Here is a 144,179-nt window from a genome sequence, read left to right as displayed (position 1 = left end):
ATGTTACAACATGGATGATCCTTGAGGACATTATGCTCAGTGAAATAAGCTAGTCACGGAAAGACAGATACTGCAGGATTCCCCTTACACGAGGTACGAGAACAGTCAGAATCGTAGAGACAGAAAGTAGAATGGGGGTTTCCAGGGGCCGGGGTAGGGGAGAATGGGGAGCTGTTCCTCAATGGGTAGAGTTTCCGTTTTGCAAGAAAAGAAGCGTTCTGGAGATTGGCTGCACAACAGTGTGAATGTTCTTAACACCACTGCACTGTACACTTAAAAATAATTAAGATGGCAAATTTTATGTTACGTGTATTTTACCACAATAAACACAAATAAACAAATAAAAACGAAAACACTACGTGTTGAATGATTCCCCTTTCCTTCCCCAGCTCCTCCGCTGAGATGAATTGAAGACGTGATCCCAGAGCTGCTGTTCATAACCTGAGTGACCCTGGAGAGCTCACGAAATCATTCTCGACCTAACCTTCTTCGTGGGTGATTGGGAATAATAATAGTGACCTTGGAGGATCGTGTGAGAAAGGGCTCTGTGAATTAAAATGGGCAACACACAGGGATGATGAGGATTATAAAGCCGTTATATCCCACGCAACACCTAGAACGAGATCTCGCTTCTATTAAGGGCTCAAATGTAGGGAATGAATGGAATGAATGGAAGAAATGTGCTCTAGCCAGCAGCTGACTCGCTTTGTTGAGACAGAACAGTGAAGTCCGTGAAATTGGCCTTCGGGCCACACTACCAATCTGGGATCTTCTTACCCTCCTAGGCTCTCAGGGCTCTCATTCACCCCTTCCCAGAAAACTAGGTGAAGTTTTACACTCAGATGTAGATGCACAGACATCTTGCAGAGGTATCTGCTCTTTTATAAGGAGCACCGAGGAAAACCGAGGGCTTACCCAAGAGAATAAATATCAACGATGGAAGCTCAGGCATTGCTGCAATAGTACAATATGAAAGGTGTGCCGGGGGCAGCGGGCAGAAGGGAGAGGGGGTGTTTTGTCAGCAAGCTTTCAATCACAGCATGCAGGCAGATGCCCGATCCACTGCCAGAGTCTGCCAATGGGGAAATCTGTGAGAAAAACCAAGGGCCGCATCTTTAGTCATGGCACATTTTGGTGATAAACAACATAGCTCCGTGTTAAGAACAAGGACGTGAGAAACTAACTAACTGGATTTGGATTCTGGCTCTGCCAGTCAGCAGCTGTGTGGCCTTATGCTGGTCACTTAGCCTCTCTGTGCTTCAGTTTCCTCAACCCTAAAGTGAGGATGATGATAATAGCACCCACTCCCTAGGTTTGTTGTAAGGATTAAACAAGTCTTTCTTCATGGCGCGAGTACTTAGAGACCACTTGGCACATAGAAAGTGAGTTACTAATATTTGTTAAATAAAATCCAGAAAGATTTTCAATTCCTGGACCTATTCCCCAGCTTCTCCATTCGATCTCTCCACCCTGCTTCTCCCATCATCCTGATTCCGTGCATGGAAAATGTACTCCCCACCCATGCCCTAGCCACAAACAGGCAAGCATTTCAGACTGGATTCCTGGCTGCTAATACAGCTGGCTCTCAGACCTCATTTTCTAGTTAGTTGCCTAATTTAGAGACCTTGTCAATTTGCATTACGTAGAAATAATGCAATACGACTTCAAAGCTACTTGGAACCATGGCCTGCAGCCCATAGCTCTGAACCTTCCAAAGTGGGTTGGAACAATTGTAAATTACTCGACAGCGTGAAACCTTCCCCCTTGCCAATTCTCTCATGATCACTGGGCTAGGACACTTCTTGCAGTAACCGTATAGAAACAGATGGCCCAAAATGTGCTATTTTCCACCTATAGATGGAAGTTGAGTGAAATTAAGTGTTTTCATCATAATGATTTGTGCTATTCCACTGTCGTTGCTGCTCTTACTCATTTCTTCTCTTCCTCCCACTTCTGTTCTTATTTTTAATCTAATAAATCCCTGTTTGAGTTTTAGATAAACTAGATAGAATACACATATGCAACCTGCACTCAGATTTTTTTTTAAAAAAGAACATTACAAGTGCCCTAGAAGCCATGTCATGACTCGATCTAGTCCCTACTTCCCCACCTTCAAGCATGGCCTTCCCCCTAGGGACATAGAATAGCTTTTTAAAAAATATTATTAGTGTCTGAAATATTATTGTTGATATGTTTGTTTATTGTCCAGCAAAGGACATAAAATAGTTTTGACTGGTTTGATGCTTTACATGAATGGAATCTTACAGAATGTATGGCTCTGTATCTGTTTTCACTCAACATCAGGTTTACAAGATTCATCCACTGCATTGCCACATACAGTTGTAGTTTGTTCTCTCTCTTTGCTGTGTAGTATTCCGCTCTGCGTTTACACCACCGTTTATTCATGCCTCCTATTGGATGGACATTGTATAGTTTCTAAATGGGGCTATTTTGAATAGTGCTGCTAGAACCTTCTGGTACATGTCTTTTGGTGAATGTGTGTGATCTTTCTTGTTTTGTACACCTGTTTTATTTCCTCTTCTAACAAGGCTCTCTCCCCTTGTCACAGTGGAGGCAAGGTAACCCCAGGGTGGGTGGTTGGTAGGAAAGGGGATAGTAACTGTGTCACTTCTAGCACCACCTTCCTTCATCCCCAGCCACCTTCCTCTGCGCTCTCTCTCAGCCCGTGGCTGACTTCCTGCTGACGCATTCCCTGTGATGTCCCCCCTGGAGTTCCAGCTCAGCGGTGAGGTGCTGCAGCATCCTCTGTCACCCACCTGCAGATCAGAGTTCCTGGGACCTCAGGTGAGCCCTCTGGATGCAGACGCCTAACCCTGACTGGCCAGCTCTGGCTTCATCGGATGCCATCATTCACCTGCTCTGCCTGACTTCCTTCCGTTCCTGACAGCTGTGTCTCCTGAGCTTTCATCACCCAGCAAACTTGTCTTCTCCACTTTCAGTAGTTATGAGTGTGGGATACGAGGGCAGGAAATCTAGACTTGATCTTTGATTCTAGGTTCTAGTTGTGTGACCCTGACAAGTGATTTAATGTCTCTGAACCTCAATTTCCTCATCTGTAGTAGCAGTAATAATATGCACTGGACTCGTAATACGGCTCCAGTATTAAATGAGATAATATACTTACTATTACGGTAGTCGTTACTATATATGCTCTGTATTATGTAGGCTGCTTTTTGTCTTCCAAAGAGAAATCGCTTTGTTAAATTCTTCAAAATCAACTGGTTCTTATCACAAAAATTATTTTGACAAATGTTGTCTAGAAATAATCACGATCAGCCTGATTCATCTGCCCTTCCATGAATATAGTGCCAAGATAGAGGCGGTTGGGAAGTATTTACAATATACTGTCACATTAACAAAAAAGAGACAGAATGCTAATTTATATATACATATGGGTAGTTTTTCATTTTAGAAAAATCAAAGAAATAGACAGAGAAAAAGACTGCAAAGAAAGGTATCAAAAGGATAACAGTATTTCCCTCTGGATGGTGGTATCTGGGTGATTTATATGGTATCCCTTATATTTTTCTGTAGCCTCTGATATATATAGATACATACATACACTCATATGCTTTTTACACATATGCATACAATTATAATCAGAATGTATTGATAAGCCTAGTTTGAACAAAGGGAAGGAAATCAAATTAATGGACTTATTATCTGAGGGTGGAGTCAGGAAATGGTTTAGTATTAGCTTCCTGGGTTTCACTTGCTTTTTTCTGTGAAAATCTACTTGGGTTGCCTCCATGCAACGGAATATGCTTGACACCCGGGTGATCCACTGGAGCACCTTTTGGTCCTTGCACCATTTTGACAGTAAGTGCATGAGTGTAGCAAGCCCAGCCTGAGAAGGGCCTGGTGACCAGGGGCACAAACCTCTCAGGGATGCCTGTCTGGGTCACACCACCAGGTAAGCCGTCGAGGCTGAGGGTGAGAGGAAGCTGGAATGGATGGTGGAAGAGAGATGATGAGTATTGGTTGTGGTTCTCAGACCCACTGCAGCAGCGGGGGCTCTGGCTAGTCTTACTCTAGATCTTTATCTTCTAGGTTTCCCCCCGGAAAGAGGCCCACTGGGCTGCAGAAGGAGCTGCTTCCAGAGTGTATGTGAAGAGTGGATCCAACTGCACAAAGGGTGGACCGTGGTGGATGCTGTGATGCCCCTTTCCGGAAGGGTTTCTTGCCCAGCTGCCGGCAGTGCTGTTGGTGATGCCTTCAGCTGTCAGCCCTGCAGGGCAAAGAGGTGACAGGACCAAATTTGTGATTTAGAAAGATTTTTTTTGACAGCTTTTAAAAGGAATGATCTGGATCCACACACATCCACATGGAGAGAGATCCAAAAAAATCAAGATGTAGAAAAATATGTATAAAATGCGACCATTTGTGAAAACATACCAAACAGAACCATATATTATTGCTTGTGGATGCACATATATGTATATAGACATATATAAAACGGACACAATAGATACGTTTGCGTTCATTTTGTAAACCTTCGCATACATACATATTTTGAATTAGTCAGCTTTTACTAACAAATAACGTGTAACAAATAACCCCAGTAACTCAGCAGGTTACAATAATAAATATTTTTACTCATATTACATGAGGGCTGCAGGCGGGCCATGGCTCTGCTCAACTCTGCCAGGTTCTATTGGACTATGGTGGGTTTATGTCCTGACTCCAGGGAGAACAACAGGATGAGGAGACAACAAATAATCGTGAAAAATAATAGAATCTACCACACACACCAAACCTGTGATGGTGATTGCCTGTGGAGGAGCAGGAAGGGGAATGAGAAGAGGAGTTAGTGAATAAAGGGGATGTTATGCAGAACTGTAATAAAATCTCAGAAAGACTTGATGAAAATATGACAATTCTGGATGATGGAAATATACATGATTGTTTATTATCCTTGGAACTTAGCTTTCTATTTTTGCAGAAATGGTGAATTGATAAGGAATGAGAGTAAAGATGGAATTGAGAGGGGGCAACTGGGAGGCGGAACTCCAGGTGAAATGATAAAGACCTGAACTATGACCCTAAGAAAAGAAATGACGTAAAGCAGTTCTTTAAAAGGTAGAGTTGACCAGACATGATGGTCGATTCAATGCGAAGGGTGAGAGAGAGGTGAGTCAAGCATGCTTACAGACATGAATCCATAGTGACTGCAGAGCTCCCAGCTCAGGTGCCTGGGTGAAGGAGTCGCCATTCACCATGCCAGAGAACAGAGGAGGAGCATGTCACCGGGTGAGTGAGCCAGGAGGAGGTGATACTTGTCATTTCAAGGCTTGGTTGATAACTCTGAATCTTATTATTATTTTACTTTTTTCCTGTTCATTTGTTTACTTATTTTTTCCTTTGCTTTTTCTTTCTCCTTACCGGTTTGCAAATCAGAAGTGCATACACCTAGTTTTAGCTGCTATTTTTTGTAACAAGGTCCTTCACTTGAGGATATGAGTTCTACAAAGACAGGGCCAGTGAAATAATGCAGGCTGCTCAGGGAATGGATTGCTCTGAAGAAGAAAGTGACCACAGCGAAAACTCAGGGACTGACCAGCACGTACTTATTGCAGCCATCTTAACTTTGCTTGGGAGACTCATTTACCATCCGTATACATTTATTCAATATAAACCTGGAGCTTCCTACAGAGGGATGCCTCCATGAGAGCCTGCTAGACAGCAAAACAAGTCTTATAATTTACAGTCTCAGCCCTTGTGACATTCTTTTGATTTGGGTTCATATTTGAAACCACTGTTCATTTTTCTCTGTCATTTTACCTCACCTTCAGTTGTTCTAGAGGTAGCTCCCTGCTGTCCCTGGGACTTCCCAAAGGAAATTTTTAACCAAGCCAATCAATATTTAATTTCCAAATTGTTAAAAATCTCGCCAACCCTTTCACATGATGAAATAACAAACAAAAGAACAGACAGCTGCAGCTTGTTTTATGTGTATAAATAGATCCTGAGCAACAAAAGGACCACTTTGGCTGGTTAGAAGCAAGCCTGACATTACATCTGGCCATGTCTTAAATCCTTCTCACTCAACTGCACTTGAGGAAGAGACTGGAAGCTAATAGCTCATTCCTTACCGGCCCCTACAATTCTATCCCATCCCACAACCCATCTCCTCTATCGCTTACATCTCCAGCTCATGTTTCCAGCAATAAAGTGCTGTGATCTTGTTCCATTTAAAAATAGTACTGGAAGAAATGGTGGTACTGACATTGTCTGGAACCAACGTGCTGCCTTCCATCCCAACGGTACAGAGAAAGAACATAACAGAAAAAATGCTGGGCATGGAGACCCAGTCTCTCCATTCCATTTTGTGGTTTTGAGCAAATCATCTAACCTTTCACAGGCTCAATTACCTCATCTATAAATTGAGAAGAGTGATAACCACAATATAGATTCTTTATGAGGATCAAGTGAAATAAAGAATGTGAAAGCGCTAGTGTTTATTAGAGCAGAGCTTCTCAGACTCTGAGCTGTGTACAAATATGTGGGGATGGAACACAGATTCTGATTCTGTAGGTCGGGGTGGAGCCTGAGATGCTGCATCTCTGAAAAGCTCCCAAATGATGCCAATTCTGCTGGTCCATAGACAATCTCTTGAGTCACAAGCTGTTTGGTTATGGTAGCCACTGGCCACGTGTGACCATTTATATTTAAATTAATTAGAATTAAATAAAATTTAAAATCCAGTTTATTAATTGTAGTAGGCACATTTCAAGCATTCAATAGCCATCTATGGCTAGTGGCTACCATATTGAACGGCACAAATATAGAACATTTCCATCATTGCAGAAAGTTCTAGCGGACTGTGCTGTGTCAGAGCACTACAGAGATGTTAGGAGTCAGTCGACAACATTCAAACTGTTTCCGGAGCACCTTCCCTATGCCAGACAATTTTCTAGACACTAGTGATATAGCAATGAGCTAAACAGACAAAATTCTTCTCTCATGGAGCTTACCTTGTAGTGATTATGGATTTGGAAAAATAAGAGATTATTATTAGATGGACTTGAACATGGCTGCTCTCCCATAAGTAGACTCTAACTTTATCCGATGACAGCCTCACAGCAGAACTCAACACTTCGTTATATCCTCCCAAAGCACAGCCATTCAAATAACCATAAAGTGAAGAATTAATCTGAAGATTTTACTGAAGATTTCTTAAAGGACGGTACAGGGAAGTTTATATTGCATAGGACAGAGCATTTCTTAATATTATTTTTCTTTTTCCTTTTTCGATTACAAAAGTAATAAATGTCAAATAAGATTTTCTCTCCTTCCCACCCCTAACCACTCCCCCCACAAACACCCCATATGACCCTCTTCCTAAGTCTCTCTCTTCCTGGTCCCTACTACAGAGATCTTCCCCAATTTTCCTCCTTTCTATGCAGAGAAATTCATCTCTGCCCAACTCAAGGCCTGCATCCCTAAACCTTTTACTTCTCTGGGTCCTACTACAGCTTCAATTAGAGTGAGAGATGAAGTCCACCTGCCCTCACCTTGTTGACAATAAAACATTGATGGTGTGCTGGCGCTGGCTCACTATGACTCACAAGAGCCAATAGTGCACATCTTTTCCCAACGTTGTGTTCAGTGACCTCGCATTGGAAAGCCTGAGATTGGCCATGGTGGGAGTATTTACAGCACAGCGATTGGCACATGCTGTACATCAGGGCTTCCCCACCACGACCCAAGAACGAATTGTTAAACATTTACTAGCCCACCACTGTGTGTAGCAATTGTGGGGAGATGACATGGTACCCAATGTAATCTAGAACTTACTTGGAGAACTCTTTCATTTTGTGGCCCCAGTGCTTCTTCCTCTTTGTTTTCTACTGTGGCGACTGACCTGGGAAACCTTCCTCACTTCTCTGAGGGGGACCCTCTCTGGCAAGATGCAGGAGAAGCAGCCACTCTGGAAATTCAAAGACACCATTCCATGGCTTCAGATAGAGTAGTCCCCAGTGCCGAGAGAGACATCAGGGAGAAAATGATACATGAACCAACACCCCCGACACACCCCCTTTTTGATAGGATGCACCTGACATGCACTTGCCTACAGGTGTACTCCTTTCTGTTTGGTGATCAAACCAGCTGAATTCACTTTCCTCTGTTATCATTAAATTGAAAACCAAAAATGTGCAGCGATGATAAGGGAAAGTTGAGCTTACCTTTCATATCTCACAACCATCCTTAGTGAGTCATAACCACCTCGAGAACACTCTGGAAGTACAGAACACCAAGAACTGGTTACCTCTGCTCAGAGCTAGAAGTGGGGGTGGGGAATTAAATACAATGATGTGAAAGTCATTCTGGGGACTTGAAAGAAGCTCTGGATAAGGCAACCCCTGGGCAAGCTCCTCTTCAGCTCTATGTTCTCTTTCCTGTATCAGGGACTGTGGCTGCAGTCAGCTCTACAGCGGGCAGTGCCTCTTGAGAGACTCCTACCTGAGTGAGTCCCAGGCTCACCCACTCACACCAGCTCTGGATGTCAGGTTCTGCCCTAACCCCCATGAACCCCAAGGCTTCAATGCAGGGGCTACACAGATGGAGGCAGCTCATGAGGAGTAGGGACTGCCACTGGCCAAGATGACAGGGAGAGAAGGAAAAGAAGCGCCTCTGAGAGGGTTAGCATCCATGAACGACACTTCCCAGTCGGCTTGGCCCTCAGCTCACTCTCCTGCTCCTTTATTCTATTTGGAGCAACTGTGGGCTCTTTCTCTCCTAATTATAGTCTCTAAGGGCCAAGATTTCAATGAGTTGTCACCTAAATTGAGCCTGTACTTTTTTCCCACTGCAGTTTGATTTTTAATAACTTGGTTAAGTAAGACAGCCAACAAGTGAATCACCTTGTAAGGAGGTATTTAGGGCTATAGGGAAAAAATGGCTTTATATGGTGGCCTGCTTAAAGGTAGATCCAGACATAGCAGGTCAACCAGAAATTCCAAGTTGGATGCACCGAGTTTCAAACCATGGAGGAGGGATCCCAGATGCACCCATGTCTGGTGGGGAGGGAGTCTAAGTATTCCATTGGCACAAGGAGTCCCAGTCTCTTGAAAAATAACTCATTCTGTGGGAACAAAAAAAAGCCTGGATCATAAGTCTGCGTCATAAATCCAATAACCTGAGCCCTTTGACAGAGGAAAGGTGACTTAAGGCTGTTAGTCCCTGACTTCAGCCTCACTGGCAGCCCCAACACACTGGTCCTACCTCTCTCCCACTGTCCCTCACCATCCTCAGATTCTCACTTCACCCTTTCCAGGCTTAGACCCAATAGTGGATCATCATCGTCACTCCCTTGCCTGTGCCATTCTCTCTTTCTCTAATGTACTCTCCTTGCAAAACCCCAGCCCTCTATTCATTCTATGCCTGCACCCAAACCACTGAATGTGGCTGGAGAAAAGCCCATGGCCATTGCTGTCTGTTCTCATGTTCAATGCCTTGTCAATCCCCAAGGGGGCTCTTACTGCTGGTTGGCAATACCATCTTGCATTTACCTGAATAATCACTATACACTTTCTCCTCTTGCCTCAAACCTCCAGTTTCTCCCCTCTTCTCCTCACTCTCAGCTGATGATGCTGTTTATTTACCTGAAACAATAAGAGCCATTAGAAGAGGAAGTCGTATATTCCCAGCTATGCTCTGTCTTCCCTCTTGTCCCTATGGATGGTGCTGTCTACATTTCATCTAAGCCAACCTTCCACTGAAACACTTCCCCCCTGGCCTCCTGCAATGGCCCCTCTCTTTCCTGCATCACCAAGTTTCCCCTCTCTACTGGATCATTCCAATCAGCATACAAAATGATGAAATACAAACAAAGCAAAACAAGAACTAGAAATAACCTCCCTTGACCTCATATATCCATTCCAGATACTGTCCATGTTCTCCCTTTTACAGAAAAATACCTTGAAAAAATTATTCACTCTCGCTGGCTCTGCTTCTTCTCCTTCCATCTTTCTTGAATCCACTCAAGTCGTATTTTCATCACTACCACTCCAATCAAAGAGGTCTAAATCCAGTGGTCAAATGTAAGCTCTTCCCTTACTCCATCAGAAGACTCATTTTATACTGTTGGACACCTTCCCTCTTGAAATACACTTCACTAGGCTCCACCGCTCTCCTGCTTAATTTCCTTCTTATTCACTGGCCACTCCTCAGCCTCTTTTGCTGCATCCTCATGGTTTTCCCCATCTCCAAAGTTTGGAGGGTACAGTCATTGGACATCTTTTCTTCTCTATCTACATGTATTTCCAGGCAGTCTCATTCAATCTAATGGCTTTAAATACTGTCTATCCACTGATGACTCCCCAGTGTTCCAGCCTGAACCCCAACTCTTGTATCCAACTGCCACCTCAACATCTCCATTTGGATGGCTAATAGGAATTTAAGCTTAATCTTAACTCTTGATTTCTCCCCTCCGTCAAACGTCTCAAGTGCTCAGACCAAAAAGCCATGGAGGCATCTTTCTCTCATACTCTACATCTAATCCACCAGCAAATCTCTGGCAGCCCCACTTCCAAAATATATCCAGAATCTGCTCATTCCTTTCTGATGCCACTGCTACCACCCTGACCCAAGCCACCATCATCTCTTACCTGGATCAGTGCACTCCACCTATGATCCCCCTTGGTCCCTGACAGTCAGAATGAGACTTAAAACTTGGGTTAGATTGTGTCATTCCTCTTCTCAGAACCTTCAGATCACTTTCCACCTCTCTCAGATGGAATCTAAAGTCTTTACCGTGACCTTCAAGGCCTTACACCCCCAGGTGCCTGGGGCCTCTCCTTCCTCACCTCATTCCACTCTTCCCCTCCTGCCTTAGTCAGTCTGGGCTGCCATAACAAAATACCACAAGCCATGCAGCTTCAACAAAAGAAATTTATTTTCTTACAATTCTGGAGGCTGGAAGTCTGAGATCAAGGTGACAGCAAGTTTGGTTTCTTCTGAGGCCTCTCTCCTTGGCTTGCTGATGGCACCTTCTCCCTATGTCTTCACATGGTTGTCTCTTGGTGTGTGCACATGTCTATTTCCAAATTTCCTCTTCTTGCAAGGGCACCAGTCATATTGGATTAGGGCCCACTCTAAAGATCTTATTTTAGCTTAACTACATCTTTAAAGAGCGTATCTCCAAATACAGTTACATTCTGAGGTACTTGGGGTCAGGACTTCAACATGAATTTGGGGGGATCACAACTCAGCCCATAACATCTCTCTCACTCCATTCTAGCCGCACTGGCCTTCCAATTGTTTCTCCAACATGCCAAGATTTACCTCCCAGGGTCTTTGCTGTTCCCTTTTTCTGAACTTCCTTCACCTGGATATCCCCACGGCTCATTCTGTCTCTATCTTCATGTCAAATGAGATAACCCTTAAACTCATAGACTCTTGAACCAGACTGTCCGGTATATACTAGCTGTGTGTGACTTGAGTGAGGCACTCCATCTCTCTATGTTTCCATTTTCCTATAATTGAATGGAATAATAATAGTACTTTCCTCATAGAACTGGGATGAGGACTAAATTAGAACACATATGCAAAGCACTTAGTGTCTGGCTCAAAAGAGATGCTCAAGATACATTAACTGTTAGAGTTGTGATTGTGGTTATTGTGGTTATCTAATATTCTATTGACCAACAGATATTATGCCCAGAGCATCCCTGATGATTGGCTGCTGGAGGGTCACTGAGATGATTAGATGTGGATAGAAACTGCATATATGGCAACAGCCAATAGAAGAAAGCTGACTTAGGCAGTTTGGGCTGCTATAACAAAAACACCATAGACTGGGTGGCTTAAACAACAAACATTTATTTCTCACAGTCCTAGAGGCTGGGAAGTCCAAGATCAAGATGCCAGCAGATTTGGTGTCTGATGAGAGCCCCTTCCTGGGCTGTGGGCAGCTGCCTTCTTGCTGTATCCTCATATCACTGAGAGACGTCATCTCTCTAGTGTCTCTTCTTATAAGGGCACTAATCCCACTCACGAGGGCTCCACCCTCATGACCTAATCTCCTCCCAAAGGTCTCACCTCCAAATACCATCCCATTGGGGATTAGGGCTTCATCACATGATTGGGAGTAGGTGGGGCACAAACATTCAGTCCATAGCAAAAGCAGTGCTCGAATGTCACTGTATCATGGTGGTCTTCCCTAACCACTGCTAAAAGATCACACACACACACACACACACATACACACACACACACACAGATCACTCTATCTTCCCTATTCTGATATGATATTCATCATCCCCTGATGTATTATAAAGTTGTTTCTTTGTGGTCTGCCTTTATTGTGAACCTCCAACCTGACTGTAAGTTCCACAAGGGCCAACATTTTGTCTGTTTTGTTCTCTGCTTTACCTCCAGAGCTGAGAACAGGGCCGGCAATACCCAGCCTCAATAAATATTTGTTGGCCAAAGGAATGAGTGACTGAATGGGTATACCATTCTGGGCCCAGGCTCCCATAATCCTGTTCTTAGGGAAAGAAGAGTAGTGGACTTGAAAAACAAAGAATACCAAAAGAGCACTTTAGAAAAAAAAAAAAAAAGACCTATGACATATGGGAGCCAGGGCACATGTGGCAATAAGTTTGAGGCAATGAACACAGCCATCTCTAGAACAAAGCAGTAGAGTGTGGTATGGATACAAGGCCACTTCAGCAACACCCACAGAATATTGTGCTGGAACCAACGACAGTGGCAGTGCTGGGTGGTGACCTGGCACCAAGATAGCTGACAGACTCAGCAGGTGGCAGTGGCGGTATCCTGAGAAAGCAGAGCCATGGCTCAGGCAGCCTTAATAGCTGAGGCTGTCATCTTCAGCTGGCATGTCATGGTGGGACCAACAGCTGCTGTGGATGATGGCAGTGGCACCCTGGATGGCAGACACAAAAAAGTATGGCAGCATCTGGAGCTTTAGGGCATGCCGGACATTTTAGTAGCAGAGTCGACGGGAAAGCCACAGGACCACCAGCCTCAAAACTCCCTGGGCAGCAGGAACCACCAAATGGGGCCCCAGAGAAGACTCCATCAGCTGACACATGGTACCCAAGAGTGGTGTGTTTACCAGCACTCGGAGACACTCAAGAGGACCCATAGGAATAACAGGATGGTAACTTAGAAAGAGCAGAAGACCCCATACCTGTGGAGGAGCAAGAGCCAGAGAAACAGTGTTTTGGTTAATAGGGCTCCAGTACAGACCAAGAAGACTTGGATCAAACCTTGTGCTGGACATCATCTGTAGTCTTTAACCACGTTTCCACCTTTGTGTGCTCTCCCCAACAAAGCAGAAAAATTCCATTAGGTTCCGCTAACAAGAAGCACTCACCAAGGTTAGGAGGGAGGATCAAAGTGGAAAGCCTTCCTCTGGCCCTGTCAGGGGTTAACCAGCAGTGAGGGCAGGCTCCATGGCACCTGCTGGGGCAGGAGCAGGTTCCTGCGTTTTCTGGACTCCGGGTAATGTCACCCCTCTCTGCTTTCTGCTCTCCCGGCCCTTCTAATAAGTCTGTGACCTCATTCCTATGTTAAGTTCCTCTCCACCTAAAGACCCAGAACAGTTTCTGTCTTCTGACTGATAACGCTGACTGATAAAAATATGTATCTTCCATTTGTTTAATGGTTTATGGTTTTAAATATCTTTTGAATTATCTTATTGAAATTTTATAACAATTCTGTACGGTTGACAACGCAGGGATCGGTGTGACCATTTTATATGGGGATAGGAAAACAGAGAGACTAGTAGGAGCCTCATTGCTAGGCCTGTCTTTCTTCTAAACAGCTGAGTAATTTTGGCCCACTGATTTAATCTTTCTATGCCTCAGTTTCCCCACTTGTAACATGAAGCTATAGACTAAAATCATTAGGTTTCAAACAGTTTTTACTGCAACTCGCAATAAAAAATATATTTTACATCACCATCCAGTACTTACACCTGCGTGTATGTAAGAAAGTAAAATATAGTTTCATGAAATAAGACCCCCAAGAAACACAATGTATTCTGATTTTTTTCCTATGTATTTTTTAAATGCTGTTGGTAATTATTGTGGACTAAATGTGTGTGATCCCCCAAAATTCTTATGTTGAAATCCTAACCCCCAATGTGATGCTATTTGGAGGTGAGACCTTGGGGAGGTGATTGGGTCCTGTCGATGGACTCCTTGAGAACGGACTAGTGCCCTTATTGAAGAGGCCACAGAGAGCTCTCTCAGTCACTCTCTTTCTACCATGTGAGGATACAGCAAGAAGTTGGCAGTCTGCAGCCCAGAAGAAGGTTCTCATCAGAATCCAACCATGCTGGCACCCTGATCTTGGACTTCAGCCTCCAGAACTGTGAGAAATAAATTTCTGTTGCTTAAGCCCTCCAGTCTAAGCTCATTTGTTCAGCAGCCCAAACAGACTAAGACAGTGATATACCACATTGACTTCATAACTCAAGTTCTTGGGGAAGTAACATCCATTTCCTGAGTCTCAGTCTCATCATCTGTAAAGCAGGAGAAATAACATCCCTTTTATAGAGTTACTGATAGAATCATATTTGATTCTAGCTCAGAGTTTAACCCAGCATTGATGCTAGCTTTTATCCCTGGAACCCACTGGCAGAACTAGGTCATACTTAGTATCATGATTACATTAAAAATGAAGAATAGAGTATGAAACAGTCCAGCGGGAAAAACCTGAACTGTTTACAATACAAGAATACCAGTTCTGCCAAGTGGTTCAAAACCTCCCCTTCAGTTGCCAGGAATTCAATGTAGAAACATTCCTGTGGCATTATACATGCTGCGGGGTCCGAGGGCGAATGGAAAACAGCTCATATTGGAAAAGGATGTAATACCACCAGGCAGTGTGCCGGGATAAATGTGAGAGAGCAGCCTTATTCTAAACACCTATGCAGCGTCCCACTGGGGTGCTTTGCAGTCATGATGTCTTTGTAAGTTTCTAGTTCCAAATACCTGCCTTCTGTTTTGAAGCATTGTTTTTTCAATAGTTTTGCTCTCCAAGAGGTTGTGAGCAAATTGGATTTTTATAAATCAGCCATCATGCTCCTGCTGGCTTAAATTATAACTTGCAGAAGTTTTGTTTTTTATTCCTGATTCATTTTCAATCCTAACACTTAATTGAAAGCGTCCCTGTTTCCTCTAGCCTGCCCACACCAGTCAGAGTTCTTAGTTGAGAAAAATAGAAGGCATTCTAGCAGTTTACACAGAAAAGGAATTAATGGATATGAGGTCGCTTACAGAAACTCCTGGACACCTAGAGTCAGGCTGGGAGTACACGAACAGGCGAGCCACACTGCAGGGCAACTCCAGCAAAGACAGTGTCACTGTCACTGGACACAGACCCTGTGGCTCCCACCACTGACCCCAGGTTCTGGATACCAGCCCTCTCCATCCTCTGTTATTGATAACTGAATGCCTTATTGCCCCATCATCTGAAAATTGGATTCTGGGAAACAGCTGATTTCTCACCTGCTTTCTTCCAAATTAAAGTGTCACATGGGCGATTCTGAGTGGAGAGGTCAAGATCACGTGTCTGCACCCCAGCTGCAAGGGAGGCTGGAAAGGAAGGCTGGCTTCAACCGTGGTCCATGGGGGGTGGGATTTATATCTTGAGATATTCCTCCCCAAATGGTGGATGGTCATAAACCCTGATAACTGTCTACTACACACCATCTTTACACAACCCTTCTGCCAGTGTAAGCAAAGGTCTTCAAAGCAAATTAAATACGGACTTAATGAGTACCTATCATTTCCTGAAACCAGAAATGTGTTTGGTGTTTTATGGAAGTTTATGTGTGTAGAAAAAGGAGTTTCATACACAGAACCTACCTTTGAAGGAGCTAATAACCTGGTTTAAAAAATAGGCAACCAGATGATAACTAGGGCTAGTGAGTCAAAGAGACCTTTGACATTCAGGAGGACAATATCTGGCGACCTTTGGCGTTCCCAAATTTGCAAATACGGATAATGTGTTCACTGAGAATCACATTTCCTGGGCATATCCTCATTGCCTTTTCAATTTCCATTTATACTTTCTCTTTAAACTGCTTCCATTTTTAAACAATGAAACAGAGTTTGTTTCATTTTCTAAGAATACATGGAATAATGACCAGAAATCCACAAAGAAAGTTATGATAAGAATGCGGGGTGGCCAGCTAGGCATACTCAGTAGTTGAGTCACTCAGGATCAAATAATTGTGCTTAAACAGTTAGTGAAAGAAGGGCAGAGAAAGTTCAATAGAGGCAGCAAAAAATCCAAACTTCTTTCCATAGATTATAAGAAATTGTATGATCTAGCCCTTATCAATTCTCTGAGCTCATCTATATTATTCTCCCCTTCATTCACTATACTTCAGCCACTCTGGGGTTCTCTCTATTCCTCTAATGCACCAACTTTTCCTGCCTCAGGGCCTTAGAACTTGCTGTTCACTCTAACCAGAATGACCTCCCCTGATCTTTGCATGGCTAGTTCCTTCTCTCATTTGGGTCTCAGATCAAAAGGCACTTTCTCCAAGACAGCCTTCTCTGAACACCAGAGTAAATGGCCACCCCATTCTCTCTACTCTCTAGCACATCTTCTTTTATTTCTTTAAGAGTTATACTGTTTATTTGTTTCATTTATTTGTTTCCAATTAATTCTTGGTCTTCTCCTTGTGGAACGTAAGATCCATGAACAGGAATTCTGTCTGACAATTCACTGCGTCCAGGACAATGTGTGATGTACATTAGGTGCTCAGTAGTTATGGACTAAATGAGTGAGTTAAGTCTTAAAGGATAAATAAGAGTTTGTAAAGAAGAAAAATAGGAGAAGGTATTCCAGTCTGAGAGAATAGAAAAGCATATGTAATCAGCACTGAGGAATAAAATAGCTTGACACTTTGGGGAAGAGATCAAAAGTAGGCAGGCACAGTCAGGAAAGCCTTGAGTGCCATGCTAAAGAGTGGGAACTTGTTCCCACGGGGAGTGAGGAAGGATGGAAAGGTCCTAACCAAAGGCAAAAGGAAATTTACTGAGATGTCTATAGCATGATGTATACAGACTAAGCTGCAGAGATAAAGATGATGGAAGGAGGGAGTACTTAATATCAGGCTGAAGACCTTGTATTGGATCTGCTAGGGGCACTTTTAAAAAGCCAGGTCATTATATGGGTTTGGCAAACACTTTGTAAGATGAATTTGGGTTGGGAGAAACTAGAGTTAAGGAGACTACAGTCATTTGTCACTCAACGACGGGGACTTGTTTTGAGAAGTGCCTTGTTAGGTGATTTCATCATTTTGCCAACATCGTAGAGTGTACATACACAAACCTAGATGATATAGCCTACTACTCATCTAGGCTATGTGGTACTAATCCCATGGGGCCACCATCGTACAGGGGGTCAATCACTGACCGAAACATTATTATGTGGCACATGGCTATAATTAGGAACTTTACATATCCCAGACAATATGTCACTAGGGTCTGAATGAAGATGGCATGATTAACAATGACAAATAAGGAATCAAGAGACATTTTAAAGAATCAATAGGATGTGGTGACAGATTAGCTGCTGGGGTCAAAGAAAATGGTCAGGTTCTGATGAGAGCCCTCTTCCAGATTGTAGACGGCTCACTTCTGGTTGTGTTCTCACAGGGCAAAAAGAGAGCTAGAGAGCTATCTCGGGTCTCTTTTATAAGGGCACTAATCTGATCCATGAGAGCTCCATTCTCATGAACTAATTACCTCCCAAGGACCCCACCTCCAAATACCGTCCCACGGGGATTAGGGCTTCAACACATGAATCTTGGGGACACAAACATTCTGCCCATTGCAGTGGCCTTGACTGTCCCTTTCCTCCCCTGGCTCCTGCCTGCACTTCAAGCCTGGTTCTTCAGCCATCTCATCATTTCTGTGGTCCGTCTCACATCCTTCTGCTACATTCCCTTTCCACTCAAGTTAGCAAGACTTGATTCCCATTGTTCACAACCAGGAACCCCGACTGGCTCAGCACCCGATAAACTAACAAGACTTACAAAATGAGACCAAAAGCAAAAACAAAACAAAATCCCAAGATATTTGATTGTTACTTGAAGAATTTGAAGTGGTGAAAATAAAGAGAGAAGTTTTCTTCCACGTGTATAGTAGTTGCAACTACACTTTAAATGGCTTCTGAGCAAAAAGATCTGTTTCAGAATGAATGTTAACAAAAAGCAGCTGAAATAATAGTGAGACGCCAGCCCGTCCCCAGCCCATCCTGCTCCAATGCTCCCAATGTTCCTGTGGTTTAAACCAGAGCAACAATATCCTAGTCATTGTATAGAATGGGTACCAACATAGCCCAGGAAATAGCTGAGATTGAATTCAAAAATCGTAGGAGACTCGTGGAGATAAATGTCGGGCTGTTATATAGCAGTTAGAAGACACAAATAGCTACAGAACATAGAGGTAAAATTCTTTAAAAAAAATAAAAACCAAAAATGTTTGATTGGTGCAGCATATAACAGGGCATGTCCTCCAGGATTTAAAAAAGTTCAGATTATCAGAATCAAACTGTGAGGCTATTTGCAAAATCAAGTTATTAAATAGCAGTTTTTAAATGACTCAGTTACCAGGAGGTGCTGCAGCACAGTGAGCGCCTGCATTCCCTCTGAAGTGTGTGCCGCGTGTCAGGAAGCAGCGCTCCTAGAAAACTTATCACGTTACGTGTAAAATCTGGGTTTGTGATGACCGCCTCTAACAGCGGGGGGAAAAGAGAAACTTAGTGAACGTCACGAAAAAGCTGTTGGAGGTGGAAAGGCTTATCACCCTTTGCCCCAGAAATGAACCGCTTCTCCTCACCTCCACGTGATGCCTGAACCCACGCCCGGGTTTCTGCAAATGGTTTTCTAACTCATCTCCTTATTTTCACTCTTATCCCTTATGGTCTCTTTTCATCACAGCAGCCAGAGAGGTCCTTTTAAAACCTGAATCAGGTTATGTTCCTCATCAAAACCCTCCAGAGATTCCCCATCTCGCTCAGAAAAAAAGCAAAGTCCTCACAATGGCTTACAAGACCCTAATGATCTGCCGATATCTCCCTCCACACACACACACTCTCACACACACACACCTCTGACCTCACCTTGCATTACTCTCTCCCTCTGTCAACTCCAGCCACCCTGGTCTACTTGCTGCTCCTTGAACAATACCAAGCACCTTCCCGTCTCAGGGCCTTTGCTTGCCCTATTCCGTCTGCCTGGAACACTCTTCCCCAAGAGACCCCCTTAGCTTAATCCCTCAACCTTCCTTAAGTCTGCGCTCAAATGTCACCTTGTCCACAAGGCCTATCCCATCGTCTCTCTTTAAAATTGCAACTTGCTGCTCCCCCTGCACTCTCTTGACCCCCCTTCTCATGTTCTCCTTTCCCTAGCATGTATCTGCTCCTTTATTTGTTGCTACGTTTATTCGTTAGTGTCTGTCTCCCCTGCTAGAACCTAAGCCCCACAATCACAAGGATTTTTGTGTATTTTTTCCACTACTATATCCCTATAGCCAGAACAGTACTTAGCCTTCAGTAGATGCTCAATAAATATTTATTAAATGAATAAATGAATGAATGTCTCAAGGGATAAATACAGCTGGGGAGAAAACAGAAAAAGTCTTCCTGAGTTTCTAAAACTCTAAGCCTCTGGGCATTAGAAAGGATTGGGAGTAGATAAAATTTCTGGAAGAAACTTGAAAGGGAGACCGATCCCTCCCTACCCACATACTAGAAAAATATTTGAGGGGATTGAAGGGAAGTGATGAAAGCAGAGAGTTTGGTGAGTTCTGGAGAGTGAAATCTATGCTTCGCCTTATGGACAAAGCCCCAGGGATGCTCAAGACCCTGAGGTGGGATGCCTGGATGCTGCATCTGTTCAGAGAGAACCAAAAACAGCATCTCAGAGAGGTACACATCCATGAGGGAGAAGAGCAACAAGAGAGTTACAGGACCAAAGAGGGCCACATAGACAGAAAGGAGGGAGGTCTCAGTTACAACCTGTGTGCCCAGATGTCCCCTCCCCAAATCTGGCAGTATGTAACTAACTCCCCCCACCCCCGCCTAAAAACATTCACACAACCTCCCAAAAGTAGCGTGATCCCTAAAGATTGATTAAATTTTCCCACTAGTCCGTTGGAATACAGGTAGAAATCATAACTAAGTTGAATTATGTAAAAATAAAATTCTATTTCCTGCATGCTAAAGTTCCAATCTGCCTCATTTTATGTCAAAAAGCTAATATTTTAAGAAATAGAATGAATTTTAAAGACGTTTTGGTCTTGTGCCAGGCAGAAGCCAACTTTGTCCCCAGGAGTCTGGGACAGGCACTTTGTGTCCTCTGCTGACCTTGAATGCACTTCTGTGGGGAAATTAGAGAAGCATTAGGCAGCTGCACACAGCTGAGTAATTGCCATGGCAACCAGCAGCCCATCACCTGAGCTTCGTTCCAAACCACTTTATCGGGAGCGAATTGCAGACAATTTCAGCAAATGGAAGGTGGAAAATTCATATTCTCTCTTTTTCTCCTCCTCTCTCGTGTTTTCATATTGGAGTCCTAAAAGTGGCCCATCCCTTCTCTTCCTAAAATTATTCTGAAAGCCTTTTTCTTTCTCTCTCCAATTTGCTGTCCGATTCATGGATCTTTGTGTTGACGAGGTGAGGGATTGGGATAGAATTAGGACACAGCAGTTCCCTTGGGGGTCACCCCCCATGTTGCATGTTGGCAAGGCTGGCAGAATGACGGTGTGTCCCTGAAGAGGCCACCCTGTGGCAAGCACATTTCTGGTCTGTTGAAGGGGATCCATGACCCTGTCACTCTACTGTCTGGAGGGGACCATAACCAAGATAGATAAGTTGTCATGTCAGGCTGTTTCTGGACTTGGAGTTATGTTAATGAATAAACGATGACTTACTGACCAGATCTTTGTGGAGTTTTTTTCTCTAATCTATCATTTAAAGTAGAAGACAGAAAACATGAAATCGTGGGGAACACAGTTTGGTGAAGAGTTCTTTGGTTGCTATGGTGATTACTCTGCTATGACTCAACGTCCCTTCTAAAAACAGTTCTACCAAATTAATAAGCCTAAGAATCAACTATAGAGCACGTCTAAAATGTTCATGCCTGGGACCCTTCCCCAGGATCTGATTCAGGATGGATGGTGATAGGAGCCCGGAATGCGTGTTTTTAACAAGCAGCCCTTCTCCAAGCAGATTCTCATTCAGAAGGTCTTCACGCTACACTATGAGAAACGCAGTACATTCAAAAGCTGTCCCCATGAGTAAGGTTAGGCTCTACCAGGACAGGTATGGTGACATGCCAATGAGTACCAGCTGGTTTTAGGGTACGAAAACATGACTGCAGTAGGGTCTCCTACTTAAGTACGTGCTGTTGGGCTAGTTACATGACTTCAGTTTTCTATTTGTATTTCCTTTATGCAGAGGATACCTGGAATGCTTATGAATGAATAATTGGTACAAAATTACTAACTCCCAAATATCAAGCATATGCACAGGAAGGCAAAGAATGTTAATTCCAGACTGATTTATATTAAAATAGGCAATACTTTTTCAGAAACCTTGAAATAATGACTTTTGGGAGAAGACTCTCATTCTTGTGAAAGGAAAGCCCAACCTCCTAACTTGATGTTGAGATTGCATCAGAAATAAATTTTATATCTCCTAGTCTTTAGGGCAGTTATAATAAGAAACAATAGAAGTCTTTATAGAAACTTTTATTTCTTTGCCTTAAGGGTATATGCATACACATTTTGGTGTGGATGACATAAAACCCTCACATATATATCATTATATTGTGTTGCAGAGAAGTGGATGGAATGAAATTAATTCTTGGAATTAAATTAAATCTGTTGTTAAGTATCTCTTGAAAAAGAAAAACCCTATAGGTCAATTATACTTTATAGACAAAATTATGGATTTCAAACAGCAAAAAATATTAAATCACAGAATTTTAGGTTGGAAAAGACCTAAGAGATCCTTCATTCCTACCATTTACAATCACCGATTCTTTTTTTTTTTTTAAGATTTTATTTTTCTTCCTTTTTCTCCCAAAGCCCCTGGTATATAGTTGTATATTTTAGTTGTGGATCCTTCTAGTTGTGGCATGTGGGACGCCGCCTCAGCATGGCTTGATGAGCGGTCTCATGTCTGCGTCCAGGATTCGAACTGGTGAAACCCTGGGCCGCTGAAGCAGAGCACGTGAAGTTAACCACTCAGCCACGGGGCTGATTGTCACACCTAGGCAAAATTCTCAGAACTACCCAAATTGCTGTGTGGTACTAGAGCTTTATCATGCTGACTATAATTTGAAATAGCTTCACTGGGATTCAAATATCTTTGTCATTCAGGTTTTATTTATTTGTTTATCATTTTTTTAGTATTTTGGATTTGACTTCTATATTTCAAACTCTACTTTGGTTTTTTGTTTTGTTTTGTTTTAGAGAATGGGGTTAGATGAAGGGAGTTGTTTTAAATAACAGAAAAACAAGCTGATACCAGAACTTTAGCCAAGAAAACATTTTTTAAAAGATAATAAGGCTGTCTTTACTCAGCTTGAGCTGCTAAAACAAAATGCCATAGACTGAGTGGCTTCAAGAATAGATAATTATTTCTCACAGTCTGGAGGCTGAGCAGTCCAAGATCAAAGTGCCAGCAGGTTCCATTACTGGTAAGGGTCCTCTTCTTGGCTTGCATATGGCTGCCTTCTCCCTGTGACCCCACGTGGCAGAGAGACAGCGAGCTCTGGTCTCTCTTCCTCTTCTTGTAAAGACACTAATCCCATCACGAGCTTCCATCCTCACGAGCTTGTCTAAACATAATTACCTCTCAAAGGCCCCACCTCCAAATACCATCATATTGGAAGTTCAACACATGAATTTGGGGGGAGCACAAGCATTCAGTTCATAACAATAGCCTTGCAGAAAGAGCATTTGATACAGCTCAGAAGACCTGGCTCCCCTGGCCAGTGGTGATCTCGAGCCAGGCTTTCAACATTCTGGGCAATTTCTTCATCTAAGACGTACAGGAGAAGGATTAAACACTCTGCAGGTTCTTCTGGCTTCAAAATGCTAATGATTCCATGATCAGCCAGTGCCTGCCTCCTGGTGGGCCCTCCAAAAATGTGGCCGAATGAATGAACACGTGGATTAGGTGCCTACGGAGAGAAAGAAATCCCTGGGCTTCCATGAGCTTCCCGGCCCCTGTGTCAAAAGACACACCTTTGAGATGAAAGAGATCACTCAGTTGAGAAGCACAACTATTGTGGTATATGTGCAAAATTGTTTTGGTAAAAGATGTTTCAACTTTTTTCCTTTTAGTGATTGTGTTTTACATGAATCCAAAAGGCAACACGGTTTCCTGAATACTCGATAAAGTTTACTGTTTCTTTTCTCTTAACCTTTCCGCAATACCTAGTGTGACCCTGGCTAAGGAATCATCTTAGGTTGGTGGATTTGAGTGTCCTTTTTTCTGTAGTTCATGTTGATCTTGTCTGACTCTCTGTGCCATACAAACCCTGACATTCCCACTTAACTCTGAGCCCAGTGCCTTGTTGTTTATATCAACACCCCATGTTTTAGTTAAAGCAGTACTTGAAGCAATGCTACGTCATCTTCAGACAAGCCTTCCCACACTTTTTGCATAAATAAGCATAAGAAATAGGCCTATGTGTAGTATTTAAGTTATGCTGAAGGAGAGATACACAATCTAAAACAGTGCCTGGCACACAGTGGGTCTTCAGTAAGGGTTTGTTGAATGAATGAATAACTGGCAACTAAATATTTTCCCCAAGACAAACCTTTCCCCACTGTCTGCTAACGTCCCTTCACTTGCCAGCCATTCCAGCCCCAGAACTTTGAGCCCATGTGTTCACCACAAACAAAGATGTGACCCCAATTCTACACTAATTCTGCCATACATATAGTAGCCCTTGTTCCTCCCAGCAGGCTTTGTCGCTCCCATGTGGACTTCAACGTAAACAGGGTGCCTGGCTGGCAGTGTATTCTTCCTGAAAGTCAGAGCCCTTTATCAAGAACACAGAAAAGAGGGTGAGGAGGGGGTTCATTTTTCTGGGCCCTGCAGGATGTGCAGCCAGTGCCTTTCCGATTCGCAGAAGGGAACTTCAGTCTCTCTCTTACTGGAATACCTTTCCTGTCATGGCCTGCCGCACCCAGAGCAGCATTCTACCCGATACAATCTACCAAGAACTTTTGTTCCCCAGATTACTCTAAAATCCTCTTTCAGAGAGGGCTGGCCCCAGTAAAGGTGATGGGAAGTGACAGACTACATTCAGAGAATTGAACCATTACACCTCCTCTGTACTGGGTTGAATGGTGTCCTGTAAGTGTGCATGTCAACCCGGAACCTCAGAATATGACCTTACTTGGAAACAGGGTCTTTGCAGATATAATTAGTTTAGATGACTAGAGGGGGCCCTAAATCCAATAACTGATGTCCTTATATGAAAAGGAGAGGACACATACAGACACACAGGGAAGGAGGCCATGTGAGGATAAAGGCAGAGAAAGGAGTGATGCAGCGACAAGCCAAGGAATGCCAAGGATTGCTAGCCACGTAGGAAGAGGCATTTGGAGGGGGCATAGCCCGCTGAGAGCTTGATTTTGGACTTCCAGCATCCAGCACAGTGGGATCCTCCAAATAAAATTATACTAAGGTAAGACAACATTGTTCTGGATTTTGTACCATGACACCATAGGTCATCAAAGGCTTGGACCATTATGAGGGGAGAGGAAGAGAAGGAAAGAGAAGACTGAGCATACACTGGCTCAATAGTAAAGTACTGAGCTAGATATTTGTCATGTATACATACATCATTTTATTTAATACCCAAATCAAGACCCTGTAAGATAGCATATCAGTTAGGACGCGTTCAAGAATCTGACAAAGTGAATAGGTTGAAAAGGTAGTAAGGACCTAGATATATTGAATAATAAAATAAACAAAGTAGATAAAGTGATTTGTATTTTAGAGAAAGAGAAAAAATCTGATACCTCTCATATGAGAATATACATTTTTGTGTCCATGGAACACATACCAAATGTAGGGTAAGTCTCCCCGAGATTTTATAACTAGATGCCACTAGTCTCAAGAAGTACAGTGAACAAAGAAATTCATAATCATGTAGGCAAATCTAAACAAGCATTAGCAACAACAGGAACAAACGACTAATTTGAGAGATATAGAAACAAGGCAAACTTCAAGTACTGGACATGTAACATGTTAACATGTAAGACTGGAGCATTTTGCATTACGCAGGAAAAAGGTTGAAATATTAAAACAAATATAGACAAATTGAGTATGCCTCTTAATATTGAGTAACTACTACAAAGACACAGAAAGAGATTGTCAAACTTCCAAATCAGTGGAGAGAAGCTAAAGGGAATGTTCTCTGGCTTTTCTCCAGGGCCACCTCCTCTCATCTCCACCTTTCAGTTCTGGTGCACACCACCATGTGAGAAAACCAGGTTAGCGCTGCTCAGACAGTGAATTTGCCACTCCTGTTTCCACTAGCTGTGGCAGGAGTATGAGGACAGGGACACATTGTGTAAACAGTGTCTGTGGATAGAGAGCAGATACTTCCAAAACAGATCATGGGCTCTGCAGGCACCATAAAAATATGTCTATTCCATGTGGTAGATTGATAGTTAATATGAGGCCCCAGAACCATACAGATTGTCTCTGTATTCGAAGCAAACAGAAGATTTTTATCTGTCAAATGGTAAATGGTATCTACATAGCAACTTTCAGATTCTCTAGATTAACTTGCAATGAAAATAAAGAACATGATCCTCTCCACCACATATACACCTACAGGTGCATGCGCACACACACACACACAGACGCACAAAGAAAACACCCAACAGAACCCCAGAGGTGTAATCTCTGTGGCACTATGTGGGCAGAAATGGATGTGTGAGCAAAGCCAGCATAGAAAGCGTCTCCCAATACTTATTCATCCTCCCACCGCCTTCCAAAAACATTGTGTTGAGTTTACAGCTTTGAAAATGTAATTAACACTTTTGCTCATGGGAGAGTAGGTCCTGCAAATTTTAACAGGATGTGCTAGAGACAGATTCAACTTTCAATAACCAATGGTTACCCGAAGGATAAACCAGTATAGCCACCATTTTCCGGTCTCCTAGGAAACCGGAAACCACCATGGGCTTAGGTGGACCTGCTTTGAATCCTTCTGTCATTGTTGTCATATCCCTCCACCTGATTTGAAAATTAAACCCTACTGAGTAGTCTCCAAGCAACTCCATGTGAGAGCCCAGAAAAGCTGTTTGAATGAACAGGACTCAAACTTTCTGGCTTTCTGCTGTGATAACCTCACGAGCTGCTCTCGTGGCTTTGGGATTGGCAAGAGCAGTGTCTCTGCCAAGGTGATTGCTTTTGTGCTGTGAGCTGAGGGATGCCATGGAGCAGCTCTTGCCCCTAAATGTCCCTCCTATAGGTCTGCCATGATGCCTGAAATCCAACGTGACATTACAAGTGTTTTACTTAGGAGGGAGAAACACATAAAACTGCCCACATTAGGCAGCGATTTGGCGTAATCTTGAGGGAAGAAGACACAGAACTGGCAACTTTTGCTGGAGAGACACAGAGGTCCAGAGCAGGAGATGCTGCTGAGCTGGGCAAGGCAGGACCCTGAGACCTGAGCACAAGGAAGAGAGACTGGAAGAGCCAGAGCGGGAGGTGGGGAGAGGAAGGTGCTCAACGAGGCAAACTGCACCCACTTAGGTCTTCTACCTGGAGCTGAGAAAATAGAGGGAGAGAGTGTGGGCGCTGCAGGGGAAATCACAGGCTGAATTATGGGCCTTCATTCTGGAACGGCCGCTTTATGTGAAGACGTGTGGAATACATTACTTTTGTATTAAAACAAATACAGATTTGCTTTGGGGTTAATTGCAAGATCCAGGTGGCTATTTTAAAGAGAAAAAACCAGGAGGCTCCAACTTCAAATGTCACGCTTACAGTGGACCTCTTGGGTGGTGACCTGGATTCGGATTTTCTCGGCTCAGTCACCTCACCTGCTCCTGCTAGTGAGCATCACTGTACAACCTGGAAAAGCTCGTGAGCTTCAAGGATATGAAACTAAGAAGCCTTGTTCTGGGAAATCAGTACCAAGAACGTAGTACAGTACTAAGAACACAAATTCTTTTCAATCAAAGTTCTTGAGAAATTTTTTTCTGGTTGAAATCCAATCAGGGACTGGAAAACTAGAATAAGTCCTCTGTAAGTCTGGACAAGTCAGAACGCAGGCTATGTAATGCCATCTATCAGAGGTGTTTGGCATCTTCTCCCGCTTCCTTTAGAACGGATGAATGTCTTCCATGCTTGCTCAGGGTAATGTATTTAAGACGTGCTCAGTGCTGTTTGAGGTGACTGTTTCCAATCACAGGTCTCCCTTGTCTGGAAACTTTAATGCATTCAGGGTTGCCCTTCAGTGAGTCTATATTATTAACAGGCTGCGTGGTTGGGAAAGTGGAAATGTACTGGTGTCGCAGGGAACAGAAGACCCATATTTAAGTCCTCAAGCTGTGTGACTGTGGGTGGATCATCTTATCTCTCTGGATTTTATTTTTCTCCTCCACAATGGGGACACAAATTGCTGGGCTACTAGCCCCACAGTGTTGCTGAGAGGATCAGAGAAGATCATGAAAGCACTTTTTGACCAGGAGAGCTCATGGAAATTTCAGGACCCATTCTGATGAGAGACATCTCATCCTTTGTGACCCATTTGTTCCCTGTCACAACTCAATGTTTATCAAACTCGTGAGAGCTACCACCTGGTCTTCTACTTTGCCAGTTTATCTGCTCTTAATTGGCTGAGAGAAGACAGTACACCGAGATGCTGGGATTCCCAGAAGTGCCTTTTAGCATCTAGTAAAGGTAACCTTGGGCAAGTTGTGTAACCTTTCTGAGGTTATCACAGGAAAAGGGGAATTATAATAGTTATCTTGTAGACTTGTGAAGATTACAAGCAGCAGGCACTTAATACATAGTAATTACCTGTTATTGTGATGTTCTCTCTCCCCACCTCTCTTCATGAGTGTTTCATGATGGTCTCAGAAGGCAACCTGGATTCTTCAGTTTAAAGCGCTCTCTGTTAAGGAACCTGGGACACCTCACATTGGAGCTGTATGGACACTTCCCATTCCAGTCGTATTAATAGGTAGACTCTTTAATAGATACAGGGCTATTTAGGTTATCTATTTCTTCTTGAGGGAGCTTCAATAGTTTTGTGTCTTTTGAGGAATTTAGAGGTGAAAGCGCTCGTAGAAACGATCTAGCAAAGTGGTTCTCAAATGTTAGGGTATGTCAGAATCATCACAGCCTTGCCCTAGACACTAATTCTAGTGTTGTAACAAATATTACAGTGGAGAAAACTCTAGCATGGGGTAAGTATTACTGTTTTTACTTCCCCCAAATTCCTATTTCATGAAATAAAAAAAAATCACAGAACTAGTGCCCCTGCATTTGTAAAAAGACGGCAACCTTGTTAAGAAAACTATTTGCTGCAAACGGTAATTAATAAAGCACCATCTGCGACATTCAGTTTTTTCTGCATCAGCTGGGACTATCTGGGCAAATTTTTATGCTTTTTAGTGCAGATAGGAAAGAGAGAAGAGTGTAACCAAGCAGAAGTGTGGCATGAACTATCTAATCAGTTGCATATATTATGTGGTTGAGAAATTTTTATTTATTATCTGGTATAAATATCTTCATTTTCACACTTTTCCTAGAAAACTTGATTTGAAATCTATATCCAAATTTATATTCTCCAACTGACCCTAAACATTACTTCCAGATCAATTCTTACGAAATACCTGCTTCCTCTCCAACTTTCAGATGAAACTTAAACTCCTTAACTTGGGATTCGAAACCTTCTATATTCCAGTCCTTCCTGTGCCTCCAAATTTAGCTCTCATGACCAGCCTACTCCTGCTGCTATTGCCCAGCTCCCATCCAGCCAACTTGATATTCTAATGACCACCATAGTGGTTCACCCATTAGCCTTGGCTGGAATGCCTCTCCACAGCCTCTCTCTACTGTCTGGTTGTTAAAATCCAACTGATCCTTCAAAGCAAGACACTTCATCCATTGATTTCTCCCATATACCCTTGATGTTTGTTCTTTAAAAAACAGTTATAGAGCTCCTAAACTTTTATAGCACTTGCAAGGTCTGTAAAAATAGCATGGTACTTCAGTTAACATTCAGTGACATTTGTGGGGTTTTTTTTTATCAAGTCTGTTGAAGTATAATCTATAGAGAGTAAAACTGCCTTTTTATAAAGGTGTAGAGTTCTGTGAGTTTTTTTAAGAAACAGTTTCATTGAGGTGTAATTGACATACAATAAACTATATATTTAAGCATAAAATATAAGATTGACATACGTATATTTGATGAAATCATTACCACTATTAAGATAATGAACTTGTCCATCACCTCCAAAGTTTCCTCCTGCTCCTTTGTAATCCTTCCCTCTTGCTCCTCTCTGTATCCCCCGACTCTGCTCCTCAGGCAATCACGGATCTGCTCCCTGTCAATATAGATTAGTTTGTATTTTCTAGAATTTTATATAAATATAATAATACAGCACATGCTTCTTTTTGTTTGTCTTCTTTTACTCAGCATAATTATTTTGATATTCATCCATGGTGTGTGAATATCAACAGTTCATTCCTTTTTGTTGCTGAATAATGTTCCATATGTGGATGTGCCACAGGTCATTTATCCATTCAGTTGTTGATGGACCTTTGGATCGTTGCCTGTTTGGGGCTATTACTAATAAAGTTGCCACAAATATTCAGGTCTAAATTTTTTCTTGAATGTGTGCTTTCATTTCTTTTGGGTAAATATCAAGGGATGGGAATGGCTGCATCACATGCGAGATGTAAGTTTAATCTTTTAAGAAACTGACAAACTGTTTTCCAATGTGGTTGTACCAATTTACATTCCCACTACCAGGATATGATAGTGGCTCCACATGCTAATCAACACTTGGCATAGTCCACCTTTTTAATTTTAGCCATTAATTTGCATTTCCTTAATGGCTAATTATGTTGAGCATCTTTTCATATGCTTATTTGCCATCCATGTAGCATCTTTGGTGAAGTACTCGTTCAAATTATTTGCCTGTATTTTAATTGGCTTGTTTCCTCATTACTGAGTTTTGAGAGTTCCTCATACAGTCTGGATGCAAATCCTTTATCAGATATAAGATTTGCAAACATTTTCTCTCAGTCCGTGGTTTGTCTTTCCATTCCCTTAACAATGTCTTTCTGAGTACAAAAGCTTTTCATTTTCATGGAATCTAATTTATCAATTTTCCTCTTTTTGGAGTGTGCTTTTGGTGCTATAGCTAAGAAAACTTTTTGTGACTTGAACTCACAAAGATTTTCTTTCATGTTTTCTTCTAAAGGTTTTGTACTTATAGGTTATATATTTAGGTCTATCATCTATTTTAAGTTAATTTTTGTATACAGTACAAGGTGTGAATCAAAATTCACTTCTGCATCTGATATCTAATTGTTTCAACGTGCTGAAAAGTTTATCCTTTCTCCATTGAATTGTCTTTGCACTTTTATTGAAAATCAGTTTTCCATACGCGTGAGGCTCTATTTCTAACTCTATTCTGTTTCATTGATCTATTTACTTATATTGATACTAATACCACAGTGTAGTGATTATGACAGCTTTAAAATAACCTTGAAATTAGGTAATGTTAGCCCCAAAGTTGTTCTTTTTCAACATTGTTTTTACCATTCTTGGTTCTTTGCATTTCTATATTAATTTTAGTACCAGACTGTCAATTCTTACCCCCAAAAAGCTGGGATTTTGATTGGAAATGTGTTGAATCCATAGATCAATTTGGGTTTCAGATATCTTCCTGTTATTAATTTCTAATTTAAATCTATTACAGTCATAGAGCATACTTTGTATGACTTAAATCTTTTAAAATTTGTAGAGATTGGCTTGATAGCCCAGCAAATGGTCTAATTTGATAAACGTTCCATATACCCTTGAAAGTTGTTGATGTTGAGTGGAGTGTTCTATAAATGTCAGTTTGATGCTGTTGTTCAAGCTTTCTATATTCTTACTGATTTTCTGTCTGCATGGTCTATCAATTACTGAAAGAGATCTATTTGAATTTCCTACTATTAATAGATTTGTCTATTTCTCTTTGCATTTCTGTTTTTGCTTATGTCCTCTTGATGAATTGACACCCTTGTCACCATCAAATGGTCTTTTTCTATTCCTAGTAATATTCTTTGCTCTGAAATCTACTCTGCCTGATATTAATATAGCCATTGGAATTTTGATAGAGATAGCATTGAATCCATAAGATTGCTTTGGGTCGTATGGACATTTTAATAATATTAATTTTTCCACTTCATGGGTGCTGAATATCTTTTCATTTATTTGTGTCTTCTTCAGTTTCTTTCATCAATGTCTAATAGTTTTCAGTGTACAAATCTTTTACCTCCTTGGTTAAATGTATTTCTTGGTATTTTATTCCTTTTGATGCAATTGTAAATGGGATTGTTTTCTTAATTTCTCTTTCTGATAGCTTGTTGTTAGTGTATAGAAACACAACTGATTTTCATATATTGATCTTGTATCCTACAACTTTACCAAATTTGTTGATTAGTTTTAACAGTTTTTTGGTAACATCTTTGGGGTTTTCTATATATAATATGTCCTCTGCAAATAGAGACAGTTTTCTTCTTCTTTTCTGATTTGGATGCCTTTTATTTCTTTTCATTGCCTAATTGCTCTGGCTAGGACTTCCAATACTATGTTGAATAAATGTGGCGACAGTGGGCATCTTTATCTTATTCCTATTTTAAAGGAAAAGCTTTCAGCTTTTCAACATTGAGTATGATATTAATTATGGATCTGCCATATATAGCCTTTATTATGTTGAGCTACATTCCTTCTATACCCCCTTTGTTGAGAGTTTTTATCATCAATGGATGTTGAATTTCATCAAATGCTTTTTCTACATCTATTGAAACGATCGTATAATTTTTATCTTTCATTTTGTTAACGTGGTGTATCAAATTGATTAATTGCTGGATGTTGAACTATCCTTACATCCCTGGATTAAATTCTACTTGATGGTGTATGACCCTTTTAACGTATTGTTGAATTTGGTTTGCTAATATTTTGTTAAGGATTTTTGCATTGATGTTCATCACGGATGTTTGCCTGTCTGCCTTCCTTTTGATCAAGTATTTTTATGATTCTACTTTGGTTCCTTTGTTAGCTTATTAGCTACAACTCTTTCTTTTATAATTTTAACAATTGCTTTCTAGCATACATCTTTAACTTTCACGGCCCATCTAGTGATATTCAACCGCTTCATGTACAGCATAAGAAGCTTACAATCGTATACTTCCGTGTCTCCTCTCCTGGCTTTTGTACTATTGTCATACATTTTACTTAGGTACATGCTGTGAACTTCTATATAACACTACATTGTTATTATCTCTGTTTAAATAGTAAACTATATTTTTATATGTTTAAATAATAAAATATTTTATATATTTACTCATGTATTTACCATTTCTGGTGCTTTTCATTTCTTTGTGTTGATCTATATTTCCTCCAGATGTCATTTTCTGTGTCCCTAAAAGAAAACTTCCTTTAAAATCCCTGATAATGCTGGTCTGAAAAGTCTTTATTTCACCTTTGTTTTTGAAAGACATTGTCTCTAAATATACAATTCTAAGTTGACTTTTTTCTTTCAGTACTTTAGAGATGTTTCTCCACTCCCTTCTTGCTTTCATTGTTTCCAACAAGAAATCTACTGTCATCCTTATATCTATTCCTTTGTACATCACATGCCTCTTTCGGTCTTTTTCTGGCTTCTTTTAAGATTTACTCTTTATCATTGGTATCGAACAATTTTATTTTGATGTGCCCTCATGAGGTTTTCTTCATGTTTCTTGTGCATAGGGTTCATTCCATCTATTGGGTCTATGGGTTTACAGTGTTCATCAAATTTGGAAACATTTCAGCCATTACTTATTGAAATATTTCTTTCTGCCCCCCTCCCTCCTTTGAGGACTCCAATTACACATATATTAGGCTGCTTGAAGTTGACTACAACTCACTGATGTTTTATTCATTTCTTTTAGTGTTTTCTCTGTTTCATTTTAGGGAGTGTCTATATTTTCATGTCCCATCCAGACTCTGAGCTCCTCAGGGACAAAGCCTCATCATTGAGATGGGAAATAGAGGAAGAGAAACAGATTTGGAGGGGCTATTGATGAGTACTTCTTTTACTTGAATTTGAGGTGGCTCTGAGCTATCCAAGTGGAGATTCCAGATGAAAGTTGGAAATAAGGATCTGGAGGCAAGAGAGAGGATGGGACCTGAAACAGATCGGGAACCACTGGCATATGTATGGGAGTTGAATGTACTTTGAGAGAATGAGAATACTGAGGAAGAACAAAAAGAGGAGAATTACAAAGGGTGAAGAATTGAACCCTGAATAATAACAAGACTTAAAGGATAAGCAAAAAAAAAAAAAAAAAAGAACTATTGGGTAATTTGGAGTCTTTCATGAGATTGAGGAGTGCTCTAAGAAGTATGAGGAGAACCCAGAAAAGTGATGGCACCAAAGAAGTCAAAGGAGAAGAGAGTTTCAAGAGAGTGGTCAGTGCAAACAGTGAGAAAAGTCAAGTGAGACAAAGACTAGAAATTAACCCCTGAGACATCCTATGTTCATGAATCAGACTTAATATTGCGAAGATGGCAATATTCCTCAAATCAATCTACAGATTCCACATCATCTGCTAATGGGGACGAGGTTTCTTTTGGGGATAGTGAAAATGTGTTTAAATTGATTATAGTTATGGTTGCCCAACTATGAATATATTAAAAACCATTGAATGATACACTTTAAAAGAGAGAATTGTATGGTATATGAATAATATCTTTAAAAAGCTGTTATGTAAAAATAAGTAAATAAATAAGGAACCTCTGGACTTTCTCATTGGGGGTTACTCGTGACCTCAGTGAGAGCAGTTTCAACAGCGATGGGAGTGGAAGCCAGATTTAAGAGGGTCAAGGGATGAATGGGAGATGAGGAAGTAGGCAACATCACCGGCCCTTTCAAGGTGCTGTGACGAAAGGAGAGAGGGTAGTACTAGAAAGGGGGAAGATTTAAAAGGACCGTGATTTTTTTTTTTTTTTAAAGTTAAACAATTCAGTAGAGAGAGAAATTGAAGCGATTCGATTAGAGCAGGTGCGGGCAGGGGGGCAGTGACAGTTGTAAAGTATTGGAGCCCAAAAGAACTTGAGCTTTGAACACTGGAAGAGGGTCTCTCTTTTCTCTGATTTAAACAGGAAAAAAAGTCTTCCTTCCAAAAATCTGTCTAGCTCTGGACTTTTCTTCCCTAACATAACACGGTTGCTTTTTTCAAAAATTTCCATCATTTACATTTTACCAACCAATTACTCCTTATTAGTCAGGATTCAGGTAAGGGAAAGGATCACATTGCAAGAAACATTACAGTCCCTAAAGATTATAATTTAATGTTTCTTTAACCTCAAGAACTTGGCTTTCATCTCAAGGAAGTAAAATGTCAGCATTTCTCAAAAATGTTAAGTTTTTAGCCAAAAGTAGCACTAATGTCATCTAAATGGAAGGATGTATAACTGTAGTTATTTTCAAATTGCTCAAAAAAATTTCCCCTAATATCTGAGCCTAGAGAACCATTTTGGAACTCTGGAACGTATCCACGGACCATTCCAATTTACCTATTCCCTAGAATTTAAAACTATCCTGTAGTGGCCTTTTATCTAAACTCAATTCCTGGATTTTTTTCCAAGGTTGAGTCTTCCTGCAGTATTTCTAAGATCTTTGTTGGTTTTTTTGAATGCTTAAACTCAATCCCAGTTGAAAGCTTTTGGCAGAAATCCCTTATATTAATAAAGAGTTGGTGGTTAAAGTGTAGTGCTGTGTTCTCTTTGTTAATTTTCCTATCTCTAGGCCATAAATCATACCCCGATGGGTGCTGAATCCTGGGAAACACCATTCAGCAATGTAACAGAGCAGTTATGACTGTAGGGGGCTGGTTCAGATGTGACACATTTGGGAAGGAAGAACTTCTAACCTCAGTGATTACTTAGTGCGGGCAGCCTTCTGGCCATATCTCATTTTGCTCAGTTGGACGCTCAATGATATTAATTTTGGTTGCAGTTTGGACATGGGTTGGATAGCTTTTTAGCCATGGGAGAAGGCAACCGTTAAGTCTCCTTCTACAGAAAGGTTGGCACAGAAGCCAGAAGTTATGCAGTCCCGAAATAGTTTTGTTACAAAGATGCATGTAGCTCCTGATGCACATGTTATGTCATCATTCTGCCCTTAGCCATCCTGACTCATTCTTTGCACTGGTGTTCACATTGAATTAACATAAACTCAGGACAAAAATTTCTCTATCGCCTTAGGAACACTGACTCATTTATTTTTTGCTGTGTTCATATTTCCTTATTATTCAATTTTACGAATGCATATAACATTCATTTTAAATGACAGTAGCTTTATTTACAAGAGAACACTAAGAGGCAATTTAACATAGTGGTTAAGGGCACATATTCAGGGGGGCCATATTGCCTGCATTTGATCCCCAGCTCTGCCACTTCCTAGCATAATCTTGGGCAATTTACTTGACTTCTCTGTGCCTCATTTTTTCTCCTAAGTAAAATGGGAATAACAGCACCTCATAGGACTGCAGTGGGCATTCAATGAATTAATCCAATCCACATCAAGTCTCAGGAACAGGGCTAGATACATATAACGTCCTCAGCAAGTGCAAGCATTGTTATTAGCTTATTCTAAATTAGCTAAGAAAATGATTCACATTATAAAATTGGAACCTAAATATTGAATACAGTATTAGGAAATTTGATAGTGCTTACGGAAATTCTCATGAGCTACACAAGCACTAGCATGTCCTGGAGAACCAAGGAAGGTTCAAGCCTAAAGTGCAGGAACAAGATCCTGGGTTCTAGTCGTGACTGTGCCACCAACCAGCTGTGCAACCCCGGGCCTTGCTTTCTTCATCTGTGCCACGAAGAGATTCTACAAATTCTCTGAAGTTACCTCCAGCCTCTAACGATCTGTAATTCCTTGAATTCACAGGAAGCTAAGTAGTACTATTTAAATCTGAACAGAAACATCTATAAAAGAGTTCTTATGAAGTTAAAAATGAGAAATAACATGGACAGATCCCAAAGTCCAAAATACGAGTTCAAGTGGCCCTGGCCCTTTAACACATTTCCTTGTACGGACGCGTTAATGAGAGTTCCACTAAATACTGGAGAGGAGAGACTTGCCAGGATTTCACAAGGCACCATATGGAGAACAGCCTAACCTCCCTGGGGCTGACCACAGGTGGGACCCCGGGCCTTGACTCCATTTCTAATCCTGCTGTAACAATGTGATATCCCATGAATAGCTTCTCAGAAAGAAACAAAATTGGTGGTACATGATTTCAAATAAAATTTAAAATAATGACTTGATTTCTAAGATTACTGGACTTCTGAAAAACTTACTTTATCTGAGATGACTGAAATAAAAACTCATGAAAAATAACAATGATGTTGTTTTACATACTGATTTATTTAAAAGCACAATATATAAGAATATGTAGAGTGTCTCACAAAACATTTGATAAAAAAGAATTTTAAATACAAAATTTTTAAGCTTTAAATAAAGTCTTTACTTAGGAAAAATATACACACTTTTAGCCACAAAAGTGCAGTTTTAAAGGCAGATTTCAGACCTCTTAAGCTACGTGATACCTAATAGCTAGCTTAAGGGACATTACAGATGTGCATTTATAAATATTTGAGGAAGTTCATGAAAATGTTTTGTAAACATTATGAACAAACATTTAGCATATAATGTGGGAGAAAGTTGGATGATCTACTTAAAAATGGTTAAAGCTTATATTTTATAATATTATCTTACAAAATTACTATTATTATAAAGAATTCATTATAGATTCTGGTTTAAATTCTCTTATGTCATCTTCACTAATATCAAGCACAGGTTTGTATTACATATACATATATATATATATACATACACACACACACACACATATATATACAGACTCTACTTTTTCCCTTGTATAATGCCCCTGCATAAGAATCTACTTGCTCCAAGGAACAATCAGAGCATGGCAAAATGCTGCTTTAGCTGTTTAATTAAATGTTGGGTATCCACATGATCTGGAAATGCTGCTTCAGACTTCTGAGCGGCAACATAGCTTCTCTGTAGATCCCCGATCTGTAAGAAACATCAGAAAAAGACCACAGAATGAGACCAGAAAAAATGAGTAAGAAAGCAAAAAATAAAAGACAGACTATCTGCCTATCGTAGAAATGCAAAGGTTCTTAAAGGTAAACTGCTTGATCTACTTTGACCTTAGAATTCTTTTACCCAGATTATAATTCAATCTTGAAAAATATATGAGAAAAAGAAAACAACCAATTATACAAACAATTTCTGTTCCACGATAGCTGTCTCGTTATGAATTCATAAACCCATGTTTTCTCTTCCTGTCACTGATAGTATTATAAAAATACAATGCCATTTGCAAGTTAAAACGGCCAGCTCTATGTAGCTCAGGAACACCATTTGTAATGTGCCACAGAGAAAGACATGTTTTGATTAGGGAATTCTCTTTTAAACAGAACACTCAAGCAAAAACTATTGTATTTAAGATAATAACATGCTCTAGGAGGTTTTAAATGGTGCTAGCAGAGTAATCTGGTTTTAAAAGTTTATAAAGGGTCTCTCTGATTTTCAATAAACTTTGTGTTAAAGTCCAGTCCCAAAGAAAAACACACACAGTATCTGAACCTATCTGAATATATCTTGATTCATGTGTACATTTCTAAAAAGAGGGTTTTCAGTGTGTGCACACAAAAAAATCTAGGTAATTCAATTCTGGTATTTTTTTGTAATGTATATATGCTAAAAACATGTTTCCTTTTTAAAATCATAGCATTTCTTTTTAACATACTATTTTCTCTTATGAAAGTGTAGCCTTTTGTTTAAAGAAATATCTCATTTGGAGTTACATATTATTAAAATGTGCTAATATTCCTGAAGGAAAGCAATCGAGTCCTCTTTGCGGTTTAGTTGCGCAGCAGCACAGTGCAGGGGAAAACGCGTGGGCATCATCGGGAGCTGGGTGTGAATTCTGAACCTACCAGTGCCATGTAACCCTACGGAAGGTTCTAACCTCTACGAGCCTTCGGTTCCATTAGAATATAAGCTGCATGAGGCAGAGGTTGCTGTCTGTTTTATTCATTGCTAACATCGTCTGTGCCTACTACAGTGCCTGGTGTATAGCAGAGGCTCAATAAACGAAATATCAGTTGTACAAAAAAATGAGTGAGGGAGGCAAGGGATACCTACATTGCAGGGTTGTTGGGAGAATTAAAGAAGGTGTGTAGAGCCCCTGGAACAGTCTGGAACACTTAACAGTGAACAAAAATTACAACTTATGAAAGACAGCTTATTTTCAAAACAGAAATGAGAGTGCAGAGGCTTCGTGCTCATACTATGAAAAATGATGTATTTTTATAATGTCTGTTGGTCTATAAAGACTCTTACTTACATCAGCAAACATTTTTAGCCATTTCCTTATCCTCAAATCTCACCTCCCATGTTAAAAGAAGGTTTCCAAATAAAAAGTTAGCTATTAGACGTCTTTTGTTTATTTTCTTCTTATTATTAAAAATGGCACATGACTCCTTTTAGGTTTTGGATATCAACTGACTTGCAACACAGTATTAAAAGTTGCATTTTTCCCATACTTTCACAGCTAAAGCAGATTTTACTAATCTCCCTAATTTTACAGTAATCATGCCAGAGACTTGGTGGCAATATGATCTACTAATAACATACAGGATTTTTTTGCTGTAAAAGCCAATTACTAAATCATTCCCAAACCAGGAGTTACTTAATGAGTATTTTTCAATGACTAAATGTCATATTTTAAAACATAAAATAATTCTCCTGAAATCTATAATGGTGTTAAGTTTGGTCAATATTAAGTGACAAATTCCTTTACAGTTCATTAAACAGTCCCTTGAAGGAAAGACGTGTATACAAAAATTGTTTAAAAAAATCACATTTTTCAGAAAGGCAGAATTTCCTTGATTATCTGCACTTTTTTTAAACCAAGAAAGAAAAAGAAACAGATGAGATGATACGTTAATAAAGAAAGAGAATACCTTATCAGAGATTGTTGCAAAATTAAAATGCGGCTCATACATATGGGGTGCTAAAGATGACGCAGTTTGTAACAGTGCCCTTGCCTGCGTGAAAAAAAAAGGAAAGAAAAGAAAAACCAAAGGTATATGAGCATAAATCATCACTATATTTCCGAGGTCTTTTTTTTTTTTTGGTAAAAGAATCCTTCACCCAGGACAGGACCTTAATAAACAAGATCCTGTGATAAACACAGGTGATATTCCTCATGAAATACAACTTACTAATACAGAGCTAACTATTTACATCTTGCGAAAATTATTTTAACAATAAAATGCTTCAGAATATGGAGAAAATAAAAGAATTGAGAACTCAGAGTAGATTTAAAGTTATTTGAGATCCACTGCTCTTGTAAAGTTCCTATTTCAATATGACATACGACTCAAAATATAATCCTCTCAATGCTAAAAAAGTCTTATTAATCCAGCTTTTGCTGCTGTTGATTGATTTTGTAGGCTTCTAATTACCCGTTCTCTAATGCAACAACCAAGACAACCAAAAAGCCATATTAAATTTCAAAGCCCCGAGGTCTGTGCTAGATGACAGTGAGCAAGCATTCATTATACTGCTGACCTGAAAAGGACAACTGAATGCAACTAAAAATGACAAGCTTTCTGTTCTCTAAAGTACTCAAAAACAAAATTCACATCATTTTTGTCCCCTACAGTCTCCAAGGTTCATACATCGCAGAGACCACTGAGTGACACGAGATGCTCATACATTCGTTGTTAAGACCACAAACTTGGCATTCCAGGCAGCTGAACAATCTCTTACTTGTAGCAAAACCCAAAACCTCTATCCACGACCCTGAGGACAAATTCGCAGATCTTTTTTTTCATGGAAAATAAAATACTTCATGTAAGATGGTGGATATGAATTTTTAATAAAATGGGGTTAGTATCATGAAAGCTTTCACCAAAACATTTCTATACCAGAGAAAGTACAATGATTAGGAGGGAAAGAAAATCAGCAATGTGGTAACAGAGAAAACCACAAACAAATCCTTGCTTGGATATGGACACAGGCAAAGTTCCGTGAAGAACAAGTTCCCATTTAGAGTAGTTACTTTTTGTTTATAAAATACAAATCCATCCTATTGACCGTGGGGGAATTTATGAAATAAAAGCAACAGCCAGTGATGTTTCTTCCCTCGCTTTGTTTAAAGCTCATCACTGTGCTTAGGAGACCAGGTTGGAGGTTACCGTCCTGGCAGCTGCTCACTATGTCTGCAGCTGTGAGGAAAGTTACTTGCCCTCCTCAAGTGCGTTTCTTCATCTCTAAAGTAGAGAATGTAATAATATCTACCCCTGATTGCCATTAATATTGTATGAGTATAGTTAGCATTTTTAACTTTCTGTTACATACATAATAATAATACCATTTATTAAGCATCTACCCTATGCTCAATACCGTGCCAAGTGCTTGACACACATGATCTGCTAATTGTCACAAAAACACCTTCAGGTACTGTTATTACCTGATCTTACGCATCATCCACTCATGCCACAAATATTGACTGAGCACCTACCCTGTGCCAGGCACTGTCACTGGTGCTGACAACAGAGCAGTTAGAAGACAGAAGGTCCCTTCTTTCACACAGCTACCATTCTACATCCTACATATCAATTTGAAAATATCTCATAAAACGATAAGCACTGTGAAGAAAGAAACAGTAGGAGATGTGATAGTGCCTGAGGGCTCCTTTAGACTGATGCTGGAGATGGCCTTTCTAAGGAGGTGGCAATTAAGCTGAGACCTGAACAACAAAAAGAAAAAAGTTATTGCAGGATGGAAGAAGACGGTTGCAAAGGCCCTACAGTAAGAATGGGCGCTGCACCTCTGCAGAAGAGTGAGGCAGCTAAGGCGTCCGACATCAGTAGGAAAGAAGCAGTGGCAAAGGGGGGTCTGAGAAGGAGCCAGAGGGTAGGTTACATGGGGCCTTGTAGGCCAAGGTTTGAAGTCCAGATTTTATTCCAAATGCAAGCAGAAGCCCCTGGAAGATGCTAAGCAAAGCAGCAATAAAACAGTCTTGTTTTGGGGGCCGGCCTGGTGGCGCAGCAGTTAAGTTCACACGTTCCGCTTCAGCGGCCCAGGGGTTGCCGGTTCAGATGCTGGGTGCAGACCTAAGCACTGCTTATCAAGCCATGCTGTGGCAGGCATCCCACATATAAACTGGAGGAAGATGGGCACGAATGTTAGCTCAGGGCCCATTTTCCTCAGCAAAAAGAGGAGGATTGACAGTAGATGTTAGCTCAGGGCTAATCTTTCTCGGAAAAAAAATAATAATAATCTTGTTTTTTAAAAAATCCCTTAGGCTGTTCTGAGGAGGATGCATTACAGGGTGCCCTTACTCGCTGATGTAAGTGGAAACAAAGAGACCAACTAGGAGACTCTTGCAGGAGTCCAGGCAAGAGATGAGAGCAGTGTGGAGCTGGGTGGTAGGAGAGGAGAAAAGTGGCCAGGTTCAGGATGTGGCCTGGAGGAAGAACTGAGGGGGCTTGCCGAGCACGACAGGGGCATGGGGTGGCAGGGAGAGGCAGTAGGAAAAGATAGGTGTCAAGAGGGGCTCCTAAGATTCTGACTCGAGCAGGGGGATGGTGGATGGAGGACTATGAAGAGTGGAGCAGCTCACTAAGACAGGGAAGACCGGGAGGTGCCCATTTGTCCTAATAAAATTAAGCGTTCCATTTTAGATACAGAAAGGTTAAGTAACTTGTCCAAGGTCACATCGCTCAAAGGTGAAAGAGCTGGGATTCAAACCCAGGCCTGTCAGGCTGTAGAGCTCACTTTAAAATACGCAATAGTAGCCACAAGTGACAACTTTTCTTTGAAGAGAGCAGATGGTCCCTTGGGACACAGGTAGTTCACTGACCTGTTCGACATGGCCCTTCCGCATCTCCAGCACAGCCAGGTTGTTGTAGGCTTCGGCGTGGTTATTGTTGTTGACCAGAGCCAGCCTGAAGCACTGATGGGCCAAATTTGTGTCTCCTATTCCCTACAAAAGAAAAGCACATATTCGCAGACACAAATCCATATGCTTCCTCCTGCCATCTCTTCCCTTCTCTCCTCATATAAGTCTTTTCTGCTACCATAGAAAAAGCAACAAGTACCGATCACAAGAATCAAGTGTGAATTTTATGTAAGAAGATTTAACCCAGGAATATAAAATGAGCTGTAGGGACCCCTAGAAATCTCTAATTTGCTAAATAAGACCATAACCAAACCTGAATTTACAACCCCTGAAAATTTCCTCTAACTTGTGGCTACCTTTTCTATAACAGAAATTATAATAGAGAAATAACATACCACAGCTACATGTCCCAAGTTGTACCAGACATCAGCTGCCTCTTCTTCGTTTTCAGCCAGAGAAAGGGCACGTTCAAATGAGGTCAGAGTCATATCATACTGCTGGGCATAGAAGCAACACAGCCCCAGATTGTTAAAAAGCTGGCAGTTATAAACACCCATCTGCAGAAGTCGCCTTTTAGAAAAAGAGCACACAAATTTTGGTGTCAGATGAACTTTATAAATATTAACACATATACCTTTATAAAGTTAGAAATGAATTCACTTTATAATTTTTAATACTCCCAAAGAATATAAACAGAAAGTATTATAGTAAATGAAAAAAATTTTAAAGCAAATACAAAAGCATGTCTTTTTTATTGGTACTAGTCATGGGAAATGTATCCAGAGGCAAGGTCAGAAACAACTTAATCAAGTTTTTTCCCCCAAAAGCTCTGTTACAGAACCAAAACAAGAAATAAGTAGTCACATAAAGTAAAACCCACACATTTTTTGCTTCATAAAGCTTTGGTGCCCATAGGTGAATACCTAAGACCTTCTAATCTAATTTGAAGACTGTGTTTAGCATGTATCTCCAAGTTTTCAATTGAATCGGTCTTGTTTTTGGTTACCTGTAATGTGCAGTTTAGCTACGTCTACTGACATCCTATGAGCTTCCACCCAGAAAGACAAGCCCATCAGTGGATCCCTATGACATCCACTTAGCTTTCACGCTACAGCTCAAAAACCCCATTTTGTTTCTATGCGTCATTAATTCCAAAGGCCAAGGGACAAGAGAGTTCAAGGAAGTAAATGAAAATCCACCTCAGCTGCCCTGAGGAACCCATGGCCCACTCTGGGGGCTGGGGAGCAGAGTCAGCTGCATGTGCTCAAGAGAGCCTTCATATCATTATGTTTCAGGCTTCTAGCATATGTTTGGAAAGAATTCTTGTCAGCTGCCAGTTATCTCCTTGCGTATCACCTAAGGGCTGAAGAGGATATAAAATTATTTTAAGAAACCATCTATAGGATAAAATAAGTATGTGCTCACAAGAGAACCAGTCAACAGAATTTATTTAGATTTGGAAAAATATTTGGACAAGAGCTGACAGTATTTCACAAAACGGGAATCCTGTTTCAGGTCCTCATCAGGCTCAGAACCTGCAGCCTACTGATCTTTGCAAATTGTGTCATTATTTCAGCGTCAGGGTCCTTATACTATGTATAGTGGTTTTAATGGAGGCAGTGATGGTGAGAAGTGCCCAGTATTGGCTGATGACAAAATGGCTAACTCATATAATGACATGGTGTTAAAAACTCAAGCAGTTGTCTAGGTATATTTCTGTAAGATGCCAACTAATTGTGCATTTCCAAATGAGGGGTTTCACTTTAATGCTCATAAAACATCTGCGTGTTTGAATTTTTAGTCTCATATAGACATGGCTTATACATCATTTCTCTACATTTTCATTCCATCTTTATTATTGTTTCACTAGTATTTCACAGGAATGTGGTTCTACAAGTTGAATGGAAAGCGCACCTGTAAAACCGGAGAGCTACTTCTGGCTGATCAGAATAAAAGTGGTTGCTTCCAATGCATGCGATGGCTTCCACATGAGTATTGTCCTGTTTCAAAACTTCTTTGTAGTATTCAGCTGCTGATGAAATATTGTTCATTTCCTATTCCCCATCAGGACAGAAGAGCAGTACTTTATTAATATTGAACAAGAAATTATTTTTCTTCTGACTGGTTTACATTCTTTCATTCAATAAATATTTATTAAGAGTGTGCCGTGTGCCAGACTCTGTTCCAGGCCCTGGGAACACTGTAGGAACAAAAAGATAAAGTTACTATCTTCAAGGAGGTTACATCTGGTAAGGAAGACCAAAAAATGAACAAATATGTAATATAATGTCAGGCAAGGACAAGTGATGCAAAGAAACAGAGCAGGGTAAGGAGAGGGGGAGGGAGGGAGGGAGGGTGCTGCTTCCGAAGGGGCGGTGGAGCAGTCACTTCAGAGGAGGTGCCATGTGCGCAGAGGCCTGAGTGAGGCTGGGGACGGAGACCTGAGCGCATCTCGGGGAGGCACAATCTGGGCAGAGCGCACAGCAACGGTAGAGCCCAAGGTGGGAACACACTAGTATGAAGAACCACACAAAGGCGAGTGAGGCTGTGAAGAGGGAGAGTGGCGCAAAAGGACATCAGAAGGCAGCCGGGAGCTCTGTCGGCCATGGTAGGAACTTCAGGGTTTTTTCAACATGGAAGGAAAGACATTAGAGCGTTCAGAGGAGAGGAGTAACGTGATTGTATTTAGTTTTTTAAAGAATAACTTGGTGGCTACACACAGGATATGCCAAAGTGGGGAGGGAATGGTAGCCAGGAGACTGGCAGTCTCCCTGATAATCATAAATAAACGTAGTTAATGTTATTAATGAACGTTACATCTCTCAAAGCCACCTTCAAGGCCAGTTCAGCCTCCACACCCTTCATGGAGATTTCTCTAATGCCCTCACTTCACACAGCTCTCTTCTGCCTCTCAAATCAAATGATATATTGTGTGAACCATTCACTCAGTCTCATCGTGTGAGGACTCACATATTTTTATCATAACATTTTATCAAATCTAAGAGACTCCACTGATTGTAAGAAGTGCCAAACAATGCTTTCTTATCACATAGAATTTTTTTTTTTTTACCTCCATAGACTTCAGTTTTGTTTTTTTAACTTAAGGACTTTATTTTTTTAGAGCTGTTTTAGGTTCACAGAAAAACTGAGGGGATCGTACAGAGATACATGCATTTCATTATGCAGTATCAAAAAAATTACATCCATTAATACTATCCCCAATCTCATCAACATTAGTATTGTAAAACTAGCTTTGACCTTGCTGGACCCCTTGAAAGGGTCTCAGGGACCCCTAGGAATCCCTGGACCAAACTTTGAGAAATGTTGATATTAAAATGATATTTGAGGTCTTTCTTCCCACTCCTACTCACTCATTCCCATGAGATAAATTGAACATACTTGTCTCTGCCCCTTCTGGGTCTCTTTGGAAGCCACTCCACCTGCAAGATGGCCACATTCCCTGCCCCGCCGTGTGGAGCAGGCTCCCCGGGTGGAGAAGGCCCACAGGCCTGTGACAGGGCGGACTGTCTGTCTAACTCGGAGGCAGGACACTAGTAAGTCCTTTTGGTCATAGATCTAAAATCACATGCTCCAATTCTGCTTTGCCCAGTAATAAAGTTAATGGTTTAGCCTCCATTTTGTCTGAATCTTGTATCTATCTCTCAGCTGGTTCCCAATTTGGAGTGAGGAACAGGGGTGTTATTTATTAGTCCCATAAAACCCCAATAAAACATTCACAGGTTGATCCAAACTCATCCTTTATATACATTTTTCACATGATTTATATTTGAAATTCTTATTCAAAGTCCTGCCAGGATTTAGTTCCTTAAGAGGTTTTTTCACTGATTGCTTATAGCTGAAAAATAATTAAATTTTTTTTTCAAAACACAGCGCTATTGACACATTTGTTAATTAATTGTTAGTTCATCTTCTCCTGAATTTTGCATTCCTCTTATGTGCAACCATTCCAAATACTCCTTCATATTTTAAGAACCCACTGAAAAGTACAAAAAAATAAAGAATTTCAATAGAAGTATATTTTCTATTTTTTGGTAAAACGAGCCTCATAAAACTTAAAAGAAAAGAACAAATGAGTATCTTACCTCCCTGCAACCTCCACTCCCACACATACACCCAAATCCTTCCCTGCTATAGACTGAATGTTTGTGCCCCCCTAAAATTCATATTGAAGCCCTAATCCCCAGTGTGATAGCATTTGGAGGTGGAGTCTTTGGGAGGTGATCAGGTCATGAGGGTGAGGCCCTTATGAATGGGATTAGTGCCCTTAAAGAAGAGACACCAGAGGAATGATCGCTCTGTCCACCATGCGAGGATACAGCAAAAAGGTGTCCATTTACAGACCAGGAAGAGGGCCCTAAAACTAGGAACCAAATTAGCCAGGACCTTGATCTTGGACTTCCTAGCCTCCAGAACTATGAGAAATAAATTTATATTGTTTAAGTCACCTAGTTTATGGTATTTTCTTATAGCAGCCTGAGCAGATTAAGACATTCTCCTTCCAAAGAATAATCTCCACACCTAGGCAGCAACCTGACCGGTGAGCCTAGGCTCCATGAAGCATAGGGTTCTAAGAACATGACTTTTCTGGTTTCCAGGGCAACAGCATCCCACAGTGCAAGGCTTCAGTGTTCCAGCTGCCAAAACTGGTGTATTAGGCTGCTTGGGTTGCTGTAACAAAATACCACAGACTAGGGGCCTTAAACAATACAAATTTATTTTCCCACAGGTCTCGAGGCCAGAAGTCCAAGAGCAAGGGGTCAGCATGGTCGGGTTCTAGTAAGGACTCTTCCTGGCTGGCAGAGGGATGCCTCCTCACTGAGTCCTCATATGACAGAGGGAGAGAGAGGGAGAGAGAGAGAGAGAACAAGATCTCTGGTTGTCTCTTAAGGGCATTAATCCCATCATGAGGGGCCGACCCTCATGAGCTCACCTAAACGTAATTATCTCCCAAAAGCCCCCATCTCTAAATACTATCACACTGAGGGCTTAGGACTTCAACATATAAATTTGGGAGGAATACAATTCAGTCCATACCAGGCAGCAACGCCCAAAGCAAAGAAGGCTCCAGCCTGAACAGCTAGTTATTTCAAGGCTTTCAGTTCTATCAAATTACCTTAGAATGTCTGTATACTTCATTAATGGGCACAGAATTAATTTATGTAATCTTCAGGAATTTTAGACTGAAACTAACATGTTTTTGGCAACCTCATATGTAGTTTTTCAAACTTGTTATTGTAAAATACATGCTTATGCTAAATAAATGTAAACACTGCAAAAGGGCTTAAAAGGAAAATGTTCCAAATCTCCTCCCCTCCCCTCCCCAAATCCCAGTCAGTAGATGCTCTGATAATAGTTTCTTGAGTATTCTTCACGAAATTTTGTTCACATATATGCACACATCCATGTATGCATGTTTTAACCACAAACAGAATCATTCTGCACATTCTGATATAGTTTATTGTTTGTACTCTCAGTGTCTTGACACTCTTTCCAGATGAATAGAAAGAGCTTTACTCCATTACTTTTTCACTTCTGCATAGTTTTCCATCAATACATAGACCACAATTTATTTAACCAGCCCCTTGTCGATGAAGCATTAGTTTGTTTCCATTTTTTTACCATAAAAAAATACTATAAAACCCTCTTTGTATGTATCTTTGCATACTTGTATGAAAAGATCCTTAAGGAAAATTCCTAGGAGTAAAATTGCTGGGCCAAAGAGCACAGACATTTAAAAATTTCATCTGTAAGTGCAAACAGTCTCCAAATGGGTTGTATCAATGGACACTCCCAGCAACAATGTTCATATGTGGAGTTTATTTGACAAGTCTAGCTGCCATAGAACTCATCCATCTTTATCAACCTAAGTGAAAAATGGCATAACATTATTTTAGTTTTTATTTCTTTAATCATGACTGAGGTTAGGCATTTAACACACCAGATATTGATATTTCCTTTTCATGAACTGCCAATTCATGTCCTTTTCCCTTTTTCCTATCCTACCTTTTGCCCTTTTATTATCGATTTGTGTGTATGAGGGACTTGGGTGGGAAACTGTCCTCCTGAACGCAGGAGAGCTGGAGGCAGAGATGGGGCCCTGCTTTCTCCTTCCAGATGAAATGAGCCTGTGCCGATGCTGATTTCAATTCAAAAACCAGCAAGGTCCAGTGTTTATAAACGTTCCCTTCAGAGGAAAAGCACAGATGGCTTGGTTAGGTTCTTCCAGATCGGTGTTAACCAAGCCCCAGCATGAAAGGGTGGTGGTGCAGCCAAAATGCAGCTGGAGTTTGGCTGTTGTTTCATCTCCGGGGTGATTTGACTCACATGGAGAGGGTCAATGGCCACTGTGTAGGCTAGTAGGAAAACAAAGACCTACGCAAAAGCCACACCACAGTCTGACCCAGAACTACTCTGAGGAAACACCTAGTTTCCATAAATATTTACATTCTTGACTAAACAAATGAGAATTTGTGTGTGGGCATGTGCTTTTGTATATGTATGTGTGTCTGTGTGTAATTTGTCCATCAACCTGTAAACCACCCGAAACCCAGCAATTTTTTAAGCATGTGTAGATTGAGGAAACTAAAAGTTAGCCTTTTGACTGTCCTAAGTATAGCAAATATTTTCCCCATTTGATATTTTTATCTTTTTTTTTGTTTTGGTTTTTATTTTTGCTATATAGAAATTTTATGTTCAAATTTATCAATTATGATTTTCTGACTTTGTATCATGCTTAGAAAGATCTTCTTCATTTTAAGTTTATGCAAATAATTCATCTGTGTTTTCTTCTGAAACTTTCATGATTTTAAATCTTTGAGTCATCTGGCAGTAATAGATTCTTTTAGTATAAGACGTCATTACTCATTCAGCTCTATTTTTTATCTATTAAATAATCCAATAATCCAACTGATTTAATAAGCAATCTTTCCACATCATAAATTTTCATATGTATGAACATATGTAGACTCTATTTTGGTCCTTTTATCTATTCCTGCATCAGAATTGTTTAAATTATAGTAGCTCTAGAATAAATTTTTTATTAATGTAGATTTAAAATAATATTTTCAAGTTTATCAATGTCACTTCAAGTATATAAATAACTGTGGTATCATTATGTGACTTTTACAGTGGTTATTTTTGAACGAATTCACAAAATACTAACTATAATTAGATTTTTAGTTATTTAAAATAAAATTGCAAATAACTAAGGAAGTGAATGTTGCAGTGGTTCTCAAACTCTGTTATACGTCAGAATCACCTAGTGAGCTCGTTAAATATACAAATGCCTGAGCCCCACCTTCCAGGATGCCTGATTCACTACGTAGGGGATGAGCTGTACTTTTCAAACACTTTCATTGTCATTTTTATACACAGTAAAGTTCAAGGACCACTAGAATAATATTTCCCAGGGTCATGTTTCTAATTCAAACACCTTTTAACAAAGAACAGTTCAAATAAAGACCTGGCTTTCACATGGATAAACAAAATGCCTCAAGAAAAAGTAAAACCACAACCAAATCAATTTAGCAAGGATAAATCATTTTTAACAACTTTCTGTACAAAACAAGCAATGACAAATAGGCAGCACACGATGAAGTTCATTTTAAAATAGAAAACATTTAAAAGAATCAAGACCAAAATGAAAGTGATAAATGAAAAGAACATAAAGAGAGCTTCTCCAGAGAATAGAATGATGTACACACAAAAACCCCTGAAGGCATATGTAGTGTAGGCTGCAATACTAAGGAACAAACTTTACCAATTAACTCTAAATCCATTGTCACATAAAGAGAAAAAGAATACACTGGAAATCTCTGTGTGGTAAACCTTGGCATAAGGGAAATTAACTACGTAAATTCAAGGGGAAATACTGCATCCGACTATTGCAAGTCTGTGCTTAGTCCCTGACCACCCTACTTGTGCATGACATCATCCCCAAACTAGGATGCTTTCCTCTCCACTTCTTTCTTCCTTCAAGTGCAAACTTTAATTCCACTTTTCTCAGAAAGCCTTCCCCTGTACACTCAAAAAAGAATATGTTCCTCCAACTCCTGGCCAAACCCACAGCAGAGAATGGAAGCAGGTAGCTGATTAAAGTCTCCACTCGAGAGTCACGACCTATCCCAGCCATAGCAACAGTGACTATAACAGAGGTTTGGAAGGAATTCTGACCAGCAACCACGTGTTAAAGACGCCATCGTTCACTAGCTCTTTCTGCCAGCACTTTCCGCCTAAGAAGAGAAGGGCAGAAGACTGAAAGGTGCAGAAGGCAGAGCCTAAAGGTCAAAGAGCACCGAGTGCATCGGTCACCACTACACATGAATTCCACTGGTTTCAAAAGTCGATTCTATTTAATCTCCTTCCTTTCTAAGCTTCTTGGTCAAAATTTAGTTCATGTTCAACTCAGGTTCACACAAGTAAACATACAGAGATACTGATATAGTATTTTTATTGAATGTTCAAAATCTTCTATTTACAAGTTTATAAAAATTATATTTCAAAAGGGAAAACATTTCTAGACAATTCAAAAATAGTATTTGTTTTTCATTTTAAAAGTAAGGCATGTTCATTAAAGAAAACCTAGGAAATAGAGAAATTATAAAGAAGAAAATAAAAGTCATTTATATACTACCACCCAAATATAGTATTAACTATTAATACCTTGCATTCTTTTTCTAGCAAAATAATTTTAAAACATCATACCTAGCATTTCAAGAAATTTAAAAGAGAATAGAGATGCTTCTGTTCAACATTGTACTGGAAGTCCTAAACAATAAGATATTTTTAAAGATTTTATTTTTTTCCTTTTTCTCCCCAAAGCCCCCCGGTACATAGTTGTATATTCTTCATTGTGGGTCCATCTAGTTGTGGCATGTGGGACGCTGCCTCAGCGTGGTTTGATGAGCAGTGTCATGTCCGCGCCCAGGATTCGAACCAACAAAACACTGGGCCGCCTGCAGCGGAGCACGAGAACTTAACCACTCGGCCACGGGGCCAGCCCCAACAATAAGATATTTTTAAAGCGGTAAAATGACTGAAATGAGGAGATGAAACTGTATTTGCAGATGATGATTATTTTAATTACTTAGAAAATTTAAGAGAATCTATGGATAAGATATTAAAATTTAAACAGAGTATTTAGCTAGGTTGTTAGTATCAAATCAACTTCAAAAAATTAATGCATTCCTACTCACCAGAAATAATCAAATAGAAAATACAATAGAAAAAAAAAAAGGATTTCATTCATAGTTATACCCAGGAATACATCTGGGCAGAAGAGTTAACATAGCAGGTCTGAGAATGCTATTCTTAGAAAGGCCGGCTCAGAAGGTTGGCCATTTGCTGGCATCTGAGAATGTGGCTGGTTCCTTATATTGATATAAAACTTTCCCCAAATGAAAAGAGTGGCTCACTATACCTAAACTGCTTGGACAAACAATGTGGTTTATGCTGAATACCTGCTTTACTTCTTGGAGTCTGGGATTTTGGTACATGACAGACAGAAGGTGCCTATATGACCAGCCCCCAGTAACACCCTTGTATACCAAGTCTCTAATGAGCTTCCCTGATAGGCAACCCTTCACACATGTCATCATAAATTGTTGCTGAAAGAATTAAGTGTGTCCTGCATGACTACACTGGGGCAGAACTCTTGGAAGCTTGTGCCTCATTTCCTCTGAACTTTGCCCCATGTACCTTTTCTCTTTGCTCTGGATGTTTCTAATAAATTATCAAACCTCAGGGTGGTTTCGGGGACCCCCAACAAAATACCTTTATGGAGGTAATTATAAAACATTTATTGAACGACAAAAAAAGAAAACCAAGGTAAATGGAGAGTTATATCATGACTGAGAGTGGGAAGAAAGGCCGCTCCCCCGCCCCCCATCATTCATATATTCAATGCAATTCCAATCAATAAACCTGCAAGGTTATTTTTTTAATGGTTCTTGAGAAGTCGATCCTCATATCAATATGGAAGAGCAAAGGCTCAATAATAACCAGCTGTGAAGAGGAACAGGTGGTAGAATTTGCCCACCTGGTATCAGGAATTATTGGAAAGCTATAGGCATTAGGCAGCAAGGAGGGTATCTCACCGGGGTTTTTCATGGAATTTGACAACATGACTCTAAAATTTATAAGAATAAGCCAAAGTCCAAAATAGCCAAGATGTTCCTGATGAAGACGAACAAAGTGCCCTACCAAAGAGTATTACAAAGCTATAGTAATTAAGATAGTATAACACTGGTATAAGGATAGGCAAACAGACCAATAGAACAGAATAGAAAGCCTCAAGATATACCTACCACATATAGAAAAAATTGATATTTGACATTATAGACCTCAGGAAAAGGATCAACAAATTTGCTAAGACAAATAGCTATCTCTAGGGGGAAACTAATTTAAATCTCTATCTCATACCATTCTCTATACTTTTCTGTATGTTTGAAATATTTCATAATAAAAACTTAGCTTGACTAAATGCATACACTAAAATCTCTTATTCTATTGGTAAACCACAGGCCAACAATCATAATTTTATAAACTGTTCTTCTTGCTAGGATCTCAAGGGACTATGAGCTTACTTAAGAAGCATATAACTTCAAGGTTACATCAACTTTTTGAATAATATGAACCTTACCTCATAGATCCTGGCAATTCCACAAAGTAGGGTTACTTCTCCTGGAAACTTATCTAAGCCTTGTTTGTAAAGATTTAAAGCAGTCACAGGTTGATCCAATGAGATGTAAACCTAAAACCAAGACACAGTTCAATAAGAGCAATGGTTCTTAAAATAATAGTATTTGTTACAATTTTGTAAAAATTGCTTACTACCAAATTATCTCCTAGATACCACAGTAAAAAAATGTCAGAAATGTGTAGAATTAATTTTCAACAATGATGTTATAGTTTTGTCTCCTCATATTGCATATGAAGAATTCATTCATTTATTCCTTCAACAAATGCTCATTGCAGGCTTACTATTGTCACAGATACTGAGCAGTAACTAGACAAGAAAGGATCAAGGGAAAACCCTTTGAGGATAGAACAGACATGAGTATGTCTAAAGGCTGGCACTAAGGAATCAATCCTAAGACTGAAGTGGAAGATGCAGGAGAAAGGGGGAATGACCCATGGAACAAGGTCTGAGAAAGAGCAGCAGGCGAGAGCTTGTGGAAGACCCTCAGAAACAGAGGAGAAACTGATTGTGAGGTATGGTGTCAGGAAGTTGAGAGAGTTAGCCCTTGATGGCTTCCACTTAACTAGCAATTAGGACATTAGCATGGATAAACCATACACTTCATAAGAATTTCTAAAATAGAGAATTATTTTATGATTAGAAACATAAGATTATGACATTTTTTTCTTCATGATCATGGATCCTCTATTTCTTCCTAAACACTTAGACTGTGCTTTGAAGGAGGCCCAACTGGCTACAGAGAAAACCGTTTACAGTGTTTATGGCTAAAGTATGAGATTAGAGGGAGAGATATGGATGAAACCTTCTCAGTTTTTACCTTATATGCTTCAGAACTGCTTTATTAAATATAATACATAATAATTTAATATACTAATATAAAATATTTGATAATTTTTTAAATTAAGAATCCAAATTTTTAAGAAATAAGGTTTTTCCTAAAATCTGCTTGATCTCTATTATTTAGCAATCCTTCCTTCATATACTAAAGAAAATACGCACACTTTACCTCTATACAGTCATGGAAGCAACAACAGATTTAAACAAATCAACTTATGGATAAATAAGTCAAACCATGGATTTAACAATAGTTAAAATTAAAAGTACATTTTCTTAACTACGTGGCAAGTGATTATCCATTAAGATGACAGTCAAATAGTGTGACTTGAGTTTTAATTTCAAGCTATCAGAAAAGTTTAAAAGTGTACTGGGATGCTCAGAAACTTCTTTAAGAATTTAAGTTTAATATATAATGCATAGAAGATAGACTTAGATACCGGATAGTTTCAAACATTTTTGAAAACCACTGTAAACATACTAATATTAGCACAGTAAGTTTATACAGCACAATTTTCATTTTGTTTCCTTTTAGTATGCCAATTTTTAATACCATATTTAGGAGGTAGTAGTACTTCCTTTTACATCTCATCTTCTTTTCAATGTGCTTTACCATACTTTTTAATTTAAAAAATTCTTAAAGATACAGCAAGATGAATTCATAACCACCAGTTCATCAAACATTTCTTTTCAGGCAGCCTTGCTGAGGGTGAAGTAACTTTATCCCAAAACTGAAAATTATAGGTGGCCCTGCACTTCTCTTGTGGCTGTGGGTGGCACTAACGGGGCAGTGAGCAGGCTCTGGAATCAGAAAGCCCTGGGTTTGAATGCTGGCTCTTAACAGCCAAGTGATCCTGAAAATCTTACTTATCCTGTTATCCTCCTTTTCCTTAAGGTACAAAGGAGAAGCCATAAGGGTTAAATTAAACTGCATATGGAATGGACCTGATACCATACCTTACACTGAGTAGGTGCTCAATAAAGGGGAATGTTGTTTTTGTTATTATGGAAGAGACAAGAAATGAAGGACCTACACAAAAACAATCCCTATTCTCTACAGTCCGCTTAGGCGCAAGACCGTGGTAAAAAAGGCCTCTCTGGGGCCTATTATGCATGGGGGTGGAAAGCCCCTGGTATTTTCTTCTGCTCCGATGAGCAATCTTTCAAAAGGGTTTTCTTATTTTTCATGGCAATCAGTTTCTCCTGGGATGGTTACCCTCCACATGTTCTCACGTTTCCCCTTGCTATAAAGAAAAATAAGTTAAGACTGAACATGCTAACTTGCCAAATATTCCTGAAGAAACTGGCAACTCTCCCCGTGCATTGAGCAGAACTAAACACTTACTCCAAGAAGACCGATTTCACTCAAATTAAGAATACTTACTTACTTTCGCCAAGTAGAGGAACGTATCTACCATTTCCTGCTGCTTCAGGGCTGATTTAAACTGTTTTTCTGCTTCACGATACATTCCTAACCTAAGAACAACCATTAAAAAAATTAGACGTTGAACTTAAAAATAAACACTACCGCATTTATTCATACCCTGAGGATATGAATAGAGATAAATTACATCTATAAGAGTAAGCATGTACCAAAGAAGGTAATGTTGTACACGCACATATATTAACATAAATGTTTACACAGTTCAGCAAAAAGTTGCCTATTTCCCAAATTCACTGTCTATCTAATGCTCAAATGCTATGTAAAGAGTCTGTCAGAAGCCTAGTCACAGCAGGACTAATAGCTGCCAGGAGCCAGGTCACAGCAGTTCACCACCCAAAGAGCTTATGATCAGCTGGACATATGGTAAGCGACCTGAATAAATGCTTAGTCTCCATTTTCCTGGAAGAACTGAAGGGTGACACTTCTTTGAAAACATCTTCCGCTCTGAGACAAAACCCCATTTTTAAAGCTATTCTTAAACAGTTTTGATGTAAGTAGTAATTGCCATCTGAGTATAAAGCTATACTATTTTGTTATTCTAGAAACATTTTCTTTTCCTTTTTTAATATCTGATACTGATTGTCCTATCTACAAATTTGAGACTTGCTCCTTGTGTAACTAAAACTGTCCTGATGTCAGCACCCATCTCTTCTGCCTAGGGAACATTTTGTTACCACTAAATCAATCATTAAAGCACACTTCAGCCTGTCCTTAATAGATCTGTTGGGCTTTCTCATAACTACTCAACCCTAGCCATCTAAGAGCTACTTAGGCACTTTATAACAACGCTTTTATTTTGTGAAATAAAGTCAGAACAAAACACAGTATGTCCCATTGTGCTACTTTCATTTAAAGGCTTGAGAGAATAGCTTGATCTTTTCTCCTAACCTAAGCCCCAAGCGTTGGTGTGGCTATACCCAAATAGCCATTGGAAGACATGGTGATTAAACAGGTTAAAAGCGACCCCAAACAACTGGCCTAAAGTTAGAGGACGTGTGACATGGCAGAAACACCCCCCTCTTCAAAGGTCTCACAACTTTTACAGGAGCATTTATAAAATGTTATCAAAGAACTCTAAAAGTTCTGGAAAACTGCATATTTACATACATAACTTCAACTGAACATGCTAGTCTTAAACACAGCTGAAGTTGAGTCACTAAATTCCATGAACACCTAATTATCCATGAGAGTCTATATATTTGTATTGACCAAGTCCTCTCTATCCAAAAATGATTTAAAAGGGATTACAAGAAAAGATACGTATAAAACAAGAATATGAAAACAGAAATGGATTTTTTTTAAAAACAATGGAGATGGAAGGATAAACGAAAAACAAACAAAAAAGCAATCTGAGTTATTGAGCTACCTGGAAACCAAAGAAAGGAAGGAAAGATGGGTCACATGTTTTTATTGCTGCCTCCTCAAAGGATAACTTCTTCTAGTACTGTCAAAAAGGGATTTACCACATGAGTTCTTGTGTAAAGGAAACAGAGTGGACCATGTATAAAGAAAGTTTAGGAACAACGAAAACATCAGTTAGGTGAATGAACACACACCAATATCAGAGAGTCAGAGTCCAGAGACAAATCCCCACCAAATGCCAACTTTTTCTCTCCAATTTAATGCAATAACCATTGTCAAAGCACCAACTGCACATTTCATGCACATTTCATGATGGCAAGATGGGAAAATGAAGATAACAACTATATCCTGTCCTGAAGGCACCAATAAAGACTGAAACAAAACATGTTCACAAATAAATTTAATTGTATTATGGCAAAGAGACAAAAAAGTGCTTTGAGAGCACAGAGGGGGAGCACACCAGGATAGTTTCAGGGAGAAAGTGACAGGCAAGATTTTGACAGATAGGGTAAAGTGGGGCTGGGGGGACATTTCAGGTAGAAGCAAATTATCAGCATAAGCACACAGGGAGGAAAGTACACAGCATGTTAGGGCAACGCTGAGTTGTTTTAGTTTAACTAGAAAAGGGAACATAATAAGGAATGGGAGAAAGTGAGACATATGAGCAAACATGTAGACTGGGACAAGATCATGGATGGCACACTTAAAATCCAGATTTCATTCTAGAGGTAATGGAGATTAACCAAAGTATCCAACCAGAGCTGTTCTGTCACAACCAGTTACTCTGACAGTGGTATATAGGAAGGATTGATAGGGTGAGAAAATGGAGAGAAAATCCAGATAAGAAGCTAACGTGACAACTGAAACAAATGACACTAAAAGCCAGAAGTAGGGCACCTGAGTGGGAAGGGGTAGTAAGGGAGCAACGTGAAAGCTATTGCAGAGGAAGATCCAGGAGCACTTCACAATCAGGAGCAAAGAGACGGAAGTCAATTGGGGGCTGTATCCTCTGGTAACGCATCCTTGACCTCTCCAGTCGAAGTTAGGAGCTCCTTCTCTGGACTCCCACTGTACCGCCCTGCGTTTGCTTCTACCATAACAGAAACCACGCTTATAATTGGTTAATGTCTTCTCTCCCCCATTCAATTGTAAACTATTTGAAGGAAGGGACTATCTAATAAATATTTGTAACCTCTGTGCCTGGCAGGGTAGCTGCTCATTAAATATTTTACTGAGTGAGTGAATGAATGAATGAATGAATGCTGAATACATAATAAAGATGAGAAGCTACTAAAGAACAGAGAAGAAGAATAATTAATATGACAAAGTGCACTCATTTAAATGCCATTCTATGGATGGCAGAAGGAATCCAAGTTGTGCTTTTCTTTAATTATTAAAGGTTTCTGAAGGTTTTGCTTAGAAGCTCAAGATTTCAAGCTTGTCTTCAGAAATTATATTCATAAGAGTTTAATGTCATAATGGTCTAAAATTACCTTTTAGCAGAAAACACTTCCTCAATCTAACAGCAAGAAAAAATAGAGTTCGATGTGAAATATCTAAATGGAAAGTAGGCTTACTTTCAACAGTAGAAGAAGGAGTATCCTTTTTATTCCATTTATACATTCCTTTACCTCAGTGTTTGACTCACAACTAAAGTTTATAAGTATTGAAGGACGTTCACAGTAACCAATCTACATCGTTTTGAATAATAAAAAGCATTTATCTTTATAAAATATAATTGCTCATTTATCTCTACTTTTCAAATGCTTTAAATGCATTTCAACATCAGGCAACAATTTTCAGATCTTATTTACTAATTGCTGTATAATATTTATTCATAAAATTAATTACAACTTTTCTGATCTCTCAATTAATTTGCTTAAAAGTGTGTTTAAAAATTAAGTAAATTAATATAAGAATATTTCAATCCTAGAGAAACACTATGGAATTGTGCAAATAGTAAGAGAACTGGCATCAGAAAGTTGAGCGCAAATTCTTGTTCTGACACTTAACTAGCTATATGAATCTGGACAAGTCATTTTATCTTTCGGAGGCTCAATTTTTCTCATTGGGACAAAGGGCTAATCACAGCAACTACCTCCAAGGTGCTGAGAGATTTAAGTGAGATAATATAACATACGGATAAGCTATCTCTTATCTGCAAAGCATTTTACAGATGTGAGGCATCAGTGGAAATAAGAAAGACTTGAGAGCCAAGGGGAGTGGAGTGGGAATCAACAGACTCGATCATAGTCCCAGAACGTTACTAACTAGTTCTTGATGCAAATCATATCCACTCTCTGGCCTCAGCTTTCTCATCAGAAGAGAGGTGTTTGACCTGATGGTCTCAGTTTCCCCTCCCCAGTTCCAAAATTTTATTATTCTAAAGGTGTCAGTTCTTAGTGCTACCAGGTGATTGTTAAGTAAATGTTTCTCAAGTAAACCAAAGACACAGTTCTCATTTCTTCATGAGGAAATCTATAAAAAAAAACAAGTTATCAGATTTGAGACTCTAAAATATGTTGCCACTTCTAAGCCCTTCAAAAATAATCAAATTTTTACCTGTAGTAACATTTTCCAATCTGCACTTTCCACCACCAGTCCTTGAACTGAGAATGCTCTGTAGAAAGGGCAGCCAAATCCAAAGCCTTTGAAAACAAGTCATTTTAGATTAGGATTTTCTTTTCCAACAATAAACAGAAACAATAAATAATGAAATAAACCATACAATTAGCATAAATCAAAACATGCATTAGAAATCAGACAGAAACTCAAGTTGCTCATATTTCCAGATGGCCCCACCAATTTTCCCTAAATAATCAGTTCCAGACCAGAGGGCTGACAGCAGATGAGAAGTAAACATTGATCAATGGGAAGCAGATGCACAATATATTTGAATACAATTTTAATATACAAGGTACAAAATCGATAATAAAAAATCCCTAAGTTTTTACCCCCTCCCCACCAAAATGCCTCCAAACTTAGCGGCAGTCAAGCCTTTGGTGTGTGAGTCAGGTCCAATTGCAGGGACCACTTTCAAGACAGATGTGGAGAAAGAGAGAAAGATCAAGTGTGTAGACAGAAAAATGTCTGAAAAACAGGATCATGAAGAGTGAAAGGAGCAGAAGTCCTAGGGTAACCGTCATCTTCAACAACCATCGTGCCGTTATTCTGACATCACCTGACATTCCAGGAATTCTAGGGGTCAGACTTTCCTTTGCAGCAGACTGAAAAAGATCTTAACTGCTTTCATATTTCACATGTGTTTATCCCTTTCTAATCTCTTCTAGTTTGTTCCTTCTATTGTTTATTCAAGATCAGACAAGAGATGACTAAATAGGAAAGTAGGGTTTTCTACAGAGGAAGTGGAAACCACCTGGACAAAGAGGAAAGCAAGTCAATCTTTACACAGATTTGAAGCTCACAGATATTTGAAGCTCATGTAAAGATTTGGTGAATAAAAATCTAGGGTTTTAGTTAAAAAAGAATTCTGATTTTTTTATGATATTCTTTTTCTCAAGGTTGAAGAACTTCTATTCTTTAGCCAGTGTTAATATATCATGATATCCAACAACTCAAAGTAACTCTTAGATTTTCAGTTCTATTATCTCAGAATAGAACTATTCTATTACCTAAATATATAGAATATATACTATTCTATATATATATTCTATTACCTATAAATATATAATATATATATAACATATTACTGTCCATTTCTTAATATTAACTCTTTTCTGAAATGAATGGAAGAGTTCCTTCAATCTCCTACTGCAAAATTAATAACTTTTCCTCGTGCTCCCCATCTTCCCTTGCTCCAGGGGAGACTTCTAAATATGCAAACTCTTTATAAAAGAATGGTGTCACCATGCTGAGGTTCTAATGGACTTGAAAAATCAACGTCTCTACTTGAAAGCTACAGAAATTAAAAACAAGCCACATGCTACTTTCATATGCTTATTTTTCTTTTTTTCCCCAAGCCAGAAGTAAAAATGGAAGCAAAAGATGAGGAAAAAAAGTATAAGTTCAATTAGCATTACCTCTGGAAATACTAGAAAAACATATTTTCAATCAGCTCAACTCACAAGTGTACTGTAAATATCTGAACATATTAATTTTAACTTAATCTTTATAGAGACCTTTTCCAGCAAATAGATCATATTCATTCTCAGTTTTAATATAAGAGAGCTTCTAGTTTTCAGAATAAAAGTCATTCTAAATTTTTTTTACATATTCTAATTTTCCAAGATTAGATTTGGTACTTATTACAGGCTGCTGATTTTGCTTTCAGATATGGTCCTGAACAAGTCTTCCTATGTAGGACCCATATGTTGTACTAGCCCAATTAAGAAAATTAATATGAATTATTGATGCAGAATAAAAATGGTTAACAAACGTAATAAAAATTACATTTTAACGATCACTCATATGAAGACTGAGCCTGCACTAGACAAAATCATCTGTGACAATTTCAAATGGACCCTAAGTTCCCTGAGGTCAGGCGCCCCTTCTTACACATCACTGTTGTTCTGGTACATTGCTGTGCTGTTAAGAGGCACTCAAGAATTATTTGTTGATTGAATTAACTCTATTCTTTGTTCCTCATTTATGTTGAAAACTTAAGAATCAAACGATACTGTCATAGTAATTAGATTCATAATTAAAAGCTATTAACATTTAAAACTTTAAAGTGGTGACAAGAGATCTATATTTCTTTAAAGTCTTTCCCAATTTTCTAAAATAAATGACTATATACTTATATTTAAGGATTTTTGAATAATTTAATCAATTTGATATCTAGATATTAATAAAGGCCTAGAATGTCATAAAAGGCCTGAGTTCATAAAAGCCCATAAGGAGAGAGAACCTTAGCAGATCTAGACAATGGAATGTTTGTGAATACATCGACTGGGCATCTCAGTGAATTTCCTAATAGTGCTCCAACCACTGAAGTTCAAGAAAAGAGTCATCCTTTCAACTGTCATAGCAGCAACAGCTTCAGGATGATGAAATTAAAAAGCATAAGGAAATAAAGATTCTAGAATCACCAACCCACACACCACTTCAGTTTTGCCAATACTGCCAATATTGCCCCAAAAAGGGAATGGGGGGGGAGTTATCAAGAATTCAAAGGCAAAAATACAGTTTTCCATAGATCGATTTTACTTTTTTTAACAATTAAATACCACTTCATAGTACTCTCTATAGTTATCTACAGTATACTCCATATTTGCTTATAGACAAATACAGAACCACCAACCCACATGCCACTTTAGTTTTGTCAATATTGCCCTTCCACAAATAGAAAAAGTATTAAGAACTCAAAGACAGAAATACTGTTTTCCATGGAAGATCAATTTAGTCTTTCTTAACATTTAAAGCCCACTTCACAGTATTCTCTATATTTGTCTATAATTTTCCCTATATTTGCATGAAATAGTTTATTTATGAAGAAATTTGGGAGCCACCCAAAGTAACTAGTATAAAAGCATGTCTGATTTCTTCAGTATGTTAAAAAACAGAATTCTCTTTTCTTTTCCCAGCCAAAGTTGAAAAACATACAAAAGGTATAAAAATACATGCTTTGTGCTCATTATCTAAATCCTCTTCCATTCAGAAAATAACACTTGTGGTAAAATCTAAAATGACATTTTAATGGAACAATCTGATCCATAACAGAACTATAATGTGGCAAGCCCATAACAGAGTAAGAAAACAGACAGAGGGTATCTGTTCTACCCAGGACTCCTAGCACCCATAATAGTTCCAATATATAGGCACTCAATAATTATTTGTTTAAAGAATAACTCAATCAATTAATAAGTCAATCAAAAAACTAACGAACAAAAAGGAAAACAGACGAACCAACAATTTGTGCTTTTCACTAAATAAAAACAAAACAAACTGCTTAATTTCATGTTCTATAAAATAGTGAACATGTATTAGGGGTAAGCAGATGGAAATAACAAGCAGGATACAATTACAAGCATCTTAAGTTCTTATTACCCCTAATTTATAGCTAAATTTATAAATGAGAAGCTGCTATAATATTATTGAAAATTTGGAGGGGGGAAAGGTAAAATTAGATAATCTCCATTAGTACCATGGATTATAGCTTCTTTACTGTTGTAATTCAAGCTGCCAGCACAATGCAGGTATTAAAGAAATATTTATAAAATAAATACATCTCAATCTCGTAATATTATTTTTTCATTTTTAGGTATTACTTTCTAGTATCTGTCATAAACGTATCTTTTATCTTTTTAGAGTTATAATTCTATCTAACATTCTAAATGGTATACTTTGTTGTCTAAACATTATAAAATAAACACTTCATGTTTCTGCCTACTTATAATTATGATTTTTAATGGCTGCATAAAATTCCATCAAGCAATTTACTAAACTTGTCTTCCATCATTTGAACATTTAGGTTGTTTTTCAAGTTTATTTGCTACTCCAACTAATGTTACGATAAATACCTTTGCAAATATAGCACTTAATTTTTTCATGAAATTTCTTGAGAAGCGAAATTACAGAAACAAATTGAATAAACATCTTTATAGCTACCTGCTATACATTATCATGTTTTCCAAATTATTATACCATTTAAAATATCATCTATAATATATGAGTATAACAACATACTCCATTCTCCCTCAGTATTTTTTTTTTTTCAAATTTCATAAAGGTAAAATTGCAGATCCAAAATTTCTTTAATTTACATTTTTGTTGTGAGTGAGAAAGTACATCTCTATTATGCTTGTTTACTGGCATTTTCTCTAATGCAAACTGTCTGTTATTTGGGTCATTTCCATTTCCAAAAAATATTTTCTAACAAATTCAGATAAGCTTTTTATATGTGACAGACACTACAATTTTTAAATCATGCTTGATGTACATATTTCACTCTTCCATTGTCATTTCACTTTCGGTTTTGTCTGGGTTCACTATAGTATAGTGATCTATATGAGTCACTAAGTCTTTTTCTTTTGTAATTGCTTCATAAATCCAACCAAATCTGTGAAATATTCTATTGTTTGCTAGGTTAAATTTGTAAAATTCTTCAATGATCAAATGCATAAAAGAAAGTCTAAACAAATTTTCTGAACAGTATTGTTTAATGGAGTCTTAGGATCTATTTCAAAAAGAATCAAAAATTGTGTTCAACGTTGCTTGTTCCTAGTATATTAAGACTCTTCCACTGTTCCTAAGAATAAAAATATAAAGTTTATAAAGGGGGTCTCCAGTTCTCAACAGTAGTTTGTATCGCTTCCTTGTTACTGAGACATATCTGAGAGTCATTTTTGTTGTGCCTTTTCTCTTAACTTGTTGATTTCTTTCACTGAGCCAGGACACAGACCTCCTCTTGTGTGTTAGTTTGTTAGAGGGAGCTCCGCCCTTCAAGTCTTGTTACTGCTCCCCAGCTCTACTTTCCCACATCAGAAGGCCTGGCACTACAGCCTTCTATTAATCACTGGTTTTCAAACTATATTCTACAGTCGTAGTTCCCAATCCCCGCTGAAAATTAGCATTACCTGTGGAGCTTTTATTAACAACAGATTTACCAGACGTACCACTGGGGATTCTGGGTTCAGGGAGCCGAGCATAGTTCCAGAAACCCATTATTTTAAAATTCCCCAGGTAATTCAGAAACAGCCTGATGTAGGAACTGCCCAACAGTCCTAAGATTTGAGGGGCAGGATCACATGAGGTGGGAGGAGCAAGGAGGAGGTCCAGTGGGTGTGTTCTTAATCCATTACTTCTGCTTTAACTCAAGCAGCTCCACTTTCGTCTCTTTTACCTATTAGGGTCTGGGTAAGATTTCATTTAAAGAAAAAGGTTTTGCTGCTTAAATAAAACATTTAAAGTCACTGCTCTATTTAAGATTTAAAATCAATGTATATGAAGAACTGTGAAAGCATTCTCTAATACATAAAATATAAAGGTTAAAGTCGGGTATCCTTAAAACCTTTAAAATATTAAGTTCAGTTAGTGCAGAGAATAAATCCTATTTTTTTCAATGTAGTTCCTATTTCTCAACAACATTACGTAGATGCCAAGATGCAGAGTGACGTCCTCAAAACGAATCAATTAATAAGGACACTATCACAACCTACCAGCATTATGATCTACTTTCCGAATTCATCGCCTACAACTCTTCCCCCTCACAGACCTCACTCCAGACACACTGGCCTCCTTACTGTCCTTAAACAATCCAAGCATGCTTCTACTCAGGGCCTCTGCAGTTAAAGTTCTCTCTGACTTACGTGCTCTTCCTACACCTAACTATATGGTTCATCTCCCTTCATTCAGGTCTCTGTTTAAACATCTTTTCAGAGTGGATTTCACTGACCATCTCCCACCCCCTCCAAAATAGCATCTTTCCCCATGTCATTATCTACTCCTTTACCTGCCTTTCTGCTTTCATAGTACTTATTATCCCACGATATGTCATTTATTTTTAAATTTGCTAATTGTCTCTATTCCTTGCCCAACCGGAATATAATCTCCGAAAGAGCAGACGTTTTGTCTGCTTGCTTCTCTCTGTAATCTCAGGATCTAGGCCAGTCCCTGGCACACTGCAGTGGCTCAAAAAATTTTGGACGAAAGAATAAATGCCTCTTCAATAAATGAATTAATCTTCAAAAAATCAAGATATAACTTTATAATACCCCAGTAATTTTAGAGATTTACTCATTTAAGAAATGGAATGGTATTTGGATGTTTCTTTTTAATGACAGTATGACTATACGATTTTACATATCACACTGAGGGCCTTTGATCAGCTTTATATTCAGTGAAAATGGCAAGTACTGACTGCTATTTACAGAAATGCACATGATTTCTCAGTTGCCCCAACCTTAGTTTCCTCTTTCCCCTACATGGCCACGTGCACTAACACTTCATCATAGATAACTCTCATATTCTGTACATCTGGTCCAGGTTCTCACCTACACTTAGTGCCACATCTTGCAACACATGCAGTGGTATCTCCACTTGGATAGCCTTTCACAATTGCACACTCAAAATGCCTTCAAGTGAATTATTCAGCTTCATTACAAACTGACTTCCTTCCCTAATTATCCTATTTCTGTTAGAAAAAAACAACTATTTCTCTCATAGCATCTTTAGGAGGCTGACTTGACCTGTGTTTTTCCTTTGTTCTCCATATCAAATCTATCATCAGGTTCTGTCACTTTCTTTAAAAGGTCTCTTTGATACTCCCATTTTTAAGGATACAGCCTATTTATTTCTCATTCCATACCTTGTTCATGTTTTTATCCTTTCTTTACATTTATTTTCCCTCTTTTCCAAAATAGCCTACTTATTTTATGAATCTTTACTAACATTACCCCTTCTGATTTTTCCCTTTGCTATTTGGTAGCAATTTCACAGTTTGGCAATTATCTTTTAATTGTTTCATTATGTCAATTTTACTTCCTCAGCTAAATTGCATGGTTTGTAGAGACAGGAAAAAATATCACATTTTTATTAGTTTTTCTAGTACATAGCATAGTGGTTGACACACAGAAAACACAACTGAGGAAACCATTTTTATTTTCCTGAATACTTAACATATGGATATAAAGTTTTTTTCCCTGAACTAATAAAAAAAGGAGGGAGAATACTATCTCTAGACACTGCAGAATTAACTACATTCAATTTGACAAAATTTGTGAAATTATTGCTCATTTGCATATTAGCATATAAAAATTGAAACAAACGGAGAAGTCATGTGCATATAATATCAAAATTCTCTGTTAAGAGGCTACCAAGATGACTGATGATTGTGGAAGCTGGGTGATGGGTGATATGAGCTCATTATACTATTCTCTCTACTTTTACATATTTGAAATTTTCTATCATAAAATGTTAAAGGGCAGAGAGAGGGCACACTACAAAGAAACTAGAAATACATGTATTAGTAAATCTATAATACAGTATATGGACTAAAGAAAAAAACAGATAAACAATGCTAACTATGAGTATAAAAAATAAACTTTGATATAAACACATTATGCAGTATTCTCAATTATCTATATCTTGCCCTTTAATAAAGATCTTCATATTCTATGGACCAGGCACAGTTCTTACCACTTCTATATTTACACAAATTTTCCTACTGAAACCGACAGCGGATTTGAAAGTATTAGTAATCCTCCAATCTTTAATAATTTCATCTGTTTATGAGGTGAGAAATAGAACATTTCAGAATCTAAATAACTGGAGTCAGAAAAATCATAATAAAAGAAAATAGCATGAATTCAAAACTTACAGTCTTAACATCATTTTCATGATGAAAGATATACTCAAACAAAGCCTATGAAGAAAAAAGCCAAAAATACATTAGATTTTATTTGAACAAAAGCACTCTATTGTCATATCAAAATTCAAAGGCCATTTTGACAGCAGCTGGATTGAACCAAAATAACAAGGTACTCTACAGTGTCTGGGGTTTATAAATAAAGGGTCTATCCATCATTCGTTACAATCACCCATTTTAAAACAGGGTTATTTACAAGTGATTCCTGTTTTTACAGAATATAAGCTGGAAAGTTTAAATAATGGAACAATTTTTTTCACGTTATTCACATTATTTTATTAGAAAGAGACAAATGAAAAGACCAAGTTTAGGATTGTTGTAAAACAGAGTCAGCCCATTTTCTAGACACTCTACATATATTACACAGTGATTGTGATATTAATAAGGACACTTTAGATATGAGAAAATCTGTAAGTTCCTTCTGAAACAAAGTAGATTTTAAGCCTAAAGTGGGGTATTTCTTGCTTAATGTGCACATGGCTCTAATGTGCAGCCGTGGCTGGAAACCACCTACTTTACACTTCACCCAACTCATCTGGATAAGCAAGCACTTACTGGATTACCTTTTGGTGCTATTACATTTGTCCATAATAACATTATTTTACACTTGCAAAGAGGCTAGTGCTCCTGGAAGATATCAAGGTTATTAACAGAAAAGACTTGGAGAAAACCAAAAAATAAAAAAGAAATCAGGACAAGACCCTTTTTAAAAACTCCAGCAAACTCTCATTTGTTCAAATACGAAGAAAAAAAGTTGGGAGTGCAGCTGGTACTACTGTTCTCAGGAAAAGAATGTTACAATACCCAAGACAGTGTCAAGGAGTCACCAAAAACACCCTAAGCAAAATGCCAATATTAGAAATGAGTCTTGATGACTCAAAGCAAGTTGGGAACCAAAGACAGAAAAACCTGGCATTATTTCTACAACATTCCAAAAAAGCACAAAATCTAGTTCAGTCTAAATCTGGTAACATAGAACAGGTCTGTCCTGGAAGTATCTTAATTTAGTTGAGGAAAATACCTCCACTGACTACACTCCTGGTTAGAAAATAGCAATGGTATGAACTAGCCATCCAGTCACCCCAAGTAAATGGCCTAAAAGGTAGGGAACCAGATATTCCAAATAAATTGTTTTTCAGACTCCACTCTCATAAAGGAAAAAGAAATAAGTAAAGCTTTATGATTCTGCTAAATCAAGTTGACTGGATTGCTGTCATAAGAAATTTAAAAAAAAAAAATCTTCAGCATTATTACAGTCTGATTCCCTGTCTACCAACTGGCATTTCTTTTTCTGATTTAAACTTCAAGTCTGTATGGCTAGACTCCATTTTTATTTTCCCTAGAGTGTTTAATATTTAGTAAATATGTTAAATGCCATTAGAAGTAAGATTAGGAATGAGTTCACTCACGCACAAAATTCACAGAAATTACAACTAAAAACCTGAGCTAAGCTTAAACCAGTTTCCAGAAGATAAGTGCTCCTGGTTCTGAATTATTCCACGCTCACCTTAGTTTTTTATACTGGAAAGGTCATGAAAACCCTCCTTTCTCTCTCTCTCTCAGTCTCTTTCTCTCTCTCTCTCTCTCTCACACACACACACACACGACTCTCTCTCACACACACACATACTACTCTCTCTCACACACACACTACTCTCTCTCTCTCTCACTTTTTCTTTAATTTAAAGGTGCACTTAATCTTTGAGCAGTTAGAATTACTAATTGGCTTGCCGTTGTCTGGCTTGAGTAACCCTTATTGTGATGCCTGATTAATGACTAATTAGAAGGAGTACATATTTTTTATCTTCTTTTTGACAACCTGAAATCCTACAAGGATAGAAAATTACTTTTCTGAGAATAGTTGAAGCTGGAAGAGAAAAAAAAATACACACACATACAGATGACCTCTTAAGCATTATTCCCCAAAGATGCTGCTGTATATCTGCTTTTTTTTGATATATATTACTGCTCTTTACCAGGATAAAAAGAACTTTCTATAAAAATAGTATATATGCTTGATTCTGATTGTCTTTCCTTAAATCAAGACTAAGAAAAATATTACATATTAGAGTAATTAAACATTTTCATTTCAATCAACACATGGCCTCTCCCTTCACAAATTTTTATCCAATCTCTACAATGTCATTATGATAATACTTCTAACGTTACTGCATAACATAAAATAATTTTAAGTACATACCTTTGCCAATTTAGGTTTCTGGGCATATTTTGTTAAATTCAGTCTAGATAAATTTATGAAAGGTCCATCAGGACTTGTAAGCATGGAAGCCTATGGGGAAAAATGATAGAATGAGAAATCTGAAACTCTCTTGAAACATAAATTGAGTTTAATGTGCATAAAAATTATAGAGGCAACATAAGTAAAAAAAAAAAAAAATCACTCTCAAAACTCTTCCACGTAATTCTCCACGATAACAATAGTGAAAAACGATGTAACAAACATAAAGTTCACGTCGGTAACAAAAGGCCACAATAAAGCTGAGAATTTACCGTTCCCAGCCTGACGAATCTGCCAGATGAGCTGGTGATGGGGCGAGCTGTGTAGGCGGTTCTGGGTGTTCTGATGGCCTGCTCCATAGTGCCCGGCCTTCCACTCTGTGTGCTGGGTCTAAGGAAACCTGTAATGGGTCTCCCAGTTTGAGTGACTGGCCTGTGAAGATTGTAAATTGTTAAAATACAAAGAAGATCAGTCTGGCCAATACTTAGTAGCAGATGGTATGAAATAGAAGTGCATACCTGACAGCTGGGCTGGGCCCTCCCATCTGATTAGTTCCAGGGAGTTTCAAAGATGTTCCAGGGCCTATGAGATGAGACAGCAAATTCAATTTATCTATTATTTATTCACCTGTAAAAACTGTCAGCTAATTTTCAGAATGTGCTGGCCTAGTGGGAAAGATATTAATAACAGGAAATACATTTTATAAATGGGAAATCTGTTTGAGACTAATATTTATTGAGCAACTATCAGGTTACTTTATGTCACCACATTTAATCTTCACACTAAGTCTCTATGGTAGGTATCATTAAGCCATTTAGCAAAGGCACAGAGAGTTAAGCAGACAAGTCAACCTATTAGTAGAGCTGGGATTCAAACCCAAGACTAGCAAGCTCCAATTTATCCAGAGAAAATGAAAAATATATGTGCACCTCCATGTTCATTGCAGCATTATTTACAATACCCAAGACATGGAAACAACATAAGTGTCCATCGATGGATGAATGGATAAAGAAAATGTGATGTAGATATACATAATCGAATATTACACAGCTATAAAAAAGAATGAAATCTTGCCATCTGTGACAACATGAATAGACCTCCAGGGCATTATGCTAAATGAAATAAATCAGACAGAGAAAAACAAATACTGTATAATCTCACTTACATGTGGAATCTAAAAAAAAACAATCACCACCACCAAGCTCATAGATACAGAGAACAGATTGGTGGTTGCCAGAGGTAGGGGGATAGAGATGGGGTGAAATGGGTGAAGGAGTTCAAAAGGTACAAATTTCCAGTTATAAAATAAATAAGTCCTGGGTATGTACTATACAGCATGGTGACTATAGTTGATAATACTGTGTTGCATATTCGAAAGTTGCTAAGGGAGTAGATCTTAAAAGCACTGATCACAAGAAAAAAAATTTTCTAACTATGTGTGGTGATGGTTGTTAACTAGACGGATGTAGTGATCATTTTGCAATATATACAAATACTGAATCATTATGTTGTACACCTGAAACTGATAAAATGTTATATGTCAATTCCTCAATTAAAAAAAAGGGGGCCAGGCTGGTGGTGTAGCATTTAAGTTCATGCACTCTGCTTTGGCGGCCCCGGGTTCACCGGTTCAGATCCTGGGCGCAGACCTAGCACGAGTCATCAAGCCATGCTGTGGCAGGTGTCCCATGTATAAAATAGAGGAAGATGGGCACAGATGTTAGCTCAGGGCCAATCTTCCTCAGCAAAAAGAGGAAGATTGGCGGGAGATGTTAGCTCAGGGCTAATCTTCCTCTCAAAAAATTTAAAAAAAAAAGACTAGCAGGCCCCAAAGCTCCAAAGCATCAAAATGATGGCTCTATATTCATAGTTTATTTTTCATACACACTTCTCTCAATAAAAGATCATTTACACACAATATCTAGAATTTAGATATTTTAACTCCAAAAGAGCAAATGATGGGGAAAAAGACATTTTAACCGGAGACATATTTTTTTTCTCAATTTTCATTGGAAGCTTTTACCTTACATCATGCATTAGAGCAAATCATCTTCAATTCTTACAAGGAAGTGATGTTTCTAAAAATGATCACTTTTTTTTTAAAAAATCCTTTTAGAATACTTTTGTTGTTTGGATGCTTCTTGTGTTTAGGCTCTCAGATACACAATCTCCCGATATAGTAGATAAGCAGTTCAGATAGAATGCATTTTACAAAATATTTAAAAATGCATAATATAGCTTTTATTGAAAAATTGTTATACATCAATCTCACACTTCAAGTTTAAGATAATGTAACTGAATTGTGGAAAGAAAGCCTTTGTACTATAAGGCAGAATAGAGACAACTTACTTGAGATAATTTTTTCTCATGTATATACATGTTTCATGTATATGATGTCCTGTGTTTATTTTATATATATAAAGCATTTCTCCTCCTAATGGCATTTCACTTACTTAACTAAAAAACCAATACTCACGTGGAACTTGAGCAATAGCATTTTCATCCAGCATCATTTCTGCAATTCCTTCCTGATTTACATCAATTTCATCTACGTATACCATTTCAGTTAGTGCTCGTGCCTTTAAAATCCAAACTGCCTAAAAAGCATGGATAAAATAAAGCATATATTAAATAGCATTAGAAGTACTGTATAGCCTACAGAAGCTAGCCATCATTTATTATCTGATTTTTTATTAAGCATGTCTATCACCTAATGCATTATACTAATTTAAAGGGCTATGTCAAGAAACTAATACAGGAAGGCAAGGTCATTATTAATCAAGAAACAACCAATATATCAACTACCTAGTAAATAAAAGTGTGGTAATTACCTGGTAGTCTTCTAACAGGCCTTTTTTTATACGTAAAAGAAGATCTTCAGAGAAAATTTTACTAGAATAATAATTTGAAAACAAATGAATAAAGCTACAACCACAGTGCTCTTTCTGCCTTCCTCCTTCAGGGCTGAGTCCTTCACGAAGACTTTCTTGATCTTTTAACTCTAAACCTACTTCCCTCTTGTCTTTCTCACAGAACACTCTCTTTATACTTTTCTTGTTATGTACTTACCATATTTGACAAACACTGCAATTATCTGGGCATGTGTTTAGCCCTCCCTTCTCCAGAACACAAGCTTTTTTATTTACCTCATTCACTTTTGCATTTTCCATAAAACCTATGGTTTTTGTACACAACAGGTATTCCAAAAATGTTGACTTGAACTAAAATCAATTTCTCCCAATTCCCAATAACTAATCAACACGATCTTGGTTGCTTTGTGATCTAGCCAGTAAAAAACTGCTAGAAAGTAGGCGGAAAAAATGGAAAAGGTAATTAAGGAATCTGGAAAATAATTTATCAGCTTTGCTTTACCTTGAGAAATGAGATGTAAAGTTGTGCACAATTATTTTGTTAAACATTTAAAATTGCTTTATCAGAAATGTTTACCTTTCTGCTTCACTACAGAATAGAAGCAGAGAACAACAAAGCTCCATGTCCCATGGAGAATTCGAGGAGAAGGCAACTCTTGAGGCAGCAGCATAGAACTAACTCTATAGCATAGAGGAAGCGGCAGCAAGAGAACCTTGGGAGGGGTTAGGGCTCACCACACTAGGGATCTGCCTGAGAAGCAGGCTGAATGAAGGCAAAGGGACTGAGAGAGGAGCTGATGGGAGCCACACGAGGCCCAAAAAGTGCTCACGTAAAGAACTCAAGATGAATCCATTCAGCCAGTCCATATTAATTGAGCACCTCCTAATAACATAGCATTGGGCTAGGTTCTGCAAAGGAGATACGAGGAGATTAAAACATGGATCCTAATTTCCTGAACACATCACCTATCGGATTAAAGGACACGGCAAAGCAGTGCATGATAGTGACAAGTGTGTGGTGTGGAAAATAGTTTTAAAGGAATTAGAAAATAGAGATCTTTTTGTGGGCTAAATTAATTGGGATGCATAAACAAAGATTTTTTTAAAGAAGAGAAAATCTTCATGCTTTCATTTTACTGGGATTAAAGAAGGCTGTTTTCACAATATATTTAGCTTCTTCAAGTGAAATTACATTTGGTTAGATGATTAGTTTTTTGGCTTGTACTTTTCTGGTTGAGGTTTACTGGATTCTTATCGGACAATTTAGAATGAATGTTTCAAATGTTATGTGTAAATTTAACACAATTGAGTGAGCAGAATACGAATTCAAGAACTAATTTGTTTGTAAAAAAATCAACTCCAATTGGAACTGCATCTAACTGCGGGAGCCACCAAAATGTAGAAACAATGTGAGATTTTCACTCATAAAAGATCAGGAAAGTTGCCAGATCTATATAACCATTCTCAGGGGTCAGCGAAGTCATCACTGGCTTGGACTAACGGTTTAATTTAACTTCAAAGATGGAAATAAGTAATCCTGATCTATCTGAAGTTCCCTCAGTTCATAATGCCCTCCAAGGAGTATCTGATGGCTTTAATTTTTCAAAAGGGCATTCTTTGCTCAGCACTCTCCAGTGGACAGGAAGAAGGACTGTAGCCTTTCCCACAGAAATAGTAAAGCAGGATGTGGGCTCCGCTGGTTCATCCCCATATTACTAGGGAGCACCTACTGTGTGCCAGGTCCTGGGAATAGAGACGACTCAGCCACAACCCAAGTTTCTAGCTCATAATAGTGTTTCAGTGTTACAGGCAAGGTGTAAAAACAAACACCTGGAGCACACTATCAGAGGACAGAGAAAGGCACCCAGCTGCCTCAGGCCGGAAGGAAGGGTAGAAGAGAAGAGTGTGGCTCAGTGGCCAAGACAGGAAAGCACATGCCAGGTAAAGCTAACAACAGGGCAAAAGCAGCACAGCTTGAGGGCTCACGGCACATTTCAAAACTCCAAGAGTTTAAAATAAGTGAAGAATTAGATTCAGACGCAAGAGTAGTCAGAGAAGCAGCTAGAGAAAAAGGCAGCAGCAGATAATGGACCCTGTATGCCACAAGGAGGTATATGGATGTTTATCCTGATGAGGAGGAGCCAATGAAGCTTCAGAAGCATGATTTGGAGTCCCAGTTAGATGGACTTTCTAAAAGTCAAGTTTTTATTATTATAGTATCATTTATATAGCTGGGTATTAATTATCTATGCATTTTTTTTAACTATTTCCATGTCCATACTGTTACCTCATAGTCCAATCCATCATGCTTCTTGACATCCATCCTTCTACTAACCTCTCAAAAAATTAAGAGTTTTTCTGTGAGGCTAACCAAAACCTAGGAAAGTAAATCCACTATTCCCTCCCCACCAAATGAATAAATGCTTCAGAAGCCAAACAGAAACATCTTTTTAAAAATTTTATTCCATAAGAATTCATTTTTTCAATAATGATAAATAGAACTACATTTGTTTCAGTTTCTAAAATCTAATTCTTAAGAAGCAGAAATAATGATGTAAATTTTTGATATGTAAAGATCCACAATAAAATCTACTTAAACCATTATTTAATTTTAAATTTCATAAGTATTTGAGAATATTAATCTTCCTGACTTTCCTTCTGTCCTAACAAAAAATGACCTTGAAAATCACATATCATTGCTTGATTAAACATCAGACTGTAGTCAAAGAACTGCTCTTGGCAATGTGAATAATTCTTGGGATTTTAATGAAAATAGCAGATGGGGCTTTGGCTTTTTAAAAAAAATTAAAAATTTTATTTTGGAAGCAAACCAAGCACATTTTACAGCCCTCAAATCCACTGCTTGTTTAAATTTAAAAAAAAAAAGTTCAATACTAATCAGTGATTAAAATAAAATGCATATCAAAGCACAATCAGTGATCCCAAACTGCCCCTTGAATCTGAATAAAAATATTTGGCTTTATCAGATATGTTTAACTTGTTTGAATACCTATGTATTGGAAGTACTGTGAAACCAATAAAAATAATAGATGCTTAGAAACTTTTTTTTAAGAAAAAAGCATAGATCCTCTCAATCTATGTGAGTAATCATCACATCAATTATTTCCTTTTTAATGTGTGAAACATAACACCACCTCATTCACCTACTGAGTTAGTCTACAGGACATTACTCTTGAGGCAAATATCTGCCAGCTAACATCGAGAAAATATTGACTTACTTGTACTGCCTTCTGTGAGGTTAATCCCATTTTAGTTATGAAAATAAACATATGAAAAGGTTAAAACTCTACTGACCGAGTAAAATATGTTTAAATCGTTCTGCTCCTCTTAATACAGAATGCAAGGCCAGTAGTTTAAGGCATGTAAGAAACAATTTTGCTATGTTATTATTAGAATAAAGCTACCAAAAGAACAGTCTGTCTAACCTGATTTAGACATCATGAGAATCAGTAACATTTGACACTCTGCCTACTCTACGAAAATGAAAACTTAGGCACAAAATATTGAGTTGTAAAGCCTCATTTATTTTGAAGTTGTAAAAATGTGCAAAAGAGGAAAGGCAAAAAGCGTGAACAGTGAGATCAAAAGAATCCAGTCAGCCTTGTTCCCTTTTATTCTTTTAGATCACTATCCAGGGGATAATTAGGTCCACAGTAACAGAACAGCAAATACTAAAAACAGGTCCTTCATGAAGTCCCTGTGCTGGTTTGAAACTTCCAAATGCCATTTACAGTTGTAAAAGCATACCAACAAAGCAAATTATTGATGTTTTAATTTAATTTTAATCAAAATCAAAATCACTGAAAACAAAAAGCACATTATTTACTCTATTTATAATTTAGGTCCTTTTAAAATGACTTCTACATATATTATGCAAAAAATAGTTTTGCACCAGCTATCAATTTGGAAAACATGATTATGAACATTCCAAAGACAAATGTTATCCTTTTAAAGAACAGAGAGTGCTATATTTTAACCTATTTACCGAGTTTTGTTTAATACTATGCAGGCCTCCATAAGAGTACTTTGTATATCGCATTCTTTTAAAAGGCCTGATGATTACTCATATGAACCCCATATAAAGTTCAAATTGTTTATTTACCTAAAAACCACTGTTAAAATTCTCTCTCACTTGGCAGGGCAAGTATCTGGCAATATTTAAGCTCTCTGATTTACCACTCTCTCATCTCTTCTCCTTATTCCCAGACTTACTGGAAACCCTCTTGGGGTAAACGCTTCACCAGCCAGGAGTCCCCCTAACACACCTCCTCTCCCTGGGCTCCCTCCCCACTCATTCGCTGTGTCTTATCCAGTTAGCAGATTAGCAGGGCTCTCTGGCCGCCTCACATCTCTAACCAAGTTGATTTGGTAGACGTGGCTGTCTGGCCAGTATCCCTTCCTTTCTTACTCACTGTGGCAGGCACCTCTCTCTAAAGCCAAGACCTTCCCAAGAAAAGCCAGCCTACTTGTTACTCAAAACACACTGTTCAGTCCACCGCAGCCTTTTCAGACACTTGTGGCTCTGCTGACTTCTTGGCTCCCTTTCTAAGCCTCTGCTTCCCCTTGCCTCCTTCTTTATTTTTCTCATCCTTTGGTCAAAACTGGTCATTTCTCTTTAAGCTCCAAGTCTTAATGAGTGGAGTGCATAGTTCCACTAGGCTACCCACCCAGAGATACAAAAGAGTCAGAAATATAATCGTTTACATAAGATAAGAAGGTAGAGAATATCAGGTAGATATGGCTAACTTTATAATAGCACAAGTAGATAGGAAGCGAATTTTCTAATCTATAACAACAACTAAGCAATAGTAATTAAAGTATTCTCTAAACTAAAGGTTGCAGCTAAACCTTTACCTGAGACACTGGCAATTCAGGATCTGGTTCCTGGAAAGCATTAAGAAGGTAGTAAACATTTTTAAGAAATACAGTTTCTAACATAGAAAGTCTTAATGACCTACCAACTGCCTGTAGGTGGACTCAAACTCATTCGATAAAAATCCAAATATTAACTTTAACCTTTCTCCACAAGTGCTTTCAGGAGTTCTGTAAAACTAATATACACTGAAGAATGCTAAATTTTCTATTATCAGAAAATTCTAATTACTCTAACCTCACTTAGAGCACAGAGAAGACATCTTAACTACTTGTTTAATGAAGACACAGTATCCCAGTATACCACATATGTATACTGTGCGAAGACACAGTATCTCAGGATACCAGGCAAATGTATACCAAGGAAACATTTCTTTATATTCAAAAGTCAGTTCATAGTAGTTAAAACATTCACACTTTACTCACTTGAGGAGGAGAAGGAAAACCCACAAACTATAAACCCTTCTATTCCTCACAAATATAATGCGGTTAGTGGCTGAAGATAAGAAATTAACTGTACGCCCTCTGAGAAATTTTTATAAATGGTCTATATAATATATATTAGTGCCAGGTGCTGCTAAACTCAGGTTCTTTTCTGTCCAAATTAAATAGAAATCCATTGGTAAAAAATCAGACTTATAACAAACTTATTTATAAAACATCTCCGCTTACATGTCTACAGTCAGCCGCCTCTGTTGAACACTTAATCTGCAACGTGTTTTATTGAGGAAGCTACTAAGAAACAGAAAAAGGAAAGGAAAAAAAAAAGATTCTTGCTTTCCTCGCTTTCTACAGCTCTAAAATTCAAAAAGAATACCCTAAATATGTTTTTAAGAGTACATTATATGTGTAGGGCTGGCCCCGTGGCTGAGTAGTTAAGTTGGCATGCTCCGCTTTGGCGGCCCAGGGTTTCGCTGGTTCGGATCCTGGGCGCGGACACGGCACTGCTCAGCAGGCCATGCTGAGGCGGCGTCCCATGTGCCACAACTAGAAGGATCCACAACTAAAAATACATAACTATGTACCTGGGGACTTTGAGGAGAAAAAGGAAAAATAAAATCTTTAAAAAAACCCAGAATACATTATATGTGCAAGCAATGCATAACCCACCTGGACACCACTCAAGGATAAGCAGCTTCTTTAGCAAGACACATGGTAGGATGCATGAGAGGAAAAGGTTAAGCTAGGCTAGAGGGTGAGGGCCCTGTGGGATTTAGAGGATATTTGGCAATCAGCTGAACCAAACCCAAAACAGCAACTAAGAACACAGAGCAATTGGGGGTTTCCAACTCCAGTGTGTGTAATAAATATCTGGAAAAAGTACAGATTTCCTAGCTCCCACAGTCCATACTTAGAGAAACACACTGATATAGGCAATGAGATGACGTAGGAAGTAACCCTTTCTCTTCTTTCTTCTACTTATTTGAATACATGTCTGTCTGACCCATTATCTCATCTGAGTCTTGTAACAGCCATCTGAGGGAGGCAGGTAAGTGTTATAATCCATTTCACAGATAAGGAATCAAATTCAGAGATGTCATGTAATTTGCTCAAGGTCACACAAAGAAGCCAGAGTTCTTTCTTGCCAGTGCATCTTGGAGATAAAAAATGAGTTTGAAATAATAAGGCAGGATTGAAGGGTAAAGTGTAGGAGAGATACAAGATAAGTTTCATATAGAAAGGGAAAAAAAGTTTATCAAAGGTGATTGCAGACAATGCTTGAAAAAGAAAAGAAATGAAACGAGTGAAAGGAGACAGAAGCCACTGATAGGAAGTAAAAGCTGGATGCTTGTTATTCTGCCAAGGGCAGGAAGATTCCTCCAGTGGCCCAAACTAAAACCAGCAGCTCAACCTCAGAGAGCTCTGTTCACTGATGAAGGCCTTCATGTTCTCTCTGTCTCGTTCTTATTCTCCAGAGGAATACATTTATAGTCTACCATACAGGTAAAGGGCATGTAAGGAAATGATGTGAAATGAGAAGGTCTGAGAAGAAAATGAGAGACCTAGAGGATTGGAAGGTGTAGAGTCAGTTGAGGTTGTGTGGATGGAAGATGAAAACAAGGCCTAAATGGGAGTAAGGCAGAGAACTCATAAATCTCATAACATCCTCCTGGCCTCCCTGGCACTCTGCTAGGTACTGAAAACATTCTATGGGGGAAGGCACATAGTTAAATAAATTACAATACAATGTGTTAAATGCTATACTCAAGTTATGGACCAATTATAGAGGTCTCAGATGAAGGGAAGATTATAGATGACTTGGATGGAGAGGGGAAAAGCAGAACACATGAGAGATAAGAAGTGAGTCAGAGAGGAAGGAAAGAGATTATTCTGGAAATTATTGAGTGCCAATGATCTATGAACTATATTCAACATCATTTTATTATCAATTTCACTGGACACTTTACTCACGGATGCTTTCCAGATTACCAACAATCCTTTCAGAAAAATACAAATGTCAGAATCCTACATGCAAATGTCTCTAGCTATATAGAGACAATGGTAGCTAATATTTTTGATGACTTACCATGTACTAATGAACTTAACCCTCACAACAATCCTTTGAGGTAGGTATATGACCATCCCCATTTTACAGATGAGAAAACTGTGAGGTCAAGTTCTACAGACGCTATTTAAACACAGACACTCTGGGTCAACAGCATGCACTTTGCTGAGTATGTGAGATCATAGCAAGGCTGGAAAGTAAACTACCATCAGGTGTGGGGAGACCAAGGCGAGGTATGGCTGGTCTGGAGATCCATCAGGAGCAGCACAACCATGAAAGAAAAGAGTCGGGATGTATTAATTTAGAGACAGGGCAAAATTTTTTTAAATCAGTGAGACCTTCATCTTTGAGTCTCTCTCAATTATAGTTTCGTGATTTAAATTAATTCACCCATAAGGGAACCACAGGTTAGGTTCACTTGGTCCAGCAAATTATTTCCATGGGTATCAGCATGGTTGAGTAGAAAGCACGAGGCCCAGCCCTAGAGTCAGAAGACCGGGCTTGATCCTCAGGGGCCACTTAGCTGCGTGACCTTGAACAAGTCAACAGTCATGCTCCTCTCAAATTGGAGCAATAGCACCTACTTTATAGGATAGTTTTAACAACAAAACCTTGCATTTTTAAGAATACTTCATGAATTTCAGAGTTCTTTCACATATACTATCACGGTTAATGAAGTGTAAGGTGGTAGCACTTTCAACAAGAACTATCAGTCACACAGAATTTCTTTAGAAAAACACTTACATCAGGAACAGAAAAGCACCAAACTCTCTATTACTTCCCTTTTCAGAACTCAGAACTGACTCCCAGGTATGGTACACAGATTAAAACTTCCCTTTGAATCTCCTTCCAAGTGAGTGAGCAAGGCGACAGGGCAAGTAGAGCGCCACTGCCTAGAACCAACAAATACTCATTAGCATCAACTTCAATTCACATCAGTTTGCTTCCTTCCTTCCTCCCCAGGGCCCAGCCTTCTCTTAGGTTGCTGCTATTACTTCAGGGAATTAAATCTCCAGATAATTCTAAATGCAACTTCCTAATTGCAACCAATACTTACTCTGGCTAATGAGTCTATCCAGCTCTGCTCTTAAACTACGGAGTTATTATTCAGAATTTAGCAATAACAGGAAGGAAAAGAATGTAAGAGAACAGAGAAATGGATGGATTTCAGAAGGTTTAGGGAGAGCTAGTGACCAAGTAGCCAAGTGGGAACGTAATCTGTATAATTCAGCAGAAACACAAATTCATAAAATGAACTGCTCCGCAGGGTATGCAATCGAAAGATTAAGTCTGGCTTTAAGTCTCCATGGCCCCAAAGAGGAAATAAATTAGATAATCACAGAGAAAGATGTTTTTTGGCTTGGATCACCAGATCACTGTCTCAATCAACTACTAAAATATAGTTCACTGGGAAGCCCTGTTCCCCAGCTTCCATCTAAGCCAAGGGTTTTCGGCCTTTTCTCTATCTTCAAATCACTTAGAATAAAAACCTCCTCCTCTCTGTAACACCTCTCATTATAAGCAGAGATTGAGGGTGGGGAAGGAGAATGTGAATCACCTCCATTCTGATATACAGCTAACACTCCCGACTCCCAGAATCACTGATTTTAACAATTTGCAAAAGGACACTGCCTTTTAAAAACCCCACTACCTGAAAAACCTCCATATTTTATGAACTGTTTAATTATAATGGAGCTAAAAAATCAGATCTGGTTTTAAAGCCAAGAATCTGACATATGGAACACAAAGAACAGTAATCAGATTAAGCAACTAATCAGGATGAGCGACATGAGCAGTAGAGGCGAGCGTTCCCTCTAGGTCATATTGCTGTGTGGAAGACCAGTTCTCCTTTTTACATCATAACTTTTAACCACTTTTTCAGTCATGATTTAAAGAACACTTGAAAAAAAGACAACGTCTCTCTACGAATTGCTTGTTCTGACTGTATTTTATCAAACAGGGAAACTATGATAAATTATCCAGTTATCCTTAATTCTTAACAACTCAGAACCTTAATATCCCTCATGCTTACAGACCTGCCCTCTGTTTCTCATCAGCCTGCATCTGGGAAGCAGTTCAGAATCCATCTTCTTCAAAAAGCCTTCCCCATTACCAAACACCATGTTATTATATTCACCCTACCCTTCAGGCCTTTTGGATCCAAATAAAAATGTATTACTCTAAAGAAACATGCTAGTCCACAGTACATCATTCCTCTTTGGCCAACCTGAGTACCCTGACTTTGGCAAGAATCAAAATTAAATAAAATCCAGATGTCCTAATAGGAAGCACAGGCACTAATTAAATATTTTTGATGATACTATACCAAAACAGTATCTCTTAAAGGAGAAATAAGTTTAAAAGAAATAGTCTTAAAGGTGGGCTTCAACCAGAAGGCTGACATATCAGGACCAAAACGTTATCTTTTTGAAGCTCCCTGAACCAGCTTACAAGATTAAGAAACAACTAATCACTTCAGAGAAGTTGTCTTCATCTGGGGGAAAAAACAGCAAGACCAAAAGTGAAAATTAACATCAAAAACAAAAACTATTTTTGTTCTGGGGGGAAAAGAAAGGCAAGAGCAAAAATGAATCCATTTGGCACTCAGAAGAAACATTTCATTTCCTTGCTCTTCTATGAGTCCAGGCACTGCTTCAAAGTCACTCATTTGTACTACAATCAGTTTGCTGGCACAGGAATGGTAATTCAAAGAGCTGAAGAGGAAAAGTACTTTAAAATGCAGAAGCCTCAGAAAAGCCCCATGAGGCTAAAGGAGCACATGAAGATAAACCAGCTAACTATGGAGCTGAGGACCAGCTGCTTCTGGTCTGATCACATTTCTGTTAGCTTTTCATAAATTGCTAGTCTCTCCATCACTTAACTTCCTCCACCGAAACAATAAGAGCACTGTAAGAAATACAATAATGATAATTACTATTAGAAACACTCTCCTTGAGGCATCTAGGAAGAATTTTCTCAACTGATTTAGAAAAACTGACCCTTAAAACAAGAAATGAATTAAGAACGTCTATGATGTAATTACATTTATTTGAAAAGGTAAAGGTACATTTAAAAACATATAGGGCTGAGAATTAAGGATGGGGGACAGCGAGAGACAAAGATCATCAGGCAACTAAGATGATCTTCATCAACAGGTAGGAAGCTGGCACATATGAATAATGCCATCAAAACGCATATATAAATATGATCAATGCACTCATTCAGCAAATACACAACGAGAGCCCCGTGGGCCGGACTCTGTGCCATACTACACAGATCTGCCACCCCAGACTCATGTTCTAAGGGAAGGAAAGAGAATTTTCAAGCTTTTAATCAAAGGAACCTCCTTAAGCTTCCTAAAGCTCTTCATTAATTGTATCAGCACTCAAACATAAATATCTTAAAACTTTTTTAATTAATTAAGAAAAAAGTAAGAATTCTTCAAGTTTGGGGAAATCATACTGGAAAGTATTTCTAAAATGAACTAACAATTAGGTACAAAATAAACAAGTTGGTGCTAAGAAAAGCATACAGTCAAAAAGCACAGCGTTTAAAGGTTGGGTCAAAACTAACATGAGCGAACCCTATAATTTCAGAAGCCCTATCCAGGTATCAAAAGCCCAGTTTGGTAAGGTAACGTCAAGATAAACTTCTATTCCTGGTGAAATGCTACTCATTGTTCTGCCAATATATATAGTTCCTTCTTAAATAAACTTTCTCAGCAAGACAAATAGAAAGGATTAGAAAGGAAAAGAATATCATAAATTCTTCTGGATCTGGTACTGACCTCCTTGGCCTACTCTGATATTCGTAGGAGGTGAATACATCAACCCCTGCTCATAACAATAAAACAGTAAAAAAGAATAACATTTAAAAAACATGTCTATGGTATTAGAGATTAATTATGTACTATATTATGCAATATTATTTCAAATCCACAACAAATAGGACAATGGAACAGGCCAGGACCTAACAAGTCCATGTCAAAAGGTTAACCAACACCACCACCACCATTTCCTAGGACGATCTTGTGTCTTTTTTTCCTCCATCATCATTATCAAAATCAATTCCACCAAAACCTGCAACAAGCTAATCTTCTAAGAGGGCCAGAAAGCCAACGGGAACTGTACGAGAGGCCAGATAAAAAGATCCAAACTCTTAGCTCATTTAGCTGCAATTTGGGAGATTTTAATTGAAGTACCTATTTGTTCATTCTATTCTTCCTAGATAAAAGGAAAAGGGTCAAGAAGATCTCTTCTACGGGCCCTTCTTAGCCATTAATAAAAACACTACTGTTTTGCCTATGCATTTCCCAAAGTGACATCTCCCTGGGATAACAAGGGAGATATCTGTACCTTTGTCCCCACAAAAAGGAACCAGTCAGAGGTCAAATAAGTTTCAGAATACTATCTTAATCAAAATTAGGCAGGTTTCCTTCCTTCAGGACTTCTCAGAGCCTTTAATCCAAATACAAAGACCTGTCAACTTTACTTTTAGCTAGAATCTTGAAAAAGGCACACATGGGAAAATGTACTGGGAAAAGTTCAGAAACACAGTTTTGAAAACTCAGGCTACATAAGCGCCACAGGCAGCACAGTATAGACAAAGGGAATGGCTCACCAGCTTTATAACTTTGGACAAATTACTTCACCTTGAGCCTCAGTGTGCTCAATCTGTAAAATGGGGAAATAGTACTAACTTCCTAAGATAGCCGAGGATTAAATAACATATAAACCATCTGAACCAAGCCTGACACAGAGTAAATACTCAATAATTGTTAGCTCTTATTTTTGTTACCTACTTTGCAAGGTTATTCTAAGCACAGAAATACATATCATTTCTAGAACTTATGCCTGGCAAGTAGTAAGCACTCAATAAAAGGTCACTGAATTGAACACATAAAGTCCTGATCACAGTGCCTAGCACAAACTAAATCTAAATTCATAGGTGCAGCACTGAATGTCACTATGATTATATGTCATCAAGTTTATAGGGTCTTAATCATTAATAAAAACACTGCTGCTTTGCCTGTAACAACATTTCCCAAGGTGACAGCTCCCTAGGATGCTAACAACAAAGAGATCTCACCCTTGACTGCTTCCAAAACAGGAATCAGCAGTCAAGTAAGTTTTAGAACTATTGCGTTAATCAAAATTACGCAAAATTGTTTCTTTTCTTCAGAACTTTCCAGAGCCGTTAGTACGAATCTTGAACCTCTAAGAGGGGAATACACATTTCCCAAATGCATTTAACGAGGAAACTTTCCTCCTATGAGCAGCTCTTAGGACTTGTGTGTGGAACACAGAACGGAAACTACCCTAACTCAACAGAAAAGTGGAAACACTATGTAAAGTTCTTGCAAACCATTGTGCCTAGAACAATGGTCCATCACAGGTTTGTATCAAACTTTTGGTGTACACACATAAAGGGGTCAATATTTTGTAATGGTTCCCAAACATAGTTGATCATGGAATCTTTATCTTTTCCTTTTTTTTTTTTGAGTACCATCTGTGGGACTACTGTCCCAAGAAACACCCTTGGAAAAATGCTTGTCTGGGGAAGCAGAGTCCTATTAACTAACAGGAACTAACACGAACAGGACCTAGCTTAGCAGTCCCACTGACACAGATTGTTCTAGGTGAGATGCCATGTCTATCTAAAGGCCAAAATGTTCATCTCAACAGGTTATCCTCCATCCATTTGCTGGGAGCTAAGGCAGAGCCTAGTAACACTGTTCACATCCATTCCTCCGCTTACGTAACTCCCCTCAATTTTCCTTTTCTTCTAACATCTCCCAGGCAACACTACTAGAGGAAAGCTGGGAAACTAGAGCTATATAACTACATGCTGCATTTACTAGAAGCACTGAAAAACGGCTACAACTCTGCTCCTATTTTCCCTAGTCCTCCTTTTTGCCTCTTCCAAAAGCTACAGGCCCACCAAAGTTGTACCTCCCACACACGTAGTATGACCTTTTCACTGGCTTTATTCAGTATTTCTCTTTTTTAGGAGAACATAAACTATTACTGTAGTTTAAGTTCTATTTTAATCAATGCCATCATTCCTTCTTTTAGGGGGACTTTTTTCCCCATCCCTCCCTCCTAATAATAAATGTATCTCTTCCCCTCCTAGATTTTCTTCTAACTTGCAATATTTGCCTCAAGTTGCACTCATGTCCCAGAATCAAAGGCTCCTTCACTCTTGAACAACATTTTTTAAGATGAAGTGGAAGGATCACACGTTAGATCCAAAAGAAAAAAGGCAGCTATTTCAACAGGGAGAGGGAAGTTCCAAATCTTTATGTTTATACATAATTGTTTTAGAAATTAAAAACGCACATGCAGCGAGCTTAAGAGCCCATCCGGATGCAAGTATACATGAATTACAAAATTCAGCGCTTTAAGTGTTCCTTTAAGGGACACTCAAAGGAAGGTGGGTGCTGAAGTTTGAGGAGGGGGCGGTCATGGCACAGCACTCGTGGGTCCTGAGGGGACTAGGGGACGCCGCGGACAGGGACCCGCCGGCCACAGCTCCACGAGGGTTTTGCTCCAGGCGCCTCCGCGGACCACACGGTCAACCTGGCCCTGGATCTTACTCTCCGGAGCCCCCACCCGGGGCTCGGGGATTCCCCCCGAGCCCTCTGCCTCATCGCCGGGATGCACAGGGCTGACGGGGTCCGGCCAGTACCTGGTCATAAGGGGACTTCTCCAGCATCTGCGTGCACAGATCCGCGCAGAGCTGGAACTTCCTGCGCCTAAAATAGCTCCAGGCCAGGAGCAGCGGCTCCATCTCCGAGGCCATGGCGGCAGAGGGAGGCCCGCGAAGGACCAGGGCCCTGCCCAGGGAGGAGGGGTGAGGAGCAGGCGGCGTCCAACTCTGCCCGGCAACGCGCGGGGACAGGGGCCTTGCCAGAGAGGAGCCTGCATCGCGCCTGCGAACAGAAAAAAGAAAAAAAAAAAACACCGCCAGCAGAGCTCAGCTATAGGGCTTGCTAAACCTAGGTGCAAAAAATGTGTACTTTTAAAGGTTAAATATTTCAATAATTTCAAAAAGGCACTGCGGCTAAATTAACAGGCAGTGACTTAGACACCTCCGACTGGGGTCCTCCACCCTCCCAGAGTAGGCGCTGTTGCCTAGCAACGGAACGCTGTGCTTACTCTGCCAGTCCTGGAAAAGTCCTGGGAGTTGACCCTCTGACTCTCACTCTCCTGCTCTTACCCTTTGCGCGTTCCTACCCTTATCACTTACCCTTTCGACTCTAAAAGCACAAACATGAGAACAGCTTCTTCAGCACCGTCCCGCCCATCAGAAACCAAAACCCTAAATCCTAAAACTCTCCAGTCTGTTTCTCGAAGTCCTTCTCACCGAATCTCAACGTCCGAATTGAAAGGAGCATCAGAGATTACAGCCCAATCTATTCATTTTACAGATGAGAAACTGAGATTGGCTCAGAGAAATTATTTACCTAAGGTCGCATGGAGTTAGGGAGCTGGACTGTCATCTGGGTGACTACAGGCTGTTAAATTCGTTTGCTAATTCGGCGATGCATAGGGATTCTGGATTAGAAACTGGTGACACTTCTACCAAACAAGATAATGTATGCAAAAAATTTGAAAGGAGTTTTTCGAAACACCATCTCCAAGCACATGCTATCAAAGGTTTACTTGTGCAGAGTGACTTCTTCAGGCACAATTCTGACTTTCCTCTAGAGATTTACACAGATGACAAATACCTTTAATAGTTATAAAGAGCAGTGTGACCGGGCTAAATTCAGGTAGACTTCATTATGAAAGACTAGGAGATCTTTCGTCCTTGCATCCTTCCTACCACAGAGGAGAGGCAGGAGAGGAAAAATTAATACTGAAGAACTTTCTGATCAGGTCTAAATCTCTTTCACAGATAAGAAAGAACTGACAACAGCTCTTAGCAAAGATAAATCACTCGCAATTTTCTCAAACCACTAGGGTACCATAACGCATGCATTATATTTAATCCAGATATCTATATCTTTCATATTAACTATCAACTCCACGGTTTATTTGGATTTCAATAGTTTTTCCCTAATATCCTTTTTCTACTCCAGGATACCATGTTACATTTAATCGTCGTGTCTCCTTTACCTCCTCTAGTCTATGACAGTTTCTCAGACGTTTCCTGTTTATGATGACCTTGACAGTTTTGAAGAGTGCTGGTCAAGTATTTTGTAGAATGGGGAGCTTTTAAAAATAAAGATGCCCAAATTCGATCTCTAGAGATTCTGACTTAAATGGTTTGACATAGGGCTAGAGCATAAGTATTGTTTTAAGTTTCCTGTGGGATTCTAATTGGCAGGCAGTGTTGAACAACCACTGTGTTGAGTCTAAATGGTCTTGTATATATTGAGATTATTGCCAACTTCCTAGACAGAAACAAGATTTGCATAAGTCAGATAAATAAATACACATATTTATATGAAAATAAATATGGGACAAAAAAGAGGTATTCAAATACTTTAGGAGTATATAATTCATCCTAGCTTCTTTCAGATGGCTAATTTTTTTCCTTTCAGAAAAGTCAAATGAATGAGGAATATTGTAGAATACTTAAATTGTAGGATGTTAAGCATGTCCAAATATAGCATAAAATGTGCCTTTAAAAGGTGTTAAACATTTGTTATTTTTTAATCATGTAAATATGTTTATAGTTGATTAATTTTATGAATGTGTAGACTTTGTTACATTTTTTATAATTTCTAATCCATAATGAAGAAACCATTACTATTTTCTAATGACATGCTAGTAATAGGAAGCATAGTAGCTGTAACAGTTCCTAATGAGGGGGGTAGATAAGAATTACTGGGCCATTTTCTTACTAGAGAAAATGAAGCATAGGGAAAAAACTTAACCCTTAAAAAGGATCAGTTTCACAATCAGAGCTAGATCTCAGTTCACCGATCCTTATCTTTTGCTCTCTAGCAACTGGATATGTCTTTAGGTTAATTCGGTTTAAAATCAAATACTGAATGTAACTTTAAATATGAAAGGTTGAATTTTCTTAAATGTTAAATTGGAAGTATTTGGACCATTTGAACTTAACCCAAAGGAAAAGCAAAAGTATAAAATGAGATAGTCTCTTGGTCAACAAGTAGTAGTGCCAGCCCCACGCTTAGCAATAAGAATGCAGAAATGAACAAGACAGATCTCCCACCCCAGGGTACTTATACATAAAGAGCAGTTACTGGAAAGAGCATTGGACTTGAGGTCAGACTTACCAGCTGTGTTTTCTCAGGAAAATTAGGAATCAATATAGGATGATGATTAAGAAGTGGGCTCTGGAGCCAAATGTCCTATATTTGAACCCCTGACTCTGCCATGTACTAAATGTGGGCATCTTTGGCAAGTAGTTTAATGGCCCTGTGGCTCTGATATGTGCTCTATTCATAATGTAATGTATGTTTGCAGCATTCTTTAAGAATTTTTGATTCTGGGGCCTGCCTGGTAGCATAGTGGTTAAGTTTGCATGCTCCATTTTAGTAGCCTGGAGTTCGCCAATTTGGATCCTGGGCACAGATCTATATACCATTCGTCAAGTCATGTTGTGGTGGCATACCACATAGAAGAACTAGAAGGAGTTACAACTAGGATATACAACTATGTACTGGAGTTTTGAGGAGAAGGAAAAAAAGAAGTTTGGCAACAGATGTTACCTCAGGGCCAATCTTCCTCACCCAAAATAAAGTATAAAAATAAATAAATAAATAAATAAAAAGAATTTTTGATTCTGCTTTAAAGGACAAGAAAAACTAATGAGATGGGTGAAACTCATAAGAAATGTTAAGTATAGGTAGTGCATACATCATTAACCTATAGAACATGGTAAATACAGGTAGAATACGGACCTACAACTAGAATATACAACTATGTACTAGGGGGCTTTGGGGAGAAGAAGGAAAAAAAAAAGAAGATTGGCAACAAATGTTAGCTCAGGGCCAATCTTAAAAAAAATACAGATAGAATAAATAGACATTTATGTGTTCAAGGAAACAAATGAGAGTGTTACTTGTAAATGCAGTCATGCATCAGTTAACGACGGGGATACTTTCTAAGAAATGGGTCATTAGGCGATTTCATTGTTGTGGGAACATCACAGAGTGTACTTACACAAACCTAGGTGATATAGCCTACTACACACCTAGGCTCTATGATATACCCTATTGCTCCTAGGCCACACACCTGTACAGCATGTTACCGTACTGAGTACTGTGTGCAATTGTAACATAATGGTAAGTATTTGTGTATCCAAATCTGGAAAAGATACAGTAAAAATACCTTATAAAAGGGGCTGGCCCCGTGGCAGAGTGGTTAAGTTCGCGTGCTCCGCTGCAGGCGGCCCAGTGTTTTGTTAGTTCGAATCCTGGGCGCGGACATGGCACTGCTCATCAGACCACGCTGAGGCAGCGTCCCACATGCCACAACTAGAAGGACCCACAACGAAGAATACACAACTATGTACCGGGGGGCTTTGGGGAGAAAAAGGAAAAAATAAAATCTTAAAATAAATAAATAAATAAATAAATACCTTATAAAAGGTAAAAAGATGGTATACTTGTATAGGACACTTACCATGAATGGAACTTGCAGGACTGGAAGTTGCCCTGGGTGAATCTGTGAATGAGTGGCGAGTGAATGTGAAGGCCTGGGGCATTACTGTACGGTACTGTAGACTTTATAAACACTGTACACTTAAGCTACACTAAATTTATTTAAAAAAATACTTTTCAGGGCTGGCCCCATGGCCGAGTGCTTAAGCTCACATGCTCTGCTTCAGTGGCCCAGAGTTTCCCCAGTTTGGATCCTGGACTCAGACCTAGCACCATTCATCAGGCCATGCTGAGGCAGCATCCCACATAGCACAACCAGAAGGACCTACAACTGGAATACACAGCCATGTGCTGGGGGACTTTGGGGAGAAGAAGAAAAATAAAAAATAAAAAGATTGGCAACAGATGTTAGCTCAGATGCCAATCTTTAAAAAAAATTTTTTCTTTCTTCAATAATAAATTAATCCTAGCTTACTGTAACTTTTTTACTTTATAAACTTTCAGTATTTTAAACTTTTTGACTCTTTTGCAATAACACTTAGCTTAAAACACACACATTGTGCAGCTGAAAAAAATATTTTCTTTCTTTATACTTTAATTCTATAAGATTTTTCTATTAAAAAATTTTTTTTTCACTTTTTTGTTAAAAACTAAGACACAAACACACACATTAGCCTACGCCTACACAAGGTCAGGATAATGAATGTCACTGTCTTCCACCTCCACATCTTATCCCACTGGAAGGTCTTCAGGAACAGCAACACTCGTTGAGCTGTCATCTCCTATGACAACAATGCCTTCTTCTGGAGTACCTCCTCAAGGAACTGCCAGAGGCTCTTCTTGAGAAATATGTCCCTGGTGGTTTGCTTGGTTTTTCTCTTTTCCATCATAGCTTTGTCTGTAAGTGGATAATGCATCCTGAACTTTCCTCTCTATTAATGAAAACCTTTCAATGTTGGGGTCCATATTTTTAAGCTTTTTAAGAAGCTTGTTGAGGTCTGCAAAAGCTTCTGCTAAACACTTCACTGTGAATTTTCTTTGGGGATTTTTTTCTTTTTCTTCTCTCACAGTTTCCTTTTCTCCTGCCTCTTCTTCAGCTATGCATTCCGGTTCCAGTTCCAACAACTCCTCATTAGTCAATTCCTCAGGAACCACCTCTAGGAGCTCCTCAATGTTATCCTCATCCACACCCAGGCTAAAGGCTTTTGCCATCTCAACCACAGCCTTGTTGATTTTTGTAACCTCCTCATCCTTGGGAAATCCTTTGAAGCAATGGACAAGCCTCTTGAGTGTCTTCTTCCAGATGCCATTCATACATTCCTTGGTAACATCACCCCAAGCCCAAGCAAGGTTCTTGATGCAGTGGTAGATGTTGTAATCCTTCCAGAATTGCATCAGTGTCTTCCTACAGTGCAGCAATAGCCTGAGCAAAGGTCCTCCTCAGGTAGTAGGCCTTCAGAGCTGCTATAACTCCTTGATCCATTGGTTGGGCCAAAGAGGTGGTGTTTGGAGGGAGAAACATCAATTTGATACTGGGATGAAGATCAGCAATAGAAGGAGGATGTCCAGGAGCATTATCAACAATAAGGAAAGTACTGAAAGGTATGTTATTCTCCACATAGTACTTCTCCATTTCTCTGGCATAGCAATTCAGGAAGGCATCTTGGAAGAAGAGCTGGGTCATCCATGACTTCTTATTGCTCCTGTAGTACACTGGTAGCGGGTGCTTATTGATATGCTTGAAGACCCTGGTGTTCTCACCATGCCATATCCCAAAGGTTTCCATTTGTAGCCCACAACATTGCTCTCAAGAAAGACTGTTATCCTGTCCTTAAAAGCCTTGAAACCTGGCTTTGACTTGGCCCCCTTATGGATGAAATTCCTTCCAGGCATCCGTTTCCAGAATAGAGAGTTCTCATCCATATTGAATATTTGCTCTGGTAAGTAATTTCCCTCCACAATCAGCTTATCTAGAGTCTCCAACAATTCTTCATCTGCCTTCACATCAGCACTCACAGACTCACCACTCACTTTCACATTGTGTAATGAATAACCATTCTTGAATCGTTTAAACCACCTAGCAGTAAATTCAATATCATATTTGGGTCCAGCCTTTTCTTTCAAGATCACAAACGAACTTTTTACCTTGGCCACGATCATCATGGGGCTGAGAGAGATACATTTCTGTGTCTGGTCTTCAATCCAGGCCATTAGAAGTTTCTCCATGTCTGATATAGGCCCTTCTTGAATTTTTGTTAGTCTTCTTGCCTTCAATGAAGCAGATCCTCTAATAGCTTCTGTCACTTTGTTCTTGTTCTTCAGGATCACAGCTATGGTGGAATGGGACATGCCTGACTGGAAAGTAATAACCATCACTGATTTTCCACCTTCATAGTTCTTAATCACTTTTTAATTTTGTTTCCAGGTCAATCACTCAATGTATCCTCTTACTGACAATAATAGTGGTGGATTTTGTACACTTAGGGGCCATGATGAACAAAACAACATAAAATTATATCAAGAGAAATGATGCCATCAAGAGATGCAGTAAGTATGAGATGTATGAGGCTACTGCTGGCATAACATGGCATACTATTTTACAGTAAACTTTTTTTTATAAGTAGAAAGAGTATACCTTTCTCTCTATATATATAGTATATGTAGTATACTATATTCTGGTATACTAAAATAATCATAAAAAGTATAGTATGTAAATACGTAAACCAGTAACATAGTCATTTATTATCAAGTTACTTACATAGTTGGATATTACTTACATAGTCGGATGTGCTATACTTTTATATAACTGGCAGTCGGTTTGTTTACACCAGCATCACCACAAACACATGAGTAATGTATTGCGCTATGACTTTACAATGGCTTCAATGTCACTAGGCAATAGGACTTTTCAGCTCCATTATAATCTCATGGGACCACCATCATGTATGTGGTCCATCGTTTATCAAAACGTCATTATGCGGCAGATGACTTGTAGGAAGAGATGGAAAGCAAAATGAATCTTAAATATTCATAAAGCACGGATCAGCTTCATCTATCTCAAGTTGGCCATCCATTGGAATCACTTATTCTAGCCTATTTGTCCTATGCTTAAACCAAACACTGCTGTTCATCAAAGGCATCATGAAGCTATAGCTGCAGCCATACATACTTGCCTCTTCATCTCTCCAGTGAACCCAGCATTGGGACCATGAACCTTCCATCTCTGAACTTTCTTGCCTGCCCTCAACTCTGGTCCTTTAACCACACCATCAGTAATGAAGACAGATGAGGCAAAGATAGAGTCAGGATATAGGAACTTTGAGGGACCCTCAGGTAGTGTGGTCCTTCTACCTGCTTGCACTAAATGTCTTAACCTACCCAATCTCTTTCCCTTGCTTCTCACTCTATGTTTTAAGTTGATTTAACAGACTAACTTGTTTGAGCAACTTAATTTGGTTTATGAGCCTTTCAGTTCCAGGACCTCTGGGATAGTCTGCCAGGTTGTGTACTTTGAAGCCACTATAGCATTTCCCCATTACATATAAAGTGGGGATGATGATGATGATGACAACTATGATGACAATGAAGATGATGATAGTAACTATTTTATGGGATGGTTGTGGAGATCGAATCAATTTAATTCAAGTAAGGCATAATTACATTGTCTTTTCAAAGAACATGGAAACACATTGGAGTGGAACCCAATAATATATGCAACCAGGGAACACCTCAATTTTCAGTCATACAACATTTATTACATGTTAGAGATAGAGCACTTTGAGACAATATCAAAGAAATCAGAGGTGGTTCTCATTTCCTAGTTGTTTGAGAAAGTGCTTGATAAATATCTATTGATATTGATATTGATGCAAAAAAAGCTTTTAAATACATACTATGAGATGCCATGATGCAGAGTGAATAAGCTCAATAAAACTTATCAGGGTAAATGGGTACAAGTGAAGGCACAGGACTGGGCAATTCTTTCTCTGCACAGGTGATTGGTAAAGGGCTCTGAAGTCAGTAGCTTAGGAAAAGCTTCACAACCGCATGAAATCACGTGACCAAGAAACGACGTGTGGCAGGAAAGAAGAGGAGAAGGTGGGCTGAAGCCAGATCATCAAAAGAGTGAAACATCGTACAGTGGAGTTTGCATATTCAATGAAAAGCCACCGAAGAAGTTTTATCAGAGAATAAAGACAACTTGATTGACTAAAAGTGAAGGCAGGGAGATCACTTAGAATACAATTGCAAGAGTCAAGGTGTGAGATGCTGGGAGTAATGGAGATGGACAAAGAGGTCAAAAAATGTTAAAGAAATAGAATCAATGAGACTTAGACACTGATTGGATATGTGGAGGTAATTTGGCTAAGGAAAGAGAGAAACCTAGGCTAGCTCCCAGGTTTCCAGGTTGTAAGTGTATCGATAGGGAGGCCAGCCACCAAGATCAGAATGGAGGAGAAGGGATGGGTTGAAAAAGAAAAGAGACTAAATTCATATTGGGGCATAACCATTTTAAGTGTCTCTCAGAGAGCCAGATGGAGATGTTCTGTTGGTAACTAGAGATACATACATGTCAGAGGCCATAGAAAGAGGTCAGGGATGGAGATAAAATTTGAGACTCATATAATTATACACCTGCTCATTGAAGACAATGGAGAGGATGAGATTACCCCAAGGAGAGTTTGTGGAATGAGAAGAGAAGAGAGCCAAAGACAGAGTCCTGAAGATCCCCAATGTTAAGGGGCAGGTAATGAAAAGAGGAAAGATAAAACATACCAAGAAGGAATAGTCAGAGATGTAAGAAATCAGATGTATGAAAACCAGGTGAGTGTGGCATCATGAAGCCAAAGCATGGAGAGAATTTCAAACAAGAAGAGTCAGTTCAACCACATTAAATTCTGAAAAGATATGATGGAAACTAAAAACTAAAAAACAAAAATTAACTGGATTTGGCCGTTAGTCATCTGTTTACAATATTTGTCAGCATAGTTTCAGAGGAGTCAAGAGAGAATAGGCACAGAAACCTGAGTGCAATAGTCCAAGGCAAGAAACAAACCTAAAGAAATAGACGTGTGAATACAGAGTATCCTTTCAAGGGACAGTCACTCATGCAAATGATGTTAAAATACTTATTCTGCTTTTTAAGCTAAAAAAAAGCCATAGAGTAAATAATTCCCAGCAATATATAAGCAAATGCTACTTGATATTACTTAAAGGAGTCACTAACAGATTTATCTAAATATCGATATAATGATGGCTACCATTTATTGAGTCTTACTCTGGGTACGTTAGACACAATATTAGGTTCCATACATGTTCTTAAATCTTCCTAATAACCCTGCAACCTCATACTATTATTATCTCCATTTTACAGAGGAAAGAACTGAGACTTAGATTTAGTCATTTGCTCAAAGTTATCCAGCTAACGAGTGGCAGAATCAGGATTTGAACTCATGTTGAGTCAAGATCCTACACCCTCCACCATCGGTGCAACTTGTACTTTTCAAATGTACAAGATGCTCTAGCCACACTGAATTTCTTCCTATTCCCTCTACACTTCATGTACTTTCAGGATTCAGTACCTTTGTACACACTGCCCCATACCTGCAATGTCCTTATTTCCTTCTTCCATGACTTGTCTGGTTGATATAGATCCAAGCCAAATTTCAACTCTACTTTGAACTCTGTTGGTTCTCCAAGGACCCGTCTGCAAGACGCTTTCAATACTCCTCTTATAAAACTTACCACGCTACATTGTACTGTCTGTCTCCCCAGTAGATTTCAATGTTATTCATCCCTTTCCCAAAAGCCTAGCACATGGCACATGGCAATAGATGTTTCATAGATGTGTGTTGAATGAATCGCTGAAAGAAGTTCAATAAATACTATACTTTTCTACTAAGTGCAAAATTGACAGTTACGTTTAGAAATAAATAATGTTTGAATATGCATTTTGGCATTTATTTAAATGCTTAAGGAACTAATTTTAATCATTTCAAAGCTTAACACTATACAACTTTTTTCTTTAAAATGCCAAAGCTTTGAAGACTAGTCCATGTAAGTATAGTTTATCTAAAGCAACTTGAAAATTCTTTTTCACTTGAAGGGGGTGAAAGTCAGTCAAACTAATTTTGGTCTTTATTTTATTTTATTTTTTTGAGGAAGATTAGCCCTGGGCTAATCTCCCACCAATCCTCCTCTTTTTGCTGAGGAAGACTGGCCCTGAGCTAACATCTGTGCCTATCTTCCTCTACTTTATATGTGGGACTCCTGCCACAGCATGGCTTGACAAGAAGTGCATAGGTCTGCACCCAGGATCCGAACCGGCAAACCCCAGGTGCTGAAGAGGAACGTGCAAACTTTCCTGGGTCAGCCCCTGGTCTTTATTTTTTAAAATGACCAGTTTAAAGATCTTTTTGCATTTTTAAAGTAGCTTAAATATTGTACAAACTATCCAAAAGTTCATTTGTTCTAAGCTAATAAATATATTTTAACACAACTTTTCTACATGTATAACTCCAATATTGCTAGGTAAATTTTTCTTAAGATCTCAAATAAACTTTCTTCAGATAATTTCTTTGTCGTTTCACATCTTCTTGATGTAATCTTAATTTTTCATTCACCAAGCTTTTATTCAGTGCCTACCTGCGCCAGTCACTTTCTAAGCTATGGGGATACAATAATGACTAGAGAAAAGTCTCTCTCCTCTCATGGATAGAAGAGGAAATTACAGCTATTGGTAAACTAGGAATATAAGGATGTTTCCTTAGCATGTTAAAGTATGCCTGTCTTAAACCACAGTTAACATCACTCTCAACAGTATACCTTTAGAAGCATCCCCAGTAAAATCTGGAATAACACATGCTAACACTACTATTTAATATTGTTCAGAAAATTATAGTCAATGCAATGAACAGAATAAGAGGTTTGACTACTGGAAAGGCAGAGCCAAAATTAGAGTTATTTGCCAATTGCAAACAATTGTCTTTCTAAGAAATTTTATGCTGGAAAGCTTGTTTTTTTTTTTTTAAAGATTGGCACCTGAGCTAACAACTGTTGCCAATCTTTTTTTTTTTTCTTTTTCTCCCCAAATCCCCCCAGTACATAGTCGTATATTTTAGTTGTGGGTCCTTCTACTTGTGGCATGTGGGACACCGCCTCATCATGGCCTGATGAGAGGTACCATGTCCACCACGCCCAGGATCCTAACCATCGAAACCCTGGGCCGCCGAAGTGGAACTCGCGAACTTAACCACTCAGCCACGGGGCCGGCCCGGAAAGCTTGTTTTTTAAAACATTTGTATTCTATAATATATTGGACACTCTGATTCGGTAATTTAGAATGCTGCCTTCGTTATACACTAAATTCTAGTACAGAATGATTACTGTTTCTGGGTTGTCTATTCAGGGCTATTGATATAAAGATCAATATTTAGGAAAGTGTAACAGTTTTAGTTATTGTAGCTCTATTTACAAATCTTCACATTCTTCTCAAGTCTTCAAACTTACGTAAGCCTTTATTCATAGGAAAACTATTTTATGTTAATAAAGTTAGTCACAATCCGATATTACTGGCATTTCAAATACTTGAACAATAATTTTTCCTAACTTGGTGGGAAATATTCTCATGGTACTCTGCTACTAAAATAGTAAACTCCAAATCGAAAAGCACTAAAACTAGTGACTTCACTGAAAATTAATAAAATGCTTCTCAATTTCAGTACATGAGCTGTACTACATTAACCTCAATTACTGACCATCTGCCCAGATTCATTTCACTCTTGTGCTCGCCAATGAAGTTATCACCTGTTATGTTGGCAAAGTTCTTAAAAACGTGAAAATACAATTATTAAACGTTCCCTTTTATTCTAAATTTGCTTGTTTCAGTCTGAATTTCACAGGCAATTACACATCCACTAAGGTGAGCCGTCTAGGTGTTCTCAGGAATATTTATCAAGTCCCTCTGATTCATATCACATACGACAGCCTACACAGTTTTAAACCAAGCACATAAAGACAGGCTGATTACATTCAATTGCCTTATCCATCAAGCTTCTTCTACTCTGGAAATCAGATCCTGAAGTCTAAAAATGAATTAATTTTCCACAATTGAAGTAAGCTTAGAACTCTGTCGACGTAAGTTCTATTTATGTGACAACCACTCCTGGCTCCATTTTATCCTCACGTGATTGAACATGATAATGAAAGAGAGCCTTCTTTCTATTCATCGGTAAGGGGCCATGCAGATTCTTTTAAAATGGTTTTTAAAAAGAAAAATAGACAGATTTTTTTTTTTTAGCTAAAATAATGACATTTCAATCAAACCAAAATCTACCTATCATAGGGCATTTATATACAGGGAATCCTGGTATAAATATTTAAAATGTACAATAAAAAAGTACTGGTTTTAAAAATGCAATATACACTATGTTCTTACATCTCTGCCTTCTACTCTGATCTGTCACAAGGATACTTATATGCACATACAACAGGAGGGCAATGAGTAAGAAAGTGTCTTTGATTTGGCTGGAGTACTTCTCTTTTTTTAAAAAAATTAATTTCTGGGAGGCTGTAACACCACCATCCAAACTCTACCAAGGCCTAAAGGTCCTATAGGTTCTAGCTCCTGGCTACTTCTCTGACCATATCTCACCCCCTATGACTTGCTCACTGCATTCAAGTGACACTGGCCTCCTTGCTGGTCCTTGACTGGGCTTAGCAGTGCAATTTTGCACTTGCTATTTGCTGACAGCCACACTCTTCCCCCAGATAGCCACCTACTTCAGTCTGTCACTTCATAAAGCTCCTCAGTGAAATGTCGCTTCATGAAAGACATCCTCCTGCAAACCATCCCCATCTCATTTCCCTGCCACATTTTTCTTCATAGTACCTACGACCACTTGATGTATTTCATAAGTATGCGTGTATAAATTAACATCTCTCTCTACCCTACCCACTCTTCCCCAGAATGCAAGCACCAAGAGTAGAGTTTGTTGCATCTCCAGTGCCTAGAATAGTGCTTGGCACATGATAGGTGCTCAAAAAATATTTGTTGAATAAATGGCTTTCTTTCTAACAATATTATACTTAAAATAAGTTGTGGATCAGTATTTGAGTTTAAAGATCCAACTATTACTTAGCATTTTGATAAATAATAACACTTGGTAGTGTAGATTATTTAACTGAACACAATACCTACACTTTCTTATAAAACTAAACAGGAAACTGTTGTCTCAAGAATCTCTGCATCTTTATCCTGTTCTATTCATAATCCTGGCCTTGGCCCTCTCTTTGCTGTTAGAGTCAATAAGCGAGTGCTATTCTTATGGTATTCATTACTAGATGAATTTAGTAGAGAAATGATGAAGAGGGAATCCAGAAGAGTCATCTGCCCAGCAGATCACCTACTCTAGTTTACATCCTGACCAACCGTCCCTGAACCCCCACCCCTGGCACCTAAGAAGAGGAAGAGAATAGCTACAGGTAACATCTAGCTGCATGGCGGAATATATTTTTGTCTTCGTGTGAAAGTGTCATATTTACACTTATTGGCATTCCCCCTCCTTCCCTCCATATTCTGAAAAATTTTCCCCTTCACTCTGAAAGTTCCAAAGTTTTAAGCATTTATAGGGCTTTGAATTCCATTACATATGACTCCTTCACCTTCAGGATATTGTGGCAGATTGTATTATTGTCTCCAATTACTTATTCACCCCATCCCTACAAGAAGATTAAACACCCTCACCCATTGCTGTGTGACTTCCTTGCCCCCATTGACATTGGAGTTGGCTATATGACTTGCCATGACCAATGGGTTTCAAGCAGAAAAAATATACTTCTGTTCTACCAGAATCTTTAAGAGCCTTTGTGTGGTTGGATTTTATCCTTTTCCCTCTGCTCCTTCAGCCTGCCTTCTAGAATAAGACCTGTGGAGCAAAGGTCAATCAAGTCACAGCACTGTAACCAACCCACAACCGCCAACATGCAACGTGAACAGGAAAGAATAAACTACTGAGATGTTTGGGTCATTTGTTATTGCAGCAAAGTTAACACCTTCATACTCATTTCTTTCTCCCATCTTTAGCATTCTAACATCCATTTCTATAAAATTAGTAAGATATAGCTAACTCCCACTTGAAGAACACTACTAAATTTTACTGGAGGGCACATAAAAAGAAACATAAATAAGTATCATATTCCTAGATAGGAAGATCATACAGTGAAAAGTTTCAATTCTCTCCAAATTATTTTTTAATTCAGTGTATTTTCAATAACTAGAATAGTTGAATCTGACATTCATCAGGAAATCACCCCCCAAAAAACGTGAGAAAGAAGGACAGTAAGGGAAGACTTGTCCTACAACTTACATCAATGGGATAGAATAGAGAAGCCAGAAATGGCCATAGACATGTGATAATTTACCAAATGATAAACGTGCATTTCAAAACAATGAGGAAAAGACAATCTTTTCCACAGATTGTGTAGGGGATAGTTAGTTTTCCGTTTGGGAAAAAAAATGAGTCAACTCACCAGTATACGAAAACAGAGATTGTCTGGTTAAAACAAATTAGAAAAGTAAAAGAAGAACAGTTAGGAATCTTTTTTTTTTTTTTTTTTATCTTGGGCAGGAGAAGGCTTTGCCAAACAGGCACGAAAAAACGAAAGTCATCATTGTGAAGTGGACTTATTTGACTACATAACACATTTTAAAATCCTGTAAAGCAAAAGAAACCAGGAATAAAGTAAAAAACAAATAATAACCTAAAAAATATTTGTAAAACACATGACAAAGTATAAACATTTGAGGAGTTGCTCTGCCTCCCTATTAATCAGAGAAATAACATTTAAAGCAGCAGCTATTTTTCATTCAGCAGACTGGGAAAAATTAGAAAGAAAAACTGTGCTGGCAAGAATATGGACAAACCAATCCTTTCATCCATTGCAGGATTATTGAGAATTCCGACAATCTCTAGGAAATAATCTAAAGTTCTAAAGTTTAAAATACAAAAACCCTTTTACTAAGTGATCTCACTTTGGGAAATTTATCTTTTAGGAAAAAAAGTTAATTTTTATAATGAAAATTTATGTATTACTTTTATAATGTAAGTTAAAAAATTTAATATCACTCTCCCAAACCCCACCCCCACATGCACACCTATTTTTAACAGCTTTACACATTCCAACGATGTCCTTCTTTCTCCTTTATAAGTTATCTGCCTACCAATTTTTAGGCCCAGCCTAAATTACTTCTAATCTCTGAATGTTTCCTTATTCCTGCAGAATACACTCATGGTGTGACATTATACAGCATTTATTTTTTATACCTCAATTTAACATTGTTTTGCATTATCTTTTTTTTTTTTCAATGCTGTAGTGTTGTCTCCCTAACTATCAGAACTTGCTGCATACACCTAGACCTGACGTTCTCAACCCTGGCTGCTCATTAGAATCATCTGCGTGGCTTTCACGAAATACCGATACTCAAATCTCACTCAAATCCAATTAAGTCTGAATCTCTGAAACTGAGTCTTTGGTATTAGTAATTTTTAGAAGTTTCCTAAGCGATTCTAAGATATAGCTAAGGTTGACAACTACCATACTAGATATTCAATAAAAAATTGTCAGCTGACTGCAGTCTTCCACTTTGCCAAATCCAGTAGCCAATCACAGTTGACCTTTCAGCAAAATTTGACCCGGTTGACCAAGCCCTTTTCCTTAAACTCTCTTCTCCTGGGACTCTACTCCCTCCCTGGCTACTTCTCAGTGTTCATTGGTTTGCCTTCACCACTCAGGCCTAAAAGTCAGAGTACCCCAGCATTCAGTTCTTGGATCTCGTCTGTCTATCAATATCTACCTTCTAGGTGATCTGATCCAGTCTCATGGCTTTAAATATCATCTACTTGTTGGTTATATCTCCACCCCAGACATTTCCTCTGTACTCCAGACTCATATATAATGGCCACTGGCATCTGCACTTGAGACAAATAGATATTTCAAGCTTGAACATCCAGAAAGAACCCTTGATTTCCTCCCTACACTTTCTGAAATCTTTTCAATCTCAGAAAATGGTGCATCCATCCTTCCAGCTGCCCAGATCAAAAACCTTACATACATGCTTGTCTTCTCTTTCTTAAACATACCCATCCAAATTCATCAGCAGATCTTGTTAGTTCTACCTTCAAAATAGATGTAGAATCCACCTCTACCACAACCACTTTGCCCCAACGATCTTTGTCTCCCATCTCAATTATTTCTGTAGGCTCTTGGGACCCTTGCATTAGTCGTTGCCCCTTTACCGACACTACTCAACACAGCAGCCAAAGTGATTCTTTCAAAATATCCTAAGTCGGATCATGTCATTCCTCTGCTCAAATGCCCTCCAATACTGGCCATCTCACTCACATTAAAAACCAAAGTTCTCACACTAACTCATAAGGCCCTACATGATCTGCCCCCTCACCCAGCCTAATAGGTAAGATCTGATTTTATCTAATGCCACTATGTTACACGCCTATAGGGTTTGAAAGAAAAGCATATAATCCCATATTTAGAAAGAAAAAATAAGACAAAGTATGTTATGCCTTTAAAAATGGAAGTAAGGGTCTAGTTATAAATTGCTTGCTTTCTAGGAAAAGTTTCAAAGCTAATACGTATTTTTCCACCACTTTATTAATCGTACATTAAGTCACTGACACAAAAGGAAGACAACTAATTTTCCCTAAGTTAATAACATTGTTCCATGTTTCTGTTACATACATTAAGACACTATGATTATGTTGTTTCAACCTCTTTTATAATCTGTCTAAACAATATTTCACAAGATACAAAGCAAGAACTATTAGAAAAATTAATGATTGTTCAAAAATTGTATCAGATGATGTCAATGATTGAACAGTATACCTCCTAAGCTTTTCTTAAGGGTGCACTGTGTTCCAAGGCTACAAACCCTTCAATTTATGATTATGTTGTTGAGAGCCATCCAATATTCTCTTCGGACAATTGTAGAATCGTTTTTAAAAAGTGATTTCTGAGACTTTTTCTGAAATGCAAATTTAACTCATTACATATCTTTATTCTAGAAGCCCCATCTCATGATTATGTGTAACCAATCTAGACTTGCATTCTAAGGCACAGATTTTCATCTAGGTGTATTACCAGTCCCTATGTGTAACATTGTTTGAAAAAACCTTTTCTTTTCACCACTGATAACAACCACCACATCATAATAAGTGTGATACAATACCTTTTGTGATGCTTATCTCCTAATCTGCCAGTTTATTGGAAACCCAACTCAAGTACACTTAATGTCTAACAAACAAATCAATCAACGCCATTGAATTACTTTAATTCAATCTTTTCTTCCATTTAATTCTTGTTTTGATAAGGATTATTAATTAGCCAAATCATTGCTTCCTTTTGGAATGTTCCAGACCTCCTTTTTAGAATGACCGTGTTGCATATGTGCCTTCTTAATTTACTACTTACTTTCTGTAGCAATGATAATATGTTAACACTGCTTTTCTTACATATACATTTTATAATCTAATGTCAACATTTTTAAGAGTTTTTCCCCTTGCCTCTGGTCATCCAATCCAACCTCTGCCCATTTCTCTACCTCTAGGCTAATGCTGTAAATAACTGTTCAAGTTGTTGGGGTTTTAATTTTAAATTTTTTCACAGTCCTGCTCAGGAGAAAATAGGAAATAACTGAAATAACTCATTGAATAATGATTTAAATAGATCTATTTCTCTTGTAGTCTTCCAAGAATCCTGTGGATCTAATGTTGTCACTGTGTCAACCCTGTTGGAATATTGGCCAGCATAGTTTGTAAGATATTCGTAATGCTTGCTTTCTATAATCAGATTTTTATTTACAGGCCTGTGTATTATCTGATATTTAAAAATTAATAGAAAAAGGATAAAAAAAACTTCAGCCAGAAAAATTAATTTGCAGGAAAGAATGTGCTTTAAGGTGCACCGGCATTCAAAATGCTTCATTGTGACCTTTGAAAAAAAATAATTTCAACACAAAATAGACCAGTTGATCGTTCTTTGAACAAAGTCACTTCCTCTGAGTGAGGATTTTATTCCAAGCATTCATAGAAAATTCTCTACAGAGTTTAATGAAAATCATGTACAGACGAAAGATCTTGTCACATGCATTTTTATCACTCCATAAGAGATCAAAATAATGATATTCTAAGTCAGTAGTTTATAAAGTTATTACCCTCAAACACCCCTCGTGAAGAGCATGCCTTGAAAGATTATGTGTACCAAACTTCAATTATTATCAATTATTTTCCAATGGTTATGAATCAAAATTTTAGATTAAAATTTTCTGAATAATTCCCCACAAGATAGTAATTAATTACTTACAGTTTTACAGTGGAGAAACCTGGTAGATACCACCTTAACCGAGTAATCAAAGTTAATATAACCAATAACAGAACAAAAGATATCATTTGCCTCTGGATATGATGTACTGAGATGAACACAACATTGCTTTTTTATATTACTTTTTATATTACTGCCAAAAATGTATAATGTGAATCTAGTTATGAGGAAACATCAGACAAACCCAGCTGAGGAACATTCTACAAAATAAATGATCTGCATTCTTCAAAATGTCAAGATGATGGAAGATAAAAAAAGACTCAGAAACATTTCCAGATTAAAAGAGACATGGAAACTAAATGAAACATGTGAATGGAATCCCAGATTAGATTTTAAAATTTTTCCTATAAAGGACATGAATTGAACAATAGGCAAAATTTGAATAAGGTTTGTAGATTAAATAATGGTACTACATTAATGTTAATTTCATGATTTTTTGATATTTATCCTTTAATCATGTAAGAGAATGTCATTTTTAAACAAAAAATACAGACTAAAAAAGGGGAATTATGTCTACAACTTACTCAAAGAATTTACACATACACAAGCACGTATACATTTATGTGTATGTGCATATATATACACACACATACATATATACATATGAATGTACGTATCTATTTGCATATATATTTACATACACACACGGAGAGAGAATGGTAAAGGAAATGTGATAGATGTTAATATTCAAAAAATCAGGGATATGGATAAAAATCAAAATATTACTGGAATTCTTTTTATTGTTTCTTCAGTCTGAAATTATTTCAAAATAAAAACGAAGTCATCATTGAATCCAAGGGGAGATCCAGCCCAAAACAAGCTGATATTTTAGCTTGTGCTAGAAAGTATACAATTATTTTTTATATATACTTGATATAAATACAAATTTTGTATATATTTGTATTTTTTGTATATATTTGAAAGATTATTACTTTCAGTCTCCTTAGAATGAGATATACTGCTTTAAATCATTTATTATTGTCATCCAAATTAGAATGACTAAAACTCTTGCAGCATCTCCATGGGAATTATGCCCCTGTAAAGCTGACTGCTTGAACATAGCTTCTAATGCTATTAACAAAGAGGTTTAACAAATTGTCTTGCATTACAAAAACCATTAGTAAATTATATTTGTTTCTTATATATTGACATTTTACACGTAACCTTTCTAAACTCACTTATTAATTCTAACAGCTTTTTTGGTAGAATGTTTGGGATCTTTGCTCCCCTGAATGCAATTTTTTTTCTTCAAAAATTTTCTCTTTATCTTTGGTTTTCAATGCTTTGACCATGATACGTCCAGGTGTGTGCATGTGTGTGTGTTTAAAATATATCCTTCTTGAGAGTCTCTCAGCTTCTTGCATCTGTTTGGTTTGTAATCTTTTATTAATTATGGAAAATTATCTCTTCAAATATGTCTTTGTCCACGTTCTCTCTCTTTTCTCCCTCCAAGACTCCAACCACATATGTGTTAGACATTTTGATACTGTTTCACAGCTCTTACATGACCTGTTTTCTTTTTTCCACTCTGATTTTCCCTTTATGTTTCATTCTGGACAATTTCTAATGCTCGAATTTCAAGGTCACTAATTCTTTCCTCAACTGTGTCGGTCGGTCTGCTGATGAATCTGTTGAAGAAATTCTTCAGCTCTGATATTATGTCTTTTATTTCTGGAGTTTCCATTTTACTCTTTTTTACAGTTTTTCTTTCTTCTGAAATTTCCCATTGCTCATGTATGTTGTCCACCTTTCCCACTAGATTCTTTAACATATTAGTTATAGCTATCTTAAAGTCCCTATCTGATTATTCCGACAACAAGTCATCTCTGAATCTGGTTCTGTTGATTGCTTTATCTTTTGACAACGAATTGTTTGTTTGTTTCCCTTGCTTTTTGTGTGCCTTATAATTTTTTATTATATACCAGGTAACCAGGTATTGGAGTAGAAGAATAGAAGAGAATGAGGAACATGGTGCAATCATGTATCAGTTAATGACAGGGATGTGTTCTGAGAAATTCATTGTTAGGCTATTTCGTCATTGTGTGAACATCATAAAGGGTACTTACACAAACCTAGATGGTATAGCCTCCTACACACCTAGGCTATATGGTACTGATCTTATGGGACCACCATCATATACGTGATCTGTCATTGACTGAAACGTCCTTATGTGGCACATGACTGTATGTACACCTGGAAATAGGTAGGCCTCTTCTCTATCAGGCTGTTACTATGGAGGCTTTAGTTAATCTACTCGAAAGTTGAGCTGGTTTGGGGCTTTATTGTGTTATTGTTACTGTCAGTGAACCACAAACTCCAAAGGTAGGCTGCTGTTCCTTTGAGCGTGGTATTGCATCTGGGGTGCTGCAGAATTATTCCCAGTGCTCCTGATCCACCCTGTTTTCAGTAGTCCCTGCAGAACTATGCCACATAATGGGGTCTCTCTCTCTCTGTTCTCCCCCTGCCTCAGCAGTAGACTGCTGGTATTTGTTACTCATGATAAGTTTGTGGTGGGGGGCAGGAGGATGTTCTTGGTTCTTTCTGTCCAGCCTCTCAGGCTTAGGCAGGGCTGCGAGCCTGGGCCTGGCAGTGGGGCTTTTTTTTAGTGCTCCAGCCCTCTTCTCATGATGCTCAAATGCTACTTTGTATCTCTGTTTGGTCCTGTTTGGGGAAGAGTTTTCTGCTCCTAGGCCCACAGCAACAGACCTCTCCTTTGTATTGGTATTTGTATTATGTTCCTGAGCCCAAGAGGATTTCCTGCCCCTCCCTGAGGGCTGATGGATTTTGTAACTACCCCTCCCCTATCAGCCTTGGATCTTTGTCTGAGTGTAGGTCCATAGACAGAGTTTCCTGCGGTTGCCCAGTAGCAGCTGACCACAGCCCACCCATCAGGCCTGTATGCCTGCACCACTAAGGGGATCTCTCTCCATTTTCCCGCCCTGCTCCAGCGCTGAGTTCTTTCTGATGAAAGCCCTCAAGGAGCTTATAGCTGGTGGGGGAGATCAATATTAATGAATTATACAAGTAAATATAAAATTACAACTTTGACAAGTATTAAGAAGAAAGAACCCGTTGTTATGAGTGCACAAGAGGAGTGACCTCCTCAGGAAGCATTGACTCAGGTGTGATGGCAGAGTGCAGTCAACCAGAAGAAGGGCCTAGAGGAGGGGAACACTCCTGGCAGCTGAGGGTCAGCATGTAAAAAGTCCCTTGGATAGGATAATCTGGCAAGTTCTAGGAACCAAAAGAAAACAAGACCAGGCTGGCGGGAGGACTGAGAGAGTGGGAAGACAGTGTGAAATGAAGGTGGAAAGAGGATCAAGACCATGCTGGGCTTCCTCACCTTTTTAAGGATTTCGGTCTTTATTTTAAGCAGTGGGAAGTTATTAGAGAATTTCACGTTAGGGTTGGTGGTGGTAGGGGGAGTAATTGAAATCAGACTTGCAAGAAAATAATATGTAAGCAACATATCGTTTAGATCCTACAATGTTTGTACTTTGCATATTGAAGCCTTAAAGTTCCCAAAGATAAGTCAGGATATACCAGAAGGGATCACAAATAAGGGAGCAAATAACATTTGAACTACGCAGTGATATGCAAATATTTTGCATTTGATTATAGAATGGGCATTGGCTGGTGATCTCTCCATACTGTATTGGATGGATATAACTTATAATTGAGAAGATTTTTTTTTTTGAGGAAGATTAGCCCTGAGCTAACATCTGCCACCAATCCTCCTGTTTTTTGCTGAGAAAAATGGGCCCTGAGCTAACATCCGTGCCCAAATCCTCTACTTTATATGTGGGACGCCTGCCACAGCATGGCTTGACAAGCACTGCATAGGTCCACACCTGGGATCTGAACTGGTGAACCCCGGGCCACTGAAGCAGAACGTGTGAACTTAACTGCCGCACTACTGGGCCAGCCACAAGAAGAAGTTTTAAACTAACTTAGTTAGTCACATTTAATTACATGGCCTTATGTTGCAAAATAAACTATGAGAAAATCTATATTTGGAAACATTTATTACAGGTATATTTAGTTTCAAAGTGTTACAAAATATGTAAATCAAGTATTTATTGAATGCTTATAGGGTGCATAGAATAAATTAAAACAAATATTACAAAATGTAAAGATGTTGCTTACAGACAGTGTTTCATTTGTTAACTAAAATACTTTGCTAGTAAAATCTGTGACTTTAAAATATATATGGCATTTTACTACTGTCCTGTCTTTTATACTTCCCAGCTTTATCTTCTTTCAGCTCCAGTTATCGTATCTCCTTTTTCTAGTACAGTACTGTCTACAAGTCGACTGTATTTGCCTCTCCAGAAAATGTCCTCCTACATCAAACTCAGCTTAAGACTTATCTTTTCATGCATCCTTTGCACCTAAGGTTTTCTTTTGCACAACCTATGGTAAATCTACTTCTGTTTCTTATGTTTCCTTCATCCATTTTTTTAACGCAGTAGGTGTTAATGATCAGGAGAATTTAATAAAGTCTCTTTTGATAAGAGCATGTTTACTCTGTAATCCTCTTGTAATTTTTTAGATACGTATTTAGTTGTATTAAAATATGTATATATATTTTTATATACAAATCACTTGTTTATATATTTTTTCACTTGTTTTTAAAGGTACTTATGTCTTTATCTTGTTTTCCTCTTTCAAACATAAATTCTTCAAAGCACAGACCGTGAGTTCGTTTTCCTTGATTACTCCTCCATAGTACCAAGCCCAGTGATTCACACGTGGGGGCTCGGTTTATGCTTAGGAATGATTATGGTGGCGGTTCTTAACCTTTCTCTTTCTGTGGCATGCTTTTGAATAGCAGAATTTTTGGCAATATGCTTGAAGGCAGTAGAAACATGAAGCAACTTAAAACAAGTCAACAATAATTACAGAATAATCACTACTACAGTATATAATAATGTCTTTCAGTAAGTGTGCAAGCATCCACAGTTACTTCACTGAGCAGAATTGTTTATGGCCTTGAAGGTATTCTGTTAAAAGTTCATTGAGCAAAAATTTCTCTTGTTTTCTTTTACTAGGTTGATGTCAAGATATGCTTGTTACTTCTTACTGGTAGCTAGTTGTATTACTGCTATACTGAGAACTGCAGAACTCTTGGCATACAACTCCATTCAAACGTCTGCACTAAGAGACTTGACAACTCGAGCATGGTGCTAGCAGCTTACGGCTGTGTCCCTGGAATGACCCCAGCCCCCCTTAAAATACCTGCCTAAGAAAGCTCAATGCCGCAAGGAGAATTTACTGTTTGTTCCAGCTAAAGCTTAGTGATAGACAGATAGCCCTCTGAAGTCCCTCTTAGAGCAGACACTTTAGAAAGCTTGCAATTAAAAATCCTTTCTCTGGGGCTGGCCCCGTGGCCAAGTGGTTAAGTTCGCGCGCTCGGCTGCAGGCGGCCCAGTGTTTCATTGGTTCAAATCCTGGGCGCGGACATGGCACTGCTCATCAAACCACGCTGAGGCAGCATCCCACATACCACAACTAGAAGAACCCACAACGAAGAATATACAACAATGTACCAGGGGGCTTTGGGGAGAAAAAGGAAAAAAAAAATCCTTTCTCAGGGGCCAGCCCAGCCCTATGGCATAGTGGTTAGGTTCGGGTGCTCCACATCGGTAGCCCAGGATTCACAGATTTGATCCCGGGGGCAGACCTACACACTGCTAGTCAAGCCATGCTGTGGTGGTGTCCCACATACAAAATAGAGGAAGATTGGCACAGATGTTAGCTCAAGGACAATCTTCCTCAAGCAAAAAGAGGAAGATTAGCAGCAGATGTCAGCTCAGGGCCAGTCTTCCTCACCAAAAAAAAACAAACAAAAAAACCCAACACCTTTCTCTGCCCTGTGAGATGTAACTCTACCACCCAAAACTGTTTCCTCAAGGACTTGAGAGCTGTCTCTTTGAAATGTAGACATTCAGGGAGATAACTCTCTTTACTCTCAGTCCCTGCATCTGCATAAATAATGTCCTAAAATTCAGTAATTACTAAATGCAGGATAAGAGCCTAACTTTGGTAGCTGCCTGGCTTCATCGTGTACCACTGCCTTCCATCATAAAGGTAGAAGTTTATTTCTCCTCCTGATAAGCACCAGTTAACAAATCCAGTGTACTCGTCACAGGAACTAATGCCCCTTAAGAGCCCATGGTGCCTTTCCCTTGGCACATCCAGCTTGCAAAAAGTCTCCAGCACTTTGTTTTGTAGATGTCGAGTTCAATACATGCTGGATTCTCTTCCTTATTGCAAAAGTCTTACTGAATAAAATCTGTCCTTGCCACTCTAACTAGTGGCCACTTTTGTCTTTGACAATGTTATGTTTCATTACCTGCTTAATTCAATAGTCTCAGTTGCTGCAGAAATATAGTTTACATGTTGATCACAATTTGGTAGTATTTCCACTCAAGAAATAAGCACTTGGCTGCTTCGTGTTGGAGGCATGTGCTCCACAGTTCTCCTGTGTTTCTGCACATCTTATTTGCAGAGGCACCGACCACCTTTGATCCAGACTATCTTTTCAAGGATGTTTGTGTAGTGAACAAACTTGGAAGATGAAGATAGTGTCTCCTCTGGAGCCAAGGGCAGCTTTGTTTATTGTCCATGTAATAAAGATGATGTCTCCCTTCAGGCCAAGGGTCAGACAGCTTACTGCCCATTATAAAAGATTTAGGTTCCCCGACTTTGGTTGAGATGCCTCTCCTGTAATGCAACTCGCTATGTGTGTAGTTACCATCTGGCCCACTTTGTGTTACCCTGTGGGAATTGGGGCTCAGGGAGCTGGTGGCCCAGAGATCACAGAAGAAGCTGGATGACGCAACCTGGAAGTGTGGGTATCAACTCCAACTGTCCATGAGGTGAACGTTAACCAATGGGAAAGAGAAGGCAGGAGGGAACTGGGGAAATAAATTCTGCCTCCTTCCTTCTTCCTCCTTCCCGTGGACTACTCTAGGCCACAATCTGCCCTTGTGGCCCACTGAGGGAAATCCCGTGTGCTAGGTGGATACACCAGCCTAATCCCCTGCTCTCTCTCTTGAAGGCTTCTTACAAGGTGGTAGCCAGGCAGTAATGTCACATCACATTGTTTCACAGATTTTCTTGCCTCACTTCCTTTTCCTCAACCTCACTGCCCTGGGTTGCCCTTTCCAACTGAAACAGCAGTGCCTTAACCATTGCCTCAGGCTCAGTTTTCTTGAGAATCCAGGCTAAGGCAGCGGCTAAGTAAAGAAGGAGCACTATAGACTCTAGAAGAATAAGCAGGTAAACATACACTCTCAAGTATACACATTCTGGAAGCATAAATAAACAATTTCCTATAATTCAATGTGGTAAGTGCTACTATAGAAGTATGTATGAGTATATACAATGTACTAGGGACTTAAATGAAAGCTGATTAATTCCGGAGCGTGTGGATGGGGATATTCCAGCAAACTACAACGTGGTGTATATTTGTTTGCTAGGTTTGCTGTAACAAAGTACCACAAACTAAGTGGCTTAAGCAATAGAATTTTATTGTCTCACAGTTCTGGAGGCAAGAAGTTTGAGATAAAGTGCTGGCGGCACTCGTTCCTTCCGAGGGCTGTGAGGAGAAGATCTGTTCCATGCCTTTCTCCTGGCTTCTGGTGATTACGGCAATCCCTGGTATTCTGTGGCAGGTAGATCTCTGCCTTCATCTTTACATGACGTTTTCCCTGCGTGGGCGTCTGTGTCCAAATTTCCCGTTTTTATAAGGACACCGGACATGTGGGATTGAGGCCCATCTTACTTCAGTATGATGTAATCTTAACTAATTACATCTGCAAAAACTCTATTTCCAAATAAGGTCACTTTCTAAGGTACTGGGGATTACAACTTCAACATATAATTTTTGGAGGACACAACTCAACCCGTAACAAGGTGGTACATTTGGGCTGGACCTCAAAGATTCATTTTAATAAGAGTTTGCCAGGGTGACAGAGACAGTTAGAGGCTTCATGTGTCAGAATGAGGCGATGGTCCTTTATTCTGCAGTCCGTTGGAAGTTACCCAATATTTGTTAAAGATTACTTTTGTTACTTCTTCCTAATTACAGAAGGAACAGGTGTGTGTAATTGACATGTCAGTTGGGACTTCTCTACCGCTTGGAGGGTTTAATGTGGCTTGAATCCCAAGTTCATCCGTTAGAATCCTGGGCTTCCCCTGCTCCCTCCCCAGCAACTTCATGATTCTCTTCATGAGGTGTTGCTTCTTACTACGTCAATCTGCATGAGAAGCCCTGTTTCTCTAGTTTCCATTTTAAAAAGCCACCTAACGTTTCATGAGTTTAGAAACTTTATTTAAGATTTGAGAGGTTTTGGACAGAGTTGCACAGCAAAACTTGCAGCTTTGCCATCTCTGTGACTTCATTCCTCCCTCATCTTCCTGGAGCAACAAATTCCTTCTCATTCCTCATGCAGAACAGTTCTGCCTACATTCGACTCCTTTGGGATCTCATTTTCTGTGCCAAGCACCCATTTGGGTATTTTCTTTCCAAACAAATATAATACCCTTCCCATGAGGAATTCTGAGAAATAAAAATTTCTCATCTCATTACATGTATATTTTTAAAGAACTTAGAAAACATACCAATAAAAGTGTAAAAATTACTCATCACATTACAAAACTGTTAACATTTGGTATCATTTGTTCCAGTCTTTAATATATTTCATAATTGGGCTCATTCTGTACATACATTTTTTTAATATCCTGATTGTAAAAAATATTTCATATTCTATTAATGGGAAATTTCCAATGTTGCCAAAACTTATTTGAAAACCTAATTTTCAATGGTTTTACAATATTTTTCATATGGGCTGACTCAATTTACTTAAAATTTTCCCTGCGGTTGGACAGTTAGGTTTTTAAATTTTTATTGTTATAAATTATGCTGTGTTAAATATTTTGGTATATGAATCTTGATTTGTATTTTTATTACATTATGACAGGTAACCAAATGAGAAATTAGTGAGTCAAAGGATAAGAACATTTCGAAGCTCAAGATGCCTAAACTGCTTCTAGAAAAGTGTCTTGAAACAGGGGAATGACATGATCAGACACATGATTTTCACGTAAAACTGGAGTTGCCCAACCTGTTACGGAACTCAAACAGGTTCACTTACCCACCTCACAGTAGGACCAATAACTGAAAAATCAGGCTTGTGGCAAGGAAAGAGGGTTTATTATTATGGAAACCCAGCCAGATGAGGAGATGGGAGTTAGATCTCAGATCCACTTCCTCCAAGGGAAAAAGGTAGGGGTTTTTATCTAGGGTTTTAGGTAGAGGAGGGGAAATGTATGGACTTGCTGTGTGGTGGTCCCACCAGCCTGCATTTGGCCTTAAAGACTGAATCTTGATATTTGGACCTTGAATTTCTGGGAAAGACAGCTCATTCTTATGCTAAGGAGGGACAGAAAGCCCTGGTTAGTTTTAAACAGCAGTTGATTAGGCTGAATATGCACAGCTGCAGTTAGCAAAGTTTATCTCAAAGTTTTTGCTCTAGGAAGATTTTTTAACCTCCTTGTTCTCGGTTTTAAACCTAAGGAAAAGATGATTAGAACTTGAACTGAACTATGGCAATGGAGATTGGGAGGGTATGGATGTAGAGATGGGGATGGAGTTTAGGGATATTTCTAAAATAGAGTCAAAAGGACTTGGTAACTGGATATGGAAGCGAAAACAGTGAGAACCAAAGCCAACTGTCTAGCTTTCCAACCTGCCTAACTGGGGGATTATTGATATTGTAAAGAAAGAGAAGATGGCAAGGCGTATAGATGTGTAGGAGAAGGTAATTTGGTTTGAGACTTCTTCTATTTGAATTATATACCAGTTTTTAAGGCTTTAGGTGGAATCTAATAGGCATTTGGAAATGTGGTTACTGGTGGAGAACATCTGCTGTTTTTGCCTGCGTGACATCTTGGGTTAGCTTTAGAATTTTTTTCAGAGGAGGGTATTTGGGTGGCAGTCTGGTTAGAAGTCTTGTCTTAGAGCTGCATTTATTTAGCAAACACTTGTTGTCGTTTTTAATTTAGATTGCACGTGTATTTAGTTATGTGTGGAGCCTGGGGAATACTAAAGCATCTAAGTCAGCCTGGGTAGCCACTGCTAGCATCCATTCCTTCTTATTCTGGTAATGTCACTTCAATTTTCTTGGGAGGAACACCTCTATCCCACTCTCCCTTCCCGTGGTTTTAGTGCACCTGGCACTACACTATGGATCCAACGGTGGGCACATATTTCAGATCAGTCAATTGGAGACATTGGGGCTGACGTCTAGGAGTTTCCAGGGGAACTGCTGGGAAAAAAAAATCTTTCCACAGGGATTGCTAAGAGAATACAATGTAGAACTGGAGCTGTTGGCAGCTAGTTTGCTTGTCTGGCAATGGAATCAACCCAAAGGAAAGTAGATCTGAGTTAATTCTGAAGACTTGGTTCTGAAGGCCCCCAGGATCCAAGTGCATTAATGCTAATTCTAGTTTCAGTCCTGTGTGGCATTAAAATTCCCTTTTTATCTTAAGCCATTTTGAGAGGGTTTCTGTCATGTACAACCAAAGAAATCTTGACTAATACGGTATTGAAGATGAGAAAAAGTTGCAAGCTTCCAAGTTTCAACTATTCAAGATAAAACTAAGAGGATCCTATTATGAATACACAAGTATTGTCTTTTATATGTAATGGCCAACAGATACGTATGAAACATCTACCACGTAGTGCCACTCACTGTGTTAGCCTCTGTACATAAAACAGAAATATTTGTTTTCTGTTGGCTACAGAAATATTTTTATGGACAGCTTATTAAAATAGTATTATAATTCATAAGTTGGCTGCATTAGTTTGTTAGAATTAATAGAATGAATTTTAGCTTTTATCTAATTTCGTATCCTTTGTCTTAAGTTTCTTTTGGAGACTTGAGGGTAGCTAAGTCAGTAGCCAGCATGTAATTTGTTATTTGCTTGAATTTTAGAAATATCTCAAATGTCCGGAATATAAAACTCCATACTAGGAACTCAAGTTTCAGGATATAGATTACCAAAGGGTATTTGTAGCTTATATCAAAAATGCCTAATAGAGGTCTACTTGTTGATATGTATAACTTTTGGGGTCTTTCTCCTCCATCCTTATTTGCGTTACTTTCAAAGGGTATGGATGGTGAAATCTCATCTAGCAATAAAAGCTTAATTAAGCTTTCTGAGGTGACATTAGTAATAACAGATTATATAAAATTGTAGGGGTAATAACTAATCAGGATTTTTTCCCATCTAATATTCATGAATGTTTCATTTTTCAGCCACCTTTGTGCCTCAGCTGTCTCTTTGGGTCTTGAGTTGTCAGCTGAGGATGGTTTAATTAAGAATGTTTTTGCTTCACACTCCACCCTTGGGTCATTAAAAATCATCATGGAAAATATGATAATGGAAGAATAAATTATTTAAATCTGTTATTAATATGAGTACTTAAATATGTATCACGGGATCCATAAGACATTGCACTGAAAAATCTGAACAACAGAACAAAGTTTTTCTTATTCTTCACTACCCTACATCTCATAAAAATTACACATAACCAGCAATTAATGTACCACAAATGTATAGCAACGAAATATTTTATCTTTTCTAAGTTCAGTGCTTAAATTTAAATAATGAACAAATTTTTTTTTCTCCTCAGGGGTTTTCAAGGAACTCACTAGCGAGTTAGCAAACATATTCTTATTAAAAAACAAATACACATGACAAAGAGAAATTGTATGTGCCTTTCTCCAGGGAATCCCACACAAGCTTTTTTATGACTTCAAAGACACTTCTCAAGCCTGAGTTCTTTTTTTCTTTTCAGCAAGTGCCAGAAACCCAATCTACAATCCTCTTCTCTTTCTGCTGAGATTCTCGTCATCCCTAGCCAATAACAAGCTGTGGAGTGGGACACACTTCCCCCAATCTTGCTCACCACCCTCTTGTAATTCTTGGCTGCTCCTGGATATTAGGACAAGGGCCCTTTTCATTACAAGAGTTGTATAGCTAATCACTCTGATAACTAATACACTTGAGGATCTCTGAAAGCTTGGAAATTTTATGAAGTTCTTACAGTCGGTTTTTCCTGCATCATAGTTCCTCACTATTCTGTTAGATGATTGCTGTGAACTACAGTGGATTTGATTTCTACTTTTAGCTCTGCTGGCAGAGTTCACCAAATCTGCTCATTCCTTCAGAGTTTACTTTTCATGACATTTATGCAAATTTCTTCCTCTGATATGGCCCTTCTTCCCTGCATGTGGAAGTCATAATGAAAACTGAAAAGGTATTCTCTTGCCTCAAATTGGCAATTTGGATCTTTTTTTTTAAAGATTTTATTTTTCCTTTTTCTCCCAAAGCCCCCCAGTACATAGTTGTGTATTTTTAGTTGTGGGTCCTTCTAGTTGTGGCACGTGGAATGCCGCCTCAGCATGGCGTGAAGAGTGGTCCCATGTCGGTGCCCAGGATTCCAACCAGCGAAACTCTGGGCCACCAGAAGCAGAGTGAGTGAACCTAACCACTCTGCCATGGGGCGGCCCCCAATTTGGATCTTTGAGGAAGTAGAGAGTGGGTAGCATTCATTCCAAGGTATGGGTACCATATAGGAATCATCACTTTTGTGCAGTCACTGTTTTTTGAAAGGATATTAGTTTATTCTAGTTTTTGTTAGATTTCCAAGTTTTGGTATTTTCCAGGAAAACCAAAACAGTGATTTTTTAGACATGGAGGATTTATAACAGTATTTCATGAATTATTTCTTGTTATAAATCTGGCAGCTATCGTCCTGCACTTAAAACCTTTTAAAATATGGATTTCAAATTATTTTTACAGGTTTGGTAAATCTTGGCCGTATTCCTGCCAGAAAGGGGACACTTAGAAAACCGAGTAGGAGGGGAACTGACAAAGTGAGGAATTCATCGCTCCTAGCACTTTTGTGTTACACGCGCATTCTCCAGGATCACAATCTCATGCCATCTTGCTTCACTCTTACTACAATGTAACAAGTATCAAGATTTTATTGGTGTTCAAAATAGTAATTAAAAAAATAAATTCAGGTATCATTGGTACTTATTAAGAAACTGGATCCGGCGTGTCATTTTACCATCTAAACTCTACTTTCAGCTTTGAGGTCACCGACACAAATAAGAAAACGTACACTGAGGAAGTCAGATTTTATCCCCACTCAGTGTCTGATACAGTGAGCACTAGGAAGCAGAAAGAAAATACATATACGCACACAAAGGCATTAGGAAAAAAAAAAATGAGGTTAGCATCCAGGTGCTGATTCTCCCAGGCAGACGCGTAGCCCTGGCCGGGTACAGGGGCCTTGCAAGACCGGCGACGCTTCCGGAGCAAAGATTCCCAGCAGCAGGGGGTGGGGGTCGACAAGGGTCGGCACCGGGCCTGGGCGGCTTCGCGGGGGCTCAGCGCCCGGCGGGGGCCGCACGCGGTCAGGACGGCTGGGGTCGGGGAGCTAGACGTAAGTAGGGAGCGACGGCGCGGGCACGGCGACCCACCGCCAGCCCCCAGGGCTCCCCGCGCTTGCTCGGACCCCAGCTGGGAGGGGCGGGGCGGGACGAGCGCAGGCGGCGGCGGCGGCGACGGCAGGGAGGGGGCGGGGCCGCGCGCGGCCGCGCACCCGCTGCTGTCCTCGGCTCGGGGGCGCGCGGCGCGTGCTCGGCGGGCCGGAGGACGCGGCCGCCGCGGAGGGGCGCGAACGCCGCCGGTGACCCGGGAAGGGAGCAAGGCGCGCGGGCGGCGGCTGAGGAGTGGAGGCAGGAGGCGGGCCGTCGCTCGGCGGCACTCGCACCTCGGCGCTGCGGGCTGAGGAGACGAGGCGAGCACCCCCTTGCCGGCCGGCGGCGCCCGCGGCCCTCAGCATGTTCCGCGAGGCGAGGGGTTTCCTCCCGCCCGTGGGCTGAGGCGGCGGCGGCGGCGGCGGCGGCGGCGGCGGCGGCGGCCAGGGGAAGCGACATGCACCTGCCAGGCGCGGCTTAGAGGACGCGGCAGGCGGGGGAGTCCCGGCCGCCAGCGGAGGGCTTTCTTCGCCGGGCCGCCTCCTGCTTCCCGCGGCCCGGGGCCCGAGCCGGAGCCGGAGCCGGAGCGGCGGGGTGGGCGCCCCGACATGGCGGCCCGGAGCGCCCCGAGCTGCCACCTGCGGCTCGAGTGGGTGTACGGCTACCGGGGCCACCAGTGCCGCAACAACCTCTACTACACGGCGGCCAAGGAGATCGTGTACTTCGTGGCGGGCGTCGGCGTGGTGTACAGCCCGCGGGAGCACCGGCAGAAGTTCTACCGGGGCCACAGCGACGACATCATCAGGTACCGAGGGCCGGGGGTGGCCGCCGATCCCCGCGGACCGCCCGCGGAGTTTGCACTTGCCTGTCCTTGCGGGGGCGAGGACCCGCTCCTGCGGGGAGCATCGCCCCAGCAGGAAACCCGCAACTGTCTGGTCCCAAACCCACCCGACAGACCTTTCCCCATCTTCGTGTCCTGGAGTCTCTCCCTCGGGTCGGTGCGGTGACACCGAGTCCGCGGATCCCCTGGGCGTCCGGTTTTATGGCTTTGCACCCTTTTCCCTCCGTCAATGTATGAAAACTGCAAAAAGGTTTATTTTGGTGGCACTTGACTCCTTTAAATCCCATCAGAGATTTCTGATTAAACGCGTTCTTGAAACCAGGGCGAAAGCTACCTAATAGAGAACTGATAAAAGTACCGCAAGCTGTAGGCTGGTCCTGGGGAGCGCGCCCAGGTGCATCCTGGAGGGCACTCACCTCTTGGCCATAAGAATTAGTTCAGGTTTCACTGTCTGCTGTTATCATCAGATAGAAAAGAAGCCCGCAACCTTCAGGCTATTCACTGGACATTAAAATTTGCACACCTAAAGGCAGTTTGGGGGTAGGTTTTATCTGAAAAAGCTGCTAAAAATGATTCCACTGGTTTCCCGTTCTTTTATTCCTTCTTCATTAAGCTACTTCTAATTAAGTTTACTTTTGTATTTTAATTTAAATCACAATTTTTGTTTGCATTTTTATTCTTCTTGGGCAGTATCTTAGAGTTGGTCCCAGTGCTTGTTTACATATCTTGAACGATTGGTGTATTTGAAATGTGATTTTCAATCAGTGTCTCAGAATTTTTGTGGCAAATAAAGTTAAAAGCTACAGAAATTATTCTAGGTTGTTGATTATTGTCTCAAGCGCAGCATTTGTGTCCTTGACAGAGGAGAATATATTTAAAAACATTTTGAGACTATATGTGTGTGCTGCTTCTGAGTTTTTAACAGAGGCTCTGTGATTGGATTTCGTTACTCAGCTTTATTCCCTTATTTATGTTGCACAGGATTTACATTGGGCATTTCAAATCCAGTATCTCGGTTTGATGTCTTGTAGGCAAGAAGCTCTGGTATTTAAATTCTGTCGATAACAAAGTTGCTCTTCTGTGTTGCATCTCTGTACATCGGTGATGTGTAAGAGGGAAAAGGGGGGCTATGACAAACAAAAACAAAAGGTAGGACAAGATGGAGTAAAGATAAAGAGAGCAAAAATTGAGATTGTGGAATAAGCAATGAGGTGGTATTTTTGGTTCATTTGTTGTTCTTCACCCCAAGAGTGGACTTTACCGCAGTTCCTTGTCTTTTTCGCTAATCCTTTCCAGTTTCTCTGTTCTTTTCCATGTGTTGGATCTCACGCAGTACAGGGGATAGCAGCTTTACCTAGTTGAAGCAGGCTTGACTGAAGCCCTCCTCTGGATGCTCAGTCTATTCGGTTGAATTCAGTAGGTGGGGTAGGTGAGAAGGATTTTGAAGTCTTCTCATGGTGCATCCTTTTGTTTTTACTACTTGGTCGTTGACAGCAGTATGGTATGAAAGCTTTCTGAAATGAGATATGATTTATTTGATGGGATAAATTATGTTTTGTTTATTCTAGCAGTAATTAAAAGCTGTATTATATGTTACATCACTTGAGTTTTTGTAATTGTGTTTCCATCAACTGTAAGGAAGTAATGCCTTTGCCTTCGTTTGGCACAACCCATACATATATCTCAAGATATTTCAAATGACAAATTAATATTTTGCTGTAATTAGATACTGCTTATGATTTTATGCAAATGATTTTATCCTTAAAATAATGTATAACACCATAAAAAGATTTCCTGAAAAATTGCAGTGGGGTAGTAAAATCTAAATCATATAGCATTGGTGGCACAAATGTAATACGTACTAAGAATATAACTTAGAAATCAGTCAAAGGGATCTGGAAATTCTATTTCAAACAATAATGACAGAGATAATTCTTGTTTGTGAAATAGATCAGGCAAGTGTTCGAACCTTTCACTTTTTTTCAGTTCAAAGTTTGAAATATAAGTATAGAAACTACAGTGGTTTTTCAGTTATGTCCCAGCAGAAAATGTAGTATTCATAAATGTTATGCGTGGTGGAAAACAATGTTGCTGTAATGTAAGCCTTAGTAATAAAAAGTCATTGCTGTTTTTATCGTCTGTTTTGTTTCCACATTTGCTTGAAACTTTGGTAAAAGTTTTTGGTCAAATATAACTTAGTTTGGGGCTAAGACTATTCCAGATTGAGCAGGTCATTGTCCTTAGGTTTTAAAAATGTAAGTGCTGTATTGGTTGTAAAGACTGAATCATGACCAGTCTATCATTTGTTTCTCAATTCTCCTGTCATCTTGTTATATCTAGTATTGCCAACGGTGGTGCCACGTGACTTTTTATCATTTTGTCTGTGTTGCTTATAGTTGTCTGTCTTCTTTTTGCCATATATCTCTATACACTTCTTTAGTAATTTATCCTTTAGTTATATTTATTTCAGTGCTACTGAATTATGTAGAAATTTATTTAGAAATTAGCTTCACCGTCAGAAATAATACAGGAATTTTAGAGTTAATTTTTCTTAGTTTTTTTCCTGAGTCTCAAGTTATATTGATAAAATTCTCCAGTTGTTAAGTGTTTATTACAGGTTTAAGGCTAAGTTATAAAATGTACTAGACTACCACCAGTTTTAGTGTAAGATGCACACCTATAGCTTTGTCTGTATTTTGCAACTTTTGCCAGTTGTCTTCCCAAAGGATGTGATAGCTTTTAAAATTTATTTTTCTGCTTACTGCCCGTCAACATGTTTTTGACAAGTTTATTCTTGAAATAGTAGATATTATTGACAGTTTTCAAATCATTTATCACCAGTAGAGACCATTGATGGAATATAGCTAGCTTGGTGCATTTTGGTACGACTGTTTTTTCCTTTAGACAAAAATGAAAAGTGTAGCTCTTTTCTTCAGTTGTGGTAGGTAGTGTTCTTAAGAAAGAAAACTGATCAAGCCTCACCATAATCTAGTAAATATGATTTTTTTTTTAAAGATTTTATTTTTTCCTTTTTCTCCCCAAAGCCCCCCGGTACATAGTTGTGTATTCTTCGTTGTGGGTTCCTCTAGTTGTGGCATGTGGGATGCTGCCTCAGCGTGGTCTGACGAGCAGTGCCATGTCCGCGCCCAGGATTCGAACCAACGAAACACTGGGCCGCCTGCAGCGGAGCGCGCGAACTTAACCACTCGGCCACGGGGCCAGCCCCTAAATATGATTTTTTAACAGCTCTGTATTTATGGTATGAAAACATCATTTATTCAACACAAGTCAAAATTGTAGTTGGCAAAGCAATTCAGAATGTATGATATTTCTGTGGTAGATCAGTATTTTTTGTGTTTATAGGGGTTGAGGGTAGCAAATTTTTAAGGTCTGGCAGGAATTACTACAAACCTACTTGTTGTCCAGTTAATGCTTCCAGATATGTGGTCAGTATTTCCCAAAACTGGCTGATCATCAGAATCATTTAAGGAACTTTTTGCCAATTTCTAACCTTTTCCTCAGGTGCACTAAGTCAGAATCCTGTAGGTTTGGAGCCCAGAAATCTGTTTTTTGAAAGTGCCCCAGATGATTCTGTTTGGGAAGCACGCTGCCAATCTGTATCCCAAAACATGCATGCCTAGAATTCTTAACATAAGCAGTTTGAGAAATGGATGTAAACCCTCCCCTCAACCTGGTACTAGAATTTTCTTAAGCATTGTGTAATATCTAGAAACAGTACTTCAGAAAGTATTAGAATACATACAGATTTAGTAAAATGTCTCTCTGTTTAAGTAACTGGAGTTAGGTGAGCTTAATTTTCACAGACTATATAATCTGTAAAATTTCATTTTATGTGTCTGGATATCAAAGTGTTTATGGTTATTTGTTTTTCAAATACTGCATAATTTAAGGGATAAAATTAAGACATGTTTTTGGGGAAAGGTAGGAATTATCTAGGATAATAGTTCAAATTGTCATAAATGTACATTAAATGTATATTGTTTACTTAGGGAAAAGCCAAATTTTTAGATTCACATCATAGTTATTTTCCTTTATTTTATATTTCATGTCAAATATGCAGATAACTAATAAAATGTATTTTGGATGTATTAAGGAAAACATATGGAATAATACATTCTTAGAAACTATTAAGAGCTTGCTGTTCTTTCAAGGGCTTTTGACTCATCAAAGAAATGTTTATTGACCATCTGCTTTGTGCAAAGGTCCCTGCCTTAAGGTGTTCAGAGTTTAAAGACACAGTCAAGTAAAGAGTCACTTAGAATACTATGTATACTATGGATAGCACTAGTATACCTGTGATAGGGTGTGTACTTGGGACATAACAGTTCATAATGATGTTTCCTGCTGAGCATAATACCTAAGCTGAGTCTTTAAGGAAAACAGGGAGGAAGAGTCATCAGAAGAAGTGAGTGAAGGTCTCCCATTCTGGGAAGAGGGAGCATGGTATGCAGTGGTCTTGTGTTGAGAGAGGATATTTGGAAGAATTGTTTGTACTGACTATCTTCAGTTCTTTCTCTCCCGTTCAGTCTTGGCTCCACCCTGTTTCACCATAGCGGCTCGTGTCAAGGTCACCAGTGACCTCCACGTTGCCATATCCAGTGGTTAATTCTCTGTTCTCATCTTTTTTGATTTATCATCTTCATTTGCCACAGTGGGTCACTCTCACCTTCTTGAGACACTTTAAGTGGTACCTGGGACACATCTTAGTGTAGAAATAGGTATTTATTGGTTCACTTATTCTTTCAGAAAATATTTATTGAGCACTTATTATTTGTCAGGAACTATTCTTAGCACTGGAGATACAGCAGTGAACCAAAAGGATGAAATTTCCAACCTTCATGGAACTTATATCTACTGGGGCTGGGGGTTGGCGGGGTGGGTGGTAAGACAGAGAATAAGCAAGCTAAATTATATTTTTAAAAACAGGAAAGTGAGATAGAGACTATTGGGAACAGTTTAGATAGGTATTTGGATAGGATTGACAGGAAGGCTTCACTGTAAAGTACAAAGGTAACACGAGTAGAGACTTGGAGGTGAGGGACTGTGCTGTGTGGATATTTGAGGGAAGGACCTTTCAGGCAAAGGGACTGCCAAGTGCAAATGCCCTGAAGTGAAATGCCTAGTGTGTTTGAGGAACAGTTAGAAAGTTAGTGTGGCTAGAGTGCAGTGAATTTGTGTGAACGTAGTCAGAAATGAGGTCTGATGAAGTGATGGTGGTGGGGGCAGATTGGGTAGGACCTTATAGGCTATCGAGAGGATTTTACCCTTCCCATCTGAGACTGGAAGTTATGGGAACAATTTAATCAAATTAATGACATAATTTGACTTAATGGTTTAACAAGGTCTCTCTGGCTTCTATACTGAGAACAGACTGAGAGAGAGGGGCAGGATGGAAGCAGAGAAACCACTTAGGAGACTGTTGCAATAATCCAGTCAAGAGATAATTGGAGGCTTGAACCAGCATGGTAACAGTGGAAGTAGTGAGAAAGGGTCAGATATATTTTGAAGATAGAGGTGGCATGATTTACTGATGGATCAGATATAAATTGTGACAGAAAGGAAAGGTGAATGATGTTTGCAGTTTTTGGCCAGAACGGCTGAAAGAATGGAATTGTCAGTTACTGAATTGGGAATGACTGTGGGAAGAGTAAGTTTTCTGTTTTGGGAGAAAGAAGATCATGAGCTCTGTTTTAGAAGCGTTCCATTTGAGATACTAATAGACAACCAAATTTCGGTTGCAAATTAGGCAGTTGAACATACGTGTCTATAATTCAGGGAAGCAGTCTGGGCTGGTATAAACTTGGGTGTTATCAGCATATAGATAGTGTTTAAAGCCATGAACCTGGATGAGATCACTGAGGGAGTAAGTATAGATAAAGGATCTAAAAAGTGGATTCCTGTGGTACTCCAACATTTAAATACAGGGGAGGTAAACAAGAACTGACAAAAATGTGGCCAAAGAGGCAGGAGGAAAACCAAGAGAGTGTGAAGTCATGGAAGTCAAGTGAAAAGAGTATTTCAGGGAGAAAGAAGTGATCAGCTGTATCAAGTGAGGTGAGGAGTGCTTCACCTTAGTGGGAAATGTTAGCTGTTTTGCAATAATTACATTGTAATCGCAAGACTCTCTTGGAGACTGTGTGTGTTCCCTGGTTCAGGGGAATGGGAAGGGGTAGGGAGCAGAAAGAAGTTGTCAAAATGAGTTGTCATTATTAGTATACAAAACTGGCCTCCTTCAAGATTGTCCCAGCAGCTTCTAGTTTGCTTGGTTATTGAAAAATGGCGCATGGCCTGCCGCCCTACATCCTTGCTATTTAAAGGTGTAGTCCTCAGACTAGCAAACGTCAGCATCACATGGGAGCTCATTAAAAATGCAGATTTCAAACCCCACCCCAGACGTATTGAATTAGACTCTAAATTTTAACAACATTCTCAGGTAATTTGTAAGCATATTAAAGTTTCAAAAGCTCACTCTAGGTCTGTGGTTTTCAAAGCATTATCCTTTAACCAGCAGCATTAGTATCACCTGGAAACTTGTTAGAAATAAAAATTCTCAGGCTTCACTTCAGACCTAATCGGAAACTTTAGGTATGGGGCCCAGCAGTCCATTTTAGTCATCTCCAGGTGATATTGATGTATTTTAAAGTTTGAAAACCACTGCTCTCGATTGCGATTCTCAGCCCTGGCTGCATATTAGAATCACTTGGAGAATTAAAAATGAAGCAAACATAATAAAACCACCAGTGGCTAAGTCTCATTCTTAGAAATTTTGATTTAATTTGGTTAGGGTGGGTCTCAGGTATAGTTTCTTTGTTGTTTGCTTCTGTTTTTAATTTTTAAGCTTCCCAGATGAGTCTAACATGCAGCCAGTGTTGAAAACCACTACTCTACATATAGTAGTAATCCATATTTAGCTGGTGGGCTAGAAAGTCAACCTCAGAAAACTCAGGGCCTAGCCAAATTTATTCACTTGCTCTTATGCATCATATAACAATGTGGATCATTTGCTAAGTATTAAGATCCCTTTAAAAACTTGGGACCTCTTGCCTAAGGTCCTCCCATTCTGGACATCCTTGATTGGAGATTACCCAAAAAAGCAATCCTTGCTATGATTTTCTGTTGATGGATCTGCTCAGTATCATCATGGGCTGAAAATACTAAAAGACACATATTTTGTATTGTTCGTCCAGAAAAATGGTCACTCACTGGGGACCTGGAAGGTTCATTTAGTGGGCAAAATTAGGTGCATCCTGGATGGTATCAAGTGAGGTGTAACCCAGTGCCCCAGGTGATGATTTCAACAGACTTAGGGAACAGTTGCAGTGGCTTCGGCTGAGTGATTTGGGCCATGGAAAGCCCAAGATTGTCTACTGATAAATTTCTATTTTGGAGCCAGGATCTGCTCCAGTCAGAAGTAGACCAAATATCCAATATGTTAGCATTTGATCCAGGATGTTAATATGTTAAAATTTAGTATAAATGCCCGTCAGAAGGACAAATCACCCCCACTCTATGAAATTGTACAGTGGATATATTCACATGGAGAGTGAAAATAGCACCCTAGGTTCATGTCCAATCAGGGCAAAGTAGCTGGGATATTGTGCTTCGTAGGGCTTGAGGTCACGTTGCCACTAACCAAGCATGAAGGAGCCACTAATAGCTGACTGACTTCTCTTTAGGCCAGCCAGTGTCCTCCTTTGTGTCTTCAGTATGGGTCAGTATTCTGAGACATCATAGGACTGGCAAAGGGTTATACCTAGCCAGCGTAAAGAAACTATCTTGGCTACAGTGGTATCTATTTTAATTATAGGGTGACATATGATACTACCGTATTGGCCAAAATAGCAAGAACTGGTACAAAAGCCTTAATAGCTCGTGGATTTCCTATCTACAGTATCACTCTCAGGTGGCCAGTGTAATTTAAAGGTGGATTGGATTGTTAAAAGATCAAGTGAAATATCATGTCCACCTTACAACACTATCTGAGGTAACAAGCATAGGGGAAAACATTAAATAATTCCTTGGTGGCGTTTGACTCCTAGAACCAGGGGATAGGCATGAGACTGAAGATTGACATTGCACCCTGGATCTAGCTATTTTGGAGGCCATTGGCACGCTCAATTCATCATACTACCACAAAATGCGTAATTTTTTTTTTCTGGGATGGACAGCTCATAATGCTGGGTTGGCAAACAAGGGGTTGTGATTGTAGGAGGTGTTAACTCAGATTTCACTCTAAAAGTTACCTTGTTCTTCACAATCGGGGGAGAATACCTGATTTTACTTCCATTCAGAGGCTGGGGGATATAGGGATAAAGCAAAGAGACAGGTTGGTTGCGAGATGAGAATTCTGGATTCTATCATTGCCAAGGGGTGGATGGCTCAAACTCTTGATGGAAAGGGAGATGTCATGGGTACTGGACACATGGAATGTGTGGCAGAACAGGGAGCACCTAATTGAAATTAAAGGCCCAGAAATAAATTGACGGCAAGAGAAGTGTACGTAGCCTGTTCCCCAGATCATTTGGAAGAACTGAGATGCGCAGTTGCCATAGGTCTCCTGGTCAAGGAAATCCTGCTGCCCTTCCTGTTCCTGGGAATCATGTACCTACTTCACTTCCCAGCCAACAAGGACATTCAGTCTCTGCCTCAAATCCGTTGGAATCTATCTTTTTTCATCACTATGAGAGACTTTTCTTTCTTGGTCAGGAGATACAGTACTAGACACCATTGCCTCTGGTGTGGAAGCTCACATTACATATTCATTTCAATCACTCAAAGTCCATAGTTTACCTTAGGGTTCACTCTTGGTGGTGTACATTCTGTGAGTTTGGACAAATGTATAATGATGTGTAGCCATCATTATAATATCATACAGAGAATTTTCACTGCCCCAAAAATCCTCTGTGCTTTGCTTATTTACTACCCCACACCCTACAACCACTAATGTTTTTACTGTCCCCATAGTTTTGCCTTTTTCAGAATGTCATATAGTTGGAATCATACAATATATAGCCTTTTCAGATGGACTTCTTTCACTTAGTAATATGCATTTATGCTTCCTCCATGTCTTTTGATAGCTCGATAGTGCATTTCTTTTTTGGTGCTGAATAATGTTCCATTGGATGTACAAGGCTTGTTTATCCATTCACCAGCTGAAGGACATCTTGGTTGTTTCCAGGTTTTGGCATTTATGAATAAAGCTGCTGTAAACATCCATGAGCAGATTTTTGTGTGGACACAAGTTTTCAACTCCTTTGGGTAAATACAAAAGAGCACAATTACTGGATTATATGGTAAGAGGATGTTTAGTTTTGTAAGAAACAGCCAAACTGTCTTTCAGAGTGGCTGTAGTGTTTTGCCTTCCCACTAGCAATGTATGAGAATTCCTGTTGCTCCACCTCCTTGTCGCATTCGGTGTTGTCTGTGTTCCGGATTTTGGCTATTCTAGTAGGTATGTAGTATAATCTCATTGTTTTTATTTGCATTTCTCTGATGACATATGATGAGCATCTTTTCATATGCTTATTTGCCATCTGTATATCTTCTTTGGTGAGGAGTGTGTTAAGGTCTTTGGCCTGATTTTTAATTGGGTTTTTTGTTTTTGAGTGTTAAGAGTTCTTTGTGTATTTTGGATAAGAGTCGTTTATCAGATGTGTCTTTTGCAAATGTTTCCTCCCAGTCTGTGGCTGTCTTCTAATGATGTTGACATTGTCTTTCATAGATCAGAAGTTTTTTATTTTAATGAAGTCCAGTTTATCAGTTGTTTCTTTCATGGATCGTTTTTTTGGTCGTGTATCTAAAAAGGCATCACCATATCCAAGGTCATCTAGGTTTTCTCCTATGTTGCCTTCTAGGAATTTTATAGTTTTACATTTATATTTAATATAATATATAAATATTATTATATATTTATAATATATATAATATATATAATATATTATATATATATATAAAATATAGTTTTATATTTAGATCTATGATCCATTTTGATTTAATTTTTGTGAAGGGTGTAAGGTCTGTGTCCAAATTCACTTTTTGTATGTGCATATCCAGTTGCAGCACTGTTTGTTGAAGAGATTATCTTTGATCCATTGTATTGCCTTTGCTCCTTTATCACAGATCAGTTGATTATATTTATGGAGATCTGTTTCTGGTCTTTCTGTTCTGTTCCACTGATCTATTTGTCTGTTCTTTTGCCACTACCACACTGTCTTGATTGCTATAACTTTATAGTGAGTCTTGAAGTTGGGTAGTGTCAGTCCTCCAACTTTGTTCTTCCTCTTCAATATTGTGTTGGCTATTCTGCATTTTTTGCCTCTCCATGTAGACTTTCAAATCAGTTTGTCAATATCCATAAAATAACTTGCTGGGATTTTGAGTGGGATTGCATTGTTGGTTCACAGCCTCAGGAATTCCCCTGATGAAAGTTCGTAACTGTCCCCTGTACATGGAAGGCAGGGAGAGACTGAAGAAAGAGGCAGTTTTAATAAGCAAGGGAACTTACACGTGTCTTGGGCGACCACAAGATGAGTAGATCTCCATACCTACCTGCCAGAATCTTTAGAGTTTATATAGAGGCTTTAATGGGATTCAGTCATGTATACAGTCCAGATGGTCTCAATAACACATTACTCTCTCAAGGCTGTGTCCTTGAAGTGGATCCTTGTATAGGAATAGTGGGCACAAGGTACATTCCAAGGACAGGGGAGTGGGAAGTAGCCTCTGATTGCCTGAGGTCAACCAGTGGCTGTGTCCTCTCCATGATCTCCCAACATGCATTGACTCTGAAGATCAAGTTGGGAAGAAGTGACATCTTGACAGTATTGAGTCTCACTATCTATGAACATAGAATATCTCTTCATTTAGTTAGTTCTTCTTTGAATTCATTTATCAGAGTTTTGTAGTTTCCCTCATTAAGATTTTATATTTATTTTGTTAGATTTACACCTAAGTATTTCAGTTTTTTTGGTGCTAATGTAAATGGTATTGTATTTTTAATTTCAAATTCCACTTGTTCATTGTCAGGATATAGAAAAGCAATTAACGTTTATATATTAACCTTGTATTCTGCAACCTTGCTATAATTGCTTATTAGTTCTAGGAGTTTTTTTGCTGATTCTTTTGGATTTTCTATGCAGACAATCATGTTATCTGCAAACAAGACAGTTTTATGTCTTCCTTCCCAATATGTGTACCTTTTATATCCTTTTCTTACCTTATTGCATTAGCAAGGACTTCCAGTACAGTGTTGAAGAGGAATGGTGAGAGGGGACATTCTTGATTTGTACCTGATCTTAGTGGGAAAGCTTAGGGTTTCTCACTATGAGGAGATGTTAGCTGTAGGTTTTTTCTTTTTTCAAGGACGATTAGCCCTGTGCTAACATCTGCTGCCAATCCTCCTCTTTTTCCTGAGGAAGACTGGCCCTGAGCTAGTATCCGTGCCCATCTTCCTCCACTTTATATGTGGGATGCCTCCCACAGCATGGCTTGCCAGGTGGTGCCATGTCCGCACCCAGGATCTGAACCGGCAAACTCCGGGCCACTGAAGCAGAACATGCACACTTAACTACTGTGCCACTGGGCCAGCTCCTAGTTGTTAGCTGTAGGTTTTTTGTGGGTACTCTTTTTTATTTTTGGTGAGGAAGATTGGCCCAGAGCTAACGTCTGTGCCAATCTTCCTTTACTTTGTATGTGGGGTGCCACCACAGCATGACTTGATGAGCAGTGTGTAGGTCCACATCTGGGATCCGAACCTGCGAACCCCAGGTCACTGAACCAGAGCATGTGAATTTAACCACTATGCCACTGGGCTGGTCCTTGGATATTCTTGATCATGTTGACAAAGCTCCTGTGTATTCCTGGTTTCCTGAGAGTTTTCATCATAAATGGGTGTTGGCATTTGTCAGATGCTTTTTCTGTATCTGTTGATATGATCATGTGATTTTTCATTTTTAGGCTATTGATGTGATGGATTACATTAATTGACTTTTGAATCATACCTGGGATAAGTCTCACTTGGTTGTGATGTATAATTCTTTTTATATTTTTTGGATTCAATTTGCTAATATTTTGTTGAAAATTTTTGCATCTGTATTCATGAGAGATATTGGTCTGTAGTTTTCTTTTCTTGTAATGTCTCTAGTTTTGGTGTTAGGTTAGTGCTAGCCTCATAAAATGAGTTAGGAAGCATTCCCTCTGTTTCTGTCCTTTGAAAGAGATTGTGGAGAATTGGTATAATTTCTTGCTTAAATATTTGGTAGAATTTACCAGTGAACCTATCTGGGCCTAATGCTTTCTATTTTGGAAGGTTATTAATTATTGATTCAATTTCTTTAGTAGATCTATATCTATTGTAGATCATCATCATAGATATGCTTATTCAGATCATCTGTTTCTTGTGTGAGTTTTGGCAGATTGTCTGATACGTGTTTTCTTAAGTATTTGAATCTTATATATAAAATTATGGATTCTGTGCTTTTAATTTAACATTATAAAGTAAGTTTTCCCCAGTATTATGAAAAATCTCCATACATGTTTTTAATGATTACATGAGAGTCCATCCTGTGAGTGTACCATTGTTATTTAACCATTTCTTAAATGTTGGACATTTAGGTGGTTTTCAAGTTTTTACTGTTATAAGTAATAATGCAGGGACAAAAAGCTATACATAATGATTTTTATGTATTGAGGATTGTTTCATTCACAAAATTTATTTTAGCACCAGCAGCTTCTTTGGAAATTCAGTTAACAAATATTGATTGAATACCTGCTTTGTGCTAGTCATTGTTCTAGGTACCTAAGGAGTACTAAGGAGTAATATGAACAAAAAGGGAAAGTCTCTGTCCTAATGGAGTACACATTCTAGTGGAAGAGAGTAAGATAATAAATGCATAATAGTAATTTTAGATAGTGATAACAACTACAAATAAAATAGGGTAATGGGATAGAATATGTTGGGATGACTAGGAGTAGTCAGGGAAGGCTTCTCTAAGCAAGTTACATTTGACCTGAAGCGTGAATAATAATGAACGAATCAAGATTTGGGAGATCATTCTAGACAGACTTTGAGAGCCTAATGAGCTTGGTCTTTTGAAGGGACAGAAAGGCCACTGTGGCTGGAGCCTATGAACAAGAGGGAAAATAGTGGAAGTTGAGGTTCGAGAAGTTAGGGCAGATCTTGTAGAGCCTTAGAAGTGCCATATAGATAGTTTTGTTTTTATTCTAGTTTAATAGGAAGCTATTGGAGGATTTTAACCAGCTGAATGATGAGGTCAAATTTGTGTTGTTTTAAAATATCACTCTGGCTATGTTAAGAAAACCCTAAAGGGAAGCAATAGAGGACAAAGGGTATGTGGTTCAGATTAGGGTTGTAGCAGAGAAGATGGGGGTGATGATAGAGCCAATAGGACAGGCTATGGAATGTGTGTGATGAATAAGGAAAAAAGAAGTGATGAGGATAAAATTTAGATTCTTGGTCTGAGCAATTGAGTGGGTAGTGATGCCATTTACTAAGATGAGGAGAAGTAGATTGGAAAGTGAGTAAGGAGGAAAAAAATTCTGAATGTGTGAAATGTGAGTTGCCCATAATATGTCCATTGCTCTGGGCTAGAGATATAGATTTGGGGGTTATCACTGTACATATGCATCTGAAGACGTGGGATTGGATGAAATCACCTGGGAAAGGAAGGGAAGACAGCCTAGACAAACCCCTCGGACACTTTAACATTGAGAGGTTGGGAGTGGGAGAGGGCCTAACAAAGGAGACAGAGAAGGAAGGGCTAGTATATTACAGAATCAGGAAAGCCTGGAGAGGAAAGTGTTTCTAAAGGGAAAGAGTGGGGGCCGGCCCGGTGGCGCAGCTGTTGAGTGCGCAGGTTCAGTTTCTTGGCGGCCCGGGTTTTGCCGGTTCCGATCCCGGGTGCAAACATGGCACTGCTTGGCACGCCATGCTGTGGTAGGCATCCCATGTATAAAGTAGAGGAAGATGGGCATGGATGTTAGCTCAGGGCCAGTCTTCCTCAGCAAAAAGAGGAGGATTGGCAGTAGTTAGCTCAGCACTAATCTTCCTCAAAAAAAAAATAAGTAAAGGGAAAGAGTGGTCATTTGTGTCAAATACTATTGAAAAGTGTTGGAAAACAAGGACATAGAATTAACCATTAGATTTGACAAGGTCACACATGACCTTGAAAAGAACTGCTTCAGGGAAAGAGAAGGGACAGAAGCCTAACTGGAATAAGTTGAGAAAATAAAGGTAAAAATGTTGAGACAACTCTTCTGAAGAGTTTTGCTGTGAATGGGGAGCAGAGAAAATAGGGTGGTAGGTGAGGGGTCAGGGAGCTTTTTAAATAAGTGTATTTGAATGCAAATAGGAATGACTCAGTCATGAGGAAGCAATAATGCCAGAAAACATAGTTCTAGAAATAAAGTACTCGAAAGTAAGGGGAATGAGATCCAGAGCACAAGTGAAGAGTTTGAGGAATAGAGACATTTCTTCCATTTTACAAGAGGGAAGCCGGAGTCTGCTGGGACAAGTGCAGTTAGGTTAGTGAATTTGTTGGGGGCAAAGTATCTCCTTTAATTCCATCTATATTATTCGCTGAGTACAAGGCAGACTTATCAGTTATGAGGTGAATGTTGATGGTGGGGTACTGTGGTCATGAGGAAGTTTGGAGGTTGAGAGAAGGAAAGCAAAATTTATCAGCTAAGTGTTAATAGGATTGGGTGATAGTGTAAAAATGCTCACTTGAGATCTGTGAGGATAAATTTAAAGGAACACTGATGAACGCAATTGTATATAAGAAGGGAAATCTATGAAGATAACTACCTTGAAGGAGACAGCCCCCTTTATGTTTGTTTAATGCGTTACTACTTTCTAATTATGATAAATTTAGAGATTAAATGCTTAAAATAACTAATATGTAATTGTGGGATTTGATGACAGTGCTCTTACCTACGTAATTCTCATTACTCAGGAATAGTAATAGGGAAAATAACTTAAAAAAAAGAATTTGTTCTTTCCATGTGTTTCAAATGACGGTGTCATAATATGGATGAGTAATCACCTTGTTAAACGTTTTAGAATAAGAATACACCTAGAGGAGCCGGCTCCGTGGCTGAGTGGTTAAGTTCGCGTGCTCCGCTGCGGCGGCCCAGGGTTCAGATCCTGGGCTCGGACATGGCACCGCTCGTCAGGCCACGTTGAGGTGGCGTCCCACATCCCACAACTAGAAGGACCTGCAACTAAGATATACACCTGTGTACGGGGAGGGGAGGTTTGGGGAAATAAAGCAGGAAAAAAAAAACAAAGATTGGCAACAGTTGTTAGCCCAGGTGCCAATCTTTAAAAAAAAAAGAACATACCTAGAAATGGTTGCTTCTATCATCTTTCTCCCAAATCAATTTCTAAGTGTTATTGAGTTTGACTATATGTACGGCAATATGCTAGGCAATATGTGGAATAAAACTTAACTGTAGATATTAAGTTGACTTCAAGAATACTATAAAAACACTCATGCTTTCTTTTTCATTAAGAAAATTGGAGCTATCAGAAGAGAACTTTCAGATTCCACCCACCCATCAGCAATACACCAGCTCCTGTCTCGTATTAATCCCTCCCCTAGTGCACAATATCCTGCCCTTTTTTTCCTGCTGCAGAAATTCTGCCCTTCTCCTGTATCAATATTTTTGATGATTCTTCTACTGGATGATTCCTGTAAGAATATAAAATATGCTCAAAAATAGTCTTCTCAGGGGCCTGCCTGGTGGTGCAGTGTTTGAGTTCATGTGCTCTTCTTCAGCGGCCCGGGGTTTGCCAGTTCAGATCCTGGGCATGGACCTATGCACCACTTATGGAGCCATGCTGTTGCAGGTGTCCCACATATAAAATAGAGGAAGATGGCACAGATGTTACCTCAGGGCCAATCTTCCTTAGCAAAAAGAGAAGGATTCACGTCAGATTTTAGCTCAGGGCTGGTCTTCCTCGGGGCGGGGGTTGGGGGGGACAGGAGGGAAAGTCTTTCAACAAATGTTCAAACCAACTGAATATCTATATGGGGAAAAAATGAACCTCAACTATATACCTCACCGTATACAAAATTTAACTCAAATTGAGTCATATATCGTAAACGTGAAAGCTAGTACTATAAAATTTCTAGGAAAAAAGCAAGGAAATAGGACATAAAAAGTGTGATTTATAAAAGGAAAGATTATAAATTGAACCTCATTAGAATTAAAACTTTTCAGGCTTCTAGGTAACTGAAGACAATGGCAGGTATGTAGTAAGTAACCTCCCAAAATCTCTTCTCCAAACAATGCAAAATCACTTCACAACTATGAAATTTCTATGCAAAACCTTAGCCTTACCATTATTTAAACAGAGACTGTAAAAACTGTAAAGTAACTGTAAATAAAAAGAGAATAATAAATTCTAACTACAGTTTCACAAGCTCTCTCCCAGGACTCCACTGCTGAGGTTTACGGAGAGCAACTTAAACTAAAAAACTGAGATAACGGTATCTTGACTGGGTACTGTAAGGATACAGACAAAAAGAACTATGGATAATACTATAATCTAGTTGGTAAAATTGTTTCTCACAGGCCTAGCAATTCTGAAACAACTTTGTATATACTAAAATGAAATAAGTAAATAGATTTCAGATTATGAGAGCCCGATTTCTCACTCTTGGGGAAAGAAGTTATAAATAAGGAAAGAGAGAAGTATTAAATGAACCCTGTGGTTTGGGATTAGAATCAGAGGTATCAATATGAACTCATGGTTTTTAAATATATATATATATATACAGATAGATACAGAATGCAGATGTGTGTGTGTAAATGCGTTAGTATACATACATTTCCTGGCTCAGTCTACAGAGGGAGCCTGGAAGCAGTAACATTCCAGTAACAATGAGCACACCTACTGCCTAGATCTTGCTATCTAAACACCATTCTCCAAGAAAAGGAACAAGGGCTTCCTGGAGAAGTAGTTCATTACAGGGCTGGAGCAGGAAAAATACTAGATAAGCCTGGAATATTTTGTGATGCAACAAAGTAAGTAAATGCGAAAGAGATGTTGGCTTGTTGAAACAATAAGGGAACCAACTTGAAGGATCTCCTAAAGGCCAAAGATGGAATGATTTGAGCCACAAAATAAATAATGATAGTATTGAATTTCAAATAGAGTAAAACTAGGAGTCATCAAACAACAGGCTGTTGGCCAAATATGGCTTGCTGCCTATTTTAATAAAGTTTTATTGGAAAACAGACATGACTGTTTTTGCAACCTTTTTTTCATTATAGTTCCCCCAAGGAATCCTTTTAGCTATTTTTTTTCCTAATTGTCCCAACCCACTACAAAATTTTAATAGCACACATATACTATATGCCAATTTATGTACTGTATGTATATCTGCTTTATACATAAAAAGAATAAGACATCCATACACACAAGAACTGATTTTTACTCTCCTGGAGGTGATATTGCTCCCAATGAGAATGTATGGTTTACATATTACATACATACATTTACAATCTGTGGCTGATTTGGCATTATAATAGTATCACAGAGTCGAGTAACTGTGACAGAGATTGTATGGCCCACAAAGCCTAAAATATTTATTGTTTGTTCCTTTATGGGAAAAGTTTGTTGACCCTTGGAAAAAAATAAATACCCGTGAATTCAAGCTGATATAAACAAACAATGGATTAAATAAACTAATAAGGGAGAAAAGTTAGTTCTTCCTTATTGTGGAATTCCAACTAATAAATGTAAAAGAAAAGAGGGAAATAAGAGGAATACATTAGGTGAATACTGTAGTAGTAACTGTTTCTGGCAACATCCACCAATAGACACTAAAATTAGTCAATGGAAGTTTGAGGAGAAACAGAATTTGCATAATCTGAGAGCATCTCCCCTCAAATGCTTATTGACTATGAAGAGAAGCTTTGTGGTGACTTAATGGTGGAGAAGCCTGGCAGGCACCAGCTTATCCAAGGGATCGAGATACGCATCATCAGTAATCATACATATTGACATCCTCAGCTCCTTGATATGATGCACTAAGGAGAACAAATATAATTTTTACGATATACTTGCCAAAAATGCATAACTTCACTCCATCGTGAGAAAACATCTTACAAATCCAAATTGAGAGACATTTTACAAAATAACTGATTAGTACTTTTCAGAAGTTTAAGGTTATGAAAGACAAGGAAAGTCTAAAGAACTGCTACAGAGAAATGACAATTAAATGCAGCCTGGGATCCTGGATAGGATCTTGAACAGAAAAAAGGCATTAGTGGAAAAATTGGTGAAATTTCTTTTTTTAAAGATTTTATTTTTCCTTTTTCTCCCCAAAGCCCCCTCCCCCCCCCCCACCAAGTACATAGTTGCATATTTTTAGTTGTGGGTCCTTCTAATTGTGGCATGTGGGATGCCACCTCAGCATGACCTGATGAATGGTGCCATGTCTGTGCCCGGGATCCGAACTGGCAAAACCCTGGGCCACTGAAGCAGAGTGCAGGAACTTAACCACTCAGCCACAGGGCCGGCCCCAAAATTGATGAATTTTGAATAAGGTCTGTTGTTTAGTTAATGGTACCATACTAATGTTTATTTTCTCTTCCTGATCATTGTACCATGGATATCTAAGATGTTTATGTTAGGGAAATGAGATGAGGGATATAAGAGAACCGTTTGTACTATTTTAACAACTTTTTTATAAGTCTAAAATTAGTCTAAAAAAAGTTTCTTTAAAAAATTAAAATCTTTTGCTCTTTAGAAGATACCATGAAGAAAATGAAAAGTTAGTCCATGAACTGGGTAACACATTTACAAAACATGTATTTGAGAAAAGAATTGTATCCAAAATATATCAAGAATGCTTACAATGCAATAATATGATCACAACTAACCAATTAAAAAAATAGGCAGAATGCTTTTTGCCCAGAGGCAGAGCCAGTTGCAGGAAGTGCATGACAGTATGCGGAGGCTCATACTCTAAACCTTCATAGTCATATTCCGTGAAGAGGGGCCCCTGGGAGATGGAGAGTGTGGAGGTAATATGCAGAGCAGGGAGCCCAAGAAGGGGAGCTCATAAAGCAATATTTGATGTCCCAGATTCACTCTTATGCTGTATATGGTTGGAACTGACTGCAAACAGCATATCAAAGCCTTTAAGAACTGAACTACAATCATCCAGATTTCAGACTGGCTCCTTGGTGTATACATGTGGTAGCCCTGCAAAGACTTTAAAAACGAAATTAACATTGGAACCACAGAAGGAGAGTTGGGACCCTGAACCTAACTGGATTGCTTGCCTGCTGAACAAACAAAAAATTCAACATTCTCTAGAGGATTTTAACAGGACCTAGAGTTTATAATATTCAAAATGTCCAGGATATAATCTAAAATTATCATACAAGGAGTTAGGAAAATCTTAACAATTTAGAAAAGACAACAGTCTTCAGCCTCAAGAAGATGTAGTTGTTGGAATTATCAAAGAATTTAGAGGAGTTGTTATAAATATATGCCACAAAGTAAAGGGGAATGCTCTTGCAACAAATGTTAGAAGTTCTCAGCAAAGAAATAGAAGCCGTAGAAAAATGTAATGTTTAGAACTGAAAAATACAAAAACAGAAATAAAGAATTCCCTAGTGGACTCACTGTCTGAGTCTGTGTGGTAGCTAGATTGCCCCCCACCAAAGATAGCTACTCCCTAATCCCTGGAATTTGTGAATATGTTGTTACATGGCAAAAGTGACTTTGAAGATATAATTAAGATATGGACCTTAAGAGAGTGTCTTGGATTATCCAGATGGGCCCAGTCTAATCAGGTGAGCCCTTAAAAACAGAGACTTTCTCCAGCTGGAGTCAGAAGAGATGCAGCAGAAGTCAGAAAGATTCAAAGCTTGAGAAGGATTCATTGTGCCTTTGCTGGTTTGAAGATGAAGTGGCAACGTGATGAAAAATGCAGGTGGCCTTAGGGAGGTGAGAAGTTCCTAGCTGACAGCCAGCAGGATAACGAAGACCTCAGTCCTTTTACCACAGGGAACTGAATTAAGCTAACATTTTGAATGAACTTGGAAGCCGATTCATCCTCAGAGACTCCGGAAAGGAATGAAATTGTGTTGACAACTTCATTTTGGCCTTGTAAGACTCTAAGCAGAGGACCCAGCTGAGCTACTCTGTAGCTGGATTTCTGCTCTGCAGAATGCAAGATAGTAAATTTATTTTGTTTTAAGATGCTAAATTTGTGTTGATTTGTCACAGCAGCATAGAAAACTGATAAAGTCTGGGATATATTTTTAGCCTTTCTAAAAATTAATGTTAGACTTTTACTGTTTCTTGGATGTTGGCAAAGGTATGAAATTCCTGGGTCAGAGATAAAGGACTTTATTATTCATGGCATAACAGATAGCATGAGTCAGTAATAACAGAATACATGTTCTTTTCAAGTGCCATTGGAACATTTACCAATGCAGGTCATATCCTATAAAACAAACCTCAACAAATTTAAAAGAATTGAAATCGTATAAAATATGTTCTCTTAACATAATGGAATCAAAATAAAAATCATTAAAGTAAACAGAAAGGAAATCAGAAAATATTTTGAACTGGAAGAAAAATACAACATATCAAAATTTGTAAGATTCAGCTAAAGCATTATTTCAAGGGAAATTTATAGCATTAAATACATATACTTGAAAAAAAGATTCCAGATTAGTAATTTAAAGTTTCACCTTATGAACTAGAATAAGAATAGCAATCTAAACCCTAAAACAGAAAGAAGGAAATAATAAAGAGCAAAAATCAATGAAAACAGCAAAACAGGGAAAAATCAAACCAAAAGCTAGTTGTTTGAAAAGATTGATTGAATTGATAAATGTCTAGCTTGATTGACCAGGAACATAAAGGAGAAAACAGAAATAACTAATATTCATCAGGCTATCACTGCAGACCCAAAGAAAATAAGAGGAGGATAAGGAAATACTGCAAACAACTCTATGCGTATATTTTTGGCAACTTAGATACAATAGACTATTCCCTTGAAAGATACAAACTATCAACTCACCAAGAAGCAGTAGATAATGGGAATAACCCTATATTTATTGGGTAATTGCATTTATAGCTTAAAATATTCCAAAACAGAAATCTCCAGTTACAGATGGTTTCACTGGTAATTCTGTCCAAAATTTAAAAATAAGAACTAATACCAATTCTATACAATTTCTTACAGAAAATAGAAGAGGAGGGAAAGCTTCCCAACTCATTTTAGGAGCTGGCATTGCTCTAATATAAAATCCAGGCAAAGACCTTAGAAGAAAGGGAAATTATAGACCACTACCCCTCATTAACATAGATTTAAAAATTCTCAACAAAATAAGCTGATAAGCAAATAAACCCATCAATAGAATAATACATTATGATCAAGTGGGGCTTATTCCAGAAATGCAAGGCCAGTTCAACATTAGAAAATTAATCAATGTAATTTACTGTATTAACAGATGAAAGAAGCAAAACCATATGATCTTCTCAATAGTTACAGGAAAAGAGTTTGACAGAATTCAGCATTTGTCCGTGTTTCAAAAGATGCTTAGCAAACTAAGAATAGAGGGCTACTTTTCAACTATAAAGGCATGTATAAAAACCTACATCTAACATCATGCTTTAGTGGTGAGAGAATGAGTGTTTTCCTTGTAAGACCAGGAAAAAGATGAGGATGTCCTCTCTTACCACTACTAATTCAACATTGTACTGGAAGTTCTAGCCAGTGCAGTAAGGCTAGAAATAGAAATAAAAGGCTTAGAGGAACGGAGGAAATACATTGTCTCTCTTCCTGGATAACATGATTGCCTACATAGAAAATTCCATATAATCTACAAAACTCACACACACAAACTCCTACAACTAATTAGTAAATTTAGCAAGGTCGCAGGATACAAGGTCAACATAATACATTAACTGTATTTCTACATTCTAGCAATGAACAACTGGAAACTGAAATTTAAAACACTACCATTTATAAAAACTCAAAAAAGTCCTGTATAAATTCAACAAAATCCATGCCGGATCTGTGTACTAAAAACTATAAAATGAAACTGAAAAAAGCAAAGAAGACCTAAGAAAGGGGGGATGCATCATGTTCATGGATTGGAAGACTCAATGTAGTTAAGATGTCAGTTCTCCTCAAATTGTTCTGTAGATTTAATGCAATCCCAATCCCAATTCCAACAGGATGTTTAGGGTATACAAACTGATTCTAAACTTTATAGGGAAAATAAAGTCATTAGAACAGCCGAAACAATTTTGAAAAGGAATGAAGTTGGAGGACTCACGTACTCAATTTTAAGGCTTATTGTAAACCTACAGCAATCAAGGCGGTGTGGTATTGATGAAAAGATAGATATATAGATTAAGGGAAAGAATATAAGGTACAATTTGTGACAGATTAACATAGATGTGATCAGTTGACTTTTGGCCAAGGTGCACGGGCAATTCAATAGAGAAAAGATAGTATTGTCAATAAATGGTGCTGGAAAAAATTGGACGTCCATATGGGGAAAAAAAAATGAGCCTCAACCTATGTTATACCTTATACAAAAATTAATTCAAAATGGATGATTTAAAAGTAAAACATAAAACTATAAAACTTTTAGAAGAAGACATGAAGAAATCTTTATTACCTTTTGTTATGCAAAAGCATGGTCAGTAAAACAAAAAAGTTGATGAACTGATTTCATAAAATGTTTTCTCGTTGAAAGAAACTGTTAAGAGAATTAAAAGAAAAGCTACAGCTTGGGAGAAAATATTTGAAAATCACATATTGGACAAAGGGGCTTGTATTGAGAATATATAAAATAGTTTCAGAACTCAAAAATAGTGTACAGACAACCCAATTAAAGTGGTCAGAAGACTTGAACACATAGATTATAAGAAACATTACTCAATATCATTATTCATTAGGGAAATCCAAATTAAAAAGACTGGCAACACCAAATATTAGTGAAAATGTGGAGCAACTGAACTCTCGTACATTGTGGGAACATAACATGGTGCAACCTCTTTGGAAAACTGGCTGTTTTGTGTAAATACTAAACATGTACCTACCGTATCCTCTTTATTTTGTGTGACTTCTAATATCTCTGACCTATTGTATGTAGATTTTATGGTTAAAGTATGAGGACCTTCCTGTTTTTCCTCCCCAATTTCCAAGTGTGGAGAAATTGTCTTCACATTACTTATTGTTAAATATATTCCCTTTTTATAGATGAGAAAATAAGGCTAAGATAAGTAACTTACCCAAAACCCTGTGAAGAGCAGAGCCAGAGTCCATTTTATCTATTTTTTCTTTTGTCATTTCTGATTTTGGTGTCACATGTAAGGAAACCATTATTTCATCCCAAGGTCAGTAAGATATATGTCTATGTTTTCTTCTAAGGGTTTTATAATTTTAGCTCTTAGATTTTGAGGTGATTCTTGCATATGGTTTGAGGCATAGGTCCAAATTCATTCTTTTGTATTTGGATATTCATATGTCCCAGCACTGTCTATTGAAAAGACCATTCTTCTTTCATTGAATTATCTCAGCACCACCCTTGTTGGATGTCAATTGACCATAAATGTATTAGTTTATTTCTGGACTCTCAATTCTGTTTTTTTGATCTGCATGTCTATCCTTATGCCAGTGCTATAATCTCTTGTTTACTATAGTTTTGCAGTAAGTTTTGAAATTGGAAAGTATGAGTCTTCCAATTTTGTTCTTTTTCAAGATTGTTTTGGCTATTCTGAATTTTAGATTCAGCTTGTCAGTTTCTTCAAGGAAGGCACCTATTACCTTGGCAGGGATTGTGTTGGTTCTGTAGATCAATTTAGGAAGTAATGTCATCTTAACAATATTGCAAGCTTAGAGCATGAGATACCTTCCCATTTATTTAGATCTTTTAAAATTTCCTCAGTGGTGTTTTGTAGTTTTCAGCGTACAAGTCCTGTGCTTTTTTGGTTAAATTTATCCCTAAGTGTTTTATTCTTTTTCTTGCTATTCTAAGTAGAATTGTTTTCTTGATTTAATTTTCAGATTGTTCGTTGGTAGTGTATAGAAATACAGTTGGTGTTTTGTATTGATCTTATATCCCTCAACCTTGCTGAACTCATTTATTAATTTTTTCTACTTGGGATTTATTTTGTTGTAGTTTGTTTGTGGATTCCTTAGGATTTTCTATATACAGGATCATGTCATCTGCAAGTGGGGATAGCTCTACTTCTGCCATTTCTTTCTTTTTCTTGCCTAGTTGTCCTGGCTAGAATATCCACTATCATACTGAATGGAAATGCAAAAGCTGACATCCTTGTCTTGTTCCTATACTTAAGAGGGGGTACTTTCAGGCTTTCTCCGTTAAATGTGATGTTAGCTGTGGGTTTTCATAGATGCCCTTTATCAGATTGAGGAAGTTCTCTTTAATTCCTAGTTTGTTATGTGTTTTTTATCGTGAAAGAAGTTGAATTTTTGTCAGGTGCTTTTTCTGCATCTATTGAGATGAATATATGTGGGATTTTTTTGTGTTTATTCTATTAATATGATATATTACATTGGTTGATTTTAGTATCTTGAGCCAAATTTCCATTTCCACTTCCCTCTCACTAGTTACTCACTTAGTATTCCCTGACTTGATGAATACCACCGCAACCCATCCAGATGCCCAAGGCAGAAACCCAAGAGTCATCTCCGCTCCCTTTCCCTTACTCCCTACATCCAGTCAGTTGATTCTGCTTTAATACCCTCCTAACTTTTCCCTCTTTGAGTTCATCCTCTACCGTGGTGCTAGGAGTGATTTTTTTCCTCAAAAGGCAAATCTGATCATCTAAATTTACTTGTAGAAAAATTTGTCAAGGAGAAATTTATATTAATTTCCTGCCTTCTGCTGATGTACATAAACCATTGCCAACTGTTAGGTCTTTGTCTTGTCTCTAAAGACTCATAGATTACTTTCTGTGAATTATGGGTGAATTTTCTGTTTCTTAAAATGGGATTTATAATTTAATATTAATGTTACAATATGAGTGCTACTAAATGCTATTTTTGGACACTAAGATTTGGCCTAACTTTATCCAATAAAAGAGTAAAATGGGAGAGAGGGCTTAAAAACAGATGAATACCAAATAAGAAAATGGCAGGTGGTAGGGGTGCTACTAATTTGTTGCTGTGGTTCAGTTGATCCCTTGTGAGAATTCTTGTTTGTTTTTTTTTTTAAGATTTTATTTTTCTTTTTTCTCCCAAAGCCCCCGGGTACATAGTTGTGTATTTTTAG

At 38.8% G+C, this 144,179-nt stretch overlaps 2 protein-coding genes across 13 annotated transcripts in view; one reads left to right on the top strand and one right to left on the bottom strand.

Moving 5' to 3' along the window:
• Nucleotides 1-36,688: 36,688 nt before the first annotated feature.
• TTC8 (tetratricopeptide repeat domain 8) lies at nucleotides 36,689-86,359 on the bottom strand. 4 transcript variants are annotated; one of them, XM_070514174.1, is made up of 15 exons: nucleotides 86,165-86,357; nucleotides 76,954-76,983; nucleotides 71,685-71,805; nucleotides 69,727-69,790; nucleotides 69,481-69,640; nucleotides 69,170-69,259; nucleotides 66,922-66,966; nucleotides 59,208-59,293; nucleotides 55,228-55,315; nucleotides 52,946-53,056; nucleotides 44,200-44,339; nucleotides 42,681-42,855; nucleotides 42,247-42,369; nucleotides 39,338-39,421; nucleotides 36,689-37,379 (listed from the first exon to the last, which is right to left on the bottom strand). In XM_070514174.1, exons 1-15 carry the CDS (start codon nucleotides 86,276-86,278, stop codon nucleotides 37,263-37,265), a joined length of 1,548 nt encoding a protein of 515 aa, XP_070370275.1. In that variant the 5' UTR covers nucleotides 86,279-86,357; the 3' UTR covers nucleotides 36,689-37,262. The 4 variants fall into 4 exon arrangements, with proteins under 4 accessions (XP_070370275.1, XP_070370276.1, XP_014701359.1 ...); XM_070514175.1 differs by lacking the exon at nucleotides 39,338-39,421 and having other exon boundaries at nucleotides 86,165-86,359; XM_014845873.3 differs by lacking the exon at nucleotides 76,954-76,983 and having other exon boundaries at nucleotides 86,165-86,355.
• A 31,769-nt stretch (nucleotides 86,360-118,128) lies between these two features.
• The window catches only part of EML5 (EMAP like 5), a 139,848-nt gene continuing 113,797 nt past the window's right edge, over nucleotides 118,129-144,179 (top strand). For 4 of the 9 annotated variants that reach the window (XR_011504730.1, XM_070514171.1, XM_070514172.1 and 1 more), the window contains exon 1: nucleotides 118,130-118,817. Coding sequence is in view for 7 of the 9 variants with exons in the window: in XM_070514171.1 (XP_070370272.1) it covers nucleotides 118,621-118,817 (197 nt within the window). In the remaining 2 variants the exon portion in view is untranslated. Of the gene's footprint in view, nucleotides 118,818-144,179 lie in introns of all 9 variants that reach the window. The other 5 variants (XM_070514168.1, XM_070514167.1, XR_011504731.1 and 2 more) reach the window with 4 other exon arrangements.

Source organism: Equus asinus, chromosome 7 (genome assembly GCF_041296235.1).
Source record: "Equus asinus isolate D_3611 breed Donkey chromosome 7, EquAss-T2T_v2, whole genome shotgun sequence".
Taxonomy (NCBI): Eukaryota; Metazoa; Chordata; class Mammalia; order Perissodactyla; family Equidae; genus Equus; species Equus asinus.
Note: the sequence above shows the minus strand (reverse complement) of the source record. Positions and strands in the feature narration are given on the sequence as shown.

Coding starts and splice junctions, on each gene's coding strand:
- TTC8 (XM_070514174.1), bottom strand. CDS start 86,278: ATGGCCTCGGAGATGGAGCCGCTGCTCCTGGCCTGGAGCTATTTTAGG. Junction 71,806..76,953: donor CTGAATTGCCAGTGTCTCAG/GTAAAGGTTTAG, acceptor CATGCTTTTTAG/GCAGTTTGGATTTTAAAGGC. Junction 37,380..39,337: donor TTGCAACAATCTCTGATAAG/GTATTCTCTTTC, acceptor TGTTTCTTACAG/ATCGGGGATCTACAGAGAAG.